Genomic DNA, 144,179 nt, shown 5'->3' on the forward strand with positions numbered 1-144,179 from the left:
TGTCATTTCATCTTGGTCATGTTCCTTTGCTGTGAACAGTTCCTTTCGCCTGGTGGGTATGAATGTGTTGCTCGAGATGACCTCTGATATGACACTGCCAATAGTCTCAATGCAGAGGCACAATGGGCTGAAGTTACTATGATGTGATCAGCCATGACCCCTCCTTGAACAGCGACTCCGTAAGCTACAAATTCTTCAAGGTTGATGCCTGTTTGGTTTAGTGGAATCAGAGAGTAAGCTTCTCTCTTGTAATGTCACACCTAAGACATCACACCCATAACTGACCTACACGTGAAAGAATTGATCAACCTGCAGGTACATGCACAACTGATGTCTACCATTGTCATACCGGGTATATCTGTTACGGTCAGATTGTAAAATCAGGCTTTTCATTAAGTGTCTGCAATTTTCATGAAATGACTAAAATGGGTCATTTCGCGTCATTCTGTGTTTATTCAGCAGGGGTAGTATTTAGTTATGGAATAATTTAGACACCCACTGATGGTATAGCAGAATACAATCCGTAGTCAGACGTACATAACCACGACATTATGTAATATTCTATCGAGTTGTCAAGTGTACTTGATAACATTTCCGGGAAGAAAAAAAACCTATATACGGCAAGGATAGATTTAGCCGAGACGTTTTCCTAGATGTCTCCGCTGGTGGCCACCACCTCAAACACTCCACTGTCGATGGTGATGATTTACAAGTCAAACGCTCTCACTCCAAAGTCACACAATATGCAGATAATGTTACGATGTCCTCCTCCTCCTCATCATCATCACATCACATCACATCACATCACATCATCATCACATCATCATCATCATCATCATCATCATCATCATCATCATCGCCATTATAGTTATCTATATGATATTATCGCTGTACAACTTGATTCTTGTAACCCATGTTATATTTGGGAGTAACGATTCAGGAGGAAAGATTCTAGTCAATTTGGGATTGAGTTCCTACCTGCGTTCAAACAAGGTTGTATGCAGATCTGTACAAGACGTAAATAAGTGATGAGAGACTTCATATTTGTCTTTTAAATCTGCCCTCTAAACTACTACCATTATCCATTGTTGATGGTATGCCATTCTGGCCACGGCAATACGAGCACCTAGTTATACTGCTGCTGCTGTTACTACCGCTACTACTACTACTACTACTACTACTACTACTACTACTACTACTACTACTACTACTACTACTACTACTACTACTACTACTACTACTACTACTACTACTACTACTACTACTACTACCACTACTACTACTACTACTACTACTACTACTGATGCCATTACTACTACTACTACTACTGCTGCTGCTGGTACTACTACTACTACCACCACCATCACTGATGCCATTCCTACTACTACTACTACCACCACCACTGATGCCATTACTACTACTACTACTACTACTACCACCACTACCACTACCACCACTACTACTACTACTGCTGCTGCTGCTACTACTACTATTATTACTACTACTACTACTATTACTACTACTACTATAGTACTACCACCACCACCACCACTATTACTACTACTACTACTACTACCACTACTACTACTACTATACTACTACTAGTACCACCACCACCACTACTACTACTACTATTATTACCACTACTACCACCACTACTGCCAGCACAATTGCTTATGTTGTAAAAGTTATAACATTCCTCTGTTTTACTGTCATCAGACAGTGACAATATATGTACTTCTCACGTCACACGCCCTTACTCTCCTGGTACTGGTGACCAAATGGATGTGGCGATCAGGCTCGTTCACTTGGTGCATTTCGTGACACTGTGACCCGACGGGACTGCTCATAATATCAGTCACTGGTACGCAGTTATATATTAGATTACGTTGCAATCATTTATGCCACATATATTACCCATGTTAGAATTAATCTTCAGTTGCCCGTGCTTGTCTTTAGAGTCGACTTACGGGATCAGCTTGCCGACTTGGTTGATACGTGTCATCGGTTGCCACTTCTGTAGATACATGCTTACGGTGTCGACCACTGGACTGTCTGATCCAGACTCAATCTTCCACAGGCCGCCACCAGACAGATGGAATAATGCCGAGTGCGGCGTAAAACTAAACTCACGCACTCGTATTCTTTAGGAGTATCATCATATACTGGTAAATGGTGTGGTTGCACCCGACAAATGTAACAAGATTACAATCGTTTCGTTTCAGACCTTATCTCAATTTTGGGCGAGGTTTGCAAATAAGTGAACCAATCAAATAATGGGATGCATTCGACTTACGTACCTGTGTTGTCCAATCAAGTGCAGCGAGATACTATTGTCGTTCCTGGTTCCCTTCAGGGACAAATAATTGTATTCTACATGACAGAGGAAATGACAGAAATGTAGGCAAATTTTACTTTCTACACCACAAACTTTGAAATATAAAATCATTTATTTACGACATCATACAAGTCTACAGTGTCATATGCATAGCTTGCATACTAGTGTCAATGTGCACTTCCATTAGTTTGTGTGCATTTGCATATATCACCGCTGTGTACAAGTGCACATCCCTTCTACATACCCCTTAAATGCACTGAGCTTCTATTATCTGTAAATGCACATATACTGCTCGCAAAAAGTAGGGGATATTGAATTTGATATCAGTGGCTACACCATAGGAATGCATACTCCTCTGATTACTTTCGATATGTTTGAGAACAATCACTGGGCCACCCTCCCATGATGCACTTTGATCTCGGGGTGTTCTGGACGTATGAAACGCCCAAACGTACCAGGGGGTGGATCTAAAAAATCACACCATGTTTCACACCAGGGCTCACCGTGCTCGTGTTGTCCTTGATCATCTCACCCAACACCAAAACCAAACTCTTCCATGACCGGCAATGTCCCCAGACCTCTCCCACTCGTAGGATATGCTCGGACGCCAAATGCAGTGACGTCATCCCCCATGTCAAGACTTGGCGCAACTGGGCGTGGCACTCCAAGAGGAATGGCAGATGATTCCCAAACCTGACATCGGTCGACTCATTAGGAGTATGAGACGTTGGTGTCAAGCTTGTCTGGCTGCTAATGGTGGGCCTACCCGCTTTTAAGCGGACTGCGACAGTTGGGTTACAAATCCTTATGAACGTGACAGTGTAACAAAGGTCATACGCATCATTACCAAAGATCATTTGTTGAAAACAATTCATAGACTTACTCATCTGCACATGTACATAGTTTGCAAACGGTGATTAAAAATTTATTTGATTTTATTTGTCTTTGCTTTTCATTATCCCCTACTTTTTGTGAGCAGTATCTATTGTGTTTTCTGCACCGCATGTGTGTAAATGTACAACAAATATTTTGAATCCCTTCTGGTTTTGGCTGTTCTGTTGTTCTTGTTTTTTGGCCGACATCCGTGAATGAAATCAGGAAAAGAGGTCTCAGGGCAGGCAGGAAAATTCAAAGACCTATTTGAAATTCTGTCAAACCCCAACGGAAACGGACAAGAAAGAGTTAACTGATGCAATCTCAAATTCATTCCTGCATGTGAAAGTGTTCTATGAAATGATTTTCCATTTACATGTTTCTCAGTGAACTGCTGATCGGTTAAAAATAAGGCACTTGCAATCGAAGATTTTAGGAACCCATGCTACTGATGCTCTGGCTGTAAACAGAACCATGGTTGTAACAGAAACATGGACAACAATACGTTAGCAGAGCTTGTACCATCTGGATACGAGATACAGCATGTTCCTCGGATTGGCTAACGTTGGGGAGGCGTAGCTGTATAGCACAAGAATGGATTGGCTGTGAACTGACAAAAACCCTCTTCAAATGAATTGTTCAAAAGAACTATTCACACTCAGTATGGAATATCGTGCTCCCCTATCACAGCAGAATGGCTGCATCAAAGATGTTTTCTTCAAGGAGTGGTCTTACCTGTACTGTTTAGCAGTGATACCACAGAATATATCTGTGGAGATCTGAATTTTCATCTGGAGGATTTATTAAACACAGATAGAAATCATTTCCAAGAGAAACTAGAATCTTACGGGCTGGTTCAGCACGTTAAAGGAGCTAATCACATGCACAGGCATACACTAGACGTACTGATCTCCAGGGAGAACAGCCATATACTGGGCATTGATCACTCATTGTTGATCCCTGCTTCAGTGACATTAAAGGCAATCCATATGGCGATCGCATGCCAGTACACTTCTAAACCAAACCTCACGCGGGAACAATACAGTTTTCGCAGACACAGAGCCATCTCCATACCAGACTTCCATGACGACGTTATTTGTTCGTTGTTGTACAAAACCGTTTGTATTGGCACAATTGTGACTTAGTGAAATTTGTGCTTCAAAATAAAACAGACATAGCAAGGTTTAATATATGTTCTATAGTTACGTTAATGTATCCCTTGTTATACGTTGTAGTGGGGATGCCAAGCGGTAAAAATGTTCACTCGTCACGCCGAAGGCATCGGACCATTTCAGCACATGGCTACACATCTACTGTACCCTGCCGTGATATTGATGGAATATTACTAAAAGCGGCTAAAATAAAGTCACTTTCTCATTCTTTGTTATGCAGTTTTATCCCCCGTCTTCAGTGTGTTTGCATGTTCCTGCGTGCGTGTGTGATTGTTTTTTTAAGCGAGTGTTGACTATTACTGTTGAGAGTGGTGATTTTTTCAGTTCTTAACTCATACAGAAGTATGTTTCTTCGATCACTGAACAGATTTTATAATGTTAACAGATTTAATTTGAACAGAAGGGTTGTGTTGGATCACATTCTGTACTCCACGCTATACACATCTCGCCTCGCGGTTTAGCTAGGAGATAGGCAGTCTGTGGTCCACACTGTACCCCTCTCTCATCATTGCTTAGCTTGGAGATATGCAGTCTCTGATCCACACTATACCCCTCTCTCATCAAGGCATAGCTTGGAGATATGTAGGCTATGGTCTACACTATACCCTCCCTCGCATCAAGGCTTAGCCTGAAGATATATAGTCTATGGTCCACACTATACCCATCTCGCATAAAGGCTCAGCTTGGAGATGTGCAGTCTCTTGTGCACACTATACCCCTATCGCATCAATGACATAGAAGATGTCGGGTGGGGGTGGGGACTGGGACTGGTGACTGAGATGGGAAGAGGTTAACCTTTACATAATGAACGTGTGGATTTGTGAATGTGGGCTGTTTTCCGCGTGTGTTTACACGCACAGACAATGCTAGCTTGAAATACAGTGCCGTGCCACTAATGGCGTCACTAAATCTTACTACACAGACGCATTTAAAATGAGGTACAGTCTCTATACGACGTTTGGTAAGACGCGACCGGAGATGGAACACCGCGACCGCAGATGGAACACCCGACCTTCCGCTCTCGGCCAACACTTTATCCACTAGACTACTGAAGGACACATCAAACTTGATCAGACAACAGATCTATGAACACGAATATATATTGAATGAGCATGATTACCGAATAATGGGATCAAAAAGGAATAATTGACATTATAAAAGAAAAAACTATATTTTAATGAATTGATAGATGCTCTGATTGAGAAGTAACATTGTTTACAGTACATGGAGTACATCTGTGTACACGTTATACATGTGTCAATAATTCAAAATACACAGAATATACAATCACAGATATAACCTAACGCAAAGAAAAGAAAATCAGTGACGATATCAAAATAAACAGAAAATGATGAAAAACACTAGGAAAGGATTGATTGTGTGTCAGTAAAATGTGTTTCAATCCTTGTAAGCCATCATCGGAGGTCAGTGTGCTTGGAGTTGTGTGGTCAGTGGTCAGTGGTCAGGTATGGAACTCGTCAGTAGTCGGCATTCATATGTCGCAGACATATTGTATCATGTTTAGGATCCAACAGTCGTATGTGTGCAAACCACTGAAACAGCAAACACACGTTTGTGTAAGTATAACCAGACAGACGTAGCATCATACCTAAAAGATCGTGAAGGTAACGGAACAAAGATTATGTGCCGTCTTCACCAGACAACGTGCTACAACGGCCGGCATGAAGCATCAATAAAGTATCGTTTCATTGCTCTGGAAACTGGCTTTATATTGAACTGCACATTTTCATTACATTGACGAAAACAGGCGCATTCGTGATGATTTCGAGAGGCGGCATAAAGCATCATTCAAATATTATTTCGTTGCTCTGGAAATTGGCTTTGAGTTGATGTGGCAAATTCTCATCTCATTAACAAACTCTTTCTCTTAGGGGAGACATCGTTAAATACATTTTTCATCGGGTCAGGAACTTGAACATCATCTACTGAAACATGATATTTCACGTTGCTGGATTTCAGACACTGGTTCAGAACATAATGCAGATAGACTCACAGGTCGAAATGAGATTTTAGACCATCAATGTGATAACAGGACATGTAGTTTCTAATTTTCTACACACAAGTGTGGGATACAAATAAACGTAGGGGGTGATTTAGATGTAACATATTCATGAAGATTATCTACACCATTCTTGATCAATAAGCTAACAAAGTCAATGAAAGTCATCTCTAATTAATACCAGAGCGCTTCAATGATCTCTTACCGTTTTCCATGTCAGGCCTATGAGACACCAGACCACGAAGTCCACTGGTCTATAAGTATACCTCTGACCGACCTTCCCCTTGGCTCTCTGTATAACCTGTACCCGACTGTACACAGGACTCCGTCTGAAATAAAGTGGAGAGTGAGTACACTCGCTCGCCTATTGTATTGACGTTTTCTCTCCATTTTGTTCTGCGCTCCATGTGAGGGTTGTGGCTTTGCTACAAAAACAACATCCCTATTGACATTTTATCCGTGAAACTGTGTAGCATGTATTTCAGCTGTAGATAAACATGCCACAATGTCGACATGGTACTATAGTACAATCTACCTGTAAATCGAGCATAATGCTACATTAAGGAAGGTCCGAGTGACTGCATGACTTGCGTTAAGTTCACATACAGATTGTCTCCTTGACGTTGACCTTTGTGTATTTTACTGGCTCAGCTAACATCTTTTGCACTCGAAATGGACAACAGATGGGGGTGGGATCGAATTAATTCCAGATGCACAACCTCTTAAAGTCGTTTGCGTACATGTTGAAACCTATTTACTAATAAAATTTATATATTGGCAGCTAGTTTTATCGAATATCAATTTCTCATTTATAATATATATATACAAGGCATGACATTGCCTATTACATTCAGGAAGGTCTCAGTGACTAGATAACTTGCGTTCAGTTCACACACACACAGTGTCTCTACCTGCTGTTCACCTTGGAGTATTTTAGTGGCGCTGCAAACATTTCTGTCCTGCACTTTAAATGGACAACAACTGAGAGCGGAGTCGAATTAATTGATGCCACACAACCTCTAAAAGTCGTTTGCATGTGTGTTGAAACCCATGTACTTACAAAATTTATGCAATCTCCCGCTAGTTTCATAGATTATTCATTTCTCTTGTATAATATGTATAAAAGGCATGAGAAACAACGGAAGCGTTTTCTAGATATGTGACAGAAATACACTATTCGTCGAATTTTCATGTCAGACCTTAACTCAGGGATCCGTCACAGCATTTCTTTGAAATCAGTTTATAAGTGTATCTGACCAATGATTTGACTATGCACCTGTGTAGGTATTTCAATCGAAAGTAGATATATTGAGTTGATTATATATACAACGTTGTAGGCGAAACGGTCAGCAGTACACTATGTATTTTTCATGGATCATTTTAATGTTATACTTAGTATATATGATGTCAGAAACAAGAACTGGATAATATCGTGCCTATATAAGTACCCCAGCAATGACAAATCTAAATAGTATCAGTTTAAAAATATCTCCTTATTGTCGTACTTCGGCCAATGAACCAGAAAATGCCCATAGGCAACAGGAGGTTAAAAGCCTTATCATTAAAGAACAAATACATTTCCTATATATGTATTTGCAGAACACCAATAAATAATGTCATGAAAACAAATAGAATATTTAAATCATTGAGCACACCTTATTTCAACACATACCCAATATGTGATAATCGTTTCGGATGAGCCTTTAAAATCGCCTGGGTTCAAGAATGGACAATGATGTAAACTGTATTCAGCTGCGTGTCACCATCTATTCGAAACTAAGATGGAACTACCCCGTCACTGCCACACTCTTCCTGAGAGGGTACGTAAGTCCCAAACGTCAAATTTAAACTTACCAATATTTAAACGTAGTATTTTTGTCATTTTAAATTTCGGCTACATTTTCCCACAATCGCCAGCGACTGAAGGGATGATGCAAACCCGACTAGGGTCCATGCAGGTACCAAAAGTAATGTAAGTCCCCTTGGTCCCTAGTATGGTGATCTACCTTCAGTTGTTGGTGATCTGTGGCCTATTTATATATTATGTATTGTCCAAATTGTGCTGTTAGTTTTAACTTCATATGATAGTTTTAAATTCGAACTGTGATACACCATCTTACAATGTTTGTTATGCACACATAATGTAAAACTCTTGGGGTTTCATTGCATTTTAAACAAACAATCTTTGTCATTCAGAGAGTATTCCTGTATGTATTCGACAATGTGAAGGGTTGTTTCAAAGTATTATCAGAGTTATCTCAGTTCAAATTCACAAAAATAGCAACCTTTTGGAAGGTTCGCAAACAAAGTTTTCATGATTCGGGCGAGACAGGTCCACAGTTATCAAGAGTTGACCTCATACAATCATTTGGATGACACCAGTTTCATCTAACTTATGCACTTTGTCGTCTACACACGCCTGATATACAAAGCACAAAGTAATAGACATTGAAAGAAAACATTAAACATTTATATACAGCCCCAATGTGCACAGTACAGAATGTGCGACAAAGTCTGGTTGATCGTGTTTAATCGGAACCTGTTATCAGGTAGATTACAAGACGGCAGCGCACAGCAAAGGTCATGTGATCATCAAACTTACCCTGGAGCCGATGAGAAAGGTTCCTCAACTTTTATTGGTTCATGGACGATCTTCCGAGTCTTCCTATCCACTCCTATGATCATCCCGTCTCCTGTAAAACGTCATCATACACATGTAAACTTGTAGTATATGGTCGACTGGGGAATTAGTTCGGGACTAAGATGAATAGTGCATTGACGAAAACGAAGACATGGATGCGGCCAAACATCTTTAGCTGCTTGCACAGGACAAACATGTATGCGTGAAAGGGGTTCGCTTGTATACAGAAATATACATATATGCTAGTATACCCTGCCTTGGCTGTCGGCAGATCGGAGTCAGTACACTGTGTCCGATTGTGGCATCCATGTTAACTGCGACATGATCTGCCATTGAGGTAGAACGAATCAGGCTCTAGTTGGTACTTGTGCACAGAGAAATACATGCATTCAAGCACAGTTCTGTCTTGGTACAGCAGTCTTGGGTAATACATTAGAGCTCAAATGTGAGTGGTGAGTCGAAACATGTTTGTTCAAACAGAGCCACAGCAGATACATGTATTTCAGACTTATCATTCATTTCTCACCTGCGTAGATACCGTCAATTCTGTCAGTGTCCACGATGTCCCCCAGCTCAAGTTCTCTCCCTTGACAATCAAAAAGCCTCACTCTGGTGGTCGTGTGTACAGAGGAACTTGGCCTCATGTCAGGTGATGTATCTGGAGTCACATATGAAGATACGTCAATAAAACAAAATCTATGACTGAATCCGCCATCCGCCATCCTCCATACCTCCAGGGGAGGTTAATCTTCATTTACCTCTGGCTCCATTGCACTGGTTCTCACAATCGCCAATCACCAATTCTGTAATTCCACTTTAACCATCCTGATTAAACAAACTGCTAGGTCTAACGTACCAATCAGAATGCGAGATATGGACCGGTCTCAATAATGGGTTGACAATGTAAACAACAACCAGAGCTATGGACAATGAATAATGATCAGGTGTACCAGAAAGTCAATGACTGGCAAGTAAAAGAAATCCGTAATATTATAATGATGGAAAAGGTGTCGTCTTGTCCATGAACACTGGTTTTGGTGACTTTGGTAATACGAGTTAACCTCTTGCCTATTGCCCTTTTCTTTCAGTTATTTTAACGTGTGATTGGTGGGGAAAATGCTTCTGAAAATGGCGAGCGGGTAATTTGTGATCGCGATAGCCACGAGAGGGCCCAGGATTAGAGTAGGTCCACAGTAACGTGAGCCCTGGTGATAGACAGGACGCAACAGGAAACTCACAATATTCAAGTAGGACAAATGATTACAAGAAAATACCGTGGAAGTAGATAAACACATTCGGCGTTACTTAGATATCATGAAAGGTTATTCAGTTCCACTGAAGTCATCAGCAGTGCTCACACTAAATTATGTTTATTTTGTTGGGGAACAGCCCCATTTTTTTACAAAGTACATCAAATTTGATATTTGGATATCTAATGCAATGTTTTGGTGGAGTGATCCCAGTTGAACGCCATTCTTCAGTAACGTCATTGGGTTCCATATGCGAGACATTACCTTCCGACACATCATGTTCCTCGGCTGGATGGCAGTCTTTGCATTTGTTGGTGGTGTGAGTGATGTTGGTGATGTTGGTGATGGCGCAGTTTCTGTATATGATGTTGTTGTGGTTGCCAACCTGTATTCCTCCCTGCAGCGTGGACGTAACTGTCGTTGTCGTCGAGCTGATTGCCATGACTTCACCTTCAGTCTGATACGAAATATTCAACACAAAGCTAATATGTCTTGAGGCAGTTCATTGCAGCACCAAGGAAATATAGTTCCATATATTCTTTTTCATATTCACATGGTTACAATTATTATATATCAAAGTATTATTTGTGAGTAAATATTAAAAGTTATAATGATATAGTCCGTAATATCAGATTCATACGGCAGCTAAAGCAAAGGTCAAACCTACATCATGTCCATGGTTTTCATTGCGTCCCTGTAGAGCGGTCGTCGCTGTCGTCGCTGACGTCGATCTGTCCTCCATGACGTGAGTTTCACGCTAATAGAGAGATATTATAAACTAAACCAAAACTATTTACTCACACCTGAGGCAGTGGTGTGTATCCTTGCCCATCCATATACAAGTTTAAAACTTGTACGTGTTTTTAAAAAATGCACATCATAGAAAATGGAAGTATATCCGTATAAACTATTTTGTATACTCACTCGTTTAAACGTATTATTCCTCAAAAACCTTGACGGTCATTGTTTGCACATATTTCAAATTTTAGTAATAAAGTGGAATCTGAAATATCCGTAATCTTTGTACTCCACAACACCACACACCCCACCACCATCCCACCCCCATGAAAAAATGCATACTTTATACCGATGTATGGGTGTCAAATACGAAACTAACAACAACGAGAGAGCAACCTCATCCACAAACCAACCTTCCTTCCCCCCTGCCCTTCCCCTTCGATATGCTGGCCTATGGCACAGGGATATGGTGATATATAATGGTGACATTACTTACTTAGTTGTTGGAATTAACTCCAGCAGAGTATATTTAGAAATTTTACCTCTCTCACCTGGGTTTTGCACCTGGGAAACACGTACAGGGAAATCCCATATAGACAAGATCACGTGGTGGGTTTCCTGATCGCCCATTGGCACGTGGCTCACAAAATGAAACATTCGTCTCCACTCGTCCGTTTCCGCAACCTCGAAATCGGGTTGTCCCGGAATAATGAAAATGGGTCACAAATGTGCATCCATGCATTCGTCCACACTCGTCCCTTTCCATAACCTTCAAAAGGATGACGACCTTGCTGGTTTGATTCGGAGATATTATACGAGAGCTTTCGAACATTTTTAGGAAGTATTACTGTAAATCGCGACAAGTTTCAAAACAATAAATTTATATTAATCTAGTCAGCTTTGGTCTTTAACACTGGGAATATAAATTACATCTGTGGGGATATTTAAGTCGACTATTCTAGAGTCAGTCATATTCATTCTAAAGTTCCACTTGGAGTATAGCAGCAAGGTCACACGAATGTTCAGTTTGGGAAATATTTTAAAGTCATTTAGGACTATCAGTTTGGATTTTGATACACCTTAAAATGAAACAAAATATTTGTATATTCAACAAAACAAAGTCCATTCGTGTTTCTTAAACTCTATTTAGAAACATGCATTTGGAAATATAATGTGAACAGCTAGGATCTAGTTACCTTAGAATGTGTGTATAACCAATATTTTGATCTCCTTCTTTCAGCTGTGTCACAGGAGTTTCATTCTTTAGAAGAAATACATAGCTGCAAGGAAAACCAAACAGCAGTGCAATTTACGAAATAATGCGTATTGTTACAGTCGTTCTTCATCATGGCTCTTAATTGTCGCCTTCTGAGACGTGAATTGTCACTTCAACTTACTCGTGTTCAGTTGTTGTAAACTGCTCTGTTCTCCTGATTGGGATAAATGAGTTACGCGGGATGACCTTTGCCATGACTCTCAATGCCGAGGCTCAGTGAGCTGAAGTCGCAGAGTGTGATGTAATCGTGGCCATTTCCAGCAATGACTCCTCCCTGAACAGCGGCTCCGTAAGCTACAACGTCTTCAGGGTTGATGCCTCTGTTTGGTTCCTGGAAGTCAGAGGGTAAGCTTCCTCGTTGTAATGAACACACCACAGAAATCTCACCCATAACTCACCCACAATAATAATAATTGATCAACCCTCAGGTGCATAAATATATCCCAAAGCGAGCTGAATACCCGAGATCGTTAGTATCCAAAATCAGCTGCAATCAATAAAAACGTTAAGTCACATTAAAGTCTAGATAACAAATACGGTTTTGTTCTTGTCGATCGAAAACCCTGACATCGGGATAGAGTCAGTTTATGTCAAACTGGAGTAGTCATCTAGGACATGTCAAAATTTAAGCGCAGACAATGAATCAATAAACAGTTGGTATATTACTATTACGTCAACAATACAATTCTTGGGTTTTTGAAAGGTATGCCTAATAGACGTGTGAAAAATATACATATTATTGTCCAAAGTATACAGAAAGGGTGTGTCCAGTTATGTATAATGACCACGTGACATACGTACATGGTGGTTATGGCAAAGGTATGTGGAATGGACACGTAAAAGTATACAGTGGATTTGTGAAAAGTAGCAACAGTGGACATGTCAAAGGTGTGCACAAAGAGAATGTTAGAACTAGACACACAGGATGTATGAAGCGTACTAGACATATTAGTTGTCAAAAGTCTGTAAAATGCAGATGTTCCTTTAAGAACATCTCGGGATTGTAAAAGGTGTGCCTGAAATATATGTTTAAAAAAAACCACGGGACCCGAAGTAAATGCAGATACCCTCACTCTCTCTCCTCCTCCCCACCTCCCATTGCCGTGTTGGGTAGAAACAGACTGAGGAGATCCTTGAATTACCCTTACAATATTGTTGTTTATTTTCAGTTTATTGCTGTTGATTTATTGCGCATTTAAAGTGCCTTTTTAATCCCATTAACTGACGATTATGTCCATAGGATAGATATACCTTTGTTTATTGTATTTAAGAGATACTTCAAATATAGAGAAAATGGGGTGAGTGAGTGAGTTTGTTTTTACGTCGCACTCGTGAGTAATCGAGTCTAGGCCAAATAATCCAGTGATCAACAACATGAGCATTTATCTACATAATTGGGAAAGGAAAGATGCCTCGTGAAGTCCATCGTTTAATAAATGTGCCTTATACTACATATACATGCATCATTATGACCAGTGAAGGTCCCGGGGTAGAATTAATAGGTCTTCAACAACCAATGCTTGCCATAAAAGGCGACTATGTTTGTCGTAAGGAACGACTAACGGGATCGGATGGTCAGGCTCGCTGACTTGGTTGACACATGTCATCGCTTCCCAATTGCGCAGGTCGATGCTCATGTTTATGATCACTGGATTGTCTGGTCCAGACGCTATTATTCACAGACCGGCGCCATATAGCTGGAATATTGCTGAGTGCAGCGTAAAACTAAACTCACTCACTCACATGCATCGTTGTAACGTCGTGTGCAGACGTAGCCATGTATCATGCATGTTAATGTGACTACATAGTGGATCAATGTTTGATTCCAACTACGCCATTTGCGATGGATTACTTTACACATAAAACTTGCAACTGTATGATACCACATTGTGTTCAAGGCAGTTGAAATGGTGAATAAATGTTCATGAGACTGTATGTATGATATGATATAATGGAGGGATGCCGTCGAATGTTTTGCATTGCAAATTTTCTTTAGGATACAACCTTTGAGTGAAATCGCTAGTTCACAGTCAGTCATCTAACCCACTCATCCACCACACTACCAAATGTCACACTTCCATGAGTGTGAAGTTCGCGTTGGCTGAGGCGATTAGCAGCTGGCTTTTTGTGCTGGTCTTTGGGTACCTGACTCAGACAGTACTGAAACAGTACTATATAATATACCTCTTCATTATCCACAGCCAAGAGATATCGAAACTGTGACTCAACATCGGAAGAGGAGAAGGGGGGTAAGACGTCTAACACTTCGTTTAAAAGAATCATATGTTCAGTCAGAGAGGCCACTATGGTTAATTAAGTCTCTAATGCTCTTCACAATTTCTATGTTTCAAGCCTATTTTTGTTGTCTACCATCATGATATTGAGCCGTGCATACTGTCTTATAATTACTCCTGAGTTAAACTGACTGTCCATTCGCCTTTTTGATAAGTATTGTCTCTGGTAGGCACACGTCACAACTAGTCTTCTTGACTTACATAAATATTGGTCCCGTTATTTTGACATATGTAGGTCTTTGTGAAGACACGCGCATATCTCTCGGTGACTCGTTGCCATGTTGTGAAGGTTCTGGATTGGGACATGGAAACGGTGTAGGTTTGATCCTTGTCCTAGACACGACACGACTCTGACCTTAAGGATTACATCACTAAAACAAATAACCATCAAATAGCCTTTCAAAAAAATCTTTGTTATCCTATGACATGCTGAATACACAAAATATTGTGAGTAAAGAGCCTACACGTAGTTTGAAGATATGTACATTTTGAATACCTGTGAACAGCGTTAAAGTCACGTCATGGAGAACATACCACCGACAATGTCAGCAACGACCGCTCTACAGGGAGGTAATGAGAACTATGGACATGATGTAAGTCAAGGGTTCAAAATTCTTCTTAAAAGCCACCTGCCACAGAGCAAGTGACTTCAAGAAAGTAACTTGTCCTGACTAATTTAACTGATATTATGACACAATGTTGGATGTTAATGTATACTGGACTCCTTATCGAGTGATAAATTTCAACGAGCGATAGCGCTACTTTATTATTATTTTAATAGGTACGTTATGTGCAGTCTGAAACATAAGTGGAAGTTATCGTGTAGTCTACGGACAAGTAAAATAGAATTATTTGATTGCCCGAAATGAAAACCGACCTGTCCCGGGCATTGGGCGATGAGATTTGTGAGCCCCTGTGTAAGTTTGATTCTTGTCTTAGCTACAGTATTAAGCTGATATTACGGGTGATAATGTCCATAATTAAACATTAAAACACAAAGATACTCCATTGGTTTAGAAAGTTGTATTTACGACCTGGTGAAAATTTTAAAAAAGATGAAATATGAACTATGTTTTCCTTGACTGTTGCTGGTACCACTTGCTTCAAGTGTAAGTAAATATTTGACAGGTTCTTCGCAGATATGTTCGGCTTAGTATTGAATATTTCGTATCTAGGGTGAAACTAGGGTGACGTCCACTCTGCAGGGAGGAATACAGTTCGGCAATCACAACAACATCAGTTACAGAAACTGCTCCATCACAACCAAACTACATCACCTACGTCATGAACAAATGCGATCGCTGTCATCCAACTGAGGAACATCATGTGTCGGAAGGTAATGTTTAGGGACCGTTCATAATTTATGGCTAGTGAGGTGATTATGACTTTAATGGAACTGCATGTACGATGTCAATGACACTACCCACCCACCCCCTACCTAACCAAAAAAAAATATTGTTCAAAGTAAGTGCCCTCCCTGCTTGTCATGTACAACATCAATGAACCCTTCAACACCCACCCACCCTCCCACCCCCGACTATGTGTACAAAATTGATGACACCCCACTCCGTACCTCCCCATATGACAGTGAGTGACTTAGCGACCAATCATACTCCATACCAGTCACTGCTGAAAGCAAATGATGGGGAGCTAAGTCGTATTACCTTGAAGCTGGTCTATATTTCGCATTCTCAATGGTACGTTACACCTAACAGTTTAGCATGTATATAAGAACGGCAAACGGAAATGTAGAGTGGGTAATTTCAGATAGTAAGAAGCAAGGCCTAGATTTGCGAAGCACTGTAAGCTCTATAACAGTCCTAACTCAATGTTACTCCATGGCACTTACGACTATCTTAGCACTAAGATAGCTTCCAAAATCTGGGCCCAGTGTAATAGATCCAGCTGTAATCATAAGGTTGAACGGAATGTCATTCCTGAAGATATATAAGATAACCGTCTAACCTTTTTTTGTGACATGGCTCGTTTGAATTGTATATAGATGCATCACGTGACCTGAGACAAGGTTCCCGTATACACACGACCACCAGTAGGAGGTGGGTTGACTGTAAGGGGAATGAACTGGAGCTAGGGGATATTTTGTCTTCTCACAAAAGCCTACATTTCCCAATTTACGCAGGTGAGGAAAGATAAGTCACCGTGCTGTTACACATGTTCTCAGGCGGCAGTTTTCTACGCCACGTTTTGAACCACCATTGACAAAAGACATGTAAGGTGGAGTCAAATCGTGTTTTAATGTGAAGAGGACATTGCAATAATATAATCACATGCTTGAGCGCATGTGGGCCTGATAGTGTAGATCCCACGTTAAGCCTGTTTTACTATCATGCTACAGTTAACATTATCTTACCGTAGTCTACTGAATCCGATCTAACCAGTGTCTTGTTTTATCCCCGTTTTGCCAAAACACAATATTTAGATATGACGAGGCCACCGACATTCCTGTGTTCTGACCGACGGCTTCTCGGTCTTGCCTTTACTATGCTTGAAGTTTTATTTTTGTGTTACCATGACCACTGGTTGTCAAAAGAGGGGTTTTTTTTGTTTTGTTTTGTTGTTTTTTTGTTTTTGTTTTTGTTTTTGTTTTTTGGGTTTTTTTTTTTGTTTTGTTTTGTTGTTTTGTTGTTGTTGTTTTTTTTTGGGGGGTTGGGGGGTTGGGGGTGGTGGTAATATCGCATAAGAAATCAATCTTTTTACAAGAAAAGCAAAATATGAACCAGGATATTGACAGTAGCATCTGACTGCAAAGAATCGTTATTGTTCTGATGCAGTATTTGCCGATTTGGTTGAAGCATCGTATCATCATATAAACTACAGTTCATCCGAACCTCAGATATCCGGAAATTCGTATATCCGGACAATTTCAAGAAAACCAAGTGTTCGGATAAACGGGGCACGAGTGTAAAGGGTGCTGATTGAATCTAATCTTGATACTATCAAAGAAACATGAGACTTATGAAAGGCTTAATTTATTTCATGATACTAAATGAAACACCAGACTGTGTTTAGAAGGGATGCAATGTCACAGAATCACTTGACAATGTGATGGCGTATTGCTCAGATTGTCAGGAGGTCATTCATGCACAGCCTCTGACAAACTCGTAAATCGTTCGAAATACCGGATTTAGTTCGCCATGAATCCATACGGACAAGGCCTTAAGTAACAGGGTATAAACAAAACAGTATATTAAGTCTCTCTCTCACTATGATCAGCAAAGGCTTCTGCTCAGTAGCAAAGGTTGGAATACTTTGATAATCCGATATGTGACAAGATGATTGTTCTCATGGTAGTCGCCACTCCATGTCTACAGGTCTCTAGGTGTGTATGATGGCGTCTTGGCAGGAGACGGGATGATCATCGGTGTGGATACAAAGTTTGGGAAGATCGTCCACGAACCAATAGATGTGGAGGAATCTTTCACTTCCCTTCTATCAGGGTAGGTAAGATGATCACATGATCTTTGATATAATCAGGGATATATAGTCTCCCTGATGTAATCAACAGTCGTGTAAGTACCTAGTTGTGGGTTCATCAAAGTCATGCTCATTCCATACTGGTTTTTATGTGTGTACTGTTTGTTTCGGGATCGAGATCGGGTCGTCAGGCTCGCTGACTGGGTTGACACATGTCATCGGTTTCGCAGATCGATGCTTATGTTGTTGATCACTGGATTGTCTGGTCTAGAATCGATTATTTAGAGACCGGCGCCATATAACTGGGATATTGCCGAGTCCTGCATGAAGCTAAACTCACTCACTCACTCATGAGAGCTGTGTGCGCGAACCTGTCATATGCGTGCCATTTTTGTTTATTTGAATTGAGATAAGTCCCTGTTTACGTAATGATACTTTTAATAATTTGAAACAATCCGTCACACGGTCGAATACATAAAGTATACCAAGTACCCTTTGAATAATGGCAAAGATTTTTGTTTGAAATACGTAATCAGATATACGGTGTGTGCATTATTTAGTCGGGACATACATTATAAGGTTATGTAACTTATATAAGTTCAACTGAGTCACATCGTCACTTTGAAGAGTGTGACTGTGACAGGGTGGTTCCATCTTAGTTCCGAGAGGATGGTGAGACGCAGCTGATTGTATATCACTTGCCAGTCTTGAATTCAGATGATTTCACATGCTCATCATAAGCGAGTATCACATGTCTGGAAATATGAAGTACTCTCTAGCATGTACACATCACCGTATTCTTTATACTGATTCGTGTTTTGTCAATACAAATGTGGGAAATATATTTGTTCTTTATTGATAGAGGCGTTTAACACCATGTTGTAGACAAGCACTTTGAAAATTTTGGTTACATTTGCCGATACTGAGACATCTTTAGGGTGATATTTTTAGCCTTTGTCAATGCTGGAGTGCTTAATGTTCAGTTCTTTCTGATAGCATGCAAGTTATGTACTAAAATGTAATGCTGAATGTTATCCATGAAAAAATCCAATGTATTGCTGGTGCATAGTTAAATCAACAGAGAGGCGCTCTCTAAGCACTGATTTCTTAGAAATGCCGTGTGACAAACCCATGGGTACCTGGATTAGACTCTGGCACTAAAATTCTACTGGTATTATATTTAGGTAATATGCCTGAATGCCATACATGGCTATCGCTTAGAGTAAACATGAGAACTGAAAAGTGTGATTGTGTTGGGAGAATAAATGTTTCGGATAAATGTTGTCAGTAAATAGGTTTAAACAAATGCAAACACAAACGTATTTTGTTGGTTTTAAATAACCGCTTAAGTCGATACCTCTCGAAGCTACTGTGGTAGGATGTGGTCCTATGCATAGAGTCCAGGTCACCGATCAGTCGAAGTTGGCCAAGAGTCCTTGGATGGGTGGCCGTGGCCGTCAGTTTTACTCCTGAGTGTTTCTAGGACTTCATCCTGTCCCTAAACGAAGCACATGTGACACAAAAGCCCTTTCTTCATAAATTGCATCTGTTCACTCTGCAATGAATGGGTACCAGGTAGGATATAAGTCATATGACTGGTAATCTTGTAGGTCATGACAGACAGCTTGCGTTATCCGGGACCATAATGTTTATTATTATGCCATGGCATTTATTCATTTGTAAACTGTATGTAATAGTGTTTTGCAGGATACAGTTGTTGACATGTTTATCAACACCTGAAAAACAGGCAACACATCTTCACGAATAATCAGGTTTGTTGTTTTGATGTCAAAGACAGAATTCTCACATTGAGGGCAGAACAAACTGATGGATTACACGATTACAAGAGCTGTGTGTATGTATACTCTTTCTGCACTTTATTTCAGACTGACTCCTAAATACAGCCGGATACAGACTGCACAGATAGCTATGGGGTATGATAATGGACCGGTGGACTTTGTGTGCTGGTGCAGCATAGGCATGGCAATGGAAGAGGTAATAAAACAACGAGGCGCTCTAGTTCTGATCATAGCTGACCTGATTGGTTCAGAGTGGTCATAACGTGGATGGTTTGGTCAGTACGTTACATCTATCATCGTCTCTACGCATTTAGAAACTACATGCATTCATTGCAATATCATTCCGGTCTGTCAGTCTATCTGCGTTGAATTTTGCACAAATGATTGAAACCCATTTTTCTTAAGATAATTTTCAGTTTTTCATGATTGAAAATATGTTCCAGTTCATTTCCTAACCTGTGGTCTCTCTACAAAAGCAAGAGTTTGTCAGTGAGATGAGAATTTGACATACGCAATCCAATTTCCAGAGCAATGAAATCGTATTTGAATGGTGCTTCGTGCCGTTCTAGCATTTAGTATCATGAAGACAGAATGCAATCTTTGTTCTGTTACCTTCTCGATATATCTTTTGGTTATGATGCTATTAGTGACAGGGCTTACATACGACATGCGTTTGCTGTTGCAGTTGTTGGAACTCATGGGAAAACAGGACGCTGAGTCTGCAACAGTTCTACGACATGTGAATGGGAACTGTGACAAATACGTACAAAAATGGCCGACTGATGATCTGCAGCGAATGAGGCGTATAAAGAATAAAGCATTTTGTCAGATACACAATATAGATATATCTCAAACAGTTGACTGGTGTTTCTGGAATGTAATATCATGTTGGATGTTTTAGCTGATTGCTTTTCTCTGCTGTGTATTTTTATGTGTACTTTCTCTGTATGGTCTTGATCACTGATATTTGCTTGATATGAATCCAGATCTGTACCATGTAAACCTCTCAGTCAGTGCATCCGTCATTATATAAAAATAAATTTTTGTTTTCTTTCAGGTATGGTCTGTTTGTTAAGTCCTATTATTCGGTAACCATATGCATTCAAAACCTCATGTACATAGGTCAGTTGTCTGATCTGGCCCCGATTTCTCGAAGCTGTAGTTTTTATACCCTGAGTTTGACAATTTGAAACAACATAATTTCTAACCCACCTGCATTGTTAAATAAAATAGGCCAAACAATTTAAGTAATCTGGCCACCAAACTCAAATTATGTGCTATTTCAGTTCATTCTGGGATGCACATTTTCTCACATTTGAGTAAAAATTCTAATTTAAATCAAAACTTAAGTTTGTTTCGAGAAATCGGGGCTTGCTTTGATGCAGATCAGAGTCTAGTGGATAAAGTGCTGGGAGGCTGGTTGTTCGATATCCGGTTGCATCATACCGAAGGTTTTACATCATTTTACTGCCTGCTTTTAAGAGGGTGAGAAATGATCTCTGATATTGGCGCATCGATGTGTCACGATATTTCAGTCGTATACAAAGTCAGAATTGCTTTTGTATTAAACATACAAAGTCAAGAGTGCACAGGCACAGACACATGCACATGCATGCACCTGCATGCACACACACATCCACACGTGTTATTCGCTTTCTAAACAATGTATTCGGGGTAGACTAGTTTCAGCTATAAGACACATGCATTCGAAGATTCTGGTTTCTGTTCGTCTCTTCCGTTCACGTTGTGACTGATGTGAAGTGAAAAGTTCCTCCACATTTATTGGTTCATGGACGATCCTCCGAGTCTTCCTGTCCCTCCCAATGGTCATCCCGTCTCCTGCAACAACGCCATAATACACACCTGGAGACAGGTCACGCATCTGAACACTGTAGACTCGGAGTGGCGACCGACTACCGTGACAGAGAAGGTCACAAACTAAATATCCCATACCCACTGAGGGTGAAACAAACAGGGTGTTAGTGGCATATCTACATGGATCTGTCTCGTAGAATCACGTTAATTGAGAAAGGCAATCATCTTGTAACATCGGAATATCAAACAGGGTCATCTTAAAATTACCGTGGTCAAAGTATTCAAACCGTAGCCACTAAGAAGAAGCCTTTAACGGTCTCAGAAATCAGCACTTACAGAGTACCTCACCACCGATTTAACGATGCACCATCAGTAAACTGAATTTTGTCATGGATAACATTCAGCACTACATTTTAGTATTTAACTTGCATATCAAAAAGAACTGAACATTACCTTACCTTTGTTAAGTACTCCAGCAATGACAGTCTGTGGAATACCAGCCTAAAGATATCTCAGGTTTTTGCAAATGTAACCCAAATTTTACAAAGGTGCCTGTCAACAACATGCGGTTAAGAGCCTCTAACATTAAAGAACAAATATCTGTCCTGGCAAAACACCAATCAAAATAAAGAATAAGGTGATGTGTACATGTTTGGGCGCACGTCATATCTCTACATATGTAATAATCGTTTACGATGAGCATTTAAAATCAAAACTGGCAAGTTGTATACAATCACCTGTGTCTCACCATCTACTCGAAACTAACATAGAGCCACTCTTTTACGGTCATACCCTTCAAAGTGACTATGGCACACTCATCTGAACTTATATAACGGTACAATATATGTTTTGACCAAACAATGCACACACGGTAAATCTGATTATGTATTTCAAACAGAAAGATATTTGTTTTGTTTTGTTTGGGAGCGATTCTTTTTTCAGCTACCCAAGGCCTTACTTGCCCTTATACCACTAAAGTTAAAGTTCAGATTGTATGAAAGTTAGGTTAAACCTGTGATATTTAATACATAGGTCTGAAATCTGGTGGTTCAAGGAGAAAAAATAAGGTTGAAATCTGTCAAGCTTTTGCAAGTGTGTTCTTGGTGTTGGTAAGTAGGCTTAATGTAACTGAGTTTTAGCAGCTAGATTAAATATGTATGTTGGTTAATATATCAGATGTATACGTTATTTGTTTGCATTACTGAGGGGTGACCACTTTCACTAACAAACAACAGGTTCGCTACAGTTTTCGATCGGCTACAACTGCGAAGCAAACTTAAACCATGTAATCATTTGTGTAAAATGTTGGTATTTGTTCTGAAATTATGATATGGTGTGTAAGTGTATAATAAATAGATCACAGCTTTTTATTGAAAGTATTGGTGATGACATCAGGGTTTGGGTTTCAAAGTATTTTGCTGAAAAGTTGGGAGTATTTTCAGTCGCGGCATTCACATTGTAACTTTTGCGCAGAATGTTATAAATTAGTGTTTAAATGGTTGCCTTTAGTTAAAGAATATTCGTATAGGTTATATTTGGGAATAAGTATTGAAACAACATCCTTCAGAGTCGACGTGTGTTTGTGCCTTTAAATGGCCTCAAGCGCACAGAAATCATTAATATTCATGAGTGGGCGGAGCTAATGTGATTACCTCACATTCACAGCACAGTATCCTCCACCGAAATAGTGGAGGGAGTGAACGAACACGCTTCTTCGTCTGTCATCGCCGGATACAATGTGACAGCTCCAGTATGCATGTGAGCTATACGTAAACATGAAGTATGTGTGCCGTGTATTCAATATGGTGAGCTTTATTAAGACGTATTAGTGTTGAAATACCCACTTTTATTAATTTCGTAGTGTTAGCAAAATTAATTTTAACGTGGTCTTAAAAATGAAATCATATTATTTAGTGTCAACGTATTAGTGATGAAATTCTATTTTTACAGAAAAGTATTGTTGTTAAATTAGTGGTATTAGTACTGGACTCCTATCTTTGAGAGTAATAGTATTCGTGTTACAGTTGGGTACTTGTGTACAAGAAACGCCCCGTCCAACATGTTGATGGTCCCGGATTATAAACACCACAGGTCATTATAAGCGAAAAAAACATGATTACAACGCAAAATAAAATGTATGATATTACAGGGGTATTTAAACTGGGGTATGGGAATCATGGGAATTTTAAATTAACCCGCTGGGAGCTATATGAAATAAGGTCAGGTGATAAACAATAGTCATGAATGAGACCATATCTTGATCCAACAGTTTTCTGAATAATAAACATAATTGGAACGTTTCAGATGAATGGGATGCGTCTGAAATGCTTGACAAACATAAACAAATGTCAATATGCTTGACATATGCATAAAACCACAAATATTTGAACACTATCAACAACCGTCAATATTTTGGGCGACACTTTTACGACTTATATGATATTTTTATTCTTATTGTACGTGTATAGAATAAAAGACTGTAACACCATTTCATATAGGATAATTATAAAACAGTTCTAAGAATACAAACCAAACTGACATGAAGAACCTGAAAAATATCACTGCTTCATTCATATGTACATTTTCACTTGTCTCGTGTAGAATTTTTTTTATTATGATACACTGGTTCTTGCACGTGTTTGATGTGAAACGTTATTCTATGTACATGAACCTATGTGTAATGTGAATGTAAATGATTTGTACATCTACATGTGCAATGTGGAAAATGCCACATATTTACGTGAACACAGGTGGGATTGAAAATACAAGTTGTGTACCTGAACACATTCATGTGTGCAATGTAGAAATACACACACACATACAGAGAGAGAGAGAGAGAGAGAGAGAGAGAGAAAGAGAGAGAGAGAGAGAGTTGCATGTGTAGGAAGAAGATGAACGGTGAGAGAGGTTCGTGCCCATATATTTGTTCGTTCAGTACATTCTCTTCTCTTCTATGACGCGCTTCAGTTTGCTGCATGTTGATTATGCCCGACAGCTAGTCGATACTGGCCACACACAAGTACATGTATGTCCAGGCTACGAAACACCGACAAACGCTTACGTGTACATACTGATACGGCAGAGTTATCGGCTGTCGTAATCCAATCAGACAACAAGAACCCCGCCTCGCCAACCAGTGGATATAGGCCACGCCGCTCGAAGCGGCTAATACCAGAGATAAAATGGCCATTTGCCTCCTGCTCGAGCCAGTATGGAGTTAGATATCTTCATGTTTATGATGTTCACACTGTATTCTCCATGAGATATCAAACAGTATGCGGACATATCCCTAAGCGCGACCAGGAACAACAGAGCTTCCCCTAATCTTTCATCGACAACACAGGTAGGTGAGCTAATTTTAACTCGCTATTTGATTGGTCAATGCGTTTGCAAAGGTTGCCCCAAACAGATAGTATCTGAAACGAAACAATTTGTTGTGTGAACTTTTAAGAATATTCTATTTGAAATAAATAAATAAATAAATAAATAAATAAATAAATAAATAAATAAATAAATAAATAAATAAAAGCTTGAAACGTATTTAATAATTTTTCTAATATAATATTTATGTCTCCAGGTTCATAGAAACGAACGATATGTGGCTGAAGTAAAGTAACGTACTGAGTCTCATGTAGTAGGTTGTGAAATACACGCTTTCCGAAGGCGAAGTATACACTGCGACTGTAGACTATTGCAGTAACATTAAGCAACTGGAGTACCTTCGGCAGTTTGGCCGTCGTGCATATTAAACTAGACGTACCCGTGATTGATATTATGAGCAGTTCCATCAGGTCACGGTGACAAGAAATGAACCAAGTGAACGAGCCTGACAACCCCATCCATTTTGTCACCTCTAACGACAACAGTCGTGGTGCACAAAGTCGGAATACAGCAGGACAGTAGCAGTGTGTGCCGGAAGAAGTAGTACATATATGCCATATGGTGATGGTAATATGCAGTACTTGTAAAAATCGATATAAACAGTAGTGGTGGTAGCTTTAGTAGTAGTCTTGGTGATAGCTGTGTGGTAGTAGTAGTGGTAACAGTAGTAGTAGTAGTAGTAGTAGTAGTGGCAGTAGTAGTACTAGTAGTAGTCGAAATAGTAGTGGTAGTGGTGGTAGTAGTAATGGTAGTGGCAGTAGCAGCAGTAGTAGTAGAGTAGCAGCAGCAGCAGCAGCAGCAGTAGTAGTAGGAGGAGGAGGAGGAGACGACAATGAATGCCATGTTCAGACTTAATCCTGACTTGTTTGGCGTCTTTTACAGAATACAAGTTCTGCCCACAAACTTCATTCTAACAGAGGTGTCGCTTTAGCAGATTTATCAACATGCAAATTACATGTACACATGTAGCACTGTTGCTACTGACAACATGTTGGCACGTGCAGGCCTGCATAGGTGTCCGGAATGGGATTCAAGAACCTGTTATTGGAATAGACCTGGGAACAACCTTCACATGGTGAGTATACAAATCGCTAAATGTTGCACAGAACGTATATTGTGACAGCTATCAGCAGAGTGAGTGAGTGGGTTTGGTTTAACGCACCATTAATCAGTGGTCTAGTCATACCACGAGGAGTCGTGGAGGTGGAATGTCTGAAGTGAAACAGGTTTTACGCTTTTGTGAACCCATCTATGATGGGAATGGTGCTGACAGACCTAGTAACGTAACGTATCTAAGGGACGCAGCTCACTCGGTGATTGAATGACTTGTGTAATTCGTTCTTCTAACATATGTTTACATATGTGTTCTGTTTAATATGGGAAGGAGACCCTGTGTGATGGAAACCTGTAGCATATGCTCACCATGTATGTTCAGGAAATCTTACAGTTACAGTCGGCGTCGAATCACGACCATAAAGGATTCTGGCAGAGACAAATCATTAAACAAACCACGTCCCTGCACCCATCATGCAGCGGGTATCGATGAGGGAACGGTATAGTGCGCCAAAACACATACCTGCCTTTAACAATGAAAAAGTGAGCGAGTTTAGTTTTATACCTCTTTTAGCAATATTTCAGCACCATCACGCAGGGGCAGTAGAAATATGCTTGACACATTGTACCCATATGGTGGGTGAATCGAACCCTGGTTTCAGCGTGACGATCTTACGCATTATCCACTGGACTACCCCACCGCCCCTAGCAAGGCAGTATCATACACTGAAGTGGAAAACACTGGATTGTATCGTATTGTGGTTTCAGTGTTGGCGTGGTAAGAAATGACCTGGTTGAGATCATCCCCGACCAACAGGGGAACAGGATCACCCCCTCCTATGTAGCATTCACCCCCGATGGGGAGACCCTGATCGGAGACGCCGCCAAGAACCAGATGACCAACAACCCAGAGAACACCATCTTCGACGTCAAACGTCTGATTGGTCGCACCTGGGATGACCCTTTCGTGCAGAGGGACATCAAACGATTTCCTTTCAAGGTGTGTGGAATGTACATCTGTAGCTTTGTTGGTTACTTTGTGACTTCGTTAAAGATACTTCTCAAAACTTTCAAAACATTTTTGTGTTTTCTGTGTGCAGATCACCAGTCTTTTAAATATTCTTATACTTACTGAATTTTTGTTAAACTTGTTTCTCGTTAATGGCAACACTAATATAAGATGTTTATATTTTAATAATTAACGTCAATGACTTCCGTTTAAAATTTGCCCAGTGTGGAACTTGTATTCTCATATAGTGTTTAATTATCAAAGGGGTACATTTCTGCTTTGCTAAAGAACAAGTAATTGATTTACTGACCAGGTAATACACAAGGAAAACAAGCCGTACGTAGAAGTCCGAGTTGGGTCAGAGGACAAGGTGTTCGCTCCCGAGGAGATCTCAGCTATGGTGTTGTCGAAGATGAAAGAGATGGCAGAGAAATACCTTGGAGAAAATGTCACCAATGCTGTTGTCACCGTCCCCGCCTACTTCAACGATGCCCAGAGGACTGCAACCAAAGACGCCGGCACCATCGCTGGGCTGAACGTTCTGCGCATTATAAATGAACCGTCAGTATATAGATTCCTAGTCCCAACAAACAGCAACAGCTTTTGGTTTTCAGTGAAACATATCGGATATTAGGTATATGGCCTTTTAAATAATGCACCCGTCCCCATCCCGTTTGCTTATTACCTGACTAACGTATGCCCGACTTCCATATTTGTGGAGGCAGCGGTGGCTTAGTGGGCAAGATTCTTTTTGTGCTCGTGAATAGGAGCCCTACTCTTGTTTGTGTTCCCCGGATGGAACGCAGTTCCAGAATCTGTATATTACTGAAAAAGTAATTACTGTTTACTCCTAAACAAAACATATGTTAAGTTCATAAGTTTAATCAAGTTCCTATATCGTATAGATTACACTGATGATGGACATGCTGCTGATGTTGATGATGATGATGATGATGATGATGATGATGATGATTTTGATGCCGAGGAGGACATACTAACATAATCTGTATATTGTAGAACTGCTGCCGCTTTTGCGTACCGTCTAGACAAGTTAGAAGGAGAAAAGAATGTCCTTGTGTTTGACTTGGGAGTGGGAACGTTTGACGTGTCAGTCATCGCAATCGACCATAGCGTGTTTGAGGTGATGGCCACCAGCGGAGACGCATATATAGGTAAATGATGCGTCTGAAACTGCGTCATGCGTATGTTCTTGCCACATTGTCCTTTTCATTCTTCCCGGAAACGTTTTCAACTGCACTTGCTATACTCGATAGAATATTACAACAATGTAGCGGTTATTTACGAATAACTAAGGTGATGTACTAGTATGTATTCTCCCAGTACCATCAACGATTGTCGAAGTTATTTCATGAATTAATACCACCCATTTTGAATAAAGTATAAACAATATATATTCTGGAATTCAGGGATATTGATATTTTTATGATTGATATTTCATCAGTGTGTCAGTGAAGAAATGGATCATTATTCATAATTTCAAAGTTTAGATATATCCCTAACTATTTTTGTCCAGTGTAGTTTCAAAGTTGGCTTATATCATTACATGATTTCCATACATTCTTTTATCGTATTTATTCTGTTGAGTAAATTAATCGACCAATGAAAAGCATCACTTTGGATAAGCACCCATTGTGTCGTATAGTATATGCATGTCATGCCATGTCTTTCATACATTCTCCGTCAGGTGGTCAAGACATCGACCAGAGACTGACAGATTACCTCATCAAACAATACAAGAAGAGGACGGGGCAAAACCTACGGGAGGACAGCGGGGCCATCCAGAAACTGCGTCGTGAAGTGAGGAAGGCGAAGAGAGCCCTGTCCTCCCAGCATGAGACTCGGGTGGAGATCGAGTCTCTCGTGGGCAGTCATGATTTCTCCGAAGTCCTCACTAGAGCCAAACTGGAGGAACTGAACATGGTACGTGTAACTATTTTTTGCACGTCACACAAACGCAAAAAGTGCATATTCTGACATTCAAATCACCCAGGCCCCATTCCTCTACCTTTGTGATTAGTCAATCATACCTGCTGTCCATGTCGATAAAGACTCTTGCACTGTGGTGCAAAGTACAATGTTAGAAATCTTTCACTAATTTTCCACACGGTGCAGTGCGTGAGTGAGTGCATTTAGTTTTACGCCGCACTCAGCAATATTACAGCTATATGGCGGCGGTCTGTAAATAATCGAGTCTGGACCAGACAATCCAGTGATCAACAACATGAGCATCGATCTGCGCAATTGGGAACCGATGACATGTGTCAACCAAGTCAGCGAGCCTGACCACCCGATCCCGTTAGTCGCCTCTTACGACAAGCTGAGTCGCCTTTTATGGCAAGCATGGGTTGCTGAAGGCCTATTCTACCCCGGGACCTTCACGGGTCCACACGGTGCTCCATGTTTCAATCAACAATTAGCACAAGTAGATTTTGGCTGAAATTTGCAGCTTTGGTCGAAATCAGCACTACAATGCGACATCCGTTGTTGATTATCACATCCCTGCATCATCCTGGAATATTTTTACACTGGATAAAGCTAGCTTTATGTTATGGACAGTCGGCTACTAGTAGATGGGTGACCGACACAACATCTTAATACCTAAATAGCTAAGATACTGAGGTAATTAATGGATAATGCATTATCATATATCTGTTCTGTTTAATTTTTTCTTTTGACAGGATCTTTTTAAATCAACTCTGAATTATGTGCAGTCAGCTTTGGATGATGCATGTTTGAACAGGACGGATATCAATGAGATTGTTTTGGTCGGAGAATCAAGCGAGATACCCAAGATTCAGCAGCTGGTGAAAGAGTTCTTTGATGGGAAGGTAAAGCAAACAATGTCGGTGTCAGTTAGATTCAATACCATGGCGCTGTACTGTGAATTTTAACATCCATGTTCAGTGACGTGCAAGACTGGACGTCGTTTAACCGTGTACGTCACACAGGTCCAGGTTAGATGAAGCGGTGGCTAGTTTGCAGAACTGGGTAGGTAGAGTAAAACTTGAAAGTCAGTATTCGTTCCAGGAACACTCATCCATACACTAGTTGGTAATCTAACGTCGTTCAGGTACTGGTTAGGTGATGGGAAACGGCTGTCTTGAGTTCAGGTTACGTATTCACTGTGAGGAAGGAAGCTTTAATATAACCTGATCGTCTTGCCCTGAAACAGATTTCAAAGTACAAATCTGTCCAAAGTCATTATGTTAGGTCGTGCACTTCGACACCCCGGCAAGCTGGAAAAAACCACATTCACATATCTTTTAGGTATACTTTTCGCATACCTGAAATATGTCATGTCATGATGTCAAAGTCATGAACCATAGAGATGTCCTGACGCGATGTGTATGTACCTGCAAATCGATCAATTATTTCACATAAGGTTGATTATGAGTATGATCTCTGTGGTGTGCCATTGCATATTGTCAAGCTTACTCTCTGACTTCCAGGAACCAAACAGAGGCATCAACCCTGAAGAAGTTGTAGCTTACGGAGCCGCTGTTCAGGGAGGAGTCATTGCTGGAAATGGCGACGATTACATCACACTCTGCGATTTCAGCCCACTGAGCCTCGGCATTGAGACTACTGGCGGGGTCATGTCAAAGATCATCCCACGCAACTCATTTATCCCAATCAGGAAAACAGAGCAGTTTACAACAACTGAATACGACCAAGATGAAGTGACAATTCGCGTCTTTGAAGGCGAAAGAGCCATGACAAAGAACAACTTTTTCCTCGGACAATTTGACCTTACAGGTATCCAGACTGCGCCTAGCGGGGTTCCTCAGATTAATGTTACCATTGAAATAGACGTGAATGACATTGTGTACGTAACAGCGGAAGACATAGGAACTGGAAACAAGAATAGCATTGTCATTACGTACGACAACAAGGAGAGGCCTTCTAATGAATATATCGAGAAAATGATTCACGATGCTGAAGAGTTTGCAGAGGAGGACAAGAAGATGATGGAGAAGATGGAGGTTGAAAGCAGAGCCGGGGATATCTGGACAAACAAGAAGGCTGTGAGAAGGAAACCCATCACATCAGGTGACCCGGAGAACGTTCCCCGCGATGAACTGTGAGAGAAGAATCGGAACAAGAAGATGAGGCAATAATGCTGGAACTAAAGATACATGGTTGTCATTCGGAAGGAACTACTGCGTCTTATAATGTTCTGAGAAGGTTTCACGTGATGAGATTTTAAAATCTCATTGAATCGATTGGGAACAGGTTTTGATGGAGTGCGTATTACTTCGTGGCATCTCTCTGGATCTGCATACAGTCTTACACCACATATGAACTAATTATCAATTAGTACTGAATGAAGTAATTAATGGAATTGTGACATAATGAATGAAGTGATAATTTTATGAATGACGTAATGAATGAAATAGTGGATGGAATTGTTACATAATGAATGAAGTATTGAATGGAATTGTGACAATGAATGAAGTAATGAATGTAACTGTGACATAATGAAGTGATAATTCAATGAATGACGTAATGAATGAATTAATGAATGAAACTGACATAATGAATGAAGTAATGAATGTAACTGTGACATAATGAATGAAGTGATAATTCAATGAATGACGTAATGAATGAAGTTATGAATGAAACGGACATAATGAATGAAGTAATGAATGCAACTGTGACATAATGAATGAAGTAATGAATGGAACTGTGACATAATGAATGAAGTAATGAATGCAACTGTGACATAATGAATGAAGTAATGAATGGAACTGTGACATAATGAATGAAGTAATGAATGCAACTGTGACATAATGAATGAAGTAATGAATGCAACTGTGACATAATGAATGAAGTAATGAATGCAACTGTGACATAATGAATGAAGTAATGAATGCAACTGTGACATAATGAATGAAGTAATGAATGCAACTGTGACAATGAATGAAGTAATGAATGCAACTGTGACAATGAATGAAGTAATGAATGCAACTGTGACAATGAATGAAGTAATGAATGCAACTGTGACAATGAATGAAGTAATGATTTAATGACGTAATGAACGATGTAATGAATGAGGTCATGAAGTACAGAACAGGGTAAAGACGTAACTAAAGAATAATGAATGAATGAATGAAGCAGTGACTGAATGACTGGATGATTGATAAGTCATGTTTTAGATGTATATAATTCTATTTTACTTAATATAATTAAGCAGCAAACTGCTCACCATGTACACAAACACATTCATATATTTAAAACGGGAAGTTTTTTTATGAAAACGTTATTAGTTTTTAAAAATGCATTTATAGTATCATGTTTCCATCAAATAAATGCATGGAGTAAAGACGTAATGGACGAATTAAGTAAAGATTGAATGAATGAATGCAGTAAAGAAGTGATGGATGAAAGAGGTAAAGAAAGTATGAATGAAGAAATGAATGGAGCTTAGAAGTAATGAATAAATATGTTATGTAAATAGTGCATGAATTACTCAATGCAGTAAAGAATTAATGGATGAACATATTCAATAAATAGTGAATGAATGAATGTGGGAAAGAAGTAATAATTAAAGAAGTAGAACAGCAATGGATGAAGTAAAACGTAATTGATGAATGAGGTAAAGAAGCAATAAGGTTAACGAATGAAGGAAAGAAGTAATGAGTAAACGAGGAAGTATTAAATGAATTATGAAAGTAATAATGAATGAATGAATGTGTGAAGTATTGAATGAATGGGGTAAAGAAGTAATATATGAATAAATACATGAAGTATAGAAGTAATGAATGAATGCATTTAATTAGTAATGAATAAATGTATAGAGTTCGATTGACTGCATGTGTACATAGATGAGGGTTCTACTTGCGACTGTAAAACCAGCGCAAAACCTCGCTTAGTCCATTCCATGAAACTGTGGAATTTACATTAAGCAATAGTCCAGTTGATGTTGCTATGCCATGCGAGTGAGAGAGTGAGTGAGTTATTTTTACGAAACACTCAGCAATATCCCAGCTATAGCGGCGGTCTGTAAATCATTGAGTCTGCACCGGACAATCCAGAGATCAACAGCATGAGCATCGGTATGCACGATTGGGTATCGATAAAATGTGTCAACCACGTCAGCGAGCCTGACCACCCGATCCCGTTAGTCGCCTCTTACGACAAAGTCGCCTTTTATAGCTAGCATGGGTTGCTGAAGGCCTATTCTACCCCGACCTCCACGGGTCTCTAAAATGAACATGTACCTTCAAAGTTCTGTTATATGGAGTGTAATCGTGTTGTATGTGTGACCTGTTAAATGTATTACGTACAGGCCAAGCAGAGCGTGAAGTCACCCTACAGAAGATACAATGACCTTACCAGTATGCTGACTGGATTCATTTGTGTATGAAACATTCGTCTTACTGTCCTAATTCCTGATAAATTTCAGTGGTGAACTAAATGGTGTTCCTTTGTTAATATCATCTGGTTGATTTTCATTTACTTTCGTCCGATGTATCCAAGAGAACCAGAAATTTATTTTAGTCTGGTTGATGCATAATGTCAGAAATTAGACGGTCGTTGATTTAAACTCCTTGGTGTGTTATATATCTGTTCAGTGTATCGACTTGTGTTGCTATGTCAAGATGTCTCAATTGTTCCATACATCGTACAGTTTGTTATGGTACACAACACACATACTGATATACATTACGATTCAACACAATTCACCATATATTTAGACAAACAAAACAAACACATTCCTGTGGGATGCTTTGACACATGTACCTGATGTTACACACGCATCCTGATTGGTATGTCACGTTAGGGGATTTTTTGTTTGGTTGTTTTTTTTGTGTTTTTTTTTTTTGGTTTTGTTTTGTTGTTTTTTGTTGTTTTTTTTGTTTTGTTTTGGGTTTTTTTGGGGTTTTTTTTGTTTGTTTTTTGTTGTTTTGTTTTGTTGTTGTTTTTTTTGTTTTTGTTTTTTTGGGGGGTGGGGGCGTGTTGTTTTTTGCTTGTTTGTTTTTTGTTTTGTTTTGTTTTGTTTTGTTGTTTTTTTTTGGGTTTTTTGTTTTTGTTTTTGTTTTGTTTGTTTTTTGTTTTGTTTTGTTTTGTTTTGTTTTTTTTTGTTTTTGTTTTTTTTTGGGGGGGGGGGGTTGTTTTTGTTTTTTGTTTTTGTTTTTGTTTCAGCGCTTGTTACAATCTGAGGCAGTGGTGACTTGAGATAATGTCGCTGAACCAGTTCTAGACTAATGCTTAGTCCCTGAATATATATAAGTTTGATCGTAACAAGCGAACACATATAAACTGAAAAGGAGTCTCAGGAAGACCAGAGATTCTCAGCCTGAGGAAATCTAGACTCGCTTAATTTAAGGCTTTCGTGCTGCAAAGAGGGCTTGGAAGTCGGGAAAGTAATGTTGTTCGGGGACTGGTAGACAAACCAGTTCCGTTGCCATCCCACGTTCTGTATCCGTCATCCGAAACCTGCATGAGTTGTTGTCAGTGTAAACGTCTGAACGCTTACGTTATAAACTTTCAGTCATTCCATTCGTAACCAACTAGTCATTTTCCAGTACAAGCCGAACAGAGACTCGTGCCCCTCTGAAAGGATTTCATATTAGGGTATGGACATCAGAACTACTTCTAACAGGAACAAAAACTCAATTCCAGTTCGCTTCCAGTGGACTCCGAAGATTTCGTATATTATATTTCTGTTTTGTTTCTGCTTTTAATTATTTATTTCTTTTTAAAGAATTAAACTTTTGTGATGCAACTGAAGAAAACCAGAACACCTATTCTAAAGTAATAAGATCGTACCTGTTCACTTCATATTTTTTAATGTGTAATTATAAATATAATATTGTAAAATATAAGCCCAATTTTAAACATTTAAGTTATATATAAATATATGATTTGAAAGTCGCAACAATGTTGGAGAGTGCTCGAACAATCTCCGAAACAAACCCACCCGATCGTCAGAAATATTTGTACTGTCAATATGGCAAATTATTATTTTCATGATTTCGTAAGCAATCACATTCTGCAATAAACGATTACAATATGCGGGATTATTTAATGAAAGCACCGGAATCAGTACTCGCGTCCTCAGTGGTTTGTCGTATTTTCGCACATGACAAGCATCGTGAGGGAGAACGAGTCTTCTAGGATGCTACTCATAATCAGGGAGCCTATGAAGAGGGTTGTAGAGTATCCCTGTCAAAATGTATTCATTCGTGACCTACTCGTGTTATTCCGGGAGGACCCCTTTTTCGGGGATCCGGAAAGGGATCCGTGCTGATAAATGTTTCGTTGTGTGAGATATGCACCAGGAAGCGCACCGCGTGATCTGGGGTATTGGGAATTCCCCTTGAGTCTTGGTTTTTCCAGGTACAAAGCACAGGTGAAATAGATAGAATAGGAGCTGAGATCTTCTAGAGTTAATTACATCAACTAAGTAAGTAGTGTTATCATTTTACATCACAATACTCCCTCGAGCTCTATCCATGTAACACCGTTGCATTTCTAGAGTTGCCACATGCCACCACAGGGATAAGAAGGAAGGCCATTTGCGTTTGTTGTGAAATACACAATTAAATGGCCGCTGCCTTCGCCTGCACAGACTATATGGACGCTCTGATTCGATAAATCACGAATGATTACGGAGTTCTTTGTGTCGGTATACAATAAATAAAGTAAACTTGATTTAGCGTGGAATTGTGAGGTGTATTTGATACGACGCAGTTATGGAAAAAGTTCTAAAGGGCGTCATGTGTATATATAGATAGGTTAACTATAAATAGATTATGAAATGCGGCCAAACTATATTTTTTCGCTTTCATGCTGATTCCAAGTTCTCCACATGAGTGAAATGTCTGAAGTCTATTTTTGTTGTCCATGATCATAATATGTATGTATGTGCGTGCGTGCGTGCGTGCGTGTGCGTACATACATGCAAAATATATTGGGAAGCACGTTTTCCTTTACTGTGATATTGACATCCAATTTGAACAAGTTGTAAATTCGTATATAGATGGGCGATGGCCATGCAGTAACTGCCTCACGTGTGAGTAAAATAGTTTCTGTTTAGTTTTGAATACCTCTTTATCAGCGTCACATCATGGAGGTCAGATCGACGACAACGTCATCGACGACCGCTCTGCACGGAGCGATGCAGTTCGGCAACAACAACAGCATCCTTTACAAAAACTGTGCCATTACTTACATCACCAACATCACCAACAACTGCAAACATTGTCACCCAGCTGAGGAACATGTTGTGTCAGAAGGTATCGTTCAGCACATTGCGTGCAATACCAATGCATCAGTAACCGAATGAATTAAGTGAAGTGTCACCTTTGCAGATGCATTCACTCAAACGAACTGAATATCATTCATTACTTCAAAGTAACACCGAAATTTTATATTGCTTGTCACAGTTTTTTTTCTTTTTTTTTCACACGGATAGTGTGAATTTCACGCCTTTCACCAAACACCAAAGTCAACACCAGGTGTATCGACAGGAGGCATTTTTCCATCAAAATTACACGAGAGATTTCTTTTGCGTGACGGTCATAGCTAGGGCCGCCATGTTGTTAAGTAGCTTGAGCAATCGGAACGGTTGAATGAAACCGCAGAGTGGGTAATTTGAGATTATAAGAACCAGGGTAACGGATCCATAGGTAATAAAAACCCGAGGTTTTACTGAAATGCGTTTCCTGGAGATATGGGGGATAATAGTCTTCAGATTTTATTGTTCGTGAAACGACGTAGCTTCATATGTACAGGTGTGACTCCAGATACACCACGTGACCTGGTACCAAGTCCCGCTGTTCACACGACCACCAGATCTAGAGTGAGGCTTGTTGACTGTCAGGGTAGAGAACTGGAGCTGGGGGACATCGTGGAAACTGATAGAATTCACGGTATCTACGTAGGTGAGAAATGATACGTTGCGAGACTGAAATACATTTGTCTCTTGTGGCTCTGTTTTAACAAACATGTTTTTACTCGCCACTGAAATTTGACTCTAATGTATCCGCCAAGACTACTGCACTGATACAGAGACCTGCTTAAATGCATGTATTTCTGCATGTATAAGTCCCGAGATAGGTCTGATATATTGTTCGAGTTCATTGCTATATCATGTTACCGTTAACATGGAATACCCAATCAGACACAGTCTACTGATTCCGATCAAACCCAGTATACCTCAGGCAGGATACACAAGTTAGATATGAGGGGGTCATCGACATTCCTGTCTCCGGACAGATGGTGCATCTGCTAGATATGGTCCATTGGTAGAATATGTCAGTCGTGCCACCCTCACTACGTATAATGTGTATTGTCCTCTGATTTTCAACAGATCTGTGAACTGATGTTAATGCATAAGGAATCTCAAATAATCGTTGATCAAAATTTAGGTGAAGAGCGTGGAATGAACCAGGATACTGTCAGTAGCATTGTTACTGTTCTGATGCATATATGCATAACACAGTGTGTGCCGATTTAGTTGAGCCATCTTTTCATCAGTGAGATCCAAACAGTTGGGTGTCGATGGAATCTATAATGTTGAAACAAATGTATTTCTGACGACAGCATGCCTTTGGGTATAATCTGCCAAGCTGCCAGCGAATTATGCATGGTTTGTGCCATATGAATCGATTACAGAATCACCATCTGTACGTCGGTACTACAGGGAACGCCAGGGTGTGGAGATGAGAGACGAGATTGCATGAGATGTCATGGATTCATGCTTGACAACATGATGGCGTGCTGCTCTGATTATCAGGTCACACATGCACGGCTTCTGACAGACAAACACGTAGATCATTCGGAAGACAGGATTTAGTGTAAACTTAAGGATTGAAACTATTCCTGAAAGACTGTTAAAGAGTGTCAAGTCTCTATCACCATGACCGTTCGAAAGACAGGATTTGGTGTAAACTTGGTGGCTGAAAGTGTTGCAGAGTGTTAAGCCTCTGTCACTATGATCGGTGAAGGTTTCTGTTCAGTTGCAAAGGCTTGACTACATTCATCACAGTGATTTTTAGATGACCCTGTATGTTATTCCGACAACATTATTGCCTTTCTCAAGTAACATGATTCTTCGAGACAGTCACACGTAAGTGTGTCACTAATACTCAGAATTTCCGCCTTAAGTGTGTGCGAGATACTTTAGTATTAACATTTCACTCTCATGGTGTACAGGTGTTCAGGTGCGTGACCTGTCTCCAGGTGTGTATTATGGCGTTGTTGCAGGAGACGGGATGATCATCGGGAGGGACAGGAAGACTCGGAGGATCGTCCATGAACCAATAAATGTGGAGGAACCTTTCACTTCATGTTCATTACTTCAGTAAGTATGGTGTTCACTTGATCATCTCTGTGCTACTGTTGTGTAATGTGTAAAGGATAGTACACCACAGTTAACGATTTGGTATAATTAAATCTTTCACGAGTTTAATAAAAATGGTATTTCACGGAAGCAAGTATCGTATTCTGTGTATTACTCTCACACAAATTAATGGAAACTGCGGTTTGACAGACTACAGTATGGAGACTCTCAGCTTTCCATGAGTAGCCTTTTATGGCTAGCATGGGTTGCTAAAGGCCAATTCTACCCCCGGGACCTTCACGGGTCGACTTGTCATATGTGATTCATGACAACTGTGTGAGCAAATCGTTTTGTTGCCATTTATATTCACACGTTTGCCATTTTTGTTGGTTTGAATGGAGATAACTCACTTTTTACGTTGTGATACTGATAATACTTTGAAACAACCGTTCACAAATTGGAACATAGATTTTTGTTTGAAATACATAATCAGATATACAGCGTATGCATTAACTGGTCATAAGAGACTTTGTAAGATGTTGTTTCTATAACATCTGTTGAGTGTATCATCGTTACTTTGTACTCAGTGGCCGTGATGTGACCGTTCCATGTCAGTTTCGAGTAGATGTTGAGACGCAGTTGAGATGTGAAGTGTGCATTAATATACAAACACAGTTATACAGTTTGTGCAGTCTATGCAGTCTGTGGCCGTAATAAACATTGTAAGATTAAGTAAATAAGTAAATATATATTCAACTGAGTGAGCTATCGCTTGCTTTGAAATATATGACTGTGATGGGGCGGTACCATGTTAGTTCTGAGGAGATGTTGAGACGCAATTTTATGTAATGCAAATATAATATCACTGGCCCCTTTTCAACGCAAATGATTTTAAAAAGCTCAATTTTAAAAACTCATCTTTTTTTCTTTTTTTTTTTTTTTTTTTGGTGGGGGGGGGGGGGGGGGGGAGAGAGGAGTTTGTTTGATGTTTGATGAATTACAGTTGCTCTTCAATGTTAGAGGCTTTTGACCACCAGTTGCAGGGAAACTGGGTCTGATGAGTCATTGTTGGATCACTAAGCAAATGCAATATCATTTAGCCTACAGCTTTGGACATAATCAAGTCATGGCTCCAGTTAAGCATATATCTCGGCTCAAATATTTGCAAACGCGCAGATCAGTGGACAGGTACACTTTAGGCACTGATTTCTAAGAAAGGCCATGTGACAAACTCATGGGCATGGATCTGGCGTGGAAATTCTGATTGTGTGTTTGTCAGAAATCTCCGGAAAATGCTTCCTACATATATAGTAACTGATGCCATTCATACATAAATATACGAGAAATGAATGATATATAAAACTGGCGGGAGATCACTTTTGTAAGTCAGTGAGATCGTAACATATACGCAAATGGCTTTCTGACTCTGTACTCCATCAGTTAATTCGATCCTGCTCCCAGCTTTTGTCCATTTGAAGTGCAGGATACAGGTGTTTGCAGCTACACTAAAATACTCCAAGGTGAACGTCAAGGTGGACACAACCTGAACTGAACGCAAGTCATGCAGTTAGTGAAACCTTCAAAATGAAGGAAAAAGCACCATTACAATAGGTGGGTATATGTACACCCTCTTTACTTCATTTCAGACTTGGACCTAAGTACAGCTCGACACAGATTGTACAGAGAGCCAGAGGGAAAGTCGGTCAGAAGTGTGATTATGGACCGGCGGACTTTGTGTTCTGGTGCTGTACAGACATGACAATGGAAGAGGTAGGAGGACATTGATTTGATTCTAAGTAGAACCGATTGTAAAGTTTGAAACTGACCTTTGTTTCCTCATTACAGAGAGTGGTCATACCGTGGACGGTGTTGGTAGATATGTCACATCTATGCCACCGCTACTCTAAATGTATAGCCATGTTTGTACACAAATCTACATGTATTTCATGTGTGTCCCGACATGTGTAGAAACTACATGTGTTATTGCCACATTCATGGTCTAAAATATCATTTCGGTCTGTCAGTCTACCTGCGTTAAATTTTGAACGAATGATTGAAGCCCAACAACTTAAAGATATTTTTTCAAGAGATAACGTTAAACTTCCTAACCCAAATGAAAATATGTTTAACAAGGTACAGGCAGTATCCCCAAAAGAGCAAGGGTTTGATTATTTTCATCAGTGTTATGATAATTCGCAATATAAGTTCAAATGCAATTTCAAGAACAATGAAACAATATATTTAACTGATGCTTCATGCCGTTCTAGCACGTTGTATCGTGAAGACAGTGTGTAATCTTTCTTCTGCTGCCTACTCTATGTACATTTTAGACACCCGTGAAGGTCCGAGGTAGAATAGGCCTTCAGCAACCCGTGCCTGCATAAAAGGCGACTATGCTTGTCATAAGAGGCGACCAACGGGATCGGATGGGTGGTCAGGCTCGCTGACTTGGTTGACACGTTTCATCGGTTCCCCATTGCGCATATTGAGGCTCATGTTGTTGATCACTGGATTGTGTGGTCCAGATTCGATTGTTTAGCTGGAATATTGCTGAATGCGGCGTAAAACTCAACTCACTCACCTTTTAGACATAATGCCGTGACTCCCGACGCTTACACAGACGTGTTTATACTGTTACTGTTTAACCGTGGTGCTTCATCCTGTTCTAGGACTTTGTATCGTGAAGACAGTGTACAACCTTTGTTCTGCTACCCTCTCGAGATATATCTTTCAGAAAGTGATTATACTGTTGTAGTGGATTGTACTAGAGGGCCTACAGGACCAAGAACATTGGATAGGGCTTCTAAGACTTCAAACATCACTGATGGCTGACCACTGATGAGGTCCATTCCTGATGAGTTAAGAGTCCAGACCAGACATCTGGACATACAACACAGCCGACTCATCTCAAATGATGTGGCTTAATTATGAAGAATACATTCCAGATCCTGTCCATGTGTTCCAAGCATGTACTCCCATATTGGGTACTTTTAGCTGATTGATTTTTTTGCTGTGTGTATGTGTCACTACTTATTCTAGATCACTGACACATGCTTGACGTAAACACAGATGTGTGTCATGTAGAGTAAACAATGTACACCCCTAAATTAACACATCTATTTATTTATATAGATAAGGTGTTATTTTCTATTATATTTTAGGGATTAATAACACATAAAAAGAATGTTCACAAACGCTACGACACCCAAAACTTGCTCTGCCTCGTGTTCTGTCGTAGGAAATGTCGTGACAATATACCGGGGTTTTTTTTATTGGGTCTATCTTTATCTATATCGTGTCAGTTTGTACTGCACTTGGAAATTAAACAAAGGATGCTTTTCCAAAGTAAAAATCAAAGCAAAACATGTGTCAGTTAATGACTTTTCGTCGTAAACGATAGTTTTTTCAGTGACTGTGAACACGGCAACGCGTAAGCTGGTTTCTGTCTTTACATTTTGCATATTGTCGCTGCGCACATTGAGTCGGGAACCAGACCCGAAGCGAGACGTCGGACCCTCGCTTATATCATTTTAAAAGGAGAGTTGTCGCCCCTCGCAACAGAAAACGAACAATCTTGCAGCGAACAGTCTTGCAGGTTCCGGGAATCAAATAGCATTTGATCATGTTTTTCAACATCAGATTATAGAACACAGTGACTTTTGTTTTACAATATGTTTTATATGTCAGTTATGTCCCATTATTTGGTATCCATATGCATTTACTATATTTTCGTGTACATCTGTTCTGATCTTGATTCATGCAGACCGACTCCGTAGTCTAGTTGGTAAAGTGTCGGTCGAGAGCAGAAAGCCGGTGTTTGATTTCCGAACCTGCTGCTAGGCACTGAGAGGATGAGAAATTTATCTCTATACTGTGTTTCAATGTCGCCATGATAACAGAGTGGAGTGACATTGTATATAAAGCTGGTCTTTGTGTACAAACTCACACTGACAAGAGCGCACACGCACGCACGCATGCATGCACGCACACACGACCCTGTGACAGTGTCTTGTGACAAAGATTAAGCTCTCACCGACTCTCTCTACACCTCACGGCCCCCATCTCCCAATCCCTACTCACACACCGATATCTTCAATGTCACAAAGCGAAAAGACCACGCCTTAAGAATAAAACATGTCTGTACATCATAAGTACATTCTACCATGCTTCTTGTGAGCTTGTGTGGATAATCGTGTATCTTATGACAGAAGCAATTGTTCATGGTTTTTCTACACATTGTGTTATTCAAAAACGTAGAGTTAGTAAGCTGGTAAGACATGGCCATTATCTGTTGGTAGATAGCTAACAAGTGGTAACACAATATAATGTGTGCAATACAGAAATAAAGGTGTTTCCCATTTTGAATTTGTGTCCTCATTATTCATACGCCATATGCAATCCTCATATGAATGAGGAAACATGGTTCACACCGAGCGTAGCGATTACAGACTGGATCCATTTTTGAACTACCAAGTGCTCTTGTCAATTGAACCATGTTGCGCCTGTCCTCAGACAGCAGGCTAAGCCTTGACCACACGTTGCATGTCTCCAGGCTACAATATGTAAGCCTTTGGGGCGAAAATGGTGAAGTGTGGACTATAGACTGCGTATCTTCAAACTAAGCCTTGATGCTAAAGGGATGCAGTGTGGAATATTGACTGCATATCAAAAAGCGACGCCTTGAGGCGAGAGGGGTATAGTGTGGACCATAGACTACATGTCTTCAAACTGAAACATACAGAAAACATAGAACAAGGATGAATAACAAAGAATATTGTTGTATAAATCACGCACATGTAAATGTTCATATGTTTTATTTAATACATCACACATATGTAAATGTACATATTTTCATCTAAACAATGACACATACGTAAAAGTACATTTCTTGTATTTTCTATATACATCATACACGTGGATATCTTAATACATGCATATATAAATAATGTAAATATAAAAGTGTATAGATGATCTTTTTTCTCCTGGATAACCATGATGATTCGTTCGACAAGCAGGAGGAAGATAGTCTCTCATTGATGGGACGCCTCATACAACATACATACACACATATATATATACTCTTTTATTCCTCCACAGTGAAGAGTACAGAATAAACGATAATTATGCACTTATTTCAGGATTTGACATGCATTATTGGAGTTAATATCACATTTTCGTTTAATCAGTCAAACGCAAGAATCAAACTGAGTCACTTCAAGACAGCTTTGTACATCATGGTGATGTATTTTAAACATAGCGTGGAAAATTCAGGCAAGGCCTCTGTGATCAGAGAATAGTCCCTTATACATGATAACAGGAACTCAGTAAGTTCAGTTGGATTCATGTCGTGGAGTTTCACGCTGAATTAGATCAATCCACAGTTGCCTCTGTGTATCCTCGCACAACTACGGCGTTAGTCAGGGGTCATCATACATCAACCCACACCGATGGCACAGGCCTGCTTTACACAAGTCTCTCACTGAAGCACAAACTTTGATAACAAAGTTAGCTTGCCGTCTTAGTGATGCATCAGGCAATGACACCGCCCATGCAGGATGGACTTCAAGCTGGATCCGCTAGAACTTGTGATGATCAGAGTCATCGGCCAGCTGACTGTTCCAATGTGCCACATTATACTCTCTCTCCTCCACTTCGAACGCCCTAAGAAGGATCCTGATTCTAGTAATTTTTCCAAGAGACAACAGAGTACGTACTTCTTGAGCACCCTTACAAAATCAGGCATACATCCAAACGATGACGCTGAGACGTTGTGTAAGTAGTATAGCAACCGGGATATGAACAGCTTGTGATATAGATATCTGTGGTCCATATTCAAGAGATCATCAAGGCCTTTGATGTATCCAGGAAAACAACATGGGCATCCTCCTTTCTTTCGTGGTAGTGGTGTATCGTCTCGTGCATGTTGAAGGATGTGTGAAGTGGAAAAGTTATCTTGTTATGTTCAAAATCTTTTATTTTCTACATCGAGCAAGTGTAAATGTACATATATTTTGTTTTATATATCTTGCACATGTAAATGTACATTTCTTGTATTTTCTGAATCACACACGTGTATGCCTACATCTAAATACATGTACATATTAATAATATAAATATAAAATTGTATACATGATCTTATCTTCTCCTGGACAACCATGATGACTCGTTCGATAGGCAGGGATAGGATAGTCTTTCATTAATGGAACGCCCCCCACAAAATACATACACCCTATATCAGTACAGCTATCTCTCACCCTCGCGTTATGCATAGCATGTGTCGTCGGCGCAGAGCTAGCGGATATAGATACAACTCTCAACAACCCATTATCGCTGTATCACTTCAAGCATCACTATTTCATCTTCCTGTTCCGATTCCTCCCTCAGAGCTCAGCATGGGACAGCTTATCTGGAAGGATGAGATTTCTTTTCACGTTCAATCCGTTCATCCATTTTACTCCCACCCCCACGTTCAATACAGAGAGAGAGAGAGAGAGACAGAGACAGAGACAGAGACAGAGACAGAGACAGAGAGCAACAAGCAATGCACACTCAATCCCTATCAGTTCCCTATCGATTCAAAGAGGGAGATTTTAAAATCTCATCACGTTAAACCTTCTCAGACTTGTCTGATATTATAAGATGCAGAAGTTCCTTCCGCATGACAACCATGTATTTTAGTTCCAGCATTATTGCCTCATCTTCCTGTTCCGATTCTTTTCTCACAGTTCATCATGGGGAACGTTCTCCGGGTCACCTGATGTGATGGGTTTCCGTCTCACAGCCTTCTTGTTCGTCCATTTAACCCCAGCTCTGACTTCAGCTTCCGTCTTCTCCATCATCTTCTTGTCCTCCTCTGCAAATTCTTCAGCATCGTGAATCATTTGCTCCAGATTTTCAGGCGAGAGTCCATCTCCGTAGAGGTCATGAATGACAATGCTATTCTTGTTTCCTGTTCTTACGTCCTCCGCCGAGACCGTCAACAGACCATTCACGTCTATCTCAAAGGTAACATCGATCTCTGGCTCTCCTGTCGCCGCTGGAGGAATTCCTTTGAGTTCAAACTTCCCGAGCATATGGTTGTCCTTCGTCATGGCTCTCTCGCCTTCAGAGACAAGGATCTCCATCACATCCTGGTCGTCCTCGGTTGTTGTGAACTGCTGTGTCTTCTTGGTGGGGATGATTGTGTTTCGACTGATGATCTTTGACATGACTCCCCCAATGGTCTCGATGCCGAGACTCAGGTGATTAATTTCAAATAAATCAAAACATTCATCCTTGGTTTCGTCGTAAGTGGCATAAAATGCTGCCACCAGGGCCGCTCCATGGACTACAGCTTCTTCTGGGTGAATGCCTTTGTTTGGCGCCTGGAATACAAGATCAACAGCATTGGTCCTTCTTCTTTGTGTGACATTTTTGAAGATGGGATGTGCAAACTAGTCAAACTTTTTAAATAACAACTTCTTTACTTGACGAGTGCGACGTTGCGATACAGGGCCCTTTTCGAAGATCTCTTAGCGCTAAGATACTAATAGGTTAATGTTAATGTATAGCACTTACGACTGATAAGATAGCTTCGAAAATCTAGGCACTCGTTCTTATAACCTTGTCAAACCGTCATTGTACGTTACAGTCAGATAGTGAAATCAGTCATTTCGTAAAATGACTAAGAGAGTCTGCCATTTCGCATCATTTTGTGTAACAATAATCAATATACTTCAGTCATTTCATAAAATTTCATGTTGAGTGATTGACATCATGAGCATCGATCTAAGCAATAGCGATCGGAATGTGTCAGCCAAGTTTGCGAGCCTGACCACCTGATACCTTCAGTCACCTCTTACGACAAGCACGGCTGTTGAAGACGAGTTCTAACCTGGGTCTTCACAGGTACAGCGTCTGGAGAATTCACACAACTGTGAACGACGTACTCCTTCCAAGGTTATGTTGCTCACCTTCCCGTCAAAGAATTCCTTGACCATTTGCTGAACCTTGGGTATCTCACTTGCTGCTCCCACCATAATAATCTCGTGGATGTCCGTCCTGTTCAAGTATTCCTCATCTAAAGCAGACTGCATGTAGTTTAAAGTTGACTCAAACAGGTCCTGCCAAAAAAAATCATAAAATGAATACATTCATATTATTCAAGACTTGCTACAATATCTTTCTCCAGAGTGCAAACATGTCATCCCTTAACAAACAAAGGTTCAGATATTGAATTCGTTATGATCCGTGATAGTTTAGATGGAATATAAAGCTGTTTCATAAATGACATGGTAAATTAAGAAGAATAAGATTGTAACAAACCCTATACATGTCCCAACACAAGTGCAATAATAAAGTGTAACAGAATGTGAGTGAATGAGTTTAGCTTTACGCCGAAGCCAGTCATTTGATCGTCTGGACCAGACAACACACTGATCAACAGCATGGGCATCGATCTACGTAATTGGGATACGAGGCCATGTGTCATCCAGCTCAGTGAGTCTGACCACTCGATCCCGTTAGTCGCTTCTTACGACAAGCATGAATTACTGGTGATCAATTCTAACCAGGATCTTCACGGTGTATGTACAGAATATGCATGACCAAGTACCATTGCAATAGCTATATTATAAATGGCAATATTGTAATAATCTACATGTATGATCTAGCATCATAACAGGGCATGTATAGCACGTCACACTTTAATATGATCTCACATCAGCAACCACCATTCTGTTATTGAATCAGTATAACTGGACATGTACGTACGACGTAAAGTTCCTCCAGTTTGGCTCTAGTTAAGACTTCAGAGAAATCATGGCCGCCTATGAGAGACTCGATCTCTACCCGAGTCGCATGCCGGGAAGACAGGGCTCGCTTCGCCTTCTCCACCTCCCGAGACAGTTTCTGGATGGCCCCGCTGTCTTCCCGTAGATCCTGCCCCGTCTTCGTCTTGTATTGTTTGATGAAGTAATCTATCAGTCTCTGATCGATGTCTTGAGCACCTGGCACAGAATGTATGGAAGACATGTAATGCCATAAACAATATACGACACTATGTTGTATTATTTTAAAAGTGATGTTGTTTATTGACAGAATACTTTACGCATGAGAACACATTTAGAGCATACAAATTGGTATAGCGTGGCTATGAAAAATATATTACTGCCTGTCAGGTAGACCACGGCAAATCACTTGCACTATGACACCAGTAGATATTTGTGGCAACAGGATGAGATCTAGGTAAACAACTTCAGCAACATGTCCACACCCTTACTTGCATGCGTGTCGCCATTGGTGGCCACCAACTCGATAACGCCGTTGTCGATGGTGAGGACTGACCCTTCAATAGTTCCCCCTCCCACGTCAAACACCAGGACGTTCTTTTCGCCATCTGACTTAGTAAGGCCGTACGCTACAGAGGCAGCAGATCTACAATGTACACGTTTCTATAGGTTCATGATCATCATTATTGCCATTTTATCAATTTTATGGTTATTCGTGTCTCTGATGAAATGACTTCACCATTTATCTGAACGAGTCCCCGTGAAATTATCTTACAGACAGATGAACAATGAGTATGGTGCAACGTATTTAACATACAGAAGACCTATTTCAATGGTAAGTTAAATATGAAACTGCCTCACTCAAATATATACTACCAACGTGTGTGTATTAAATTAATTGTAAACACATACTGTTATCATTAATTTGTCCTTATTGTTACCAATAGTTTTTATGCGAAATATGATTTCTGTATTGACACACCTGATTAGAGGTCAAGGTTACAAGCTTCACGATTCAGACAAAGATCAGTTTTCGAAGGGTTTAGTTTAGGATGTTGAGAAATGTGGAGCTTTAATGGAATATACGGCATCATAACACTGACGGTTCGTTGTTTATACGTATGACGTTCATCCCAGCAATGCTGCCGGCGTCTCTGGTTGCCATCCTTTGGGCGTCGTTGAAGAAGGCGGGGACGGTGACGACGGCGTGGGTGACGTTTTCTCCAAGGTAGTTCTCTGCTATCTCTTTCATCTTCGACAACACCATCGCTGAGATCTCCTCCGGAGCGAACACCTTGTCCTCTGACCCAACTCTTACTTCTATGTACGGCTTGTTTTCCCTGTTTATTACCTGGTGAATAAACGTGTATTCTTCTTTGACCAAACATTAACCTTAATCCTGTTACTTGATGGATAATCATACGTTCTTCTTTGACCAAACCGTAAGCTGAATGTCTTGTTTATTATGTGGTGGATAAACAAGTATCCTCTTTGACCAAACCTTAATCCGAATCTCTTGTTTATTATCTGGTTGATAAATGTGTATTCTTCTTTGCACAAACCGTAAGCTGAATGTCTTGTTTATTATGTGGTGGATAAACAAGTATCCTCTTTGACCAAACCTTAATCCGAATCTCTTGTTTATAATCTGATAGATAATCGCACATTCTTCTTTGATCAAACCTTAACTTGAGTCTCTCGTTTATTACCTGTGGCTCCTTTCACGGAGCAACCTTAAGTAAGGTTAACCTTAACTCCCATTCGTTAACATTGCACTCAAGTTAATTTAGTGTGTTACGATTACCTTAGTGCTTCATGAAAGGAGGCCCTGGTTGATAAACATCCGTAAATCCGTAATCTGGATCCCCTATGTATTACTTGATATATACACAGTGTTACGGTTAATAATTTGCCGTGACAAACGATGTAGGAAATCCCCTGTGAACCAGCAAAACCGAACTAAGGCAAGTCTTAAACATTCATATATTGTATTATTACGCAACGAGAGCAAGGTATACAAAGTCACAAGTCAATTTCACAATACCGATTTCAAATACAATACAAGTGAGACAAAATCTAAGGCAATGGGTCACAAGATATAATATAGCAAACTAACCAAAGTCTTAGTGCGAGAAAGAATCAGGTATGCAGAATGTAACAGAGCGAGCGGTCTGATGGAGGCTATGAAGCGTATATCCTCCAGTTATGTGAATGTAGAAGGACCTCGAACAGTGTTCCGGAAGTCAGAAAATAGACAGCCAAGGGCAGATAATTTCAGCCTGCTACCAAAATCTTAAAAATGCTGACCGTCTATTAAACGAAATGTGACCCATCAGAAGTATTATTCAAAACACTAAACGTTGTGACCCAATAATAATTATTCATTAATTAATAACAAAATATACAGAAAATTCACACTCGTAACAACAGATTGATGCATACATTCTACTGCGACTAAAGCTTTACCTGAAATCCACACACAGAGTTAGATCGAGGTTTAGGAGTGTTATGTAAACAATAGAACAATGCTGCAAAATAGGATACAGCTTTGATATATACTACACAGAGCTTGTAACTTTTATAAACTTTTAGTCACTTTGGTACAATACATGAACGTTTATTAAGACTGTCTTCAAATGAAAAGATACATTGATAACTGTGGGATTTGTTGATGTATTAACGGAAGGGTAACTATAATTTTAAAGCTGGAAAATATTTCTCTGTTCCGCAGGAAACAAGGACATTCCAAGAGGAAGTGAAACTTGTCATCAATGGAACATGAATTACAGTTTGTGCATATCACATACAGTTGTTTCATGCAGTTTTGATATTTGATACACATTGCAGACATTTGTAAAGTGCACTGCATACATTTTTATCATATTATTAGCATTGGATATAGTATTTATGTCCTTTGTATCCACATGGTCCTTAATGTGGTGACCTACCTTCAGTTACCGTTTATATGTATTTTGTTGTCCGTAAATGTTGTTTTATTTTACAGTTACATGCCAGTTTCAGTTATTTAACTATGATAATCTAGTTATTTCACTGCCTTTTATTGACACGATTGTATAATTCAGTTGCGTTTATTATGGATTCATAGAATTCACAACTTCTTAAAGTCACGATGTGACTGAAATATTGCCGGTGTAACTGAAAATCTTGCCTCACTCATGCTCTTTGCAGGAGTGAACGCTAGAGAGTGGAGGGAGTGATACTGGTCCCCTTTATGCACATTTTATATAGTTCCGACTGGCAGAAAATAGAGCCGTGACAATCACTACATGCAGCTTTGATATACACTGCATTCAATTCTGATGTAGTTTGAATTGTAATGATACCGTAGCTTTCACTCGTCTTTAGTACAAGACATACAAAACTTCCGTAAGTAGTTATATTTTGGTAGACCATGACGAGTAAGCTTCATATGGAAGAAATGAGTGGTGCAGTTCTTAGTTAACTTGAAGAGTTCGAGGCTTCCATTTTACAGGATATTATTTCGATCAACACTCACAATACACATTATTTTCTGTAAAGGGAGAACGCACGCACGCACATGCAAATTCCACATACCTTGAAAGGATATCGTTGTATATTGCGCTGTACAGACTGGTCATCCCAGGTGCGGCCAATCAGACGTTTGACGTCAAAGATGGTGTTCTGGGGATTGTTGGTCATTTGATTCTTGGCGGCGTCTCCGATCAGGGTCTCCCCATCCGGAGTGAACGCTACATACGAGGGGGTGATCCTCTTCCCATGTTCGTTGGGGATGATCTCCACATGATCGTTCTCACCCACAGCTACACTGAAAAACACAATAAGTTACATTTCAATGTATAAGACCTGTGAAGGTCCCGGGGTAGAATAGGCCTTCAGCAACCCATGCTTGCCATAAAAGGCGACTAACGGGATCGGGTGGTCAGACTCGCTGACTTGATGTCATCGGTTCCCAATTCCTCGTGTTGTTGGTCACTGGATTGTCTGGTCCATACTCGATTTTTTATTTATAAACCGCCGCCATATAGCTGGAATATAGCTGAGCGCGGCGTAAAACGTTCTCACTCACTCACTCACTCACTCACTCACTCATTCGATGTACAGTATTTCCTTGTTAAAGGAAATACGTTAAATATGTATTTTGTCGCAAATTCTCTTTGGTTCACCGATGATCAGAGTGTAAAGTGAGCTAGTACGCTAAATCCCCTAGCTCAGTCAGAATCTCGTGTGCTCTTGGTTCGAATCCCCAACTATGATTCTGTGATTTTCTCATCCTATTGGGCATCCGTCCATCACTCATCTCAGAACAAATGATGTTTTATACTTTATTGCCTATCACATATTTTTGTACTGAAAGGAGCAATGTTTTGGGGTTTTTCTAATTTATCGAATCTGACACAGATTTTTATTTTTATACTTTATTGCCTATCACATATTTTTGTACTGAAAGGAGCAATGTTTTGGGTTTTTTCTAATTTATCGAATCTGACACAGCACTGAGCTAGGCTTCGATTTGTTAGTTGCGCAGTCACACATATTAGGGACCGCTCACAATTTATGTCTAGGGGTGAGTTTTGTGAGTTTTTGAGGAAAAGCATGTGCAGTGTGAATGACACACTCAACGACCACCATCTTCCACCTTAATGTTTAAGCATAACTTTTAATGTTGTCGCGTATAAAATTGTTTACCCACCCGTATACCCCTATACATCCCTAGACACCCATCACCGTCACCCCCTAGCCATATATTATGAACGGTCCCTCACATTTACGATTTTTACAATGATAATTGCGCATTCCTGTCGTATCTACACCTCGAAAAGTTGATTTGGTGATAAAAAGTAAAGCAAACCTTTTTCTTTGGAAGGTATTTTGGGCGAGATCAATTTAACCAGTGTGCAATCTCGGGTATAAACCACGGATTAACATGGAAAAACCCAGAGATAACATTTGCAAAAATGTGGAACACAAATTATAGAAGCTTGAATTATTCACGTAAATCACTTGGTTCATGTTTAATGCCTTATACTTTGGTTGTTGTTTAACGTTGAACGCAGGAATATTCCAGCAATATTTGTAAATATTCAAGTCTATACCAGATAATCCAGTGATTGATATCATGAACATCGTCCGGCGTAATGATCAGTGTGACTTAACCTAACCACCTCAACAGGTTTCATCGCCTTTAACGGCCAGCACACGTTGTTTTGGACCTATATCCTTACTCCTGCACACACCAACACTTAAAAATACACAAAGCCAAATAAACAATGGTCAGATGCAACCCATGTTACAGTTGGGATTACATTTGTCAGCAGTACAGATTCTAGTATTTTTTGGTTGAGATTCGAACCCACACTCCAAGTCATGCGTCTAATCGCGAGCACATAAAGTCAGCCATCTAACCCACTCAGCTAACGCGGCTTCAACAAATCTTGAAGTTGAACAACTGTTAGTAGCAGAGTCTGTTCTTTACTGAGAAAGTGCCCGTGAGAGCATCTTTATGAAAATGGTAGTTTCTCCATAAAATTGATTCGTTTATCCGGACGTTTTCACTAGGAATGGTGCAACTGGCTTTATTGTAACTATCAACGCGGGCAAATACGACTGAGTGTGGATAAGTAAAAAGGACCTACCAGGTATAGTCTGTCCCAAAATCTATTGCTATTACAGTTCGGAACTTCTCACTGTTGCCGTCGGTGGAGGGTGTATCGCTGTGAACTGCTTGCACGGGACAGCATGTTACCCCTAGCAACAGCGCCAAGCATATAACCTCAGAGTTCATGGGGTTTGTTACTCGGTGTATTCCCGTAACTTGCTGAGACAGCTTTCTATATCCTGAAAAAGATTCCCATGAGGGCTATAAAAGTGACAGACGACAATTTGAGAAATGCATGTCCAAATAAAACGACACTGCAATGTCATCTTTGTTTTGTTTTCTTCATTGAGAATTAAAAATACCCGTTTCGCGTATTTCTGGAAAATGGATTACACCCAGCGTCGAAAGCTTTAAGTGCACGAGGGCCAATATTCTCATTTGCAATATTAATTCACTAAAGAAAGTGAAGAAAATGGGGGAAATGTGTAGAGGATGTATCACTTCTGTTGTTTCAAAGATATCAACCGATTAAAGGAAACGAGATTATTATTTAAGATTTTCCTAAACATGAGTGATGAGTTGTATTATCATGTTCGCATTACTGTTTCAGTTTTAAGAAATAAATCCATCAAAATTAAACTAAATAATCCGATACCTTACGCACACATTGTATGCAGTGATGCGTGTTTTCCATTATCGTGTGAGCAGAAATACATAAGCTGTTATCGCCTTGGCATATTCATTCCTTGAGCGGGTGGTGGGGTAGCCTAGTGGTTAAAGCGTTCATGTCAAAGACCCAGGTTTGATTTCCGACGTGGTTACAGTGAGTGAGGCCAATTTCTGATGTTCCCAGCCATGATATTGTGGGAATATTGCTAACATCGGTCTAAACTTAACTCACTCCTCCATCCATTCGTTGAGAAAGTGTTCCTTTTATTTAAAAGATACTTGACCAAACAACTCACTCTGATATCATTGTAACACGCCCCCTTGATCTATATAAACATTGTCTCCAACATCAAACGTACCCACGCTGTATGAATGTTAAAGTAATTTAGTTAATAAATATCATGAATATCATGAATACACTAGTAGTTTCTCTGGTTTTTAATCCTCCCGTAAGAAGGATGAAACTGACACAACAGATCCAGAATCCATCTTTGTCGTAAAGGAAACTGCCTTGTGAAAATGTCGTTCATGCCGTTGGAGATAATGTGTGATTTACAAAAGTGCAGGAGACGAATCCCATTTCCGCCCTAACAAACACTATGATGCAGAATTACATATTACACAGTCAACATATTTCTTTCGTTTCGAGTACGATCCTAATGTTCACTACTACCAGAATAACCAATCAAATGCCGCGATAAAAATAGTACACTTACCTCTGCGAATGAACACAACCAAAGATCGTAGTGATTGCTGCTTCGTACTGATTTCGTGATTGCTGTTTCATCTGTGCGTTTCCTCCAAAGATGTAACGCTCTGATTATTTCTACAACTTCATTGTCAACTGTGAATGAACAGCAGTCTTTTCGAGTTGAGCCGCAACTGCGACGAGTTCTCCATACAACGGGTCTCTGAGTAGCGTGGCATACATCGATTGGCTGTCAGACGTTCTCTGATTGGTTAGTGACAGTCACACTTCCTGAAACTAGTACCGCCTACTGGTTCACTGTTTGTAAACAACGTGAAGCAAGCGACGAAATTGTCTGTAGGGCCGAAGCAATATATTAACACCCTAGTGTGGCACATTTTGTAACGTCAGCTGGTTCTGTGAGACGTTATCAACTGTGTGTTTGTTTGTTTGTTTGTTAAACGCCGCACACAGCAACAGGCGTACTCCACCTGTCTACAAACAATCGAGTCTGGAATCGACATGATGTGGATCGAGACTGCATATTTGTATAACGCTATTTTTCAAGGCATTATCATTTGCAGAAGCCCAAAGTCTTTCATTAAGTTGAAAAGATCGAGGGCTTCTGCAAATGATAATGCCCTGAAAAATAGCGTTGCCCTTATATTATTACTCGCCCGTTGAAGATACTGCAGTGTAAGATTTGCACGGCTATATTACATACATAACACCAATGTAATACCTTTTGACATATGACGTCAAAATTTAAAGTTGTGACGTCACAATGCTAAAGTCGCTGTCGCAATTTTACTTGAGTCTGCATGACTCGCGGAAACCCGAGAGTCCCCACACTGTAAGCAATATCCCCGCAGTTTCTGTCACGTTATGTTGACAAGTAATAAACAGAATACTAAACTCGCTTCCGTGAAATACCATTTTTATTAAACTCATTAAAGATTTAGTATGAAACGAGCTTTCGCTCGTTTGATACCAAATCATTCACTCGTTTAATAAAAATGGTATTACCCGGAAGGTCGTTTAGCATCCTCTATTGCATCACTAGGCATCAGCTTAAAAGACAGAAAGTTTTATGTTTGAAAGAACGAACACAGACACGTTGCTGGCAAACCAGCTATCACTAACTAGTATTCGAACCATGATCATGAAGGCACACCTTCGGAACGCAACCGATTCTACCACAGTGATTAAAGTGGCTCTGTATCTAATCTTACACTCTAAGGGCAATACGTCTTATGGATAAAGTTTACATGTATGATAAAAACTATTAAAATATGTAATACTTAGATTATTTCTTTAAAGATTTGTCAACAGAAGATTATGGTTGGGTTCATTTTGCTAACACACAGTTTGAATATTTTGAAGGTCTAATTGCCGTGCGTTATGCTGAATGTTATATACTAGACAGCAGTTTCACATAATGTAACGTACCTAATCTAAACAGTATTATAACTCTGGACGGAGCTTTAATTTGACGTGTTACGTTTTATGCCAGTTTTGTTATATTTCGTAGATTAAAACCGACTCGGTCGACTCTTTTAAGTATATTTTATGTGACCTTTGAAGGATGTTTGCAAAGCTGACCCTTTTAAGAACACTGTTTGTGTCGTTCTTATTTTGAACGTATTTTGTTGGTTTTAATGTTGTTGTTGTTTGTTTGTTTGTTTGTTTGTTTCTTTGTTTGTTTGTTTGTTTTCTATGCCGGAACCATAGATAGGGAAATAAAACAGGTTGTGTTATATGAAAAAATACCTTCCCATTCTTCATACAGTGACGTTCCGTATGTTGAAGTAGGTTTTGTTTTTGTTTTGCTGGAGTGAGTGCGCGAATTTAGTTTTATGCCGCACTCAGTTATATTAGAGCGGCGGTCTGTAAATAATCGAGTCTGGACCAGACAATCCAGTGATCAACAGCATAAACATCGATCTGCGCAACTGGGAACCGATGACATGGGTCAACCAAGTCACCTGACCATCCGATCCCGTTAGTCGCCTCTTACGACAAGCATAGTCGCCTTTTATGGTAAGCATGAGTTGCTGAAGGCCTATTCTACCATGGAACTTTCACGGGTCTATCTTGTCCAACCAGTGACACCGAAAATTGTACCCATGAGTGCAATCGAGCCCGTGTCTTTGAACGCGTGAGTGTTTAACCACTAGGCCAACCTACCCCACCGCCACCCTCCCACCCCCCGATGTTCTAAGATAAACACGCATGAGGACCAAGACGTAACAGTTCTGTAGACAGCGAAAAAAGTTTATTGTCCACAAGACATAGGCATAAAAGACATTACCGTTCATTAAAATATCGGTCGCCCATCGATAATTATCGGAAGTTTATAAAAATTGCCGAAACAGTGTGTGATAGAGATGAATACATTTGACATCACTTGTAAGCGGTGATATGTTTTGCATGGATTACTAACAAGAAGCTGACCACGAATAAAAAGTCAACCTTCGCCCATAAAAGTTAACGTATGACCTTATCGATAACACAAACATCATATCATTAATATTTTTATTATCAATGACAATTCAAATTATCGATCATTTTTGCCAGCCTCAGTAAACATTCAACCATTTTTGCCAGCCTCAGTAAACATTCAACCCATTCATTCCATGACATAATGTTTCATGAGTGTATGTATATATTTTCGTCACGAATGCTACAGAATGGAACGAAATGGTTGGTTTCTTATCAGACACTCTTAATAATGATCATGAAATTTGTAATTTGTCAAGAAAGTGCATGAATTTGTCTTCGGTAATTTCAGCCTCTTTAATTACACATTCATGAGATCTTAATCACTCGTTACGGACTTTGATAGGAAATTTGTGGATGTCAAATCCTGTAATATGATTACCTTTTCTACAGAAGTTGAATTTCTCCTTTCTGACTTACACACTTAAATGTTACTGAAAGATGTAAATGATCTTCATTGCAAACAAGCAGGTAACTCCATATGTTTAAGATTCACTTACACAATGAAAATATCTTTGCCTTTGTCTTGATATCTGAGTAAAGTATGGAGCCATTTGAACACAATTTAAGACATTTAAGTAACGTACCGTGACATTCAAATTAAAGGTACATATCATGCCGCATCATTCAGCTAAAGGGAACTAACTCTAAAATGCACCACCATTATCCAACATCATTCGTAAAAACTCGTGGATATCCGTGAACAGAGAGACACGAGTGTATCTGAATGACGTTAAACAAGGTGGAAGGGGGGTAACTCTAAACACTCCGTTATAAGTCTTCGTGAGGGTGGGAAGACTTATCTTCTTTCTCTTCTTCAGGCTCTTCTTCTCCGGCTGCTTCGTAGAGTTTACTCGTGATGGGTCTGACGACATCCTCCAGCTCTGCCTTCTTCTTTTGACAGTCTTCAGCTGAGGCATCAACGTGACTATCCATCCATTTAATAGTGTCGGCTACAGCTATCTCGATCGTCGATTTCTCTCCAGTACCTAGTTTGCCTCCAAGTTTACTTTTGTCGTTGATTTGGTTTCTTAAAGAATACACGTAATTATCAAGATCATTTCTTGCGTCAGTCCTCTCCTTCACTCTCTTGTCCTCTTCAGCAAACTCCTCAGCATCGCGAATCATTTGCTCCATATCTTCTGGCGACAGCCTATTTTCGTCGTTCTGAATAACAATATTATTCTTGTTTCCCGTTCCAATGTCCTCTGCCGTGACCGTCAATATACCATTCACGTCTATCTCAAAGGTAACGTCGATCTGAGGGTCCCCTCTGGCCGCTGGAGGAATTCCTTTGAGTTCAAACTTTCCGAGGATATGGTTGTCCTTCGTCATGGCTCTCTCGCCTTCAAACACAAGGATCTCCATCACATCCTGGTCGTCCTCGGTTGTTGTGAACTGCTGTGTCTTCTTGGTGGGGATGGCTGTGTTTCGACTGATGATCTTTGACATGACTCCCCCAATGGTCTCGATGCCGAGACTCAGGGAATTGACGTCAAGGATGAGCAAGTCCGGAGTTTTGCTGTTCTCATCAGTACCAAGAACTCCTCCCTGAACAGCGGCCCCGTAAGCTATAGCCTCATCTGGGTTGATACCTCTTATTGGTTCCTGGAATACAAGATTTTTTAGATGTCAGAGGGTGTCTGTTTGATACATTTATCTACTGATAATAGTTGTTGTACCAACTGGAAGTGTGCTGTGATCATGAAAAGTGCAATGGTAATGTGCCTATGGTTTGTTGATTATTACCAAAAGTAACAATTCAAAAATTAAAGGCAAATGCCTCTGTCAGTCCATATTTTTAGTTAGTGAGTGACTTGGGTTTTACGGTTCCTTGAGCAATATTCCAGCAATATCACGACGCGGAACAGCAGAAATGGGCTTTACACATTGTACCCATGTGAGGAATCGAACCTGGGTCTTCGGCGTGACACGTTAACCACTAGGCTACCTCACCGCCCCTCATTAACCTGTTCAGACAATGACCTACTTTTCAGCCGATTCGAAGTTTGACCACAGTGATTGACCAATGAGAGGGCTTGCTTTGACCACACACACTTTATGTGGCCTTATCGTCCTTTCTATCGTCCGCCATTTGTGTCAAGATCGTAACGGGATCGGGTAATCAGGCGTGCTGTCATGGTCGACACATGTCATCGCGTCCCACTTGTGTATATCGATGCTCGTGCTATTGATCACTGCATTGTTCGGTTCAGACATGATTATTTACAGACTATCGTCATCTAGCGGGAATATGGAACGACCAAACAACCAAGACTACCTCAACATGTCAAGGAGTGTTTGGTCAGTCATACTCATGGTCACTCCTAAGGTGTATGAATGGAACTCACCTTTCCACTAAAGAACTCCTTTACGAGCTGCTGAATCTTTGGAATCCTGGTGGAGCCGCCGACCAGAACGATGTCCTGGATGTCCGCCGCCTTCAGACTCCCATCGTCCAGAGCAGACCTCACGGGTTTCAGAGTCGATTTAAACAGATCCTGGTCCAAATACACAAGAATGGCATTAGCAACAGGGTATTAATCCCTATGTTTGATGTAACACCATTGTGGAGATCCCTGTCTAGGACCAACACAGTTAAATAATGTGTTTACATAACCCAGCACAGTCTCGAAATCCATAGTCATGATCTAGTACCAGTGTAATAATCCATGCATTACAGTGAAATAATCTTTTCACATAACCCATCATAGTCTCATAATCCCCATATATGAACTAGCACTAGTGTAATAATACCTGTATATGCCCCAACACGTTGCAATACTTCCTCTATATGATCTAACACGGTGAAATAATCCCTCGATATATAACCCAACACAGTATCATAGTCACAGTAACAGTGTCATAATCTCTGAATAACCGTGCGAGTTGCATATGACACTCCGCTGTGTAATAGTCTCCCGTATATGGCCTAGCAAAAGTATAGTAATCTGTGTGTGTATATGACCTAGCATCAGTATAATAATCTGTGTGTATATCATCTAACACCAGCATAATAATATTTGTGTGTATATGACCTAGAACCAGTATAATAAGTATAATAATCCCTGTGTGTATATGGCCCAGCATCTAAACATAATAATAATAATCTCTGTGTGTACATAACCTAGCACAAGTATGATAATCTCTGTGTGTACATAACCTAGCACAAGTATGATAATCTCTGTGTGTACAAGACCTAGCACAAGTATGATAATCTCTGTGTGTACACAAACTAGCACAAGTATGATAATCTCTGTGTGTACAAGACCTAGCACAAGTATGATAATCTCTGTGTGTACATAACCTAGCACAAGTATGATAATCTCTGTGTGTACATAAACTAGCACAAGTATGATAATCTCTGTGTGTACAAGACCTAGCACAAGTATGATAATCTCTGTGTGTACATAACCTAGCACAAGTATGATAATCTCTGTGTGTACATAAACTAGCACAAGTATGATAATCTCTGTGTGTACAAGACCTAGCACAAGTATGATAATCTCTGTGTGTACATAACCTAGCACAAGTATGATAATCTCTGTGTGTACAAGACCTAGCACAAGTATGATAATCTCTGTGTGTACATAAACTAGCACAAGTATGATAATCTCTGTGTGTACAAGACCTAGCACAAGTATGATAATCTCTGTGTGTACATAACCTAGCACAAGTATGATAATCTCTGTGTGTACATAAACTAGCACAAGTATGATAATCTCTGTGTGTACAAGACCTAGCACAAGTATGATAATCTCTGTGTGTACATAACCTAGCACAAGTATGATAATCTTAGCCCCAGTTTAATCATCTCCGGATATATGACCCATCATCAAAATAATAGTCTCAGTGTATATGTGACCTAGCACCAACATAATAGTCTCTGTGTGTATGACATAGCACCTGCATAATAATCTCTGTGTATATGAGAGAATCACTATCAGAATAATAATGTCTGTGCCTTCTAGTCCCCGGATATGGTCAAGCATAAGTACGATAATCTCTGCTTGTATGTGGCCTAGCACTGTGTTATAGTCCTAGTATATGATCAAAGTTCCAGTATGAAAACCTCTGTTCATATATAAACTAGCACCAGTATAATAATCTCGGTTTGTATATGATCTAGAAACATCTACTGTAATTCTATCACTCGAAGTCTCACCATGTTCAGTTCCTCCAGTTTAGCTCTAGTGAGGACTTCAGAGAAATCTTGCCCGCCTATCAGAGACTCGATCTCCACCCGAGTCTGATGCTGGGAAGAGAGGGCTCTCTTCGCCTTCTCTACCTCACGACGCAGTTTCTGGATGGCCCTGCTGTCCTCCCGTAGGTCTCGTTTGGTCTTCTTCTTGTACAGCTTAATGAAAAATTCCATCACTCTCTGGTCGAAGTCCTCGCCACCTATAATAACATCGATGGATGACTTTTTTGTGTGTTAATTGTTGATGTTTTCCTTTGTTTCGTTTTTGTTCTTTTGAGTTTGTTTGTTTTGTTTGTTGATTTTTTTGTTTTGTTTTTGTTTGATTGTTTTTTTGGGTTTTTTTGTTTGTTGTTGTGTCTGTTTGTTTTGGTGGGGTTTTTTTTTTGGTTTGTTTGTTTGTTTGTTTTGTTTTGTTTTTGTTTGTTGTTGTTGTTGTTGTATCTTTTTGTTTTGTGTATGTCGGGGTGGGTGGTGGAGTCATGAATATGATGTCACACCGCTTTTGACAATATTCAATCACTATCACGGAGGGGGCACCAGAATTGTCCCTCGCAAACTGTACCCATATTGTTGTGAACAGATCCCGGCTATTAAGCGAGACGATCTGTCAATTCTACCATTCGGCCAATCCTCGGTCCCTCAGTAATAGATGTAGCCACATATAGAGCCAACGTTATGTGCTCAAAGTTATATTTTAATTAGTATAACAGCCCAGTGGACTGAAATCTAAAATTTAGCTTTGATGAGATTGTAGAAATCGGAAGTGTGGTATGAATAGCATCATTTTGTCATGACATCATCTCTGACATGAAATATATTTAATTCAATGTCATTTACCTAGATGTGTGTCGCCATTGGTGGCCACCACCTCAAACACGCCGTGGTCAATTGTAAGGATTGATACGTCAAACGTTCCCCCTCCCAAGTCGAACACCAGAATGTTCTTTTCACCGTCAGACTTGTCTAGGCCATACGCTATAGAAGCAGCAGTTCTGAAACATGGAATATTTTTGTTAGCATTGACTAATCATCAGCCACATCGGCGGTAGCAGCAACAACAGCAATATCAGCAGCAGCACCTGGACAGTTAAGAGACGGCTTTGTGCAGTGAAGATCCGGGTTAGAATTGATCTCCAGTAACCCATGCTTGTCGTACGAAGCGACTAACGGGATCGGGTGGTCAGGCTCGCTGACTTGGTTGACCCACATGTCACTGTATTCCAGCTTCGTAGGTCGATGCTCATGCTGTTGATCACTGGATTGCCTGGTCCAGACTCGATTTTTCACTGATAATATTGCTGAGTGCTGCGTGAAACCGAACTCAATGTGAAAACGTTTCACTTACGGCTCGTTAATCAGACGGAGGACAGTCAGCCCAGCGATGGTGCCGGCATCTTTAGTGGCTCTCCTTTGGGCGTCGTTGAAGTAGGCAGGGACAGTCACGACAGCGTGGGTGATGTTCTTGCCCAGGTACGTCTCTGCTATCTCCTTCATCTTTGACAACACCATCGCCGAGATCTCCTCGGGAGCAAATACCTTGTCCTCGGACCCAACTCTAACCTTGACGTACGGTTTGTTTTCCTTGTTTATTACCTGGGAGATAAACATGTATTCTTGGATTAAACTGTTACATGAATTTCTTGAGTATTACCTGCTGGATAAACATGTATTCTTGGATTAAACTGTTATATGAATTTCTTGTGTATTACCTGGTGCATAAACATGTATTCTTCTTTGATGAAACCGTTCCCTTAATCTCATGTTTATTACCTGGTGAATAAACATGTATTCTTCTTTGATGAAACCGTTCCCTTAATCTCATGTTTATTACCTGGTGAATAAACATGTATTCTTCTTTGATGAAACCGTTCCCTTAATCTCATGTTTATTACCTGGTGAATAAACATGTATTCTTCTTTGATGAAACCGTTCCCTTAATCTCATGTTTATTACCTGGTGAATAAACATGTATTCTTCTTTGATGAAACCGTTCCCTTAATCTCATGTTTATTACCTGGTGAATAAACATGTATTCTTCTTTGATGAAACCGTTCCCTTAATCTCATGTTTATTACCTGGTGAATAAACATGTATTCTTCTTTGATGAAACCGTTCCCTTAATCTCATGTTTATTACCTGGTGAATAAACATGTATTCTTCTTTGATGAAACCGTTCCCTTAATCTCATGTTTATTACCTGGTGAATAAACATGTATTCTTCTTTGATGAAACCGTTCCCTTAATCTCATGTTTATTACCTGGTGAATAAACATGTATTCTTCTTTGATGAAACCGTTCCCTTAATCTCATGTTTATTACCTGGTGAATAAACATGTATTCTTCTTTGATGAAACCGTTCCCTTAATCTCATGTTTATTACCTGGTGAATAAACATGTATTCTTCTTTGATGAAACCGTTCCCTTAATCTCATGTTTATTACCTGGTGAATAAACATGTATTCTTCTTTGATGAAACCGTTCCCTTAATCTCATGTTTATTACCTGGTGAATAAACATGTATTCTTCTTTGACAAAACATTAACCTGTATTAATGACATATTACGTGATGAATAAGTCTTCCACCTGATAATATAAATAAACGACCAAACCAAACCTTGATAAATATTCAAATAACCATATCAATAAGAAAGTGAAAACCTCCGTAGTTCACGCATGACAATCCGTTAAACCGCCTCTCTTCATCACAAAACAACTTCCTGACAATACCTTCAAACAATCTTTACCCTGAAAAATTGCACAAATATCCCAGAGTAGACGTTTCTAAGCGTAGATCGATTGTCATGCGGTTGATCACTGGATTGTCTGGTGTAGAATGGATTATTTACATACCGACACCGTATAGCTGGGATATTGGTGAGTATGGCATCAATCAATCAATCAATGATGAATTAATCACCTTAAAAGGGTAATATTGTATGTCATGCTGCACAGACTTATCATCCCAGGGACGACCAATCAAACGCTTGACGTCAAAGATGGTGTTTTCGGGGTTTGTGGTCAGTTGGTTTTTAGCGGCGTCTCCGATCAACCTCTCCCCATCCGGCGTGAACGCTACGTAGGAGGGGGTGATTCTGTTCCCCTGTTCGTTGGGGATGATCTCCACACGGCCTCTCCGGTATACCCCCACGCTGAAACATGAAACAACGTTACTATAAACTCCGTATCACCCCAAAGCATAAATGTTTTTGTATAAATCCAAACCTGTACAATCTTCCCACCTTGGACGAGTGAGTGAGTATTTGTTTTACGCCGCTTTTAGCAGTATTCCTGCAATATCACGGCGAAGGACACCAGAAATGTGCTTTACACATTGTACGCTTATGGAGAATCGAGCAGGGTCTTCGGTGTGACGAGCGGACGTTTTAAGCACTCGACTAGTCCAACGCCCTAACTGGGACGAAGCTGGACATCGTCTTCTGTGTTGTTTACAGGCCTTTCTACTCGGCATATAACTATTATCGATGTTGACATATATATATTGAGAGTATATTGTTAGTCCTACTGGACACAGGTTAAGTGAGTGAGTGAGGTTACTTATACACCGCATCAGCACTGTTCCAGCTACATGGCGACAGGATACACATGGAGGACAGGTGGGAAGAAATGGGGTCCAACGTCGTACGTTTTTTACTGATATTTAGCTCATATGACGATGTAAATGGATGTGTACGAGTAGCTGCTTTTAGTGCCAGCAAACTGAGAAACCACACTACAGTTAGGCATGAATGCCCGACTCACATTATACTGAGTCAGAGCTGACAGTCCTCGTTGTACCCTGTTTTGCCGTGTGCCAGACAGGGACGTTAAGGAGTAAACAATGTCAATCAACATCGAAGCATAAAGGTGTATAAGTGAGTTTGGCCGATGCTTCTTTACTACTACTACTACTACTACTACTGCTGCTGCTGCTGCTGATGATGATGATGATGATGCTACTGCTGCTGCTACTGCTGCTGCTACTGCTGCTGCTACGACGAGTACTGCTACTGTTCGTAACACTATTTCTACTACCACTGCCACTGCCACCACTACCACTGCCACTGCCACCACTACCACTGCAACTACCACTGCCACTGCCACTGCCACTGCCACTGCCACTGCCACTGCCACTGCCACTGCCACTGCCACTACCACTACCACAGCCACTGCCACTACCACTACCACTACCACTACCAATGCCACTGCCACTGCCACTACCACTACCAATGCCACCACTGCCACTGCCACTGCCACCACTGCCACTGCCACTGCCACTGCCACTGCCACTACCACTACCACTACCACTGCCACTGTCACTGCCACTGCCACTGCCACTGCCACTGCCACTGCCACCACTGCCACTGCCACTACCACTACCATTACCACTACCACTACCACTGCCACCACTGCCACTGCCACTACCACTACGACTACCACTACCACCACTGCCACTACCACTACCACTGCCACTGCCACTGCCACTGCCACTGCCACTGCCACCACTGCCACTACCACTACCACTACCACCACTGCCACTACCACTACCACTACCACTGCCACTGCCACTGCCACCACTACCACTGCCACTACCACTGCCACCACTGCCACTGCCACCACTGCCACTGCCACTGCCACTGCCACTGCCACCACTGCCACTACCACTACCACCACTACTATTGCCACTGCCACTGCCACCACTGCCACTACCACTGCCACTGCCACTGCCACCACTACCACTGCCACTACCACTGCCACCACTGCCACTACCACTACCACTGCCACTGCCACTGCCACTGCCACCACTGCCACTACCACTACCACCACTGCCACTGCCACTACCACTGCCACTGCCACTGCCACTGCCACTGCCACTGCCACTGCCACCACTACCACTACCACTACCACTACCACTGCCACTGCCACTGCCACCACTGCCACTGCCACTACCACTACCACTGCCACCACTACCACTACCACTACCACTGCCACTACCACTACCACTACCACTGCCACCACTACCACTACCACTACCACTACCACTACCACTACCACTACCACTACCACTACCATACCACTACCACTGCCACTGTCACCACTGCCACTGCCACCACTGCCACTGCCACTACCACCACTACCACCACTACCGATGCCACTGCCACTGCCGCCACTGCCACCAATACCACTACCACTACCACTACCACTGCCACTACCACTGCCACTACCACTACGACTACCACTACCACTACCACTGCCACTACCATTACCACCTTCGCTACCGCTACCACTGCTACCATTGCCACTGCCACCGCCCTCGCGCTCGCCCTCGCCCTCGCCCTCGCCCTCGCCCTCGCCCTCGCCCTCGCCACCACTACCACTACTACTACCACTACTACCACTACCTATACCGTTACTTCTGGTACTGCTGCTAATACCGATGCCCCTTTTTGATGTCCACCATCTTGCTGGAATAATGCTATAAGCGGAGCAAAACCTCACACACTAAGAGGGAATCGAACTCGCGTTTTAGGCGTGTCGAGCGAACGCTTTAACCACGGAGCCACCTACATATATAACACACCACGAATGTAAATACGTATTAAATGCAAAATGCCACTGATGTACTGACCAGGAGTAGGTTGTACCAAGATCTATTCCGATCACAGTTCCGAAGTTCTCAACTTTCGGTTCATTGTCCTCCGATTGGGCGTTCCTACATGTTGCCACGAGCAACACGATGACGTAGGCTGGTATCGTCCTCATGTTTTTGTGTGTACGGTGGTACGGTTTGATTTGTGCCGTCACAATGGGCGTGTGTTAGCCTAGATAACACAATTTATCTGATTCCTTGGTTGGACGTGACGCAGGGTACAATTCTGCTGTATGTGACCTGCTTGGTCACACAGTTTGCTGTTTGCTGTGTCACACACTGTGTAGCAGTGATGTACGTGACACCATGTATCACCCTGTCGGTTGTCTGTGCTTGATGGTCTGTACAAGAATCAAATTTGGCGATTAACATGAGCATGTAATACATCAATGAAAGCTTATTAATGTAGAAAATGTTAATATATATTGCTAAAGCATATATCTACTGCTCCACACATTACAGAAGCCACTCCTACAACTACCCCTACTAACGCTAATGCTACATCGCCACTACCAACACCATCACTACTACTGTAGTCTGTCGTACAGATCCTGAAGTATATATATCCAAGAAAGCCCACGCAAGTCTAGAAAATGTGGCAAGTCTAGATTTCCATAGCTTCATTTTTCTGAAAATGAAGAAAGTCTCAGGGCTCCATTTCAATATATATTTTTTTTCACAATGGACTTTTTTCAGTAAAATATGCTCATTTCAGAGACTATTGCTGTTAGTCTACTACTACTGCTGCTGTTGTTGTTGCTCCTGCTGCTGCTGTTGTTGTCGCTACTACTCCGTGACCGGCACTGACATCGCCTTGAAAGAAGCGGCGTTGAACCAAACCCAGGCGCTACTATTATATACTACCTATCAGACGTTTTATTCAGGCACTCACTTAACGTTACGTTTACGCTTGAATAACTCCACTAACTTCGGAGGACCAACAGCAAACTTTAAGCAGATGAACTGCACGTGGATTATGCATCAAATTGCTAAAAAGCAAATATGGTACATGTGAACGGTTGCGTTTTGGTGTGACGCATTCTTAAGAATGTACAACAGTTGACTAAAGTAAGTGGCTACATTTACTCTGTGTTGAGTATTCTGCCGTACAGACATTGAAGCAAATATATCCAAGAAAGCCCACGCAAGTCTAGAAAATGTGGCAAGTCTAGATTTCTTACCTTCAGAAAATGAAGTCTCAGGGCTCCATTTCAATATATTATTTTTTTCGACTATGAACCTTTTTTTCTGTAAAATATGTTCATTTCAGAAACTAGTTGTTAGCGAGTGGTTATAATACATTACACTACACTATGCTATACCAGAGACCATATAATATATGGTCTCTGGCTATACTAATATATTATAATTACTGTTACAGCCTTTTCAACTATTTAAACTAAGCACCACCCACATCTCTCTTCAATCTCTATACCAGTATGCCATAACCTTTTTACAACCCATTGAAAAGAATTCTCATTTTCAAACTTTATTTCCATCACAAGTATTCGTTCCGTTTCCGACACGATCCTTCTTATCGTAGTATTGATTCCATCAGCCAATGAAATAGCGAGTTTAAAATAGCTCACGGGCGTGATGAATGAAACGAAAACATTGTTACAAAATAGCTTCAGCATATCCAAGCTGGGAATTGTTCGATCGTGCGGCATCAGCTTGGGCGTATTCACGTCAGGGAGGAGCTGATATCACAGGTGTACTTTCAAGAATATAACAGCTATAAATATAGCTAGCTGTTTCTACGCGTGGCCTTAGCTGACTGGTTAAAGTAGTCTCCCAGACGTTGTTTAATTGGCTATCGACAGTTGAAGAGAATATAGTATCTGACTGACACGTAGCCCTTAGCGCCAAATGACGACAGTCTGGTGAAATTTCATGTCTACATGTGACAATGGTCCATTAACTATGACATTGAACAGTCATGCGTTCTGGTTTCGTCAAAAAATTGTCATGAATTTTATGATGTATTTTTCCAAATATTTACATTAAGCATCCTTAATTGTCACATTTCCATTTTATATATCAAATGTAGTTTGTGCATGTAAGTTTAAATCTTTTCCTCCCTTCGGGTGTATCGATCCATTCTAATCGCATTCTTAAAGCAATGACCCATATTTTAATTTTCTTAGATATTAATTTTTGAATGCACACATATGCATATTGTTTTGTACTAATGCGCGATTTGTGATATGGGAAAAGTCTTTATCTTAGTAAAATTTAAACATATATTGTGATAAGTGTTTATGTGGTTATTATTACATTTAGTAATCTAAGCATTTCATTCTTAGAGCACGAATATCCGGTTTTCAATTTAGATGAAAATATGAAAGCATGTACGATGTATTTCTTTGCACTGTTTGTGTTATTTTCTACCACTACCCCTATTTTTCTAGCATTAATAACAGAACCACTGTATATATCTAACTTGCTAATATCTAATATGCTCCAAATCACAGCAATTATATAGGTATAGATGTTCATGCGATTGACCACTGGATATAACTGGAATATTGATGTCTGCAGCGTTTAAACAAGATCGGAATAAACACAGCTGATTCAGAAAACGTTTCATTTCCACTGGAATATGAAATAGTTGAAGCGGTTATAAAATCTACATCTTAGGGTATCTAACAATACTTGTTCGTCACATTTCTCAACGACTGGGAATTCTAAACATCCCAACATTTATACGAATGTATTACACCCTAGGTTAGTGAGGATGTCTTCAGTTTAGTAAGTAGTGGTTTACTTTTTCTTATGCCCGATATCTTTAATAACGGTAAAGTGCTCGTGGACGCGGGCAAAATAATGCCGCGTTTGCAGGTACGGAGAATATCATGATGCACACACACACACAAGTTTTGGTGAGAATGTATGTTGGTGTCCCAAACAACCTGTGTCACCGTTGGGATCTAAGGTGAGAATGTTGGTACATCAAACAACCTGTGATTTATTGTCTCTGCGTGAGGATCTAAGGTGAGAATGTTGGTACACCCAAACAACCTGTGATTTATTAATTGTCTCACCGTGAGAATTCCGTGTAGAATTATAGATCCCCAGCACTGAATATTTTTAAACATGAGGGCTGGCTGATACTCCTTAACAGATTCAAATACACCCACTTTCAAAATCTATTTTGGATAGAGGAACTTTGTAAACTGAACTGGACACCGCTTCTAAATATCGTTCTGTCTCTATTTTCTAAAAAGAAATACACGTCATGCCTAAAACCATCATTAGATAAGTATAAATATGCCTTGAGAACAATTTGAATCAATTACCTTGGTAGGAAGATATGACTGTGTGTGAGGAGAGAATGATCAACTGTGTGTTAACGGCATTATACCTCAATCTTTTAAAGTCAAAGGTAGACAACAATAACATGTTAACGGTTTAGGTATTTAAAATTAAAGTTTCACATCAACCCCATGTTAACAGTATAACATACTAAACGTTTAACATTAAACGTACACTTCATCTGCATGTTAACGGTATCATCCATGGAATGTCTGACAATAAAGTTACACACGAATAACACATTAACGGTAGTATATATTATACTGTTATATGCGTATCCAACGTTAAAGTGATACATCAATCACACTCGTCAAATGTACTATACATAAATTAGTGAACGTTAAAGATCAGAGTTTAATGACTCAAAAATAGAGGTTAGATTACATTATCATGTTTTCTCTGGAAATTCCACATAATGCTACTTACCTTTTAAATCAAGCTTACAGAATACTTCACGTGAGAGTCTACCGGCACGCTGTAAGTGTAACTACACACGCACCTGCTCATACGTGGCCCTATGCATTACACTTGCCGGCGGTATTTCTTCCACTAATTTAGCTGTTGACACCATATGTCGCATTCAAATTACAACTCATTGAGAATGAACTTACATACAGCTCAGTCTATACGGTAGTGATCATGTACACAAATTGAAATCGATGTACGGATCTCCAGCTGTGAGCGCGACCGTTTACCGAGCTATAATGAATGTCGTTTCATAGACTTGAAATTGATCGGGAACGGAATAAGATACAAGTTTCGAGAAAAGGTGTAGATGATACTTGTATTTGTGCATTTAGCTAGTCTGTCAGAATATTTAAATGGGAGTGTGATATTAAACTAATATTTCGCTTCAGTTTCATCATCACCAGCTTCGTCTTCACCACCCCCACCCCCACCATCTTCATCACCATCTTCATCTTCATCTTCATCTTCATCTTCATCTTCATCTTCATCTTCATCATCATCATCATCATCATCATCATCACCACCACCACCACCACCATCACCACCACCACCACCATCATCATCATCATCTGAAATCATTGTTATTTTTTTATGATCATTATCTCCATTTCTGCAAGCACAGTTTGATCATTTGATCATGAATTAAAATCGTCATCCTGATCGAGGCGATGTGGTTGCCTGCTGGTTGAAGTGTCCTCTGAAAACACGGGTTCGATTAAGCACATGGGTACAATGGACGAAGCCCCCACATATTGACGCTTCCCTTCCCCATTACACCCCACCACATCCCTCCCTCCCCACTACCACCACACAACGTAGTATTGGTGTATAATAGTTGAAAGTGACGTAAAACCATACTCTCTCACTCACTTACTCTCTCACTCAATTATCACTCTCCATCTTTATCATGGAGTTCGAGGTCCATGTTTGCAAGCCATGGGTGGATTAAAGGTTTGATTTAAGGCACGCCTTAACTCAGTTCCGCGTATGTCGTTGGAGCTGGGTTCGAATCCCGTATTCAACCATTATTCATGTAACCCATGCACCATTTCATCATCTGAAATACCATCGCTCTGTCCTCTACATCCTCATCAATTGAGCTGGGAGAGAATAAGCCCAGGGGAGTGGGGTCACGGGGGGCGTAAGGTTTAATGTGAGGCAACGCTTTTTGTACGATTTACATGATTCGTATGGGCTGGGAACGAATCCCATACTAATCCGTCGCACACCATTCTCCTTCTCTACCATCTTCATTCGTCTTCACCAGTGGAGTTTCAAGAGCCGAATGAATTCAGGTTGAATTTAAGTTTAAAGGTTCAATTTAAGGCAATGCAACGTATGATCAGTTAGCACCGGGTTCGTATCCCGCATTTATCTAAGACACATCAATCATCGGTCTTCTTTTGGTATTCTCCACCGACAATCTGCCCCCACACAGTCATCTGAGGGAACCAGTGTTTTGTCACGATGAACTTCACGACACCACAGAACAACTTAATCGTCACAGACCTCTGTCATTGTCTTCAGACAGAAACGACCTCCTCCGAGGTGTAGTGGTTAGAGCTTCCACCTGAAGAGCGGAAGGTTGCGGGTTTGATCCCCGGCTACGTCATTCCAAAAGACATTAAAATATGGTACTTGCTGGTCTGACCCGTGAAGATCCGGAGTAGAATAGGCCTTCAGCAACCCATGCTTGCCATAAAAGGCGACTGTGCTTGTCGTAAGAGGCGACTAACGAGATCGGGTGGTCAGGCATGCGGACTTGATTGACACATGTCATCTGTTCCCAGTTGGGCAGATCGATGCTCATGCTGTTGATGACTGGGATGCCTGGTCCAGACTCGATTATTTACAGACCGCCGCCATACAGCTGGAATATTTCTGAGTGCGACGTAAAATAGAACTCACTCACTTGCTGGTCTCAGTGGGCTAGAACTATAAAACCAGTTTAAGTTTGGGCTAGAACAAGCAATCACTCATGCACCCGTATGAACGTCGTCAAATGAGCGAAATATTCCCATATACAGCGTTACATCCCAGACACACGACATGCATATTTATTGGTTTATTCTTGATAAACAAAACTTATCAAATTCCCAAGAAATGTTTCATGCGAGCGAGTGAGGTGAGCTTAACGTCACTTTTCGCAATGTTCCGGCAATATCACGGCGAGGGAAACAGGAGCGTGGCTTTACACATTGTACCTATGTGGAGAATCGAACCCGGGCCTTCGGTGTGACAAGCGAACGCTTTAATAACTACGTTACCCCAACGCCTCTGCTTTAGAGCTAACAGAAATGTTTTGATTCACAGCAGAGTAAGAAACAGGTCGCTCAACACCTCTAATTCAAATGTCCCTACGGTCTGGTAACAAATAACATAGAGACTTTGAAAAGATATTTCATAAGCTTTTGCAATTTCGGAAAGTTCAATCAGATAAACGTGTGGCGTTGTTTGTCGAATTTCCCGATTTTTTTAACATGTGCATGACACGGCTGCCTCATTTTTAAATGTCCGTTGAGGATAAGTGTGACCAAACTTTGGGAGAGTGATTAAGTGAACTCAGTTTTACGCCGCTTTTAGCAATATCCAAGCAGTATCAATGTCATCCTGGATATCAGTGTTGTTATTAAGTCTTCAGATTCGTATGGACAGTTCACGACCATCATATGGATGGCCCAGAGACTCGTTGCAACTCAAAATGCCTGCGTTTTTTTGGCTGCCAGAATCAAACGCTCCCTTGACATATCAAGGTTCATAATCAGGGTCACTCTATTCGAAACCAAGTACCCTGGAACAGATAAGGGACACAACTCTGCACAGCTAAATGCACAAAACTTCGATGTATTGTGGTGGTGTGAGGTCCTTTGCATAAAGCTCTGTCACAAATCAGCTGAAGTTAATCTTTAGATGGGTGACGTGTTTGCCAGCTTGACTCCTGAGAGTTTCTGGTCCTGTCCCAATTACACCTGATAAGTGTGGTCTCACCTTATTCAAGTGGATTTGTTCAAGTTGCTTCAGTACAAAATGGGTAGACATGGATGCAGTGGTTAGATCGTCCGCCTGGTACGTGGATGTTGTAGATTATTCCTGGTCACACCAGCAAAATATTCTTCAGTGGTTAAAGGTTAAACCCCAGTTCACCTCACCCTGGTTAGAAATGATCATCTGGGTCTCGTACAAGCTGACCCATGGAGATCTGGATTATAATTGGTCTTCAGCAAAACTTGATTGTCATTTATAAGAGGTTAAATCATATCATCATATCCCAGTGATGTAGATCAATGTCCATCTTGTTGATCACTGGATTGTCTGGTCCAGACTCGATTTTTTTTCAGACTGCTGCATGTATCTAGAATACTGCTGAGTGCCGCATTAAAACCAACCAACCAACAAGATGTCACAATCTTAATAAATTTATATATCTCTATCTAAAAAATACAAACATACAATTCTCAATATAAGTTTATTGTTATACAGGTTTTCTGTCAACAAATAATACATGTATATCACAGACTAGCAAGTTGAGTGGCTCTCCTAATAACAATATATACCTAAACCACTTGGCAAAGAAAAAAAACACACCTGTTCACCAAAAATGACTGAAAATGAAACAAAGGTGAGTGAGTGAGCTTGGTTTTACACTTCTTTTAGCAATATTCCAGCAATATCATGGTTGGGGACATCACAAATGGGTTTCACACACTATACCCATGTGGGAATCGAACCTGGGTCTTCCGCATGTGAACACTTCAACCACAAGGCTACCACACCCCCCACTGGGAATAATACCCATGACTTCGGCATAACGCTTTAACCACTAGGCTACCCCATCGCTCTAAAACAAACAAGAAATTACTTCATGATGTTATGTTTGATCTGGTGGTCTGTCTCTAAGACCACAGAGAATATATGAAAAAGTGGATCAACTCAAGTCAAGAGAGTGAGTGAGTATGGTATACAGTATGTCACTTTTAGAAATATTCCAGCAATATCAAGGTGGGACATCAGAAATGTGTATCACACATTGTACCCATGTGGGGACTGGAACCCTAGTCTTCAGTGTGACGGGTACACACTCTAACCACTAGGCTACCCCATCGCTCTAAAACAAACAAGAAATTACTTGATGATGTTATGTTGATCTGGTGGTCTGTCTCTAAGACCACAGAGAATATATGAAAAAGTGGATCAACTCAAGTCAAGAGAGTGAGTGAGTATGGTATACAGTATGTCACTTTTAGAAATATTCCAGCAATATCAAGGTGGGACATCAGAAATGTGTATCACACATTGTACCCATGTGGGGACTGGAACCCTAGTCTTCAGTGTGACGGGTACACACTCTAACCACTAGGCTACCCCATCGCTCTAAAACAAACAAGAAATTACTTCATGATGTTATGTTTGATCTGGTGGTCTGTCTCTAAGACCACAGAGAATATATGAAAAAGTGGATCAACTCAAGTCAAGAGAGTGAGTGAGTATGGTATACAGTATGTCACTTTTAGAAATATTCCAGCAATATCAAGGTGGGACATCAGAAATGTGTATCACACATTGTACCCATGTGGGGACTGGAACCCTGGTCTTCAGTGTGACGGGTACACACTCTAACCACTAGGCTACCCCACTGACCCCTTAACCCTAGAATGATTGGGCAAGTCTAGACAGCCTCAGCTAAGGCTATCCTAAGGTCCTTTTGGATTAATTTTTGGAGATCTACACTTCTCAGCTTTATTTCTGGAATGAAATGCAAATTTACCGATCTGGGTATCATGGTTGTAACCTAAACAGTAGTGATTTGACAACTGTTTTGAGCGTATTGCTGTTTTGATGACACTTCTAACTGACATAAAATTTTCAAGGGTATATATTTTTGCCAGTTAAAATATTTTATGTCCCATCAACCACCTCTGTCATACAAAACACAACATAAAAACACATATATTCTATCACCCAAACAACAACTATATAAATACTATCACCCCTGAATCAGTGAACCCTCCATCACCATGGTAACGCAGTATGAACACATTGCAATGACAGTCTGGGGACACACTCACTGATCAGTAACATATCTGACATCAAATATCTGGCAAGTGAGCATTTAGGGTGAGTGAGTTGGTTTAAGATGATTTAAGAAATACACTTAACATACCTCATTTACAAGTTTGAGGCCACAAAAGTATTTATACAGCTTTGAAAATGTTGACTTTTTAGAGAAACTTTCAAACAGAAGTGTGAATATGGATTGTCAGCTGAAGGGATATACATCTGCTGGAGCCTTTTCCTTGTGTGGACCTCTTCCACGAAGGGCAAGCTGAGCTATTGAAGCATCTGATCAATTTCAACAGCATCAAATGTGTTATAACACACCAGTGATTGTTCATTTTCACAAAGCTAAATAGTTTCAAGACGTCCTGGATAATCAGCTCATCTGACAGGGTTTCGTCATAAATTTGGTCTGGATTAACAAGCATTTTCTGTCTTAAGAATACATCATTTAGACAAATAAAAAATTAAAACCTTCATATCTTCCGATTATATCTCACCCAAATCATTCTAGAAAACCCTTCACAGATGTCAAATTCAGCATCACACACTGAATTGATTTTCAAAATTGTTCTATCATCACCTATACTATTCCATCAATCCAAATTACTACTCATCAAGATCAAACTAGTAGCGTATTATTCACCAATTGATTCCATATCACTGAATTACGATGAGTTATTTAGAACCAGACCTGCACTCATGTGTAAAATTGGAATGCATTACATTATGAAAGGATGAATCAATTCTGCAAAAAAAGAATATTTTAGCACTACAATTTACGGCAGTTTTGCTCAAAATACAATAATTCTTTCAGAGGTATGGGGTTTGTTTTCTTTGTGTATTTTTTTTTTCAATAAATTCAAAGTATGTTTAGTTATTGCCAGATACACATATGTCTGAAACTGATAGTTGTACAGCAAAAAAGGAAATTTTTTCCACAAGGGGTGACATCATTAAAAAATATTTTGAATGCGAAAACAAAAAGCCATACTATTACATTGTTCAGGATATTTCACACATTGTGTTGTTCCTGACTGCCAACGCATCTACACACTAAAGGCTGAACTTTCAAGGGCATATTTGTGTTCTGTAGTAGTATTCTTCTGTTAAGATGAAATTCCCCTAACTGAGATAGAGAAAGCAATGAACCCACATTATATCAGGAAGTTAATATCATATTGGCTCCAGAACTCATGCAACAGAATCTTGAAAAAGTCCTCAACAAATCTCTGACAACCACATATACACCCACTCACAACCATTTTAATACCCTCCCCATGACAACCTCCTCAATAATTAACCCCCTGGCCACCTACACCCTGCCACCCAACCCCCTCCGGTCTTCAGCCTGACAACCTTCTCATATAAACTATAAACCTCCAAGCTCTTAAAATCTTAAAATACATGCACCTGGCCAGCCCACTCAATGAACACAAACTTAAAGTAGTCTGGTACACCCTGACTCCTTAAATATATCTTCTGCATCATAAACCAACAAATAATCTCAAATACACTTTCTAACAAGATGGATCAGAACTTCCTCAATCAACTCCTTGAAAACCCTGTGCTTAAGCCTTGTGACAACCTCCTTCATGAACCATTTGACAACTTCTACAATTCTTTTGACCTCTTCTAAAAGCCTCCTCTACATAACTTCTGACAACTTCATCTTGGTAACCTCATGAAAAAAACTCTTCCACATCAATCTTCTAACTTCTCCATCCCCTCCTTTAGAGTCTTCTCTAAGTCCCAAATAGTCTTCATTCAAATTAATTAGTTAATGTTGTTCATTTTTGCAGTTTTGTAGCCAATTCAGTGATGACACTCCATGCCAACTTGACATCATCTGAGGTCGTTCGGGATGCACACACAGCAAATCTCAGGAAGTATGTCTTCCTCATCTGGGAGGGGACAAGATGTATACGTCCATCATCGTTGATGGCTTTCAGCAACTTTTCATTGATTGAGTTCTCTCCCTGTAACAAAACAGATTCTATAAGCATAACAATACTTCTACATGACAAGAATGTACTTTAACCACTTTGCCACCCGCTACTCCGCCACCCCAGATAGAAGGATAGTAGTTAGGTGAGTGAGTGAGTGAGTGAGTGAGTGAGTGAGTGAGTGAGTGAGTGAGTGAGTGAGTGAGTGAGTGAGTGAGTCGGGCTTGACACTGCTTTTAGACTTTAAAAGTACTAAGCTTGATCACAGCTAGAAAAATAGACTGTGAAATGCAGAACACAGATTAATGAGGTTCATATTAAATTACTAATAGGTCATTAACAAGGCACTGAAAACATGCATCAGCAAGCTGGAAGCACACACAGAATCAGTGTATCTGTCCAGACTGGTCAGTTCCAAAATGATGGATGCATGTTAGGGACCACAGCACATGGAAAACTGCTGGTGCTCTCCTTACCTTGAGTCTGAAGCAGACCAACGCCAACACCACGTCCTGGACAACCTCAAATCTGCTGTCTGCTCTCACAAATGACTCAAACTCGTGGGCCAGCTGCACATCCTAGTAACACATAAATACACACACTGTCACACATGCAGGTATCTGATGGAAACTAACACCTTTGAGAACAAACTGTGTTCAGGTATTGCTGGCTCAGAGGTATTTATGCCAGGTGTACAATGTTTTAGCTGTGAGAGTCAGGAAAGGGCAATGTGACCCATGTCATCTGACACTCATGGTGCAATATTATTGAACATTCTAATTGTGTTATATATACTGTTAATCCTGCAATTTCCAGCTGTATGTCTGTGGGCTATAAACAGTAGAGTTTGGACATGACAATCCAGTGATCAACAACATCAACAACGTCTAAATATCTCACATCTTTTTGTGAAACAAGGATCCGTGTGATAGCGACTTTTCAGCATGATGAACACTAAGGTAGGCTACTTCATGGTAACAACTTCTTTAGTATACTGAGGGAAAAAAATACGGTATCACATTAAGCCACAAGTGTTGCCCTATTTCTTTCCATGTTTCTTCATAAGCTATTTGACACACACTTTGTGAAGAGACCTTGGCAAGAAATAAAGGAACACTTGTCCTTTCATGTGATCCCTTATTTTTTCCCTCAGTATATATCTTCACTATTACACATACTGCCTGTCTTATTACTCATCAGTTTCGTAGAGTGAGTGAGTTTAGCTTTAAGCTACTTCAGCAAATACTCCAGCAACACTCCAGCAGAAATGATCTTCACACATTGTACCCATGTAGGGAATCAAACCCTTGTCTTCAGCTTGATAAGTGAATGCTTTACCCACTTGGGTACCCCGCTACCACTTCAATTTCTAAGATGTCAAACAGATACCATGTAGAAAGTAATTTAGTGTAACATGCAGTACTCACCTTCCTGATAATGTCCTGGAGACCCTTCACGCCATACATCCGGAGGACAAACCACACTTTGAGAGAGCGGAACCGCCGACCCAAAGGAATGTGCCAGTGCTGGAATAGATGTATGAAATGCTAAAACTGTACAGTTTTAAGGTCAATTTAAGGGAAGAATATGTTTGCATTTCCCTTTACAACTGAAAAAATAAAATTGTATGGTAATCTGACCTCTAGCCTCTATATAATCTGTCCTTGCATGCCTTATATTTACCCGGTAGTCTGGCATCTTCCCTCAGTTAAGCCCCAGCTAACACCCCTCGCTTACCCGGTAGTCTGCCATCTTCCCTCAGTTAAGCCCTAGCTAACACCCCTCACTTACCAAGTAGTCTGGCATCTTCTCTCAGTTAAGCCCCAGCTAACACCCCTCGCTTACCCGGTAGTCTGCCATCTTCCCTTGGTTAAGCCCCAGCTAACACCCCTCACTTACCAAGTAGTCTGCCATCTTCCCTCGGTTAAGCCCTACCTAACACTATTCACTTACCAAGTAGCCTGGCATCTTTCTTTGGTTAAGCCATACCTAACACTACACACCTACCAAGTAGTCTGGCATCTTCCCTTGGTTAAGCCCCAGCTAACACCCCTCACTTACCAAGTAGTCTGGCATCTTCCCTCGGTTAAGCCCCAGCTAACACCCCTCGCTTACCCGGTAGTCTGGCATCTTCCCTTGGTTAAGCCCTACCTAACACTGTTCACTTACCAAGTAGCCTGGCATCTTCTTTCGGTTAAGCCCTACCTAACACTATTCACTTACCAAGTAGTCAGCCATCTTCCCTCGGTTAAGTCCTACCTAACACCCCTCACTTACCCAGTAGTCTGGCATCTTCCCTTGGTTAAGCCCTACCTAACACTGTTCACTTACCAAGTAGCCTGGCATCTTCCCTCAGTTAAGCCCTACCTAACACTATTCACTTACCAAGTAGCCTGGCATCTTCCCTTGGTTAAGCCCTACCTAATACTATTCACTTACCCAGTAGTCTGGCATCTTCCCTTGGTTAAGCCCTACCTAACACCCCTCACTTACCAAGTAGTCTGCCATCTTCCCTCGGTTAAGCCCCAGCTAACACCCCTCACTTACCAAGTAGTCTGCCATCTTCCCTCAGTTAAGCCCCAGCTAACACTCCTCACTTACCCGGTAGTCTGCCATCTTCCCTTGGTTGAGCCCTACCTAACACTATTCACTTACCCGGTAGTCTGCCATCTTCCCTCGGTTAAGCCCTACCTAACACCTCTCACTTACCAAGTAGCCTAGCATCTTCCCTCGGTTAAGCCCTACCTAACACTCCTCACTTACCAAGTAGTCTGGCATCTTCCCTTGGTTAAGCCCTACCTAACACCCCTCACTTACCAAGTAGTCTGCCATCTTCCCTTGGTTAAGCCCTACCTAACACTATTCACTTACCAAGTAGCCTAGCATCTTCCCTCGGTTAAGCCCTACCTAACACTCCTCACTTACCAAGTAGTCTGGCATCTTCCCTTGGTTAAGCCCTACCTAACACCCCTCACTTACCAAGTAGTCTGCCATCTTCCCTCGGTTTAGCCCTAGCTAACACCCCTCACTCACCCAGCTGTCTGCCATCTTCCCTCAGTTAAACCCCACCTACCACCCCTCACTCACCCAGTAGTCTGCCATCTTCCCTCAGTTAAACTCCACCTACCACCCCTCACTCACCCAGCAGTCTGCCATCTTCCCTCAGTTAAACCCCACCTACCACCCCTCACTCACCCAGTAGTCTGCCATCTTCCCTCAGTTAAACTCCACCTACCACCCCTCACTCACCCAGCAGTCTGCCATCTTCCCTCAGATAAACCCCTCCTACCACACCTCACTTACCAAGTAGTCTGCCATCTTCCCTCAGATAAACCCCACCTACCGCCACTCACTTACCCGGTAGTCTGCCATCTTCCCTCAGTTAAACCCCACCTACCACCCCTGGTCATCTGCCATCTTCCCTCAGTTAAGCCTCACCTAACACTATTCACTTATACGGTAGTCTGGCATCTTCCTTCAGTTAAACCCCACCTACCACCCCTCACTTACCAAGTAGTCTGCCATCTTCCCTCGGTTAAGCCCTACCTAATACTATTCACTTACCCGGTAGTCTGGCATCTTCCCTTGGTTAAGCCCTACCTAACACCCCTCACTTACCAAGTAGTCTGCCATCTTCCCTCGGTTAAGCCCTACCTAACACCCCTCACTTACCAAGTAGTCTGGCATCTTCCCTTGGTTAAGCCCTACCTAACACCCCTCACTTACCAAGTAGTCTGCCATCTTCCCTTGGTTAAGCCCCAGCTAACACCCCTCACTTACCAAGTAGTCTGCCATCTTCCCTTGGTTAAGCCCCAGCTAACACCCCTCACTTACCCGGTAGTCTGCCATCTTCCCTCGGTTAAGCCCTACCTAACACTATTCACTTACCCGGTAGTCTGCCATCTTCCCTCGGTTAAGCCCTACCTAACACCTCTCACTTACCAAGTAGCCTAGCATCTTCCCTCGGTTAAGCCCTACCTAACACTCCTCACTTACCCAGTAGTCTGGCATCTTCCCTTGGTTAAGCCCTACCTAACACCCCTCACTTACCAAGCAGTCTGCCATCTTCCCTTGGTTAAGCCCTACCTAACACTATTCACTTACCAAGTAGCCTAGCATCTTCCCTCGGTTAAGCCCTACCTAACACTCCTCACTTACCCGGTAGTCTGTCATCTTCCCTCGGTTAAGCCTCACCTAACACTATTCACTTATACGGTAGTCTGCCATCTTCCTTCAGTTAAACCCCACCTACCACCCCTCACTTACCAAGTAGTCTGCCATCTTCCCTCGGTTAAGCCCTACCTAATACTATTCACTTACCAAGTAGTCTGGCATCTTCCCTTGGTTAAGCCCTACCTAACACCCCTCACTTACCAAGTAGTCTGCCATCTTCCCTCGGTTAAGCCCTACCTAACACCCCTCACTTACCAAGTAGTCTGGCATCTTCCCTTGGTTAAGCCCTACCTAACACCCCTCACTTACCAAGTAGTCTGCCATCTTCCCTTGGTTAAGCCCCAGCTAACACCCCTCACTTACCAAGTAGTCTGCCATCTTCCCTTGGTTAAGCCCCAGCTAACACCCCTCACTTACCCGGTAGTCTGCCATCTTCCCTCGGTTAAGCCCTACCTAACACTATTCACTTACCCGGTAGTCTGCCATCTTCCCTCGGTTAAGCCCTACCTAACACCTCTCACTTACCAAGTAGCCTAGCATCTTCCCTCGGTTAAGCCCTACCTAACACTCCTCACTTACCCAGTAGTCTGGCATCTTCCCTTGGTTAAGCCCTACCTAACACCCCTCACTTACCAAGTAGTCTGCCATCTTCCCTTGGTTAAGCCCTACCTAACACTATTCACTTACCAAGTAGCCTAGCATCTTCCCTCGGTTAAGCCCTACCTAACACTCCTCACTTACCCGGTAGTCTGTCATCTTCCCTCGGTTAAGCCCTACCTAACACTATTCACTTACCAAGTAGCCTGGCATCTTCCTTCAGTTAAGCCCTACGTAACACTATTCACTTACCAAGTAGCCTGGCATCTTCCCTCAGATAAACCCCTCCTACCACACCTCACTTACCAAGTAGTCTGCCATCTTCCCTCAGATAAACCCCACCTACCGCCACTCACTTACCCGGTAGTCTGCCATCTTCCCTCAGTTAAACCCCACCTACCACCCCTCACTCACCTGGTCATCTGCCATCTTCCCTCGGTTAAGCCTCACCTAACACTATTCACTTATACGGTAGTCTGGCATCTTCCTTCAGTTAAACCCCACCTACCACCCCTCACTTACCCGGTAGTCTGGCATCTTCCCCTGATTTTCATGCTTCAGGTACAAGGGATCAACATCAAATGCTTCACTGACTAATCTCTTGTCTTTTATCCTGAAAAAAGAAATGAGGAGGTTAGGGATTATATGGGTAAGAAGTGATTCGTAAAAAGAAAATGCATCAAGGGTGGTTAGACAGGAGAGTTGAGTTGAGTGAGGGTGATTAAAGGTGATGGTGAGAATAATATATATGTATATATTTTATATTTAACCAGCCTTGTGGTCAGTCTGAAATATTTTCATACCCTGAGGTAATGCTTTTCAACAATAATTCAGGTACCTCACAATGACAAACAATCTTGACAAAAAACTAAAGACTGACAGCCTGAGCCTAAACTTTCTTGGTGAAACCTGTAACATTGCCAAAATAGTTCCACCATGCATATCTGTAGTTTACAGCGGTAATGTAACAATCGTGAGATGCTGGGATTCATACATTAATCCCTAGCTATACGGCAGCAGTCAGTAAATAATCAAATTCGACCAGACAATCCAGTGATCAACATCATGAGCATCAATCTATACAATTCTAAGCCAGATCTTATCTTAACATGCTGTAAACCATGATACTGACCACATGGCTGAGCAATCAAAGTTCACTTGCAGCCACTTGTGAGCATTAAAGTTGAAAGACATGGCAAACTGAAGAGAGAAAAGAAACAAACAATTATAATAGTAATGCAATTATATTTTGAATAATTCAAACTTACACACAAATCTGCATTTTTCAGCTACAGATGCTCCTGTCAAACACATTTGACGAGTATATCGCTATCCATGTTTATGCTATCAAAGCCATTTGACTGATAACATCATAAAAAATATCTTGAAATACCACTTGCCATAACTGCCTACAAGGAACACTCTGTTAATCATTTATATGATATGGATCACTTTCATAAATGACCACCAATAAAAAAATATTTCAAAATATTTACATTGATTTTTGGAAAATGATCCCAAAGAAAGTATACGACTCAACTTTTGATAAGGATACTTCTATTATTTCTTGATTCACACCACTTGTGTCATTACTCCTATCAAAAAGTGTGAAGCATCTCAGTTCCTAAAAAAACATGAGCAGCATATTTTCTAGTTACATATGCAGTGTGCTGTAGTGAGTGAGTTGGGTTTTAATCCACTTGTAGCAATATCCAAGCAATATCATCTTGGGGGACACCAGAAATGGGTTTCACACACTGTACCCATGTGGGGAATCGAACCTGCTTTTTCTGGATGACAAGCAAACACTTTAACCACTCGGCTACCAACAGCCCATCAGCCTGTTGTAGGACCACTGTATAAGTCTGTGTGTCAGTGTGTGATTACCTCAACCCCATTCAGTAGTGGTCGGAACTCTGGACAGATGAACGCACTCCCAGCATATGCTGCATCAATGTGCAGCCAGATTCCATCTTGTTTACCTGTAATGCAAGGCACAATAACCATACGGCCCAATTCATTACATGGATTTACATGCAGACAATAACCTCCTCTATTTAATGCAGAGACTGTTGGGGATTTTTTGTCAGATCATCTGTAACCTCAATGTTTAATTACAAAAAAACAAAAACTGTAGCATTCTGTGCAAAAGAATGTGTTTAATCTGGTCTGGGGTTGAATCTACACTACTGCATAAATCGCATGGTAACTTGTAAAATTCAGGACATATGGTATGGTCAGTTAAGAACTCTAAGTACTAAAAGAACCAGCTGTGAAGATCAGGGATAGAATTTGTCTTTAGCAACCCATGCTTGGGTTGGCACATGTCATCATTTCAAAACTGCTTGGATCAATGCCAGTCTCAGGATTGTCTGGTACAAACTCCAATATTTCAGACTGCCTTTATATAGAGCAAATAATACTGAGTGAGTGTTCAGCAGCAAACCGGGCAAAGCCCCAACAAACAAAAAGACACTGCTATTAGAAATCATTCAACAAATACAGGGGAGATAGCTCCATCAGTACTCACACAAGGGGCCAAGTTCAGGAATGTTGTCAAAAGCACATGATGGGGTGGTTCCCAGAGTAGCACACAGCTGCAGTGGAGAAGGACATATTTATTTACATCCCCAATATATAGTGACTCTCTGAAACTACGACATGACACCTGGTGGAGTTACAACTGTCACATTGACTTTTTTATCCATTTAAAGTGATTAGATTAACAGACTGTGCTGCAAGAAGCTCCTCACAGCGATACCAAATCCCTCAGCATTTTATATTATACTACAATACCACAAGGACCAGGAATGTTGCATGCACTGGGATGGAGCTTGACACTGAAGGTATTTGGTGTACAACTAGTCATATTTTTTCAGTAGTTGGTGACTTGGGTTTAATGTGGCTTTCAACAGTAATCCATTACATATCTATGTATCATTTTGATGCAGGAGGAGAGCTGAAAGTGTTGGAGGTTTACAGACTGATCACTTTGGTGAAACAACTGATCAAAATAATTTTCAAACTCAACCAGACAGTGACTGGGCAGGTGACCAATAAATGGTGCCTGTCAGTCTTGAATGATGTCTGCATGCACACTATTGGGAAAAGGAGGGGTGCACACTTTTTTGTCACCCCTGTTTCAATGGTCATTTAAAAAATTTCAGGACAAGAAGGGTGGTACACACCCTTGCTCGCCTACGTGTCTCACGCATGCAGAGAATTGCATGCAGACACACACATGCACACCTCTGGATTAACCTATGTTCAGTCAGACAAGACACAACCCTCCCCAGATGACAAGAAGATTGACAATTTCCTCACAAAAAAGGGAATAAGTCCCTTGGCTTTGTCTTCTCTGATGGCCGCCTCCAGTGTGTGGCGCCTAAGTGCCCCTTTCTCATCCGACTCCAACTTCCTCATCAACACCGATCCAATCAGGCCTGCCCGCTCCACCGATGAGTGTGACTGAAATAAAGACACATGTGAACACGTTATTGTGTTATGGTACAGCCAGCAATTGACCGTATGTAGTGAAGCCAGCCAATGATTGCGTCTGGAATGGGCAAACAAGGGGTTGACACTATGATCAACTCTGTCAGGTTAAGATGACATGCGATCTACCAATCACCAAACATGATATTTTCATTGATCCCAAGAACAATCATCTCTCTCACTCCATTGGTTAAAAGATCATTACTTTGAACCTAGAGTTTTATACTTTTTTTCATGCTTTCAAAGATTTATAAAAAAAACATTATAAAAACAGAGATTTCATGGTGTTTTTCTCATCAAGAAGGTACTTTAGTATGTTTTCACCTTCACTTGGATGATATAAGTTTTTACCTTGAAACTGAAGCCCTATTTCTGTTTTCTCCAAAGTAGCAGCAATTCATCTCAACTCTTATCCTACATGACCCGTGAAGGTTCCAGGGTAGAATAGTCTCGGCTTCAGCAACCCATGCTTGCCATAAAAGGCAACAATGCTGGACATAAGAGGTGAGTAACGGGACCAGGGGGTTAGGCTCGGGACCAGGGAGTTAGGCTCGCTGACTTGATTGACACATGTCATCAGTTCCAAATTGCACAGACTGATGCTCATGTTGTTGATCATTGGATTGTCTGGTCCAGGCTTGGCTATTTACAGACCGCTGCTATAATAGCTGGAATATTTCTGAATGCGGTATAAAACTAAACTCACTCAGTCACTCACTCATTTCGTACGTAGCTCACTCTCACCTGATCAGACGTGTAGGCAATGAGTTTGGACATGATGCTCTCAGTTTCCATCTGCGGGTTCTCCTTCTTAATGTTGTTGATGAACATGGTCCGTGCAGACAACAGGGCAACCAGCGTCGACTCACTTGCTGTACCCTGAAGGGATCATGTAATATTTACAACTACAGCCATCCTCAATTATGATTTGAAAGCTACAGAGGCATCTCAGGAAACTTTATCACAAGGTGTTTTCTTTCAGTTATTTGAACAGCATTAAGTTTAGTCTACATCACAAGTGGATGATCAGATTCAACTAATATAATGAGTGTGAGTTAAATTCTTTAATGAGGTGAGGTGAAAATGACGTTTAATGATGCACTTAAGAATATTCCGTTCATATGACGATGTGCGTGAGTGTGTATATATGGCTTCTGGTACTAGCCCAGACATAAACTCAACTTACCTCACTGAGATAACATGTCGCAGATAAGCATGAATACCTCACTCAGACATATTATACTGACTCCTTGTTAATGGCAAATGCAAGACATGGAACAAGAAGTACCATATTTTCACACCTTTGATGTGACGCTGCCTCACTCACACCTACACCCTTATCACACCCACACCCACACCCACACCCACTGTGACCCTCACCCACACCCACACCCACATCCACACTCACACCTACACCCTTACCACACACACTTCCACACCCACACCCACACCCACACCCACCCTCACCCTCACCCTCACCCTCACCCTCACCCTCACCCTCACCCTCACCCTCACCCTCACCCACATCCAAACCCACACCCACACCCACACTCACACCTACACCCTTACCACACCCACACCCACACCCACACCCACTGTGACCCACACCAACACCAACGCCAACATCCATAAATCTAACCTCTGTATGACCTCTTCTTCCACCCTACTGCCCTTCCCACACAGATGCAGCTCACCTGTATCACTCCGCCTCCCAGCCCCCCTGAGCTAAAGAGGAACTCATCTGGCAGATGCAGCATCTTGGCCAACCAGTCCATCATGACCACCTCCAGCTCTGTGCAGGCCGGGCTGGATGCCTGGTGTCAAGTAGATCACAATGTCAGGGTGCACAGTAACGCATCACAGTGTACAGATGGTCAATAACTGGATCACAGTGTACCATTCTTACAATGGTTAACCAGGAATTGCCATGGCACTAGATACAGACATATACAATACTTAATGTTTTTAAAAGGAATCCATTTTGGATCACAGAGCTTGAGAAAATTACAAATAAATGGCAACATAAAATGTGAAAATACTACAAACAATAACTACTTGCTAACAAAATGATTAAATGAATAAGATGACAACTGGACTTTGAATATTTGTTTAAAAAACACAAATCTTTGATTTGTAAATGACATACAAGCTCATTCAGTCTTGGTGACTGGCACTGTGCAGTTACGCTGGAAGGTGAAAGGTTTTAGACCAGCCCCACATTTCTTACCTTGGTATCATATGGTACCATATGCTAACCATGGTAACCAATAACATGGACATAAAAAACTATGGCAGACCATTGACAAAGTTTAACATAGCAGACACATGTCATCTGAGACTTTGGTACTCCTAAATATAATCCATGTTGGGCCATGGTATGCGAAAACAAAGCCATGAAACACTATGGTACATGAAAATTTCGCCATATGCTAGCCACTGGTACCTGTAATTTGACCAATCATTTGCAGGCTTAATGTCAATAAGATTAGATCCCCACAAGAATCTGCCAGCAGTTTCACCAGCAGAACCAATAGTCACTCTCTCAGTGGGAGAGCAGTTTTGTGAATATTTTATGACTGCTTCATTTAATTTTGCTTGAGACGCTACATCAACATCATGTCCAACACGTTTTTGGCAAAATAGTCCATAAATTTTAATCAGTGATGATAGACAAAGAAGCAGTTATAAAAATCTGAATATGTTCTGTTATACAATAAATAAGTAGCTGTCATATATGTTCTGGTCTTATGTATCACCCAACTTCTAAATGCCTCTCAATAACCTCAAGGTATATATCATCACCAAAGGTGTATTGGCACTTAATCCGCTTTTATAGTGACCACAGCAGAGCCTGGGTTTGAAAAGGTCCAGGATTTTCTTTGTGCTGCCTGGAAAACCCTTCAGAACCTAGGTTAGAATAGGTCTATTTGGTTCTCATAACATTAACCACTGCTTAAATGACTGCATGATCTACTTAAGGTGGAATACTGGTTACTTCAGCATAAAAACATACAAACAAGTACCACGTCTGCACTCACCCATGTGAAGCCGATACATCCGATGGCATCAGACAGTACATCTCCCAGGATGGCAGGGTAGGAGTTGGCTGTGGGGTAATAGGCATGGAACTGGGGACTATGCCAGTGGGTCACCTGGAGACAGAGTATACACAGTAAGTAAATAGAGTAAGTGAGTTAATTTAGTTTAACCCCACTTCCAGCAATATTCCAGCAAGAGCACAGTGGAGTACACCAGAGATGGGCTTCAAACTCTGTACCCATGTGGGAAATCAAACCCAGGTTATTGGTATGACAAGAAAACACATTAACCACTAGGCTTCCCCATTGTCCCTGTACGGTTTGCTTTGTAGATCAGGATATCTCAGTGTTTTACCTACAAGATTAGGGGTCACAAGGACAGTTACAAATTTCAAGGTCCTCATTGGGAATGAGAGGCCTGTACAAGCAATGAAGCATTGCAAAATCAAAATAATGTAATGTAATATAATTTACCATGTGTATAAAATATGCGTATAACAGGAACTATATATTTCTTCTCAAAAATTTGGTACAACGAAAATTACTCTGTGGCACCAGGACACAATATTAATGTTTTGCATCCATTCTATTAGTGTACTCAGTGCACATTTCTGCATAGGATTAAACTCTAATCCTAAATCAAGAGGAACCAAAAATATGATATTTTAAAAGCTGGATGTAAGCTATGCATATTGACCCACTGAAACATACAGTCATTGAGGCAGCTTATTCAAATAACTTGGTAAAGAAATCTCTTTTATTACATTTTTATCATTCATAGATCTAAGGACATAATTTGTAACCCTTTCTACTAGAGGAACCTCACCCGCATACCTCCATACACACCCAAACTGAGGAACCTCACCTGCAAACCTTCATACACACCCAAACTGAGGAACCCCACCTGCATACTTCCATATTCACTCAGGAACCCCACCCGCATACCTCCATACACACCCAAACTGAAGAACCCCACGTGCATACCTCCATACACACCCAAAATGAAGAACCCCACCTGCATACTTCCATACACACTGAGGAACCCCACCTGCATACCTCCATATACACTCAGGAACCCCACCTGCATACCTCCATACACACTAAGGAACCCCCACCTGCATACCTCCATACACACCCAAACTGAAGAACCCCACGTGCATACCTCCATACACACCCAAAATGAAGAACCCCACCTGCATACCTCCATACACACTAAGGAACCCCCACCTGCATACCTCCATACACACTGAGGAACCCCACCTGCATACCTACATACACACTGAGGAACCCCCACCTGCATACTTCCATATACACTCAGGATCCCCACCTGCATACTTCCATACACACTAAGGAACCCCACCTGCATACCTCCATATACACCCAAAATGAAGAACCCCACGTGCATACCTCCATACACACCCAAATGAAGAACCCCACCTGCATACCTCCATATACATTCAGGAACCTCACCTGCATACCTCCATACACACTAAGGAACCCCCAACTGCATACGTCCATATACACTCAGGAACCCCCACCTGCATACCTCCATACACACTGAGGAACCCCACCTGCATACCTACATACACACTGAGGAACCCCCACCTGCATACTTCCATATACACTCAGGAACCCCACCTGCATACTTCCATACACACTAAGGAACCCCTTCCATACACACTGCGGAACCCCACCTGCATACCTCCATACATACCCAAACTGAGGAACCCCACCTACATACCTCCATATACACCCTGGAACCCCAAACGCATACCTCCATAAACACTGAGGAACCCCACCTGCATACTTCCATACACACCCAAACTGAGGAACTCCACCTGCATGGTTCCAATTCCCTCACAGTCTTTACCATGAAATCCCATATGTACATCTTAATACCCTCCCCCAAATAGGCATCCCACCCATACACCTCCATCACCTGCCCAATGTCCTCATCCCAACTGATGAGCCGTTTGCCTGTACCTTCTTCCACACAGGGACACCACCTGTATACCTCTAGTTCCCCATCTCAACAGAGTAATCCCACCTGTACGTCTCTACTACCCTCCCCACACAGGAACACCGCACAGGCAACTCCCATATACCTCCATCACTTGTCCAGTCTCCACATCCCAATGGACAGATTATCAGCTGCTTGTCTGTACACACAGCTCTACACACTCCACCCACATATTGATAAAAATCCCTGCAAACTATTGTGTCTTCCATTTGCAATAAATTGATTCAGCTAAGAGACGCAGTAAGTGAATGACACATTACTCTCAAGTCAAAGTCCCTAGATATGCAACATCAATATAACATATTTGACTAACATCACTTAACACAGATTTCAACCAGTGAAAACAAACACTATCCCAATATGTAATGGCTCAGTTCAGATATGGATCTCATTGATTAGAGACAGATGGAAATCAATAACTCTACATGTTTGGTATGATTTCTAAACATTTTACTGAGCCATTAAGCAATAATTATGTATTGATTTTCAATACTTCTTTATTTGTCAAGTTTCTTGTCAGGAACCAGATCAAAGACAAAGGTTTTATGGACTGATCGATTAGCCATGAGTCCAACATGGTAGAAAATATGGATCTGTGTTCAGAGGCCAGAGAAATCATTCTAGAAACAATTTTTGGTGGCATAGCACACTAAAATAGAACAGTGCTATGTATTTTGGTGGAACAGTTTATTTCAATTCAGTCTGTATGTTTCACAGATTCATTCAGCTATACTCAAACATATGTGGTCCTTAAAGTATCAAGTCTGGTGTGGTGTGCACACTTCAATTTTACCCGTGTTTCAATAGTCATTTAACAAAATTGTAGGACAAAAGTGGGGAGCGCACACCCCTGCACACGCTCGCACGCACGCACACACCTCTGGATCCAGCTGTGCATCATGATAACCCAGTTGATAACCCTGTCATACCAATCTTTGCATGATAACCCAGTGAAAACTATTGTCCTGGCAGAATAATAGATTTAATCTACTCTCTTACTATTGACTTTTCTGGAATAACTGTGCAAACTATACTGGCATGATAACCTATTCTTATGTCTATTCTGACATTATAATTCATCATCTATCTAGAGATGTACCCCAGAATAAAACTTATCTTAACATGATAACCCTTCACAATATTAATGAACACAACACTGACATAAGCAAATGTAATATCTATTCTGACGTAATTACCTAATAACTCATACCCTTCTGACATGGTAACCCACTGTACATAATTATCCTGGCAAGACAACCCACTGTATGCACCATAACAACATAACCAATTATACATACCATACTGGTGCAATACCATTTAACATACCACACTGACATGCCATGTCGATATGATAACCCACTGAACTACCATTTTGACATGATAACCTATTAAACAACCCCTACTGACATAGTCCATAGAACATATGAGTTTGATATGATAACCAAATGAACATACCAAATTGGCATGTTAGCCTATTGAACAAATATATTGACATGTTGCTAGCAAAGCATTTTCACATGATAGCCTATTCAACAATTCATATTGTCATGATAACCCAATGAGCACACTTTTGTTATAACCCAGTGAACTGCCATTTTGACATAATAACCGACGGAACACACCACAATGACATGATAACCCTTTGAACAAAGCATACTGATAAACCAATTAAAAACATACCATCTTCATATAATACCCATTGAACTACCATTTTGACATGATAACCTATCAAACAAACCATATTCATATAATAATCAGGTAATTGAACAAACCATACTAACATGATAACCCATTGAACAAAGCATATTGATAGACCAATTAAAAACATACCATGTTCATAATATTATGATACCCATTGAACTACCATTTGACATGGTAACCTATCAAACGAACCATATTCATATAATAACCCACTGGACAAACCATACTGACATGACTACCCATTGAACAGAATATTTTGACATGCTAACCAACTGAACATATTTTGACATGATGACCCACTGAACAAACCATATGGACACAATGACCAATTGAGCATATTTTGACATGATAACCAATTGAACATATCACTTTGACATGATAACCCATTATGTGTACCCTACATATATGCAACCATATTGTAACATCTATCCAGACATAGGTGCCTATTCACCCAGTGATAACAAAACGTATGCATCTAGTTTCGTATGAAGCTTGCAGCATTCGCAGATGTATTTCATATAATTAAACTCGTATACCTAGGTATCAGTGTGGAGTGTTTGTTTTATCAATCGCGATCGGTTCACCTGTTTCAGTCGATAGGCTGATTTTCTCGCCTAAAACAGCTGTGCCTCTCTGCCAAGCGCACAGTACGTCAAAGAAATTTCACTCGCCGGCTAGACGTCGAACGCACCTTAGTATAGCGCGAATTAAGTGGTCTTGCTTTATGCTGGACTATTGCGGATTGAACGCTTGAAACACGATACCCTGAAGATCCGGTTTGAAATCGGTCTTCACCAACCCATGCTTGTCGTAAGAGGCGACTGATTGGGTGGTCAGGCTCGTTGATTTGGTTGACACGTGCCATCGGTTCCCAATTGCGTAGACCGACGCTCATGAAGTTGATCACTGAATTGTCTGGTCCAGACTCGATTATTTACAGACCACTGAAATGCAGCTGGAATATTGCAGAGTGCGGCGCAAAACAACAACCAACTAACTGTTGTAAGATCAGTGTCACTAGCTGATGATGCAGTCGTGGCAAGCCATGCGGCCATAACACGTACAACACAATAATTAAGATACGAAGAACTACTTCGGAATACATACCCCTGGCATAATAACACGTTCTATGTCCTTGAACAGGTCCTCCCATTTCTCCGGACTCTCTGGAGCTTCGTCTGGCACAAGCTCCCGAAGGTAACCAGGGCTCACTTCCGGGAAAGGACGCCGTTTCCGGATTGTCTCCAAATAGTCGGCAACATAGTCGATCATCTCACGACCTCGCTTTCGGAACTCTTCGGCGTCCATTTTCTGTCGGAGGTAATTTCTGTTGACAGATCAATACAAAATCACAGACCTGTACTATATCTCTTGCTGCTCTGCACTATATCATGCAAGATGAACCTCGTATAATGCATGAACTGTTGTATTGACACCTGAAGGGATATTCATCATGTCATTTCCAAAACTACCAAGGACACAAACTCATCTGTTTCCTATTGAACGATCTTTGTTAATATATTTGGATTCTTTTGGTTCAGATGTCGATCCAGTGTGTTTATTAATATAAATTATAAATTATAAATTATATAATGTATTTAATGTGTCTATGTATTTAACTTGTCTAGATGTACCAGCGTATCGTAAGGCTTTAGGTATATTTTGTTGCTCAGGCCATCAGTTAATGGTAGAAACTGGAAATAAATCTGGTCTGAGAAATTCTAAATTGTGTCCATTTGGTGTTATACCTTTAAACGTTTTAACCACTGGGCTACAACACCGTCCCCGAACACACATGATATATCTCGTTCAAATGCAAAATGTGCCCAGGCATAATAATATTCCACATGGTTGGTTTGTATGGCTTGTATGGCGAGTTTATATGTTAACGCATAAATATATCAAAATAAACGCATGCAAAAACTGTCACATTAATGAATGGTCATTCTAATATTTACATGTTCAAAGGAGGATACACAAATTCATATTTACATGCATGCATACATTTGTGTTTCAGGTGCAGTTGTTGTGATATAACTGCATATTATTCATATTTATCTGATCACACAGATGTTAGATGTCTGTTACCTGACTAACAAGCAGAATGTGCTTATCTGTGCATATGTTAACATGACGCTAGTCTTTGAGTGAAGGAGTATAGTTTTACGCCGTATTTAGCAACATTCCAGCAATATCACGGCGGGACGCCAATGTAGATGCACTTTTTGGGTGTTAGCCTTTGTTGTCTAGCATCTTGCGTGTGTTCGAATCACGGATCCATGTCATCTCGTATCCCATGCATATTATAGTCTATTAGAAGTCTATAGAACTATGTTATCCAGTTGTAAACCTTGTGTGTTCGCGTCGTGGTCATTTGTTATCCTACATAACCATCTCTGCGTCGATACAAAGGGTCAACTATTGCTATACCGAACAACCTCAGTTTTAGTGTCCAGAGTAAAACAATATACATAGAGTCTATCGTAACCCAACTGCATTAATCGATGCACTCCGTTGCTGACTGACTGACTTCATTTGCTGGCGTTAAAACAAACTCACCTGGTCCGCTTGCTACTGTGATCAGCCTATTCCACCAAAAGGCAATGTCAACAGAAAACGAATGGAGCTCCGAAACTGTTTTTGTGAAATCAGCTGTAATAATACAAGACTGTTAAACGCTGACGAAGCGACAGTCGAAGCATCTCATTGGACAACTAAAATTGTTCCATCGCTGGCTTTTGTGTCAAATTAATGAACCAATGTAATATAATGTAACACGGCTTGAACATATGAAAACTGAGGCAACACATTTACTGTATGTATTAACTTTGGACGTGGTTTTCGTTTCAGAAGTAAAGAATAGTTTCTGTCAGTCGCATGATATGGTACAAATATACACTCACTGCACTGACGGAAGGCAAATTAGCAGAATAGTGTTTTGTCGTTAAGGCCTGAAACCGACTGCGTGCATTTACTTGGGACCACTGAGACTTGCCTTGTGGACCGACAGATTTCATAAAGAATTGTCCACTTGATCAGCACATTTTTGTACTTGCATTTAATTAAAAACTCATTTTGAAATTTCTTTGAAAGACGTTTAAATACATTCTAAATCCTTATCTGAAAGGTTTGAGACCAAGCCCGTAATGATGCACTGTTTGCGAACTGCATCTGGCTGTCTTGGTTCACTCAGGAAAAAGGTCAACATATTAACCTCAATTTAAATTTGCATTCCAATTTTTAATGAAAATCTCGAGCAAAGTTTTCATTATATTTTAGTGTGTGTCTGCCATCTGGCACCACCTGGCTTTATAAGCGGTAGCTTATTTATATATGGTATGTTATGAAATTACAATATAAAGTTATTATCTATTTATGCTGAATTTCGAAGGTTCGAATGAACGTCATTATTCACAGACCTCTATCACATAGATGGAAAATGCTGAATGCGGCGTTTATCAAACACATTGAACAAACAAAATATTGCTAACGTGAATGTCAAATAAGAAAAATGCCGTCATATGTATCCAAATCAAGGTCACCTTTGTATTCGACTTTGGAAAAGCCATGTTTATCTGATCGGAATCCAATATGGAGTGCTTTCAGTGGCAATCGAGATCGAATGATGTTCCAGCATTTGTCGTCATTCGTCAGTCCCGGAAAAACACAAGAACGGGTGAAGGTAAACATTTGTGACCCTGAATATATAAGTCATTAGACTATGGCGGTTCAGTGACTGATCTGGGTTAAATGCGTTTTGAACGGAATGGTACAATGGTAACATGGATGCCAGGTGCTAGGTGATTTGCTCTTTTAGGGAAGGGTTGTTTGTTTCCTTCCTTTTGTTTGTTTAGGATATCATTATATATATCATAACAGTTTAATGCTGTTCTAAAGTCTGAAATGAAACAAGGGACGTGGGTTATCCTTGTGGTTAAAGTGGCCGCTCGGCACGCCAAGAACCCTAGTTTGATTCCCCATATTGGTACAATGTGTAAAGCCTATTTCTACTGTCGTCTGCCATGATATTGCTGGAGCACTGCAAAAAGCTGCGTAAAAATTTACTCTTTAACTCCAAGTCGGTGGATATTTTATGGATAAAACGAGTACGATTCCATAATTTTACTCATATCGGTCCAAATAGAAACATACTGTAAAATTTTCAAAACTGTATTTTCTGTTTGTTAATTTCAGAAGACCTGTACCAATAGAGCCCCTTACCCTATGATGATCCGTGTTATTAGTGCAACAGGTGCCAGCTGCACCAGGCCATCCAGTGATCACAATTATGCAACCATGAACTGGCAATATTTCCATTTCGATTTTTCTGGAAGTGTTTTCTTGCGAAACACTTCCTACACGAACAAGTGTTCTCTGCCTGGAGATGGACGTTTGGGTTGGTTTGTGGTTATAGTGTTCGCTCGTCATGACGAAGACCGTTACTGGTGTGCACTGTCGCTAGAATATTACTGAAAGCGGCATAAAGCTAACCTCACTTATTAAGTCACTCACTCTGCTTCGAGAAGAGTTGATTATAAGATTTTGCCTTCATCGGTCACTATGCTTAGAGGTGACCGTATCTTGTCCCACCTTTGACACCCGTCATAATCAGTGCAAAGGCAGGTAAGGTTTTGAAGCAAAATGGTCATTGCACAGGTTATACCTTTGGTTATATTACAAAGTGCGTCAAAGTGTGGAACGGTTCACTACTTGTCTACCATAATACTCTATATGAAACCTTCCCTAAGTCTGTGGATGTTGTTACCCTGATTGAACAACCTCTGAGAAAGAGAGGAATGACCACTTTGAAATTTTGGCAAAAAGGGCTAGCACACTAACACACTCACACATGTGTATGAATGGTGCAATTGAAGTCGAGCAAACTGGTTAAATGAGGGAACGTGCCAACAGCACAGTATAACCAGTTCGTTTGCATGTTGTTTAATGCCGCATGTGTAATCACCGGGAGGTGATGTTGATAGTTTTTTTAACGTGAATTTTAGTGAAAAATCGCTTTTAGTCCAATCCAGTCTAGTGAGTGATATTATGAGGCATGGCTGTAACCGTTTACAGATAAGCAAGGCAGTCAGTGAATCTGCCATCCAATCCATTCTATCTTAGCTTCTAAACAAGGATATGTCACAGGGGACCACATCTTCCTGTTGCATCTGGTAGTAACTTCAAGCTCCTCTGCACTGGCTGCAAATATCTAATACAATCTTGCGTATACAATCTTGCGTGTACAATCTTGTGTATACAATCTTGCGCCAGATTGCCTCAAGGAGCTCACCGCAGAATACACCCCAACCAGAAGTCTCCAAGAATTACCTACTGTTAACAGCCCCAAAGATCACCTTAGCTTCATTCGGGACTCGATCTTTCCGGAACTCTCTTCCGTTTGCGGAACTCTCTTCCTGTCAGCATTAAACTTTATCGCACGTTTCAAATCTCGCTTGTTCCAAATCTCATCAACAGTACCTATTTGTCAAACCTTAAATGTTTGCTTTGTTATATATCATCCCCTGCTTTTATTATAGCGCAACAGGCACCAGCAACTTGTACGTGGATACAGGTACATTACAATTGCCCATTGTTATCTTTTTATATTAAAATGCAGTAGAGACTAATATCAAATCTTTGAAGGGCTTTTGAAAGTGGAATGCACAAGAGAAGCCAGAATTAAAGATGTCAGCTTGTTTCTGCAATTTGCGAATAACACGTTTCGGAGAGTATGATAGCTTGCCCTTCATCTGTCTTTTCTTGAGAATATTTCTAATATTATCTAACCCAGTAGTGTCATGCCAACTAATATAACGAAAATTATTTTGAGTTCTTAAAACAATGTATATCTCAAGATGTAGACATCCTCCTTCACATCACAGATATTCTCCTTCAGGAACAAACCTAGATTGATCGCGTTTGACCAAACTATGAAAGCCAAATCTTTCATCAACGAATACCACCGGCGCACGACGTTAGCATCCCAGTACCGATGTTATTAGAATTATAACCAATATCACAAAATATTCAAAACGATACAATGCCACTCACCTCAAAACGCCGTAATCCAAAAACGTTATTCCAAGCAACACAAACGAAACACGCTCCGTCCCCGACAGCCCTCGATCTCTGATAGCGGCGTCCAATCTGCAACTTCTACTCAAAATCGACTCCCATTCACTGGAAGATGGAGATATCCAAATCTGTCTCCTCGCGTCCACACGTCCGAACAATGAATCTCGCTATTGATCCTAATGAATATTTCATGCTCGCTCCCTCCTTAGTTACAATCGCATTTCGTTAGTTCCCCTCAAATTCCATGTTTTATATTGACCAGCGTTCTCCTGTTGCGATAAGCCAGGAATATATTAATTGATGTACAACTGTAAACTCGATAATGAAAATTGTGCCCTGGGGTTGCATCAATGAATGTTATTATCACATCTGATGCACTCTTGATGCTATTGTTGGGAAGCTGCTGTTGGCGCCGTCACATTACAGGGGTGATGTTCTGTTAACAAGTCGAAAAATGGCACCCCAGCTTAATTAATCTCCCTGTAATTGTTCTTGTGGTAGTGCTAATTATCGGCCTTCACATCTCCGTGGTGACATTGTGATATCCCATTGATCTGGTTATTGTTTATCCCCACGTGGATCTAAAACAAGTTTCTAGCGGAGTTTCGAACCCATAACGTCTTTAAGAATTTGGAGAGTCATATAAAGACAAACTTTTTGAACAATAGTGCTGTGGTAAAGCCTCTGCCTGTTACCTTGAAGTCCCGGGTTTATAAACAATAGTGCCTTGGTAAGGCGTCAGCCTGTTACGATGAAGGTCGAGGTTTATGAACAATAGTGCAGTGGTAAAACGTCTGCCTGTCGCGCTGAAGGCCCGGGTTCGGTCCCGGTGGAGGCATCTAGGTTCGGGTCCCAAGGTGGGCACGTTAGCGTAGCATCCTTAGACAAGATACTTAGATCACATTGTCTCAGTTCACCCACCTGCAAAACGGGTACCCGTGAGGATGTTCTGGCAATGTGAGTGATTAGTTCATTGTGGCTAACAAGCAGTATGGCTGTATGATTCCCAGGGAGTTGAAAAGATATAGGGTAGCACGATGGTGTCCTATGACCGGGGATAGTAATGTGCGTAGAGCAGGTAATGTTCCTGGATATGAGCGCCATGTGAACGGATTATTCCTATTCCTATTCCTATTCCTATTATTATTACTATTAATATTACTATTACTATTCCTATTACTATTCAGGTGATGTGACGCTTCGATGCAGATACTTATATCGTTGTCAAGAAAGTGTGATACGAGTCAGGTTAAGACATACTTCCATTCTCTAAGATTGTCTTATGATGATCATATGGTTAAGATCGCTTTGAGCAAGTGGACCCTAGTGTCAAAGATTTCAATCTGGGAATGGTCTAAGCTACAACCGTTTATACTAGTTTCCTGACGTATTTTAGCACTGTTCGATTCTTTGACCAGTTCATAGCTTTTTACGTGCCAAGTATCATCCCTGCTTGACAACGATCAGGTGCGTAGCAAGCCATGTATTTCGTATTCGTTACAAAGCCTCACATGTAGATAGTATTGAAGGCTTGCCCATCATTTTAAAAATAATGCTTAAGATACCATCTTGACGCTACTGGAATCTGTATCGAAGCAAGGCATCACTTGATGTTTATCAAAGACGTTCTTATCGTGGATAATTCGTTTCTTAAAAATAACTAACACTTCAACAATTTGGCTCGCCTGTATATCAGGGACCGGTTTCACTAATCTGTCGTAAACCCTCTGTCGTAATCCAAAGATCTCGTGACTTTTCTTGTAACATGAGTACCGCCTATGTTACCGTACAGGGGAAGTGGTGCTCCGAGGACCTTAAGGTTACGAGAGCTTTGTGAAGCGGGCCCCAGGTATATTCAAGCAACTTTATCAGACTCGTTCACACTTGTCTGACCGACACCCATAGTAGTAAATTGGCTAACCGTTAACAATTTTATGTAAACGTAAATTCTTTAGCTATCAAGCTAATGTTATCAAGTGCCTGATTCTGACAAAGAGTTATCAATAAATATTAAAAGGACTTCATATTTTAATTTCCCCTTGTTGTGGAAATGTATTAGCTGATGCGAAACACTGCGTCTAACTCTGCATCTCATTGAAAAAAAGTCAACTTGATCTTTCTTCATCCATGTTCATTTCAACATTTTCCGAAGCAAAGTAACACTATCTACATAATAACAACCCGATTCCACAGCTACTTAAAGCTTGCCAATGTTGTTGGACACAATCTGAAATTTGAAATTGTATTTGTTGATGGTGATGTACTGCTGGACGGTACAGCGATGGGAGTAAACCAGGTGAAGTCCTTTGTGGAGGGACTGTCTGAGAAGCCATTGCATCGTGTGCACATGCAGTCCAACTGACTCCTTCGCCTGGATGAAGTCGGCTGGTCTCACATGTGAAACTGAGGGCTTCCTTTTGGCTGCTCAGGACCAATCACTTCCCACTCGAAATCGCAGAATGTGATTCGTAACCAAAATGTTAACATGAAATGTCGACTGTGCAATGAATTCACACAGACTGTCCAACACCTTGTCAGTGGATGCCCTTCCTTGGCACAAAGAGCATATCTTAAAAGACATGATGGCATGGCTTGCTGCTTTTATTATCGTCTCTGCCATGCCTGTGCCTTTGACCCCGTGGTCCATCCATGGTACGACCTAAACATGTCCAGGGCGTCCTGGAAAATGATGCTTTCAAACTTCTCTGGAATAGGCCAATATACAGCCTGAGGCGATTTCCAGCAACAAACCTGATCTTGTCCTTTTTGATAAAGCCAATGAAATTATTTATAACCTTGAATTTTCTGTCCCTTTTGACAGCAATTTGATTGGAAAGATTCAGGAAAAGCATGCTAAATATGCGGAGCTCGCCTTTGAAATGTCTCGCTTGCATCCCAAGTACACTGTCGTCAGGCTCCCTATTGTTCTCGGTGCCCTTGGTTTGGTACCTCCTGATCTGTTGGCGCAGATCAGGAGAGTGCCCGGGTTCTCCAAGAAAGTAGCAAGAAGTAGCATTGAAACGTTACAAGTACATAAAATATGTAAGTACATAGAATTTGTAATCCACGTGTCATGTAAGGAAACATTTGTTAAGCAAATGAATGCAAGTAACATGCACAAGTGGCACGCACAAAGTAAGTCGCCTGTCTGTATCCAATCAATTTTCTGTTGTAGTTACATGTTGTATTCAGTAATATTTAAGAGAAGGGACGAGGGGACGATTGTTGAAGTTGTTATTGTTTTTTTGTTTTGTTTTGCTTTGTTTTTCATAAAGTAAGCTGTCTTCTTGTTGAATAAACTGTAAAGCGAACGACCATACAAACATGTGATCTTAAGAAACGTGGTCTGTCTGTGTCTGTGTCTGTGTCTGTGTCTGTGTTAAAAAAAACACACACATCAAACAGTGATATCTGCAGATATAGGCTATCTAAATCATGTCACTGCTCAGTTCAGTCACAGTTTATTGGGCAGTGTAGTAGCCCAGTGGTTGGAGTGTTCGCTCGTCACGCCGAAATCCCACGTTCGATTACCCACATGGGCATAATGTGTGAAGTCCGTTTCTGGTGTCCACCTCTGTGATTGTGCTGAAATATTGCCAAAAGTGGTGTACCCACTCACAGTTTGCAAATGAATTACCCAAAAATGTCATATTTGGTGCAGGTCACACATATTTCACACCATGTGAATACGCTCGAGTTCAGGCATGTTGTTGACAAAACAAGCACTATATTCCCGACAAGTGAAGGTTTCAGATAGCCCTGCACATGGAATTGCCACGTTGGACGCCTGGAATGTCTCTAACCTAACCCCAACAACCCAAACCTCATCCCCTACCACCCATCTACCATCCAAACCCAACAATCCAACAACCCAACACCCAGGGTAGCGTAAAGAAAGCGTTACCGTCCAGCTATGCTGGCGTTAATGATCATAGGACCACCCCTGGCCATATGATCAACGGGTAGTCAGCGAAGGCAGGTGGCACGGGTGAGGCATAAGTCCACCTGGCTTACACAGACGCAACTGAAACAGGTGAATTCGATTTTCTTAGATAACCGACGCCTGACATGAATTAACACCAACAAGTCAAGTGAAAGAAACACCCACTCACCTTCTGAGATTTTGTCATCAAACACGTAAATCAATTTCCAATGGATCAGTTGCTATGGCAACTAATGGCGATGTTTGATTTACAGAAATAATCCATCTATAAATGACTTCCAGTCGATATCGCTATCCTGTTGGAATGACGTAACGAGCCTTGAAGCTGAGAGCGAAGCATACCACAATATCATTGTTTCATATCACACAGGTACGACGTCGAGAGGTCTGCAGTTACTGTCGTCAGCACTGATCAATACGGTGAAATGGTTTATTGTTTTGTTAAAGTAGGCTTTTATTAGAAGCAAATTGTCTGTGTGCTTTTACTCCCGCGGGAGTCGTTTCTGCGGTTCGATGGAACTCTATTTGATTACGTGTTCTGGCATATGATGTACAGAAATGGCAATTGCTGTTGATAATCAACCAGTGTCGACTGTTTCAAACAGGATTTCTGAAAACTCAAGCGTAAAAATGTAAACGTCAGATTATGATTTATGGTATCTGATTAAAGCTAATATATCAGTATTTTTAAGTGTTGGGTGTGGCTTTTTACTGTTTGGTGTTTAACGCCGCACTCAGTAATATTCCAGCTATACGATATCGATATGTAAATAGTCGAGTCCGAACCAGACAATCCAGTGTTCAACAGCATGAGCAAAGATCTACGCTATTGGGACACGATGCCATGGGTCAAACAAGTCAAAACCACCCGATCCCGTTAGTCGTCTCTTACGACAGGCATGCCTTATGAAATATAAGTTCTAGCCGAGGCCAGCCATTCTCGCAACGTCCGTAGCCCGACGAACTTCTTAAGAGCATTATTAACGCATTGGATACACATTGAAGTGAAGAATTTTCAGGGATACGAATGTTTCGAGAATAAGGGTCCAGGTCTTACGGGGGAAAACAAAGCCTGAAATATGTTGACTCAGCAGATACAGTTGGCTATAACCCGACTATGATAAGATGGAAAATATTAATATACTTTGGTATACAGCATTGTCCAGATGCGACAAGGTTTACCGAGCCGGTTCGTGTGACTGGATATAGATTAAGCCACTTTTTACTGTAACGTTCCAGGAGCGTTGAAAGAGAAACCATTTTTTACACGTTACTCTTGTTAGGAATCGAACCCTGACCCATAATCAATATGTCTTGCACATGTTTCAGTATTTCAAACAATTGTTTGCCATCTGAAGGAAAACAGTCTGTGTCATATTACGTTTGTTCGACCATTGAAGTCTCAGTTCTGCTATCAATGCATACACGCAGTCGACTTACGATGTCATGAGATACGTTGTATTGATATTTCATGTTTGCGAATTGGACAATGCATGTTGATATAATCAAATTTATTCATTGAATATTCGAGAAGACAATCGAGCACGAAAGCTCCAATCCATCTTGAAGGAAATTGAATCACTATCAAGGATGAAGGTTTATCGGTAGACAAGACAGAAAAGGCCAGCAGTGACCCTTGTCTGTATGAGGAGCGAAGCGAACCAAGAGTCTTGCGCCGTCGTAGACATATGACCTCTGGTCCTCAGAATATCAGTCATCTGTTTGTGTAGTCCAAACACGAATATATGGCTGAAATACTGACCATAAGGGTTTAAGGGTTAAACAACAAAAACCGATGTCATGCAAATGTCTTACCCGGACCTTAACCGTTTTTTCTGTTTGTTTTTTGTTGTTGTTGTTGTTTGTTTGTTTGTTTGTTTGTTTTTGTTGTTTTGGGGTTTTTTGCGTTTTTTGTTCAAACAAAGCGTAGCTCACGCGTCATTGTCAGTATAGAATTTATAAGTCATCTGTTTGTGTAGTCCAAACACGAATATATGGCTGAAATACTGACCATAAGGGTTAAAGGGTTAAACAACAAAAAACGATGTCATGCAAATGTCTTACCCGGACCTTAACCGTTTTTTCTGTTTTTTTTTTGTTGTTTTTTTTGGTTTTTTTTGTTTTTTTTTGTTGTTGTTGTTGCTGTTGTTGTTTGTTTGTTTGTTTTTGTTGTTTTGGGGGTTTTTTTGCATTGTCAGAATAGAATTTATAAAACCTTTCTTCTTGTTCTTCTATATTGTTGCGTAGATCGATGCTCATGGTGTTGATCCCTGGATGTCTGGTTCAGATCTGATTGTTTAAAACCACTGACATAGTGGATGTATTGCTCAGTGCGGCTTTAAACGACAAACAAACGGAACGAATATCAACTTAAAAATTGCAAATGTGGCATAAAGCAGTATTCAGTCACTTACATTACTGGTGACTACACTAAGACCTTGCTTACAGGATCAGCGTGTCCTCTGAAACTTCAGCTGACTCGAGTCATGACTTGACAAGCATTTGCTCCCCTGCTCGCTCTGCATCCGGGCAGCAAGTCGCCCACTAAAGCCATTCCACCATCAAAGACCTTCTTACCCATTCCATGTAATGTCAACATTTGCGGCGAATATCGCCCATTGATCGGCAGTACGTTTTCTGTCATTTGATTGGTCGAGACTAATTGGACCGAGATCGGCTATCTTTGTACTGGCATTGACTGGATTCAAAATCGATGATGTTGTATTCAAAATTCAGCCCACTAATGACGCTGTCAGGAAGTCCATTTCGGGCAACGACGTGTGCAAATGGGGACGTCGTGTACATTAACGAATCAGTCCCGTCATGCAAAGACTGGCAGACACGGTGGTTGTAGTGTTCTGAAGGCCGATATGTTTTGGAGCTAGATTCCCCCGGATAGGACGTCGAGCAACTCTTTCAGTCCTTCGGCATATGATCCATAAATAGTTCCAGGCGCCACAGTTTGGGACAGGACGGCACCTGTAGTCATATTCCTTCAAAGGAAGAATGACTGGGGTAGCTTTGTGGTACAAGTGTTCGCTCGTAACGCCGAAGATCCGGGTTCGATTCCCGACACGGGGAGAATGTGTGAAACCCATTTCTGGTGTCCCCCAGTGTGATACTGCAGCAATGCTAAAAGCGGATAAAACTAAACTCACTCACTCACTCATTCACTTGTTACTATGAATAACATAGTAACGACGCTTAGGATAGTATTGCCTCACTTCCATGAAGTCGAAATCATCGTTAAAAACAAATATGAGACTTCAGCGAGAATACACGGGATTACATGGACGTGCGTTGGAACAAGCAACGGACGTTATTGCAGCATTCTTACGTTTACGACAACAATTTAAATAATAAATATTACTACCAGAAAAAGCAGCTCCTTGGGTGCCATGATTTCGAGGTCTATCGAACAAGACCCGCTTCGACTGTCATAACTTTATCATCGACTTACGATAGTCCTGGATATGCGGAATTTCCTTTCTCCCGATGTGGGTCCTTGTTTCTTCAATAACGCTATATTATAACCGGCAAAAAAAAGTGCAGTAACATAAACACCTAACATAAAATGTTTGACTTTTGAAACGAGTATATTTTGAACAACACATTTTGCAGACTTTTATCCAAATTGAGACAAACTTCAGACTCAGGTCATGACTCATAGTTTGTTACGAAAAATCGGGGAGAGGAGTGCTATGATAGCCGACAAGGTATCGGTCCCCGAGTGAGTGAGTGAATATGGTTTTACGCTGCCTTTAGCAATATTCAATCAAGATTACGGCGGGGGGCACCAGAAATGGGCTTCACACTTTGTACCCATGTGGGGAATCGAACCCGGCCCTTCATCGTGACGAGCGAACACTTTAACCACGAGACTATCCCACCGCCCACCTTACACCTTAACAAAGTGCAAACACAAAAAGGCTTGCTATTTAATCATTGAAACATGACAAAGATGGCAAGCATTCTGGCAAAGCTAAAGACTACACGACATTGAACAGGTTATTACACTTCGTGCCTCTGCCATATTTATATATCAGCCTCAGTTCATCTCATCAGTTCCTGTTCCACATAGCTGCGTTAATTCATCCTCAGGTTTCAGCAGGACGGTGGGGTAGCCTAGTGGTTAATGTGTTCGCCCATCGCGTTTCTTGTTTAAAGGGTAAATCTCCGATGGGCGTCCAACATAATTATACACCAGAGTCGTACTAGAAAGTGCATCTGTCAGAAAATGGGCCCGGCTTGAGGGAAATATACCGCACATGATTTTTTTCGGACTTTTCCAGATATTACAGAGTAGTATGTTAGAAAGCGTATATACCGTTTTTCGGGGCGGTTGGGTAGCTTAAAGGTAGAGGCGCTCGCTAGAAGACCCGGATTCGATTTCCCACAAGGGATCAATGTATGAAACTCACTTTTCTGTGTCCCAGTTGCCAAAAACGGCGTAAAACTACATTTACCCACTCTCCAGAAAATCAATAGTCAGTTACTTAATGCGAAACAAAGGAATTTCGCGTGATTGGCTTACCAGGCAAAATGGTTTATGCGCGCATGTGAGTACTGACTTAAAATCGTGTTAAAAAGTCTGTGAAATAATTGGTTGTTTGGAATTTACACACAGTATCAACCGTTTTTTACTTCCCCGCACGCTTAAAACATTAAAGTCAACTGTTAACATGATGCCCGTGGTAACTCCTTCCTCACACAGTTTGTATATATTCTTCATGTTCAGTTCGCCAAAATACAGCCAGCAACAAAACTTGCTGTAGTACTGTGATAGCCTGGAGGTTGAAGCGTTCGCTCGTCACGTCGAAAACATGGTTTCGATTCCATACATGGGAACAATGTATGAAACCCATTTCTGATGCCCCCCGTGATACTGCGGAATTATTGTTTAGGTAGCGTAAAAGGCGTAAAACTAAACTCACTCACTAACTCACTCATCGATTAATCTCAAAGAGTAACCGGGAAAAGTTGACAATTTCATGAGTGACGCCAAGAGTGAAAACGTCAACATGTTCACACCAGGAGAAAATCTCTAAATGATGTTCAACAAGAAAAGGCAAATTTCTCTCTCCTTTGTTTATATAATTACTTATTTTCATGATATTTTACTCGTATAGAGTATCTGTTCAAATAAATAGATGTACAGTGTAGATGAACATTATAAAGTGACAACTCTCTTCCCAGGGCTGGTTAAACTGATCGAAAATATCACTGATAGAGAAAAGTATTAATAAGTATCGATATAAACTGTGTTATCGATAATATCGTAAAGTAACTTTTGTGATAGAAAAACGTTTCTCACTCAATATGCAAATTGGGACTTTATTCACCGTCAGCGTCTAAATTTTGTTCAGAACACTGTTTTGCTAATAATCTATTCGTGATATGAAATGTATCTATTTATTTCGGATATACTGAACAGCAAAAAAGATGATTATTTCGAGAAAATGAAATCTCATAAATGTAAGCGTTCACGTTTATGTATCCTATTTAACACCTTGACAAAAAAAGAGATGCGTTTCAGTTTCAGAGAAGCTGTTCAGTATATTTTTGGCTATTTAGCTCACAGTTACGTTTCCGATATCTATCGATAATAGATCACATCTACATCGATAGCCAGCAATACTGAGTCTCTCTTCTCAGTTTATCTCAATCTTAATGTTACTTATATCCACCGAACCCGTCTCACCGGGGGAAGGTTGAGGAGGAATGTGATGAACTGCAAATGCTGAGTTGTGGAATGTACGGGACCGTCTCCCAGGCATAATGCGCCTCCTAATGTTCTTGAACCTCTCGGACAGTTTGATGAAATGAGAGTTCCACCCAGTAGTGGTGTTGTCTCTCAGTTGCGGGTACTCACTTACCAGCTTCTCCACAACCTCCTCCCGCTGTTTGACACTCGGGATGATCGTGTACGGCTGGATCCCGTCTGACAAACACCGAATGAGAAGATTCATTTTTGGACCGTCCAAAACTTGCTTTGATTCCAGAGCGTTGAGCAGAACGGGAGGAAATAGCTTTTTTGGTAATGTGTACGGATGAGGCCAACTCAGAGGATTGTTTCCGAAGCTGTTTTCAAACTGAGATATGATTTCTTCTCGCCTCGTGTTGGCGTTAAAGGCGTCGTTTATGGAAGGTCTACTTGGCACTGTGGAATGGGAGTAGGACGGGTGCAGGGCTTCCTCTGCCTGGTGCGCTGGGTCTTTATCTTGGCTGCTGTCGTCAGTTTGTGATGCATTGATGGGGGAGGAGTTCTCATAAACCTGAATGTCCAAAGATTCATCGTCAAACGCGTCATTTTTGACAAATCCAGTGACAAATCTGTCACCAACCACAGCCGGAAATTCAGACTGCCTTTCTTCACTTCGTTTCCGTTTCCGCCGAACAACTTCCGGTGTGTTCATCTTTCGTCGTATGTTCTTGAATTTCTCCGTGAAGATGTGACTCCACCGCTTGAAGCTGCTTGCTCCGTCGATAGCGAGGTAGGGGTACCTTTCAAACAGAGCAGATATGACCTCTTTCTTCTGAGACTGTGAAGGATAGGTTGTGTACCTCAAGATGGAGTCGGCGATCCCTTGGACCAGGATGTGCCTCAAGGACCAGTCCAGCTGTTCCTGGTTCTCTAGCGCTCTCTTTAGCTTCTGAGGAAATATGTCACTCGGAAGAACATAAGGGCATGGCCAAGATGACGTCTGGAAATGCACCTCAGGCATATACTCGAGGTCCTCTGGATCATTCTGACCATCATCAGACAAGGGAACTAACTCCTCACCAGACAGATCAATAGTGAGGGGTCCGTCTGCATCTTCCGGTTCGTCCTGAGCCGGACTTCCGTCCGAAAAGGGTGATGTGGAGTTTGGCACTGAAACACCAGGTGGCGCTGAGGGAAGGGCATCAGTTTCCGGTTCATGTGTTTGAAGCACAACTCTGTCACTTGATACGTTGTTCTCGTGAACTGGATGTGCATAAAAGGATCGTTCGTTAGTTTGGAATGGTATTTTAACGCTGGAGTCTGAGTACTGTCGCCCGTAAGGCAACTGCACGCATTTCTCAGACTTCAACGAGTCAAACTTGGGGGAAGCGTTATTCGAGTAGGTGAAACGGATGTCCTTGTTCTGAGTGGTCCCTCCTCGGTGGGAACACTGGTCGAGTTTCACGTCAGAGCTGTAGATGTTGGGGTTAACGATACAGGTGACTCTGCTGCGGTCTGGGATGTCGTCGCCATCTTCAAGGTCAACATACGCCTCCCAGCTGGGGTCATAAACCTGCAGCAAAGTGGGCGTGGCAGGGGGCAAGTTGAACCGCTCCAGAATAATCTGCCAAAGTAGAAATGAATAGTTTTTCAGTGTTTTGCAACAGAATTACTGTTACATCAAGACCTGTTAGATAACCTTGGGTATATGTTTTGTAAAATGTATTACTGGGAGTTTAAATAGCCAGCACGACCGAAGTTAACTATCCATGTTAAAAGAGTGTCATATCAATACTTTGATGCATAAAATATAATCTGTAAAATTTTCTGGGATGGGTGTACCCCCTGGGCTACCTAAGGGCCTAACAACTGAGACTGTTAGTAGGTGTTATGACATAACTTTATTCATTATCAAAATATAACGGATGGTAAGTTCGCTGTCAAGTCATCGTATCTAAGTTGCGTGATCGATGTTCATGCTGTTGATCCCTGGATTATCTGGTCCAGACTCAGTTATTTACAGACAGCCGCCATACATGCGGCGTAAAACAACAAAGCAACCAAACTAGTTAGCCACGTCAACTGCTGAGGGATTTGGGTGTTCACATCAGGATTTTACTAACGCTTCACACAACATGTCCTGAAACCAAACCGACCAGACGAGGGAAGGAGACTGCTTTTAGTGTGAATATGCGCTGACTGTTAGTCACTTACCGTCATGAGGTGCTGTCTCGTCCACGGTTCTTTCAGTTGGACAGCCTTCTGAGAATCACCACACTTGACCAGCACACTCCGGACAGCGTACATCTGCACAGAGTGAGTGAGTGAGTTGTTTATTTTTTCGACACTCGATAAATATATTTGCCACCTGCGCAGTTCATCTTTAATACAGGTAATTGTAAACGTTTTTAACGACGCACACGGCAGCATTCTAGCAATAAGACGGTGGCATGTAAATATGTCAGTTAGGATCAAACTCAGTGATCAACACAGCTCTGCTTTTAGCAATGTTCCAGCAATATCTCGGTGGAGGTGCTTCATACCCTGTCCCAATATGGGGAATCGTGCTTCATACCCTGTCCCAATATGGGGAATCGGGTCTGAAGCGCGACAAGTGAACTAACGCTATCCCACCGCCCCATTAGTACTAGAGGTGATATGGTAGTAGTAGTAACAGTGCATAACAAATATTAGATCTCCAGTTTGAATTAAGAGGATATAGGTGATTCAGAAAGAAAGTCCATACATGTATATAGTCATTCAGTACTCGGGTACCGCGCCTCCCCCTGTTTGCTTATCTTTCTTACAAATTCGCAATTTCCCGTGTTTATGTGCTGGCTTTTCAACAATATTTTTTTTATGCAGAAACCAATACAATTTACAGTTCGATAAAATTCAACATGTGTCCTGAAAGATTATTGAAACTCCCGTGAAAACGGGTAAAAATAATCTGTGCATTCTATTGAGCCCCCACCATAACACAACATCTGCCCATTTCCCTCACTATAACACAAAATGACAGCATGTGTTCAGCGCCGAGACGTGTGATACAACACTGAAGAAAGTATTAGCAAAGAAGGTATGAATTAAACACACTTAATGAGAGTGGTTCTAATAGCAAACATAAGCGAAATAAGTATAACAATTCCATTAAAAACTACAAAATAATAATATACATTTAACGGAAATTAACCCTGTAAACAACAGAGGACAGTGCCCCTCGCATCCATTGTGACAACATGACTGGGTCATTGTGACCTGGACGCCAGCTGGTGTAAACCCAACCAGTATGCTTGCACCTAGTGTGTATTTTTACACCGCAGTACAAAACCATTTCCGACATTGCATGAACACACAATAGGATATAAGATACGACATAACATACAGCGTAATCGCCCAAACCCACCTTAAATATCCCCGACACGAAAGCGTTAAGTTACACACACTCGGTCCGGCCATTACCTTGTGCATTCAATACGCATGCGCAGTATCGATTTTCTGCACTGTGATGCTTCTATTTTTAGCGCAGCTGTCTGTCACAGGGTATGTTTACACGGCACGGGGCTTCGCCTTGTCAATAGCACGTCAACACACATCGTTGCTGTTGCCGACGTGGTAAGGTGTGATGCAGAGATAAACAACACGTGCGTGTATATACACACTGGTAGAAGAAAACGTTTGTCGATGTGACAGATTGTCGAGACGGGTTGCCGTGTGACTTAGATGCTGATAAATAATGAGAATCTTATAAATGATATTTGTATAGATAACAGCTTCTTTATTATATTATGAAGGGTACATCAAGTAGATCAAGAAGTGTCTCTCTCTCTCTCTCTCTCTCTCTCTCTCTCTCTCTCTCTCTCTCTCTCTCTCTCTCTCTCTCTCTCTCTCTCTCTCTCTCTCTCTCTCTCTCTCTCTCTCTGTAAATTTAAAAATTTAAGTCTTCCGAGTAGTATTGATCTACGCTGTTGATGTTGATCTCTGGATTTTCTGGTCCCGAGTCGATTATTATTATTAACAAACCCTCCACCATATATACTGAGTCAGAATTAAACTTTACAATTCATATTTGTAAATGAAAATATTAATTAAGAAAACTGATTACACCACATTTAAGTCAATACAAACGTTGTGCAGCCACAATAATGCTAAACCCTTTCACGTTCCACTGGTCACGTGATCTTATCAATGTACATGTATTCGGTCGCATGTTCCAACCACACTTTCCTTCTATAACGTCACTGTAGGGCTCTGGCGACTGAGTCACGTAACCTGTCTGCAGTTTCGTTTGCGGGAGAGAGAGAGAAGCAGACGGCTTTTTCGCAACTTTTGAGCGCTTGGTATTAATTTACCACATTTTTTTGTGAAAAAAATGGTGTTCCGTGTATGACTAACCAGAGGTCTTTCATATCCAGTGATAAAAAGAGTAGCAAAAAATTGACTTTAGAAGTTCTTTAAAGCGCTAGTGCCGCCGCTCTCAAATGTGCAGCGTGAACGTGCCGTTTGCGTGTCGGGAGGCGGGAACGTCAGTAACTGACGTTGCAGGACAATAGGGTGCAGCTGTCGGATTGTTATGGTTTACAGACTCCGCTGCCAACTGCATGCACAACTGCTGCTATGATCGCCTTAGGAAGATTGTGTTATGTCACTTCCGTAACCGCTCTTTGGCGGCTGAAGGAACCAGAAATGAGCAGGTTAGGGGTCGATTAAATATTGTTTACACCATAACATCGACGTCAGCGTTTGCTGTGGACCCATCACCTCCGATGGACTCAGAAGACTGCGTGAAATCGGGTTCAGTGATGAATGAAGATTTACCCTCAGATTTCCTGATCATAGGGCGAGAGTGTAGATCGGACGCTGTGAACGCTATGTTCAGTGTTCAGGAAGTTGACAGATTTGGGGTCGGAAGCCATGGTTTGGGGTGCTTTCTGTGAGAGAGCCTGGTGCCGACTTCTGGTTATCTGGGATCATGCTGCAGGTTACCGCGACTACTCACGAACCTATTCCAATCATGACAGCACATGGTACTGGTCTGCAATTTCAGTATGACAATGCCAGGCCCCATACAGCCATCTTGACCAGGATGTACCCACAGACAACAGGAAACAACGGTTTGACTAGCCGTCAAGGTCATCTGATTTCAGTTGGACCGGGCACATCTGGGATGTTCTTGGTAGACGTCTGCGCACTCTCAAGAACCAACTCCAGAAGTTGCAGGATCCTGGTGCTGCTTTGCAGGAACAATGGCACTGACTCCCCAGTATTGAGTTTACATGCATCAGACAGCCCGTGGAGGTGTTGCTGGGCAGTTGTGAACGAAAGGAGTGGTCATACACGCAACTGAACATTTGAAACATCAGGTTAATTTAAGTGACCTCTCACTTTGTTTACGCCTATTACTGACAAATTCAGTAACAACATGGAACCGATTTGGGGCATTGTGATTATTCTCAGTTCATCATATCGACCTTAGCAAATAAATGACTACCTCTATATCGCGTTCTTGTGTCCTTTGTAATCTATTATATTATATATTCCATAATATTTCATTTATATTTTCGTATATTTAATATGTGATTATGAAGTTTTCGTTTGAATATAGTTTTGGAACAGAGAAACATATAATGTGCCCCTAGTCTGTCTCACAGTCCCTGAACCACATCATTTTCCCTGCAGCCTGTCCCTCCCCGCAGTACCGAGGCTCTAAAGAAAGCAAGTCTAGATTTCCTCAGGCTCAGGAATCTCTGGTCGCCCTTAGGCTCCTTTTCAATTTCAACAGGTTTGTTTGTTACGACCAAAATTATATATTCGCAAACTAAGCATTAGTCTAATGTGTAACAGGACACAACAGAGCATGAATCATTCGTAACTATTCGCTTCTTTCCGAAAGGTTACGGAAAGGAACGAGTGGGTACGAATGACCGAGAGTATGCCCAAACCTGGGTAACTGATGTTTTCAGGGTTTTCAAGGTGGTAGACTAGTGTTTGGTCTCCGAATAAACATACTTTGATAGAAGCAATTAATTCCCTTTAAACTGAAAAACAGCCCTCGCGACATTGGAGAGTCAGAACCTGAGGAAATCAAGACTTGCTTCATTTAGGATATGCGTGGCTAAACGGGTTGGAAGAAAATGAAAACAGACTGTAGACACACACACTTCTCGTGCGGCATCAATGCATTACCTTACGAGATGCTTCCTTTCACGCAATTTTGTGCTACAAAAGGAGATGAGGTGAAAGGGGGTTTAACGTATTTCGCTCATATGGCGACGCACATGCGTGTATATGTGTGGCTCCTTGTACTAGCCCAGACTTAAATCGTTTTTATACTGTCACTTCACTGAGGTACCGTGCCACAGGTAAGCATGAATACCTATCCTGACACATTATACTGACTGCTAGCCGACCAGTCGTTGCTGTACCAGGGATATTCTAACAGAGAGTAGAATATTCCTGGTTGTACCCATTAATGCCAAGCGCCAGGAACCAACATGTACCATATTTTAATGTCTTTTGTATATCGCGGCCTGGGATCGAACCCGCGTTCTTCAGCTCTCCAGGCGGACGCTCTAACCACTGCACCGCTGGGGCGGTCGCTACATTGTCTGTGTTACGTTTGTGACTTTCGTTCAACAAACATCCGACGATGCGAACCACTGATTTTTGCAGTGATGGTCGCGATCTGTTTTCCTTGGTATGCAATCAATATATGGTATATGAGACCAATGGTAGACCCCACCGCTAAACATCGGTATTACAGTATTGTAATTTTATATTTGGGATTAACATTTTCTTTGTAAAGTACAGTTTCTAGTAATTTTGTTGGATTGAGTCCCATGTGGGATTCGAACTCATGCCCTCAGATTCAGGCACCTAACCTCCGGCTGCTGCACACTAAGTCAGCAGTCCAACTTGCTCAGCCACCGCGGCTGACAGTACAATTTCCTAGTTAGTATTCTATGGTGCTCCGCGGTGTATTTCCAGCAATCAAACAAGAGGTGGAGATGGGCGCGAATCAATTATTGCTATATTAAAGATGATGACGCTTTATTTATTTATTTATTTATTTATTTGAATTTTTTACACCAAACACTTTAAAAATAGGTCTTATTAAGGTAATAGCTAACAGTATTTCAATTCAACAATGACATAAGTAACAGCACACGTTTTTCTTTCGCTGCGAGATGATGTTATCCCATGTAGACAAAACGAGCACGTGTTCTGCTATAAATAGCTCATGAGGTAGAGGTCAGAGGGCGCAGCCTCGCTAAGACAAACGGATGTTGATACTTTCCAGCTGACAGTGTTGTGTTTTGCATGTGTTAATGGCTGATTAATCGTCATATATGACACAATCCGGTCTGAAAGAGGTAAACGCCTACCCCATATCACAGGATTCACGTTCTTCCGTATATACACCGGTTTTCGTACTGATGGTTGAACGGAAAATACGTCGACGTGCCGGCAAACACGACTGAAATATTCTCAACTCGTCCATCTGTTTATCAGAAACGACAACAGGTATTTAGACAGACATCTTGTGACGAAACATACTTTAATTTGTTTGGAATCATTCAGTCATTTGTATGGTTAGTGGAAACCCTGAGTTTGTCGTAACATATCTGCCCGATAGACAACAGGACACATGACCATTAACATCAACGAAGAGTGAAATGAAAGTTGGAAGACCAGAACAGGAGTGAATATTGTGTTGACGATAATTTGGTCTTCTTTGTAAACTTTGGTTGTACAGGTGTGACGTGTGTGTATATACATATAATAATACATACACGAAGTGTCTAACAGAATTCAATTCAAGTTAACAATTTGAAATTTTTGAAAAAAATAATTAACAGCAAAGGTACTTCACATTTTCAAAATAACTTCCTGAACAACCAATTACATGTCTGCATCATGGATGTTTCCATTTCACGTAGAACCATTCACAAACGTCAACATCAGTGAAGATAGCGGATATATATAGTGCACTATTTCCTGAATAGAGGTTTAACAGAATTCCGTTTGTATTGATGTGCCTCATCAAAGCTGTTAATAGTATTATCATCAATTCCTGGAAGTAAGTCTATTCACTCTGATTCACAATGTCAGATTCTAATTCTGATACACATCTGGATGAAAAACTGTCAGAAGCCAGGACAAAGTTTGAGAGGGCTTGTCAACAAATCATCCTCTTGGATCAGAAAATCAAAGATTTAGAAGTGCGGTATCGTCGTGCAGTGAAACATAAAAAAAACTCATTCAAGTACAATCTTCGATTGAGGCTGTCTGTAGTAACAGGAGTTAAGATGATGTACCATCATTACGCAAGCACAAAGTCAGATGAACTTCTGAGTCTACGGAGGCAAATTGGACAAAGAGACGAGAGGGACAGCTGACCTTTAACCATCGTACATAAGCACAGTGTGATGATTGTTACATTTTCCAGCGTTGAATGTTGAAATGTTTATTTTTAAATCAACACTCATACATTGTTAACCTGAAAATCTTTCAGATCAACTAGTTTCAGGTGTAGCAAGATTTCATAAGAAAGAATTGTTATAGTATTTATTTCGCACGTTAAAGAGTCTGGATTAAGAATGTGCCACTTTAATGTGTTGTTTTCATGGTCTGTGAAATTTACCTCTGTTATTATGCAATGAGAAAAATGTGCTTTCATCTTGCAATTTGTAGCTGATGACAAACAAATGATATTGTAGTATTTATTGACATTCAGCAAGAAATATTTGTTTTATATTGTAGAAGGGTGTTTAAAAATGACAAAGGAAAATGTGTTTTGCTGTTTTACAACAGTTAGGAGGGTAAAATATTTTGTGTTCGTTACAAAACCTACGCTTTTCTGAATCATGTATTCCTTTTTGACATAGTCCCTGTCGATCCATTGCATGATACGTGAGTTGTGTGTCTGAGAATCATTGACAGCTAGTGAAATCTGCAAAATATGTGGCATTATATGTGAAACAAGAAATGCATTAAATCTTTCTTCAGACAGGTCATGAACTGATAATGCCAAAAATGAATGAGACTAGTCTGTGATGCTCTATTTTGCAACAATGTCTCGTGAACCTGACCTCACTGCATGAGAGCAAATTTATTCTCACGATGTTGATCACTGGATTGTCTTGTATGGTCATAACACTTGATGATATCATCAGGGAATGTACCTGTTTTTGTAAGAGGAGGAAAATAGGTTGATCTTCATGATGTTGATCACTGGATTGTCAGGTCCAGACTCAACTATTGACAACCTCCACTTTGATAGCTGGAATATTGCTGAATTTGGTTGTTATTTTAAATGAGACTATTGAATATTCATTTATGCAAAACTATGTGAATAAGGTTAAGAAGTTAATGATTATTAATAGAATAATCATCCTTGTATATGTCAGTATTGTCACTTTTTCCATTCTGAATGATGTGATCACAATCCAAGGTCTCCACTTCTCTGTAAACTGACATAATTTCCCCTTCAGTTCATTTTCCTCTGGAAGTAACCCAACATCTTTCACAAAGCACATGTGTAACTGATTAAGGCTGATCATTTCCAAGGGTTCCAGATAATTTGTCAACATACTCCTTATTTTTTCAGTGTAGTAGTATCTGTGGTGCGTATCTACTGTGTTTTCTAAATTATTGCCTACAGTATAGTGCATATTTTTTATCAGTGCATATGCCCTTTTCTAGGGCTCTGCTGATTAATATATCCTGTGAAATATTACTTATAAATTCTTACCAATGTGGTTCATTGTGCATGATCAGCTTTGTCATAACTGAAGTTAGAAGGATGAACCGGGATTGAGTTATCTCCCTTTGAATATGGTTCAGCTGAAGCCACAGTAGTTTTAGGAACATGTGTTTTAAGGCTGGCGGGGGAACTGAGCTTAGGGACACGCATGCATGTGCACACATACACACAAACACACACACTTTTTCCTTCCCCTTACCCACAAAACATGTAACCTCTTTCCATGACTAGTCCTTATATAATTGTCAAACATGAAGCATTTGTGTTTGATGAAATAAAATTGTCAGTAACTGTGATAATGTCATTATAATCTTGTTCCATTTTGTAAAAATGCATAACACTGACATCTGAATACTTCATTTGTTTCAAGGAAAGAGTAGTATGTAGATATAAACCTATTCGTTGAGTGAAAAAAAATGTATAAGCTCTCTTTGTATCACTGCACTATACCGTATACCAAGAGTAGGGGATATTCCATTTTGCAAGCAGACCACTAGCTAATGCCAATGCATTTGAGAAAAAGTAATAGATATGAATACTTAGGAAATATTTCCAAAGGAATGGAATGAACTGTCACATTTTCTCGTAATTCCTCTTCATCATCTGTTTCCTCCTTGGCTTCATTATGTGCCTTGTTTCAATCTTTAAAACCAATATCTCCTACTATTTTAAAGTTAAAGACATAGTTTTTACTATCAACAGGAGAAATTGGGTAGGTTGGGTTAGCCTAGTCATTACAGCAGTTGCTTGTCACATGAAAAACATTCATTTCATAACCCATATGGACACAATGTTTCAATGCATTTTGTTTCCTAAGCCATCTTGTTGTTTTAACATTGCTATAAAGCTGTGAACAATATTCACCCCACCCCTCTCAGTAAGTCATACGAAGATCCCTGGACTCCATCTATGTCTTTCACTTAACTTTAAAGGGGCACTGATGCGGAGCGAATAATGTTTCTCGCCAACGGTCTAATTACGAAATCAAACTGCAAATTGGTCAGCGCCTGCTCCTTCGACCATGACGGACAAAGGAACTGGCCTCCTGTCCATATTAGCAGAATTTCTTCACCTAAACAGTCGGGAGGCCGGATGCCCATCATATGCCATTTGTTTAAAAATATCCATGGTATTCCTTGTCTGATCGTAACCAAATATCCCAGCAGTGTAGTTCTTTTCGGATGCTTGGATGGTATAGTTACTGATCCAATTTGATCCTATTTCAGTGTTTTTAACCTGATATTTAATCATGTTACATGAAAATATGATGTCTACAGGCACGTAGCCATTTTTTTCAGTACGGAAGATTGCAAAGCTTTATATTTAGGTAATTCTGAGTGTTGGTTCAGCTGTGATAGCAAAAATCTTACGAAAATTTTGGTAGCTATGGTAGCTACAATGGTTTATTATTTATGATAATAAAAACACACAGTTGATATATTTGAATTCGTAAACAAAAAAACGATGACTTTGCCTTTGGTAGAGAAATCTGAAAATTTTCTTACGTGAAAAACCCTTATTTCACCTATTTACCCAAGTACACAGCAAATGCCCGTGTGTATTCCTTATGTAACGAAATTCCGTTGGTATCCTCAAAACAGTTTCGGCCCAATAGTGTTTTCAGGCTGCATGCGACACAGAGATTACATCTTCCTTGCTGTAACTCGCGTTTGATGGTGTAAACCTACACGTGTTATTTGTCATCATTCTCTGGATGGTCAATTAATGAATTTATAACAGGTATAATTAGTAGTAACACAACTTCGGTTACTCAACAAAGGTTCCCATTTGGCATTTCTCCTGTCTGGAGTAAATACTCAACATTATAAATTAAGGTCTGTAATGGCAAATGTATTGTATGTTATGTAATATGTGCATGTAAGTGATGCAAGAGGGTTTATCAGCTGAGTTACAAAAACAAACATCGATCAAAGGATTAACCGATAACTCACTGATTGATTAATTACTTTTATCTTCTAGCGTATTTGTCAAAAGGCAGTGTGTGTAGATGACTACACCCTGTTGTAAAGTGTAAGTGCAAAAACAACATCTTCCCTTCAATGAATTAACCACCCTTGCGTTGATTGATTGATTGCTCATTATTGGTTAACTAAATTACTTAGAATAGTGGACATCATACAATTAGTTGCCAGGTGTGCTATCTTGGGAGACCAATCAGAGGTTTATCTGGTTTTCCCCAACGAAAGACGTGAAACGATGTGTTACTTTTTCGCAAATGAGATAGTTGTAAGACACGCGACACAGAGCAGGATTACTTACCAGCTGCAGATGAATGGAATACGATTTCTTTTACGTGGATATTGATGGATACATTCCTGAACAAGGTAGTAGCCTGACATCGTTGCTATAAAATTAGTCTGTTTTACATTCATTTTTTGCATTTTGTTTTAATTTATTTGTTGTAGCATTCAGCAGAATCTGTATGACAGAAAAAACACACTAGATCGCGTATGTGTGTGAAATAGGATCCACATTGGCATTCTATACAATGTATAAATGTTGCTGTTATGTTAGAAATTTACTATGAGTATAAGCAGATCGTGTGTTCTTTTATTAATTTTCAGATCATACAAGTATGACAATAAACTAACTAGGGTTATGAGACAAAATATAGAGATGTTTTCCGTCCTAATAGTTTTTTATCATTTCTGCCACGGGCAGATGATTAACCTTCAAAGTGTTTCATTTGTTTTCATAATACATTTGGAATGAAGTAAAAATGACTTCACCTCAGTTGATCTGTCTATAATTAAACTATCAATTGCGCTTACGGACTGCGCAGCAGAGGTCACTAACCAGTCACAAATTCTGGGATATCCTCCGGGTACTCACGGGAGAAAAACAATAACAAAAGTTTACAGTCCACGGAAATTGCTCCGCATCAGTGCCCCTTTAAGTCATAAATCCAGATTACCCAGTTTGACTGACGTACATGGTCATCTTGTGTCTGTGAACACATCCTGCTATTTACACAGTGTTAATTGAAAGCATGTACTGTTCAGCACTGGTAATTTTTCTCAGGATGCAGGGCAGTCATGCAGCTCAGTGGTCAGTGCTTTTGCTTGTCACTCAGAAGGCTCAGTTTTGATTCCCTACATGGTTACAATGTATGAAGCCCATTCTTGGTGTTCCCTGCAGTGATATTGCTGAAATGCCTCACTCACTTACTCACTGTTCCCAGTTAAGACAGTTTTCTGCTGATCCGCAGATTTCCACGGATTGTATTTTTTTAAATTGATCTATTCTGTGAATTGTCTAAATTCCTAACCCAATTTGATGACACAAAGTTATGTTTTCGGCTGAAAATAGATTTTCCTGTTGCCATCAGTTCTCCTTGTTTTAGCCACCATGATATGACTGAAGTGTTGCAGTAGCTGGCTTAAAACCATACTCACTCACTCCTTGTTTTAATGGGATACATTTGTTTGACCAAGTTCCATGCTTTAATGTTCTGTTTTCATTTCTATTCTTATCATCCTTATGCAATACGTTCCTCTGTTATAGCAGACTGAAAAAATAATTTGGTTCATTAAAAAACATGAAAATGAGAATATCAAAATATTTTAATGGTTTTTGGTTTTTCTTACATCACATGAACAGTAGATGCAACGAATTATGCATTGTAATGAATTATGTTTTCTATCAATGCCTGAACATGCACAGTGAATTTTCTGAATAATCCCCAGAAGTGTGTTTTCTGTTTTATTTTGTCACAGACAAGAAGATGATGTTGATCAGTTCAGTCATTTCAACGGATGTGTTTTTGTTATGAATATTTTGTATTTGTGTACCATGGCATCTGGCCATCTTGTTAACAACATCTTAGCCCTGCACACTTGTTGTTAGGGCTAAACAATAAGGATTTTGGGTTAGAATTGATCTAGAACCGATGCTTGTATTACGCGCCGACTCATGCCATGGGGTGGTCCGGCTTGCTGACTTGGGACGACACATCGTCATCATGTCCCAACTGCATAGATCAGTGCTCATGATGTTACTCCTTGGATTATATGATCCAGTCTCGATTATTTTCAGAGCACTGCCATATAGCTGGAATTTTGCTGAGGCGTTAAACAGCTAACTAAACAAACCACTAGTATTCTAAGGTCACTTATATATATGTAAGATAACCAACAGACAGGATTGAGGTGGCCCGACACTAGATTTGTGCATGTCATCATATTCCATTTACGCAATCACTAGATTGTCTGTTTTAAATTTGATTATTGACAGACTGCCATCATATAGCTGGAATTTTGCTGAGTGCAGCATTAAACAAGCAAACAAACAAACATACAAAACGTGTTGTCAGGGTTACAGAAGCATTAGCATTCTGACGTCATAACTGTAAAACACGTTGACGTCATATATGTATCTTCAATAGGTGAGTAATAAAATGATATCTGTCAATATTTTATCTCCATATCTCAGCTTTGCTGTGTAACAAAGAGTTATCTCCCTTTGTCAAATTTGTGTTTTGAATGTTCGAAGCCGTTTATTTCAACTGAAAATTAATGAAATGTATTTTGCAAAATTGATTTATCTGTGAGCCAGGGAATTGATCATGCTAAAGGAAGTTGATGCTACAGTGTTCAGATTTTGTATCATTCTTGCGAAATTTTGAAATGATGTTACAAGACAAAATCTGACATGTCTGGTCCATTCACAACAGAATTCACACACATTTTATTTTTATATAATTGATAACCATATGACACCAGTATGCAAAATATCCACTGTCCCACTGGCCTGCTGGCCCGCTAGCCCGTGCCACTAAAAATCCAATGGCACCATTAAGTTTCCACAGTCACTGACTCGAATGGCTAGTGAATTTCCTTGCAGTCATTTTGTAAATATATCACTTCTCAGACTTGTTCGGTTAAAATACACTTTTAAGTCATGGAAGATTATAATTTCTACACTCAAATTTCAGGCTAGTAAATTGTTGTGTAGGCTAGTAACTTTCAGACATAGCTAACCTGACTAGCAAAATTTGGAAAATGTTTTCATGTAGGTAACAGTGCATTTGGTCTGAGCACATAGTTTCTTATATAATGTGTTCAATTTCTTCCGAAGTACTTCTTTAGAGGATGTTTTTTCACTCCAAAATTAAATGTTTTGAAAATGAAATGAAACAAACTTCGATTTTAGTGTCATGAACATCATGGGTTTTTTATTATATTAGATAATGGTCATACTCAGTCAATATATTCATGGATTATGATGAGATTCTATTTTCCTGTCAACTATAACATCATGTACAACAACATTGTGATGATTTAAATTCATTGTGGTGAAGGTTGTCATGAAACACAATATTACCTCTTACTCAGTTTCTTCTGAACAAACTCAGTGTTGGGGTAAATGTGAAAAATTGAAATCAATATAAAACCTATCTTTTAGATGTAGTTTTGCACCAAAACAGTCTTTTGTTGTGTGCCAATAGTTATGTATACCAACATAGCAAAGCCAAACCTTTGACAAAGAATGTGCAATGAATTTGAGGCCAGTCCTAATTATGACTTGTGATTACATGCTTTTCCCAGACTTAAAATTAAGATTGAATTGAAGAAGTATTTTTTACGTCTGTTTGTATTTTTTATAAGATTCAGATCATGGGCATGATACAGAGCTGGTATATACAGAGTAGCCTCCCTTTGTTCTCATACTGCAGTGTAAGGGGCTGTTCATAATTTATGGCAAGAGGTTTGATGATGATTTTAAGGGGGCTTACCCATTTTGTTCAGGGAAGGATTATGTATAAATTGATTTATGCATAAATTTTAGGAGGAGTAGGGACTTACGCACATTGTACATTCTTCTCTGTAGCAATCATTGTCAGCCCCCTTTAGTCATTAATTATGAACGGTCCCCAATATAAGCACTTTCATCACATATGGATAAACAGGATTCTTTGTCAAGTGATATGTTATCAATTCAGCCTATTATGTTTGCAATGTTAAAGGCAGTAGCATAAGAATTATTGTATAGATCCTCACTGAGATTTTTGTGCCTGATAAAGCTCATTAGGATGATTGAATGGGATTCTTTATCATCAGTTTCTACATGTGTTTGGTGAGATGGATGGGTGTTTATGTGATAGAAAATTGGATTTGGTGAAATGCTGATCAAATGATTATGCGTGAAAATAGATTGGTGCATCGTGAAGAGGAAGAACTGTGTAAAGAGGATTGCCATGTAAAAGGATAATTGCACCATTTGTGAGGAGATGATAGGTTACCTTGTGGGAGGAAGAGATCACTTCATGTGTGCAGATCATAACTGAAATGAAGATTTTGCATTGTTGCTAAAGGAGATCACATTCTGAAATGAAGAACTGCATTGTTGCTAAAGGAGATCACATTCTGAAATGATGAACTGCATTGTTGCTAAAGGAGATCACATTCTGAAATGAAGAATTGCATTGTTGCTAAAGGAGATAACATTCTGAAGTGAAGAACTGCATTGTTGCTAAAGGAGATCACATTCTGAAATGAAGAACTGAATTTTGCTAAAGATCACATTCTAATATGAAATGAACATGTTTTGTTGTTGCTGGAAAAGATCACATTCTGAAATTAACATGTTGAAATGCGTGCACAGGAGATAACATGTGAGATGAAATATGTAGGAGCTTTTTAAAAAGGTTAAAAGAAACATTAGTTTGTATGATCTCTGTATATTAATGATGCAAATTGTGTGAAGGACGACATAAAATGCGTGATAAAGGTATTGACTATAGTGTGAGATCACATAGTGCATTTAGGTGATTACAACATTTAGAAGATGTAAAGGAATGCACAAAGAAATGATCACAGTTTAAAGGAATAACAGGAGAAAACATATATGTTGATCAGATCATGATATCAGATTGTGTTTGAAGGACATCACATGTATGCAGATGATCACAGAAAAGTGAATACATCACACCATGCAGAGGAATGCTCAAGGAAAGTTCAGATTGACACAATATAGAGGAGATAATTGACAAACTGTACAAAGGAAATCACATGTTAATGTGAACAGGAGAAGAGACTGTGTAAAGGAAATCATTATATGGATTGTTAGTGATGACTTCAGTCACTGGTAAACTCTTTAACAGATTGCTGGAACAGACAGTGTTTTCAGGAACATCACAGAGTATATCCAGAGAAGATTGTGTCCTTTGAGTAGGGTAAATGGTATAAATATTCCATGAAGGATTGCACAAAGTTATGTGTGAATAATGATATGGAAGAACACAAAATTCACAGATTGCCTGAAAGAGACAATGTTCTCAGGATCACATTATGTGGAAGATGACAGAGTTTGTGTCGAAAGGGGATTGTGTCTTGTGAAAAGGGTAAATGGTATGAATATTCAACAAAGGATTTCACAAAGGTATGTGTGAATAATTATATAGAAGAAAACAATATTCACAGATTGCCTGAAAGAGACAATGTTCTCAGGATCACATTATGTGGAAGATGACAGAGTTTGTGTTGAAAGGGGATTGTGTCTTGTGAAAAGGGTAAATGGTATGAATATTCAACAAAGGATTTCACAAAGGTATGTGTGAATAATTATATAGAAGAAAACAATATTCACAGATTGCCTGAAAGAGACAATGTTCTCAGGATCACATTATGTGGAAGATGACAGAGTTTGTGTCGAAAGGGGATTGTGTCTTGTGAAAAGGGTAAATGGTATGAATATTCAACAAAGGATTTCACAAAGTGAAGATCACAAAGTGTGTGTTGAAAGGGGATTGTACCATTTGAAAAGCATAAATGGTATACATATTCCTTGAAGAATTTCTCAAATTTATGCGTGAATGATTATATGGAAAACACAAAATGTGTGTTGAAACGAGATTGTATCATAGAGAAAAGGGCAAATGTTAGACCATATCCTCTGAACATGCTGAAGACGATCCCATTATGTATGAAGAAGATGGCAAGTTGGTTTGAAGGCATGTGTTTACAGACTTGTTCATGCTATAATTTATCTGTTGATGTGCATTCTACTGGAATGTGGGCAATGGGGTAGTGTGGCGGTTAAAGTGTTCGCTGATCATGCTGATGCCCTGGGTTTGATATCCCATATGGGTGATCCCATTTCTGGCGTCCTACTCCATATTGCAGGAAGCAGTATAAAGCTAAACTCACTCACCCACTCTACCAGAATATCAGCCAATGTACACAGTGGGTGTTAGTTAGCTGTGAATTTTGGCTATGTATGGTTTGTGGAATGAATGCAACATTGGATGGTATTCTTAAAATGGAATAAAGTATCAAATGTCTACATGGAATCTCTTGTGTCTTTGTTCATGTGTACCGTTCATATATAAACCAAGAACTTAATTAAGCACACACACCCCACCTACCCCCCATATTTATTTATTTTTGCAATGCCTACATAAAACCTCTCATGGTGACCAGTGTCACCACGAAAGAAAATCATGAGTATTTCTGACTTGTATTATCCTTTGACTCGTAAAAACGCCACAATGATTGGAATCCATGTGGATTTTATGATGATAATTTCATACTTAAAACAACACTGGTTTCCATGTTGAATTTATAGGTGAATCAAAATGTCATTTTGCTTGTCGCAACGATTCAAGGTCAATACGGTGTGTAACCTCCTGTGACTGTATGACAGCTAGCACTCTCCTCCTCATACCCCCGTCAGCCTCCTAATCCTCCAAAGGGCCAGTCTATGCCAGTCCTCTCGGGAAGCTGCTTCTAATTGGGCCGGGTTCTGTACAGAAGGATCACATTTTTCACACGAACACCAATCATGTCCCATGTGTGCTCCAAAGGTTTCAGATCGGGACTCTTTCAATCGTGAGATATTTCAGGGGTGGTTAACCAAGTTCTATGTGTATATGTGTGCTGCTCAGAAGACACTGAAGAACATTTACTACTCGGTCAATGACAAAACGTTATCGACGTATGGCAGAATCATGTGCTCTTTAAGTCAAATGGCTGATATAGGTAGCCCTTTAGGAAACTGACCATCTTATGGGTATAAAGATTGTTAATTTAGAAGGGTTGAGGTTGATGGATACGCATTGATCCAGCGAACAGCTAGTCCCAAGCTTTCCAATGGTTACATGAATATATGCCATGGCATTTCCTGGCAAGAAGTGCAAGAAGGTTTACGCGATAAGGCAGGAGTAGTGCCTCCGTTCTAATCGTGTTGCAATTAATTCAGTAGTTTTGCAATACCAAAAGAGTGATTGGCTTTAGGGTTGCAATGACCGAGAGTGCATATGACCGATGGAAGGTATAGTCTATCTGCAGTGAAAACGTAACGATGAATTTCACTTTATACAAAAATGCACATCAAGTTTAGTTAAATTAGGATTACGATTCCTCATAATTTTACCTTGAATTTGAAATTTTTGAAACTCAGAATATTATTCAACTTAACAAATAGTCATTGTTTCAGTCGTTATTATTGGTTTTCATTACAAGGATGCATGCGCATCAAATGAAACACCGAGGACAAATAGGGTTGGTCTAAGTCAGTCTATCTGGCAATCAAATAATGGCATCTTAATTGCCCTTGGGCTACTAGATACTAGTAATTTCCACATATGGTTTCAAACTGCAAATAAACTCGGACTTCATTTCATATCTGCTCAAAATATAGCTAATAAATTTCGTAATAATAATAATTGTGCTTCCTTGCTGTTTATCAATATTGATTATGTCATAAATTGGAAAATTGATCAGGACAAGTTAAGTATTTAAAGTCATTTGCCCTATGGCAAGTGGCTTTTAAACATGTTTTTGAATACTGTTATGGATAACAACTCCTTTTTTATCCGTGTTTGTCAACGGTACAGGAATCGATGTCGAAACGTAGTAAAACTCTCGAGGTAAAAATACGTTGATATTCATAAAATTTCGTGAAACATATGAGACGCTTACCAGATACTGCTCCTAGATGCGTGTTGCATGCAAAAGGTATATGTGTAATTGGAACACGGATTCACACATCATGCTCTGTTTTAAACTGGGAGGTGGGTAGCCTAGTGGTTAAAACGTTCGCTCGTCTCGCCGAAGACCCGAGTAACATTCCACACACCGGTACAATGTGTGAAGCTCATTTCTGGTGTCCCCCGCTGTGATAGTGCGGGAATATTTCTTAAAGGCGGCGTTAAAATCATACTCACTCACTCTTTATTCTAAACAGGGTTAGTGAGTTTGTTTAACAGCTCTTTTAGAGTAAATATCAAATGTGGTCAGCAATGTAGTATATATGCACATGATCTACACAATAGTGTTTCCGAACAGTCCGGTGTTAGTATCGCTACGGCGAAGTCATTATGTATGGAGCGGTGGGGTAGCGTCATGGTTGATGCTGTTGTTAATTAGGTTGCATATTCGGTTCGAATCCTCATACCGGTAAATTATGAAAGCCCATTTCTGTACCCGCACCGTGATATTGCTGGACTATTGCTAAAAGCGATCTAAAACCTTATTCATTCACTTACCCGTGAAGATCCTGTATGGAATTGATTTTCAGTAGCCCATGCTTGTCGTAAGAGGTGACTAACGGGATCGGGTGGTCAGGCTCACTGGCTTGGTTGACACATGTCATTGGTTGACACATGTCATCGGTTCCCAGTTGCGATGCTCATGCTAATGGTCAAGTCGATTATTTACACACCGCTGTAATATTGCTGTGTGCGGCGTACAATTCAACTCACTCACTCATTACTCATTCACGATATAGACGTATACTCGTTAGAAGTCTTACAGGTGATAACCAGGTTCGTGATGAACCTGGGTAAGACTGGTATTCAGTAACTCATGGCACATGTCATCGTATCTCAATTGATGAGATGATCATTGATGTTCATGCTGTTCATCACTGGATTGTCTGGTCCAGACTCGGTTATTTACAGACCAGATTCAAATAGCTGAGCTATGCTGCTGAATGTTAAAACAATCAACTACTCCCAATAAGGGTATATTCACCCATTCCTCTTCCAACGACCAGGTCACTGTTTATTGAAATAACATTCTATTTTCATCGTGAATTCTGAAGTAGGCAAGTGAGAGTCAATAGCCCCATGTCTCTGGTTGCACATCCACAGTGACGCCTTTCAAGTAAATGAGCGGACGAAAACCTCTGTTTGTAAAATAGGATCTGACCAAATTTGACCAAGCCATGATGATGAAGATATCGGCCAGTGCACTGAACGTGTAAATATCAAAGGTCACGTTTGATCGACGACTGCTATTTACCTGACATTTGTCAATTTCACAGGTGTGAGTTCTCTCTTTACAACACACATGATAGAAGCCGCATGCATATATTTTATCCTTTTTCAAATGACGTGAGATTTGGAAGAAAGTCTTTTCCATTCTGAACATGACAAACCGTAACATTATCAACCAATACAAATGGTTCATTATACTGAGGGGAGCATTTCCTACAGTGATCAAATACAGATATATTTATGATATTAAAAAGCTCCTGAGGATTTTGTTTGTTTACATTTATCACACAATATCGACCTGAGCATACATCTCTTTCTCAGAAAACGCTGCGAATTTGCTGAAGCCGCTTTAAACGACAACGATCACTTCGCAATAAGATTGACTGCAAGATTGCTCGTATTGGGTTACGCAATAATGAATCAGTTTCTCCTCTACGCAACCCCTCCCAATCCCAACCCACCACCACCCGCTTACACCCTCGTTCACTTTTTCATTAATAGTGGCTTTAACATTGCTATTTGGGCGTTATGCAGTATCACTCATCTTTTCAATAACATTATCTTCAAGACTGCCGGAATATTCGGCATTAAGGAATATTCGCTCACTGTTCCTCTTCTCCTCAGCCCCCTCCTCATCAAGACAGCACATTCTTGGTCTATTGGATATAACAGGCTCCTTCACACCCATATGAACTGACAGGAATCATGGAGAATAAGCCAGAAACAAACATTTCCAAACTTCGAACCGCAATCGGGAGAATGTCAAATTAAACAATGTTTTTTAAAACTTTGTAAGAATGCGACTCTCAAATGCTCTCTGAGTGACGCAATTCGGCGGTGTTCCGACGATCATAGGGGACATTCTGACTGCATTCCATGTGTATTCGAGGTACATTCGAGCTTGATTTATTCCGACTTCAATCGAAATATTCCGATACATTTGAAGAATATTCCACCTGAAGTCCCACAGCAGTCGAAATACATTCCGACTCATTCAGGACATTCTGACAGGATTTGACATGGCTTGTCTTTAGCCGAGTGGTTAATGTGTTCGTTTGTCTCTCCAAAGGCCTGGGTTCTATTCCCTGGTGCAATGTGTGAAGCCCATTTCTGTTGTACAGCGCCGTAATACTATGCATATTACTAAAAGCGGCGTGATACCATACTCACTCACTATCCGTGTTAAGCTGTTATTTTATTTGGTCAGCGCTATGAACCCGGCAAAAGCCACTGAAAGATCACGTAGCAACACTTGTACATACCGACATGCAAGTCACTATATCAGAGATGATCTTCACATAAATTAAATATTCTTCATGTGGTAGATGGGGTAGTATTGTGGTTAAAACGTCGTAATTCCTGACAAGGGTAAATGTGTGAAGCCTTTTCTGCTGATATCCCTCTCCGAACTGCGAAAACCTCACTCACCCACCCACCCACCCACCCACCCACCCACTCACTCACTCACCCACTCACTCACCCACCCACCCACTCACTCACTCACCCACTCACTCACCCACCCACTCACTCACTCACTCACTCACTCACTCACTCACTCACTCACTCACCCACCCACCCACCCACTCACTCATTCACTCACTCACTCACATGGACGCGATCTTAAATTCGATCCTCTTCATCTGATTGTGTGTTGTTTATCAACAGGCTTTGCATGTGGATCTCTGCTAAATTATGTCTTTGAAGCCAAGAAGCGCGCAGTAAGGTTACTGGGTATATATCCTATATTAAATCGGAACCATATGGTTTGTAAGGTTCTGCAACTTTATACAAAGGAACCCGTAATGTACAATAGGCAAGTCATGCATCAACTGCTTGTGTTTGATGCAGCCATGCACGTCGGATAATTCGCAGTATCATCTTCAACTGTTTATCCATGTCACGTTGTCTGCAATGAAGTTTCATTAATATTCTTATATACCACACTCGGGTAACACAAGGCTGTTGTTTTAGATCAAAGGGGAGTGAGTTAGTTTTCCGCCGCTTTTAGCAATATTCCAGCAATATCACACCAGAAATGGGCTTCACACATTGTATTCATGTGGGGAATCGAACCCGGTCTTCGGCGTGATGAGCGAACGCTTTAACATGACGCTACCCCACCGTCCCAGATCGAACGGGGATTACTGTACACTGGCATTAACAAGATACCTAAGTAAGATACGTTTTTCGTTGTTTGATTTGTGGAAATGTTCAGTGAGTTTGGAGTTAAGCAATATTTCAGCAATAGCACAGTTGGGGACACCAGAAATGGGCTTCACACATTGTACCCATGTGGGGAATCGAACCCGGATCTTCGGCGTGTCGAGCGAACCAGTCACCACCTTTCTCCTTTCACAGCGTGTTTTCCATCTGTTGGGGCACGGAAGTCCAAAAACGTATACGGCGGTAAAAGCTTACCGAATAATTCCAAACGTAGCATTTTGCATACATTATGACCGGATCTACCTACAATCATCAACGGCTGAACGGATGATGTAAATCTAGCTAGAGTCCATATAGGTAGCAAAAGTACTAGTCGCTAGTATGGTGAGCTATTTTCAGTTGCTGGTGATCTCAAGTCCGTTTATTTTCTGTTGTCTGTTCTACATGACTCAGTTTACAATCCTCTCCTACCCAGAGTTTAATGCGGCGAGCCAGCACAGTATCTCTGCCACTAGCCAGAGAGATGTGACAATTCGCCACATCTTACACAGTTCAGTTCTCTCTAAATGCAATGTAACTGTTTTAGTTTTGATGAGTCTACACATCTATTTAAACATCGCTGTTAAAATGGTCCAGTTTCATTGTGAAATTATCCTAGAACGTGTAACACTATTTCGATTTGCGCAACGATCCTTTGTGGGTTGATGACTCGACGTGCTGTCATCGAACCCTTACAAGGAGCAAAAGATGCAGCAGGTTTACAAAAGAAATTTGTATTGTCACAAACCTTACAGACGCAGTGGTAGACGAATATTTACGTAACAGTGCAAAACAAAATGAAAAGCTTGCCGAATCGCTTGCGTTATGCCAGTCTCAGCTTATTAATGAATATGCGCATTTGTTTACAAACTAGCGAAAAGTCTGGTCACGTGATATGCAAATTAGCCTGTGGCAGTAATGCTATGCAAGTCATCGCTGCGTCGGAGTGTGACTTTAAAAGGTACATGGTAGTTTATATTCTCTATAGATCTCTGATAATTTATCTCCAGTGTCTTTCGTCGACAGGTTTTATGTAAATTTAAGTTAATTTTAATTCAATTACGTTTATTGTTGATTTATATTTTCCCCAGTCACAATATGAAAATCATATCAGTGATACTCCAGGGTTTTACAGGTTTTACTCTTCAAAATGTTTATATTTTATGTTGTATAAATTATTTTCGTTACGTTATGACTGAGCGATTGCCGATGTAACGTTAACTATTAACTCAAGTCTTTGAAGTGCATTTAGAAGTGAAATGCATAAGAATGAAGATTTTATGGATATCAACTTCTTCTTTGAAGGGCATTTAGAAGTGAAATGCATAAGAATGCCCTTCAAAGAAGAAGTTGATATCCATAAAATCTTCATTCTTAACTATTAACTCACTCACTCACTCACTCACTCACTTATACCATGTGATATTGATACATTTGATGATGGTCTACACTCCAAAGAATGTATGCCGGTGCCGTGGCCTAGTGGTTAGAGCGTTCGCTCTTCACACCGAAGACCCGGGTTCGTTTCCCTAATATTGTGTGAAGCCTATTTCTGGTGTCCCCCACCGTGATATTGGTGGAATATTGTTTGACGCGGTATAAAACGGAGAGTGAGTAATTACGTTTAGTTTTACGCCGCACTCAGCAATATTCCAGTCACGTGGCTGCGATCATAACAATCTAGCATCAGCATCAGCATCGATCTACCCATCTGGGAACCGATGACATGTGTCAACCAAGTCACCGAACATGACCACCCGATCCCGTTAGTCACCTTACGACAAGTATAGTGGCTTTAATGGCAAGCATGGGTTGCTGAAGGCCTATTCTACCCCGGGACCTACATCGATCTACCCATCTGGGAACCGATGACATGTGTCAATCAAGTCACCGAACATGACCACCCGATCCCGTTAGTCACCTTACGACAAGTATAGTGGCTTTAATGGCAAGCATGGGTTGCTGAAGGCCTATTCTACCCCGGGACCTACATCGATCTACCCATCTGGGAACCGATGACATGTGTCAATCAAGTCACCGAACATGACCACCCGATCCCGTTAGTCACCTTACGACAAGTATAGTGGCTTTAATGGCAAGCATGGGTTGCTGAAGGCCTATTCTACCCCGGGACCTACATCGATCTACCCATCTGGGAACCGATGACATGTGTCAACCAAGTCACCGAACATGACCACCCGATCCCGTTAGTCACCTTACGACAAGTATAGTGGCTTTAATGGCAAGCATGGGTTGCTGAAGGCCTATTCTACCCCGGGACCTACATCGATCTACCCATCTGGGAACCGATGACATGTGTCAACCAAGTCACCGAACATGACCACCCGATCCCGTTAGTCACCTTACGACAAGTATAGTGGCTTTAATGGCAAGCATGGGTTGCTGAAGGCCTATTCTACCCCGGGACCTACATCGATCTACCCATCTGGGAACCGATGACATGTGTCAACCAAGTCACCGAACATGACCACCCGATCCCGTTAGTCACCTTACGACAAGTATAGTGGCTTTAATGGCAAGCATGGGTTGCTGAAGGCCTATTCTACCCCGGGACCTACATCGATCTACCCATCTGGGAACCGATGACATGTGTCAACCAAGTCACCGAACATGACCGCCCGATCCCGTTAGTCACCTTACGACAAGTATAGTGGCCTTTTATGGCAAGCATGGGTTGCTGAAGGCCTATTCTACCCCGGGACCTACACCGATCTAAAAGGGAGAGTAAAAGGGTAACTTACTCATTCATTTCTGTTGAAGGCAGATCGTGAAGCTGTATTTATACACTACGGAAGTAGCGACTTTTGTCCGATCTTAACTGCAAAGCACGTTATTGTTTTGCTGAAGGTGCATTAAGCCATCAGTATATCCTTTTACAAGTGAGATATACAGATAAAGGAAGAGAGAGATTTCATTACTTACTCCACAAGTTTGCATAATACATTGCATGGAATGAGTGTGAGAGTTTTGTTTTCCACTGCTTGTAGCAACGTCCAGCAATATCACAGCGGCGGTTTCACAAATTGTACCCATGTGACATAAAATGACAGAAGGGGCGAGTTAATGAGAGTGAAAGTGACCCCCCAAAACGTTTTCTGAAAGTGAGAGAGAAAGAGAGAGAGAGAGAGAATGAAAGACGATGAGAGTCAGACGACTCAGTATTATCCAAGCTATAGAACTGTAAATTTTCGGATCTGGACCAGAAAATCAAGTGTTCAATAACAATTCTAAGCCGCATCTTGACGTGTCATAAAGACAAGAAATCCAAAACAAAATGTCTGATTTGAATCCCACCATGCGATTTTATAATCACAATATTTACACACACACGACAGAGTAACGGGCATATTCACGGGTATTAAAACGGTATTAAATTGTATACCGAAAGGTTGCACAGTAATAGAATATCGACGTGGTCCTCCGTAGAGCACATTGCCTTCACTTCCTTCACCCAGTACTCGTAATATGACTGAAACAGACACTGCAATCATCATTATTCCATCTGTCTAATCGTACACGTTTGACACAATTTGTTAGTCCTTAACTCGTACACTGGTTTATAGCCTATAGCGTTAACTACTAAGGTGGAAACAACTACTGCGATAGCGATAGTGTAGTGTGACCAACTATTGCAATACTTATTGCAGTAGTGTTTTTTTTCTACTTGAAATGTCTCATTTGAAGTCATTTCCTCAATGAATGTACAGGTTAAATGAAACAAAAAACAGTTTGAGTAGTTTCAGTCTCATTTAAAAACAACCACTTGAAACAGAGCACGTAAACAGTTCTTAAACTCATTGAAGCTGCAAGTATACACCCAAACATCCTATTTTGCACTGCGTGTTTATCAACGCAAGTCAAGTACTAAACTATGGACAGTTACACATACTATTAATGCATCGATAGTTTTATTTCTACCATCGATTAATTTCTATCATAGACTCACAAACTTCTGTTCATCGATATTTTGATGTATCGTTACAGCCCTAATAACCAAGGAATACACTCAGTTATGTTGGTCGCTGAAAAACAGGTAATACTTTGATACTTATTGAAGAACTGTTTGATAAAGGTATCATAAAGAGGAACACGCTTGTATGGATAGACAACAGGTGCGTTGCAAGCCGAAAATCGTTTAGAGTAGGCAAATGAGTCGCTTATTCCGAGCTCGCAACAAAAAATGGTGGAGCGATTACCGTTTGCTCGTCTGGCGCTAATAAAGAACGTATAAGGAAAGTCTCGATGACGAGTGATAAATGTATGATTGTTGAGGACTACATTGAACCTGTGTAACCAACTTAGGATGCTGGGATGCAAGCTGTTTTTTGTTGTTGTTTTTTGTTTTGTTTGTGTTTTGTTGTGTTTGTTTGTTTGGTTGGTTGGTTGGGTATTTTTTTTTGGGGTGGGGGGTGGGGGTGGGGGGTGGGGGGGTGGGGGGGTTGTTTTGTTTTGTTTTTTTGTAAATTTGGCAGCCGAACAAATGTGTTCAACCTTCGAATAATATTCAAATTTTCCTAAGCCGCCATTTTGGTTTAAGAACGAAGCGACCTCATCCAGTGATTACTGCGATTGCAAGCGACTAAAAATTTGCGCTCCGTTGTCAAGTGAAAGCGATTGGTTGTTTGCAACGCATCCAACATCTTTATTGCAATAGAAGCATAGATAATGATAACGGTGTTAGAATCTACACCGAAACGTCGCATCTCTTGCAATAAAGAAATTGTCTATCTATAAAAAAAATGTTCCTTTTCATCATAGCAGCTTCTCAATGCCTCTTATGTTATAGGTATCATTGTTGTGTCTTGAGCTTTCTTAAGTACGACGTTAAACCCAAACTCACCTCACCTCACCTCACCTCACCTCACCTCACCTCACCTCACCTGATTTTTTTTTAAGTTTTGAATCAAATTAAGTTTATGTCACCAAAACCATGTAGATGTATTTTGCGTGTTCTGACAAGCGGGTCACTTTATATAAAGTATCACTACCTTAAAATAATTACAGCTAAAGCATATATAATTACAATTTATTGAGAGGTATAGGTTATTTTTAAACTCAGTTTAGTGTTATCACATTTTGGCTACATTAATTATATTTTTTTCCAGTTTACACCTTTTCTCAAATAGAAAGTCAAACCTTATGAGTTGAAACATTTACGCACATTTTGACAGTAAAAGTTGTATTTTCTCTGTCGTAAAGCATATTTAGAAAATTTTAAGGTCGGGTCCAATTTTTGGGTCCAGCGGTAATGACAAAAGAGAATAGTTTTATATATAAACTTACACCATATTAATACCAGGATAACGATGGGAAATATATTTTTTATAACTTTTGCAATCCTTTTAATCGACCAGCTTGTATGTAAATCGCATTAAAAAATATAAATAAAATCTCACGGGTTGAAACAAACTACGCGTTGTTGGCGGCGACAGTACGACCTCGTTAACGACTTCTACAGCCTGCAGTTATGGAAATAGTAGTGTTTCTGGATTAGATTCTGGATTGAATCAACGTCATATAACGTCCACTAACGACGTCAGTAACGTGATACAACGATCTCTGCGCTGTTGCCTTGTGGACATAAGGATAAACCGTACGTAATTGTGTCCCCGTAGTTACACTTTCGTATACTGTGTGCTCAATTGCTGTGCCTCGCATTTTTCTCAAGTGGCACAACGACCTCTTGGTCCAAAGGTCAAGACGTAACGGTCTGTTTCGAGATGTGTATCAACTGTTTTTCCTTTAATCATTGGGCGGTAGTGGGTTTCAATTATGGGAGGCAAGTTCTAGTCCTGTTCTACTTGATCTGAAGATCTCAAGAACACAAGGACCAATCCAAGACCACTTTTATGTGATGAAATGCTGCCTCTGTTAATTTACAATTGTTTGATCTGAGACAGCTGAAATGCACCCCGACATAATTGAAGTGTTTTCAATATTTCCTTTACAGGGTGTTGGGTATAAATATCCCTGTGATTATGAATATCCTCACATTGGGTTCTTCTGTTTCTGTTGGCTGTGGCTGAATATCATCTCCAAACAACAATGTCGGCTCTCCGTGCTGCTGTCTTGGTGTCTTGTCTCCTTGTGGGCGTGGCCTTGACCTTTGCTCTGGACGACAGCAACATCGATGAAGACCTTGATGAGACTAGCTGCCTTGCTACTCTTCAGCAGGCATATGATACAAGTAAGTTCTTTTTAAGCGTTGTAAAATACGTCAGTAGATAAGCATACGTCACTAGCTTATTATACGTCAATGATGTAGCGTACGTCAGTGGTGCAGTATACGTCGATGGAGTAACATACGTCAGTGATCACATACGTTAGTGGAGCAACATAGGTAAATGGAGTAACATACGTCAACGGCGTAGCATACGTCATTGGAGTAGCTTTTGTCAATGGTGCAGCACACGTCACTGTCACATACGTCAGTGGAGTAACATATGTCAAAGGAGTAGCATACGTCAATAGTGTAGAGTTCTTCAGTAGAGAAACATACGCTAGTAATGTAGCACGACTCAATGCTTCAGTGTACGTCAACAGTGTAACACACGCCAGTAATGTACCAAAACTCTATGGTGTAGCGTACGTCAATAGAGGAACCTACGTAAGCGATGTCGAACACGTCACTGGTGTAGCGTACGTCAATAGAACAACTTACGTTAGTGACGTAGAACACGTCAATGGTGTAGCATACGTCAACGGAGTAGCATGCGTCAATAGCGAAACATAACACAACTGAGTAACATGCGCCTGTGGAGGGATTTAGTGATTTCATGAACTAAAGGTTTGGTTAGCCCCGCTCCCGCTACTGTAGGTCAAAGGCTCTGCGCAACGTACAGGTTTGGGGTGCCCAAATGTCCAAGGCGACGTTTGTTCATATTTTCCTCTTCTGTGCCACAAGCCAATGCGAGGTCGGGTGCTCAGACCTGCTGTTGCTTGAATGTGGTAGCATTCCACGGGATATGCCTCAGTGTCTCTTGCACATTCTACCATGGGGTAGTTGCGGGTGATATAGTAATAATTTAAAACTTAGTAATTCAGTCACCCCCTTACTTTGTCGCATTTCCCTAGATTCTTGTTTTTAAGTTCCATTTAAAAATTCCGAAACAAGAGACTGAATTCCAGTCAAGGTTTGAGTGACTTCCCATTGACGGAAACAAGGAGTAATACAATCGACCCCGACATTCTTGGCACCAAGACCCTAACACCAATTTAAAAAGGAACTCCAACTTGCTAAGACTGACGTCAAAAGTATACTTTACATGAAATGAAGCATTGTTCTGAGCCGCATTTGAACCGTAGTATGCATTTGAAAATACATTTTTAAATCTTTGAAGGACATTTAGAATGCATAAATAAGTAAGCTTTATGGTCGTTAACTTCTTTATAGTAACACAACGTTTCAGAGTGTATGAAGGAACGAGCATCCACTCCCACACGTCGTGTTATTCTTATTTAAGAAGTTGCTGTACACTGATCTTGCATTTCTTACACATTTCTAAACACGGAAAACCTTCTTCGGTAGTCTTTCGAGTTTTCGCGCAGCATCATATACAACCGAACGCCTTGTGCAGGTAGCGAACATGTATGAATTTATCAATGAAAAATCCAGTGTTGACTGAAGTTTTATACACTGGGTTTATAAACGAATTTGAATCAACTACATACTTTAAAGAATCAGAATGATTTGACAAAGGTACCGATGGGCAAAGAGAACATGTGCACTTAAAAACTGAATTCGATACAAACATAAAAAAAACATCATCAAAACAGACCTCGAAACACTGTACACCTAAGGTCCAAAACACAATGGTCATACCTGCGTCACATACCAGTTTTCTGCCTGAGTTATATTAAGCCAGCTACAAAATGGGTGTATAAGTTGTTCAGCTTGGTAACTCGTGAGGATGCGGGTTAGAACTAATCTTTCAGTAACCCATGCCTGTCCTAAGAGGCGACTTACGGGATCCGGTGGTCTGGCTCACTGACTTTGTTGACACATGTCATTGTAACCCAACAGCACCGAAACTCTGTTGTATACAGACTGCCATATAGTGGAAATATTGGTGAGTTTGATTATCCCTGCAGTTTATGTTATTTTGTACATTGCAAGGATTTCGTTAAAATAAGCGTTAACCAATGTTCATTCGTATTTTATTCGTGTCTTGCAGAGAACCGCCAAGGAAAGGAAGGTAACAGGCAGAAGCGACAAATAAACCAATACTACCCGTTTGGCAACCTCATCAACAACGCCTACCTCGGTGAAACCTACTCATCCAGATACCTCTACAAATATGGACGTTACCCATACACCCCCATCGTGGAAAACCGCTTCGACAACCTCCCCATCTACCGCCTCTTCAAAAGCTTTACCCCTGCCGGTACCGTCCGCAAGACTCGTCTGTTCGTCCGCAACTACGCCCGTCTCAACACCAACTACGCCGACGCGCTGTCCGATTTTCAAGTCCTTCCGCTCGTTAATGTCCAGGTAATCCAATCCTCGTCAGTCACCCACAACGTTGCTCAGCCTGACTACATCGCAAATGTTTATGGAATACCTGGGGCTCAGGTTCGTCTGATGGCAAATGGCTGCCCTCTAGTGGATCACAACAGCGTTGCCCTCCCTTGCTTGTCCTTGACCCTTAATAGCAGTCTTCCCTTTGGCAGAGTGCTGCGGCGTATAGCCTACATCCCCCGACTCCGCCTCAACGATGAAGATAATCTCCTCAACGCAAATTTTCTTGGAAAATAATTGATGGAATCTTGCTTGAAGCATACAAGAATCTTCATGACTGTTAGATATGACTGTTAGACTGTGTAACAGACACATTTTCTTGTGTTGTCATTTTGTCCAATAAATTATTGCAGTCTGTTCAAACCTGTTCGTGTGTCATATTTGAATCAACTCACCACAATGCAAGTTAAGGTCCTAACTCTGGAACATTGCTGAAATAAACTGACCTTCAACTCCCTCGGGGTCTTATGGAATACGGTCGATATTGCAAGGTCAAACAATCCCTGCTTATGACAAAAATATAATGTGTTACATCATGCCTCTATTTCGTCCTAAAACAATTCCATAAGACCCCACTTCATGCCAAACAATTCATACTCTTGTCTTAGGAAGAGACACTATATCCTCACAAGCATCCCGCAGATATGTCGTGAGATACTGGTGCTATTTCATCCCGAAATCCATTGTTATGTCACTGGCGGTATAAACATGATAGTACACAAAACAATACAGGCACTATGTCATTCCCAAAGCCTTCTTCTGTCACATGGGCGGTGGGGTAGCCTTGTGGTTAAAGCGTTCGCTCGCCACGCCTGTGACCCCGGTTCAAATCCCCACGTGAAGTCTATTTCTGGTGATATTGCTGGAATATTGCTTAAAGCGGAGATAAACTAAACGCACTCACGCACCCACGCACTCACGCACTCACGCACTCACTCACTCTTTATGTCAGAGACACTCCATCATGCCAAAGAAGTCATGCCGATGCCGTGCCGAAAACCCCAGAAGAACGACGCAGGTATAAATACTATATCATGCCAAGTTAAACCACAGTTATGTCCAAGGCATACATCGTGTGTGAGATGCTTTGTGACGCCGCGCGGGTCATGCCTATGTCCGATATATATGTCTTTTTAAGTCACTACAGGACACCACTGAACCAACGGTTAAGTCCGAAGTATATGCTTTATATAAAACGCTATGGGACACAAGGCAACCAACGTTTAAGGTCGAACTATATGCCTTATATAAGACGTTATAATACACCAAGCAACCAATGGTTATGCCGCAGGTATATGCCTTATACAAGACACTAAAGGGCACAAGGCGGCCAGTGTCAAACACCCCTTGCACATGTTCAAGGTACAGACGCACGTTCATAGCAAATGATCCTTGTTCAAGTTAAAGGTATAGATACTAGTTCCTGCCAACCGATCCGTGCTCTTAAAGGTATAGACGCTAGCTCAAGTCAAACTATCCATGCCCCTGCCCTAGGTACAGACACTAGGTAATGATAAATAATTAATTCATGCACGTGTCCATGGTATAGATGCTATTTCAAACTAACCAATCCGCAGATATGCCCAAAGTATACACTATATATGAGACGCTATATCACACCATGCTCATGTCCGAGGTATAGACTGTATACTACACCAAGCAATTGAACATGCATATATTCAACGTAGAGACGCAACATACTTTCTGTACACTTTTCCTTTTCACGGACTATTCATGTTGAATAAACCTGGAGGAAAAAAATAGCACCTCAAATTGAGAGCGAGCGACAGGGTATGGCGTCAGCAATTTTCCTGCAACATCACGGCAGGGCGCCTCTTGTGCTGAAAAGAATCGAACCCGCGTATAACTGGCGAGCATATTCACTATCTACCCCAAGGCGTCTTCACATATGGACATTCTTATAAGCAGAAATAACACCCATCACAACCAAGTCCAATTCTGGTTTCCCCCGTTGTAATATTGCTTGGATGTCGCTAAATCCGCCGTAAAACCGTATCCAGTCAGTCAAAATATGACGAATTTTTATAAACCAAAAGTCACTGTGTTCTGTAATCTGATTGATTGAAAAACATGATCGAATGGTATTTGATTCCCGGAAACTGCTAGACTTTTCGCTGCGTATTGACTCATTGAGGGATCGCAAACAATTGTTCTGTTGTGGCATCAACAGTTTTGGCGTCATTCAAATCATATTGTAAACCAAAAGTTACTGTGTTCCGTAATCTGAACACATCTGACGTCACAAATGAGCAACTCAAGATGCTAGCATGGGAACTTCACTGCTGTACCCCTAGTCGATGTCAACGAATGCAGACATTAAAACCCCTTTGGTTTACTTTTTTGTTTACAATGTCGATAAACATCATGTGTTGGCCAATTTCCGGGTGTTATTGAGAATTTGAAGCACGGGAATATTTCATTTGAAACCCCCGGCTGACGCCGTCGGTTCCACGCATTCCCGTGCTTCCAATACTCAATAACACCCGGAAATTGACCAACACATGATGTTTATCTCCTAACTGTGACGTAGGTCAGAATGACGTCACAAATGAGCAGCTCCAGATACTACCATGGGAACCAGCTGAAACGGTCAGCTGATGACCCTTCACTGCTGTACCCGTACTCGATTTAAACGAGTGCAGACAGTAAAATCCTTTGGTTTACTTTTTTGTTTGATTTTAATTATCAGCTATGTGGGCTTCCCCAAGCATTCTGGTCTTAGACGTGGGCTCCTTTTATAGTTTATTCGCAAATGTCCGCAATGTAGCATGAATGGTGATGTAAATGCGAGTATCATGTTTCACGTATCATGTGTGAATGTTATGCTGTGATACAATAAATTTCAGCCATGACTCTACCTGAACATATGAATGCATGACACGTGTTATGGATAACAACAGTACCCCCCTTTGCAATAACGAGTGACTGCTTCACACCTTGATACAAAGACAAAGGGCCTAGAGACCCCCGCCTGACCCCATGCCATATAAGTCAAACCTCAAGATCCTAAAGATGAAAAATCGCAGTATGGAAAAGCCTCCAGCAAACACAACATCACCTTGTGTGTCCGGCCTCATTAACTTCGATTTGCTAAAAAAAAAACCAGACGTTTGAAAACGTTCTGACACTGAAATAACAGTCTATGTAACGTGGCACTTAAACGTTTACATTAAGTATTCATCAACTGATGGGAGTTGTAATTTGAATTAATGCCAACACTGAATAAGTCAATGGGCAATTAAAGACAACAATTCGGATGTTTTTAGTGTTAAAATGTCAAATATAACGCCACGGAAGGGCTATGGGTTTGTTGAATAAGCACACCTGATCCAATCCAAACAACAGGAGGTGTGTGCCGGAGAAATAATGAGCGGCTACATGGGCACAGAAAGTGAGGTCAAAGTGCACAGGTACTCCCGCAATATTTTTATAGAAGCACTCTTTATAATTATAAAAATGTATTTGAAACACTCTATATAATTATAAAAATACTTAACACGCTATTGTTAATGATAAAAATGTTTAGGATTCTAAAATTCTAAAATACATTTAAAATACGCTATAGAAAAATGTAAAAATGTAAGAAAAGCATTCCGTAGAATCACAACAATGAATTTTTAAAAACTTCAATTATAAATGAATTGTTTCATTGTACATTTACACATTCTTGATTCACAAATATTGAGAAAGTAAAGTGAATGCCATTCAGATACGTAAACCAAATTCAAATATTTGATGATGGTGAGATGGAGGGCCGCGATGGGGTACCCTAGTGGTTAAAGCGTTCGCACGTCTCGATCAAGGCCCTGGTTCGATTCCTCACATGGGTACAGTGTGTGAAGCCCGTTTCTGTAATGCCCCATCGCGTGTTATTGCTGGAATATTGCTAAAAGCAGCGTAAAACGCACCTCACACACTCCCATATAGCGGCCCAACCAGGACCCCAATACTCAGGGACAGTGTTCTCCAAATCGTAAGAGAGTTTTAATGTCGACAACTTGTTTCACACCAAGCTGAATTATGAGTCCTAGAATTATGGTTGTTATCCTGTCCTTCTTTGTTAGTTTGGTCACAAATAGCGTATGACTGTATGCTGATTGTGATTCTTGATTTCTCAGTTTCATACGTTGGTTTCACCATGATGGTTACCATAACTGGAAATTTGATTTTCCCACATAGCCCACACTCGTGGGTTTCACATCAGTGATTCAACCTCGGCCTGTTGGGATATTAGATTAGTGTGATAGAAACCTGTTTGCATAATACACAACTAATGTGGAGAAGGTACACAGCCTAATAAGGAATGAAGTTGAAAAATGGACACATTTTGTTTGAAAAGTATTTTGAAGTATCGTCTATTTGTGATTTACCGACCCTTAAACCAAGATCTTTAGTAATCCGAATTT

The 144,179-nt window shown here is 40.7% G+C and overlaps 8 protein-coding genes across 9 annotated transcripts; 3 read left to right on the top strand and 5 right to left on the bottom strand.

Annotated features, from left to right (window-relative positions):
- Positions 1 to 5,529: 5,529 nt before the first annotated feature.
- Positions 5,530 to 11,634, bottom strand: LOC137272479 (uncharacterized). Its single transcript, XM_067804860.1, has 7 exons — positions 11,584 to 11,634; positions 10,962 to 11,051; positions 10,559 to 10,751; positions 9,571 to 9,702; positions 9,006 to 9,096; positions 6,609 to 6,732; positions 5,530 to 5,936 (listed from the first exon to the last, which is right to left on the bottom strand). Exons 2-7 carry the CDS (start codon positions 11,034 to 11,036, stop codon positions 5,862 to 5,864), a joined length of 690 nt encoding a protein of 229 aa, XP_067660961.1. The 5' UTR covers positions 11,037 to 11,051; positions 11,584 to 11,634; the 3' UTR covers positions 5,530 to 5,861.
- A 14,280-nt stretch (positions 11,635 to 25,914) lies between these two features.
- LOC137272480 (endoplasmic reticulum chaperone BiP-like) lies at positions 25,915 to 33,533 on the top strand. The gene is made up of 7 exons (XM_067804861.1): positions 25,915 to 26,107; positions 26,854 to 27,085; positions 27,408 to 27,655; positions 28,112 to 28,266; positions 28,800 to 29,035; positions 29,794 to 29,943; positions 30,565 to 33,533. Exons 1-7 carry the CDS (start codon positions 25,977 to 25,979, stop codon positions 31,198 to 31,200), a joined length of 1,788 nt encoding a protein of 595 aa, XP_067660962.1. The 5' UTR covers positions 25,915 to 25,976; the 3' UTR covers positions 31,201 to 33,533.
- Positions 33,534 to 35,239: 1,706 nt separating this feature from the next.
- On the top strand, positions 35,240 to 42,770 carry LOC137272482 (uncharacterized). Of its 2 annotated transcripts, none has more exons than XM_067804863.1 (6): positions 35,240 to 35,525; positions 36,180 to 36,357; positions 36,868 to 37,005; positions 38,330 to 38,426; positions 40,052 to 40,175; positions 41,161 to 42,770. In XM_067804863.1, exons 2-6 carry the CDS (start codon positions 36,189 to 36,191, stop codon positions 41,242 to 41,244), a joined length of 612 nt encoding a protein of 203 aa, XP_067660964.1. In that variant the 5' UTR covers positions 35,240 to 35,525; positions 36,180 to 36,188; the 3' UTR covers positions 41,245 to 42,770. The 2 variants fall into 2 exon arrangements, with proteins under 2 accessions (XP_067660964.1, XP_067660963.1); XM_067804862.1 differs by having other exon boundaries at positions 35,435 to 35,525; positions 38,306 to 38,426.
- A 432-nt stretch (positions 42,771 to 43,202) lies between these two features.
- Positions 43,203 to 54,363, bottom strand: LOC137273608 (heat shock 70 kDa protein C-like). The gene is made up of 8 exons (XM_067806368.1): positions 54,158 to 54,363; positions 52,810 to 53,011; positions 50,750 to 50,981; positions 48,277 to 48,524; positions 47,665 to 47,819; positions 47,157 to 47,392; positions 46,358 to 46,507; positions 43,203 to 45,769 (listed from the first exon to the last, which is right to left on the bottom strand). The coding sequence occupies exons 2-8, from the start codon at positions 52,956 to 52,958 to the stop codon at positions 45,125 to 45,127; spliced, it is 1,815 nt and encodes a 604-aa protein (XP_067662469.1). The 5' UTR covers positions 52,959 to 53,011; positions 54,158 to 54,363; the 3' UTR covers positions 43,203 to 45,124.
- Positions 54,364 to 56,389: 2,026 nt separating this feature from the next.
- LOC137273607 (endoplasmic reticulum chaperone BiP-like) lies at positions 56,390 to 70,302 on the bottom strand. The gene is made up of 8 exons (XM_067806367.1): positions 70,218 to 70,302; positions 66,456 to 66,817; positions 63,747 to 63,978; positions 62,175 to 62,422; positions 61,667 to 61,821; positions 60,794 to 61,029; positions 58,980 to 59,129; positions 56,390 to 58,236 (listed from the first exon to the last, which is right to left on the bottom strand). Exons 2-8 carry the CDS (start codon positions 66,587 to 66,589, stop codon positions 57,400 to 57,402), a joined length of 1,992 nt encoding a protein of 663 aa, XP_067662468.1. The 5' UTR covers positions 66,590 to 66,817; positions 70,218 to 70,302; the 3' UTR covers positions 56,390 to 57,399.
- A 3,415-nt stretch (positions 70,303 to 73,717) lies between these two features.
- On the bottom strand, positions 73,718 to 98,425 carry LOC137273610 (aromatic-L-amino-acid decarboxylase-like). The gene is made up of 13 exons (XM_067806369.1): positions 98,336 to 98,425; positions 93,392 to 93,611; positions 88,564 to 88,677; positions 87,220 to 87,339; positions 86,270 to 86,404; positions 85,355 to 85,498; positions 84,561 to 84,627; positions 83,918 to 84,012; positions 83,163 to 83,230; positions 82,553 to 82,643; positions 78,688 to 78,786; positions 77,737 to 77,838; positions 73,718 to 77,293 (listed from the first exon to the last, which is right to left on the bottom strand). The coding sequence occupies exons 2-13, from the start codon at positions 93,590 to 93,592 to the stop codon at positions 77,105 to 77,107; spliced, it is 1,425 nt and encodes a 474-aa protein (XP_067662470.1). The 5' UTR covers positions 93,593 to 93,611; positions 98,336 to 98,425; the 3' UTR covers positions 73,718 to 77,104.
- Positions 98,426 to 105,879: 7,454 nt separating this feature from the next.
- Positions 105,880 to 111,489, bottom strand: LOC137272483 (uncharacterized). The gene is made up of 3 exons (XM_067804864.1): positions 111,413 to 111,489; positions 110,221 to 110,313; positions 105,880 to 109,630 (listed from the first exon to the last, which is right to left on the bottom strand). Exons 2-3 carry the CDS (start codon positions 110,311 to 110,313, stop codon positions 107,954 to 107,956), a joined length of 1,770 nt encoding a protein of 589 aa, XP_067660965.1. The 5' UTR covers positions 111,413 to 111,489; the 3' UTR covers positions 105,880 to 107,953.
- Positions 111,490 to 137,279: 25,790 nt separating this feature from the next.
- On the top strand, positions 137,280 to 139,989 carry LOC137271750 (uncharacterized). The gene is made up of 2 exons (XM_067804156.1): positions 137,280 to 137,421; positions 139,409 to 139,989. Exons 1-2 carry the CDS (start codon positions 137,280 to 137,282, stop codon positions 139,987 to 139,989), a joined length of 723 nt encoding a protein of 240 aa, XP_067660257.1.
- Positions 139,990 to 144,179: the final 4,190 nt, after the last annotated feature.

Source organism: Haliotis asinina, chromosome 2, assembly GCF_037392515.1.
Source record: "Haliotis asinina isolate JCU_RB_2024 chromosome 2, JCU_Hal_asi_v2, whole genome shotgun sequence".
Lineage (NCBI taxonomy): Eukaryota > Metazoa > Mollusca > Gastropoda > Lepetellida > Haliotidae > Haliotis > Haliotis asinina.

Excerpts from the sequence above, each read along its gene's own strand:
- LOC137272479 (XM_067804860.1), bottom strand. The coding sequence starts at position 11,036 with ATGGAGGACAGATCGACGTCAGCGACGACAGCGACGACCGCTCTACAG. Across the intron at positions 9,097-9,570 it reads AATTGACGGTATCTACGCAG|GAGACGGGATGATCATAGGA; the intron begins GTGAGAAATGAA and ends GACGTTTTACAG. Across the intron at positions 6,733-9,005 it reads CCTTTCTCATCGGCTCCAGG|ACGGAGTCCTGTGTACAGTC; the intron begins GTAAGTTTGATG and ends ACTTTATTTCAG.
- LOC137272480 (XM_067804861.1), top strand. The coding sequence starts at position 25,977 with ATGCAAATTACATGTACACATGTAGCACTGTTGCTACTGACAACATGT. Across the intron at positions 28,267-28,799 it reads CAGCGGAGACGCATATATAG|GTGGTCAAGACATCGACCAG; the intron begins GTAAATGATGCG and ends ATTCTCCGTCAG. Across the intron at positions 29,036-29,793 it reads AACTGGAGGAACTGAACATG|GATCTTTTTAAATCAACTCT; the intron begins GTACGTGTAACT and ends TTCTTTTGACAG.
- LOC137272482 (XM_067804862.1), top strand. The coding sequence starts at position 36,189 with ATGGAGGTCAGATCGACGACAACGTCATCGACGACCGCTCTGCACGGA. Across the intron at positions 37,006-38,305 it reads AATTCACGGTATCTACGTAG|GTGTGTATTATGGCGTTGTT; the intron begins GTGAGAAATGAT and ends ACCTGTCTCCAG. Across the intron at positions 40,176-41,160 it reads CAGACATGACAATGGAAGAG|TGGATTGTACTAGAGGGCCT; the intron begins GTAGGAGGACAT and ends ATACTGTTGTAG.
- LOC137273608 (XM_067806368.1), bottom strand. The coding sequence starts at position 52,958 with ATGAACTCTGAGGTTATATGCTTGGCGCTGTTGCTAGGGGTAACATGC. Across the intron at positions 48,525-50,749 it reads TACAACGATATCCTTTCAAG|GTAATAAACAGGGAAAACAA; the intron begins GTATGTGGAATT and ends TTTATTCACCAG. Across the intron at positions 47,820-48,276 it reads ATACGTATAAACAACGAACC|ATCTGCTGCCTCTGTAGCGT; the intron begins GTCAGTGTTATG and ends TGTACATTGTAG.
- LOC137273607 (XM_067806367.1), bottom strand. The coding sequence starts at position 66,589 with ATGAGGACGATACCAGCCTACGTCATCGTGTTGCTCGTGGCAACATGT. Across the intron at positions 62,423-63,746 it reads TACAATATTACCCTTTTAAG|GTAATAAACAAGGAAAACAA; the intron begins GTGATTAATTCA and ends TTTATCTCCCAG. Across the intron at positions 59,130-60,793 it reads AACTGGAGGAACTGAACATG|GATCTGTTTAAATCGACTCT; the intron begins GTGAGACTTCGA and ends TATTTGGACCAG.
- LOC137273610 (XM_067806369.1), bottom strand. The coding sequence starts at position 93,592 with ATGGACGCCGAAGAGTTCCGAAAGCGAGGTCGTGAGATGATCGACTAT. Across the intron at positions 88,678-93,391 it reads AACGTGTTATTATGCCAGGG|GTGACCCACTGGCATAGTCC; the intron begins GTATGTATTCCG and ends CTCTGTCTCCAG. Across the intron at positions 82,644-83,162 it reads TTTGATTGCTCAGCCATGTG|GATAAAAGACAAGAGATTAG; the intron begins GTCAGTATCATG and ends TTCTTTTTTCAG.
- LOC137272483 (XM_067804864.1), bottom strand. The coding sequence starts at position 110,313 with ATGTACGCTGTCCGGAGTGTGCTGGTCAAGTGTGGTGATTCTCAGAAG. Across the intron at positions 109,631-110,220 it reads CGAGACAGCACCTCATGACG|ATTATTCTGGAGCGGTTCAA; the intron begins GTAAGTGACTAA and ends CTACTTTGGCAG.
- LOC137271750 (XM_067804156.1), top strand. The coding sequence starts at position 137,280 with ATGTCGGCTCTCCGTGCTGCTGTCTTGGTGTCTTGTCTCCTTGTGGGC. Across the intron at positions 137,422-139,408 it reads TCAGCAGGCATATGATACAA|AGAACCGCCAAGGAAAGGAA; the intron begins GTAAGTTCTTTT and ends CGTGTCTTGCAG.